Source organism: Heptranchias perlo, chromosome 25, assembly GCF_035084215.1.
Source record: "Heptranchias perlo isolate sHepPer1 chromosome 25, sHepPer1.hap1, whole genome shotgun sequence".
Classification (NCBI taxonomy): domain Eukaryota; kingdom Metazoa; phylum Chordata; class Chondrichthyes; order Hexanchiformes; family Hexanchidae; genus Heptranchias; species Heptranchias perlo.
The window spans coordinates 38,586,567-38,730,745 of NC_090349.1; the positions used below are offsets into that span (position 1 = coordinate 38,586,567).

Here is a 144,179-nt window from a genome sequence, read left to right on the forward strand (position 1 = left end):
TTGCGGTTTAATTTATTATATGGTAATAAGCGCCCAACGGTAGTGGTCAGCACACACATAGAAGGCCTCAGACTGGGTTGGGAGCTACAGAGCAGTCAGTGAAGGACGGAAAGCCAGTGGAAACAGGTTTTGCCCCAGAATCCACCAATAACTTTGCTGGTAATCTGATTTTCTGCCAGTAACTCACCAAAAACAGTGAGTAAATTTGGGGCAAGGTATATAAAACACCCCAATTTTGAGATAAATCCTCTAACATACTTCTTCCATGGTTTCTAAAGGCAGAGTTATAAAGTAGGTATGTAGCAATAATAATAAAATAGGTATAACATTAGGTTACAGAAAGGAAATCTATTAAAAGGTCAGTGTTTGAACTAAACCCAGAATACATGAAAGTAGTTTCCGAAGGAGTGAGGTGTCAGATGTACATCACTGAGGTTTGATAAACACATCTGCAAAGTAGGATTCAGCTATGAGCCAGGATTTTCTCCCAACATTGGATTAAGTCCCAAACAAAAGACAAAAAGATACTTGACTATGTCAAAATTTGTGAGGAGTTTAAATCTAGTTTTAGTATAAATTTAAGGGTTCCTTTATATTTTCCGCGGTCCTTCATATTTTATATTGAAATACTAACTACTAGACATGAAATTTTGTGAGGATTCACTTGCGCACGGAACCTTGCTCAACAAGAACGTAGGTCAGAGGATCGAGCGCCGATGGCAGTGCGCTTGATTTGAGGTGTTCCTGATATTCCAGTCATTAAAATTGATTGCGCACCCCATTGAGCCTTGCCTCGCAAAATTTACCCTAAAATGTAAAAAGTTAAAGAGAAAATTATAGTGGAAATAGTAGCAATCGAAGTATAGAAGTAAATTGGTTTACGTGACATGGTATATTTGAGCTCCATATGTAAGGGGCCTAATGCCTGTTTTAGGTGGTCACCAGGGATGCCTGAAAAATGGCCTGACCCAATATCAGGTCGAATGTCTTTCAGGCATCCTTAGGAAGTTGGTCCCTGTGAAACTGGCACAACTTTCTACCCCCAAGCCTCCTATGGTTAGGAAGTCATTCTTCTTTCGCAGCAAATTAACAACAACAACGAATTAAGACAGGCTTACTTGCAATGATATTAGCTGCTTAGTAGTAATTTGTTTAATACACCGAAATAAAACATTAAATTGTTAACATTGAAGATATTAGACAGATGAGGCTCTTGGATATAAAATTCCGTAAGAGTGCCTCAACTCCAATTCAGTTATTGCATCTCCAGTTCACACAATTGCAACTTCAAAATCTGTACTGACTTTAATAAATCATCTGAAACAGGTATTTTACAGATACAGTCTAACATAATGATAGAAAAAACTTTCCCAGTCTCAGCTGTTCCAATTAGGAGAAGGTGAATTTTGTTTTGAACTCTCTCCTTTTTTTCTGAAGCCACTCTTGGTGGGATGCAGTTCTACGTGCACAAGGAGCTCTCTGGTACCGTTTCCAAGTTCTTCATGGGTGAGGCCAGACAGCGAGTGTCAGCAGGATATTCAACCACAGGGAGCATCCAGTCAAGCCCGATCTTGTTCTTACCTTTGCAACCGCCACACAAGTGCATTTTCCAGCAGGAGTCAAAAGTCAGCAGTCAGGAGCAGGATTCCTAACCCAGGGATGTTGAGGCCGATTATAATAGTGCCCCAAATGTTGCTTCAGCTGAAAGCAGCTACCTCAGCAGAGAAGTGGGGGGTGGGGGGGGGGGAAATCAGAACTTGCACCTTCTGATCTGCATTGTTTAGTATTATGTAAGGATATGCCTTTAGACGCAAGGTTATTGGAACAGCTGCTAGATAAAACTTTTCCTTTAGGGGAAAAAAAGTCAGTATCTATTTCAGTAAATTTAAACACTTACACTACTGAAGTACATTTTTTTTTTCATTTTGAGTTCTGTGTATGAAAGCAAAGTAAAAGGCATGGTTAAGATATACGTAGTTACAGCTCTAGGACTGAAAAAGTAACTAATTCACAGTAGGGCTAATGTTACAATAAAACATGCATTTGGTTTCATGTCCATGCAGGTGAATTGTTAAGATTCCAAAACTCCTGTGGTTATGAAGTAATTCTTTTTTGGCATCTAATTAAGACAGGCTTTACTTGCAATGAGATTAGTTGCTTAGTAGCAATGTGTTCAATTCTCTGAAATAAAAAATAAAATTGTTAACATTATTGAAGATTTTAGACAATGAGGGTCTTGGATAAATAATTCCCTAAGAGTGATAACATTGTGTCTCGACTCCAATTCAGTTATTGCATCTCCAGCTCACACAATTGCATCTTTAAATCTGTACTGACTTTAATAAATCATCTGAAATAGGTATTTTACAGATTCAGTCTAACATAATGACAGAAAAAACATTCCCAGTCTCAACCGTTCCAATTAGGGGAGATGCTCAGCAGTTGCCTGCCATTTACCCACAATGTGAGAAGGAAAATCAATGCGACCGCCACCTGGGAGCAGTCTTGCTCATCGCCTAGAGGCCAATTTTGCTTTTTTAACCCTCCTCTCTTCGATATGGCACTGGTAGGTCAGCTCAGAATGAATTTCAGGACAGCGGAAGCCCTTTAAGTACCTTGATACAGAATTGGCTCAGGGACAGGAAACAGAGAGTAGTGGTGAACGGTTGTTTTTCGGACTGGAGGGAGGTGTACAGTGGGTGTTCCCTAGGGGTCGGTGCTGGGACCACTGCTTTTCTTGATATATATTAATGACTTGGACTTGGGTATACAAGACAAAATTTCAAAATTTGCAGATGACATAAAACTTGGAAGGGCAGTATACAGTGAGGAGGCTAGTGATAGACTTCAAGGGGATATAGGCACGCTGGTGGCATGGGCGGACACGTGGCAGATGAAATTTAACACAGAAAAATGTGAAGTAATACATTTCGGTAGGAAGAACAAGAAGAGGCCACATAAACTAGAGGGCACAACTCTAAAAGGGGTACAGGAACAGAGAGATCTGGGGTATATGTGCACAAATTGTTGAAGGTGGCAGGGCAGGTTGAGAAAGCGGTTAAAAAAGCATACAGGATCCTGGGCTTTATAAATAGAGGTGTAGAGTACAAAAGTATGGAAGTCATGGTGAACCTTTATAAAACACTGGTTCAGCCACAACTGGAGTATTGTATCCAGTTCTGGGCATCGCACTTCAGGAAAGATGTGAAGGCCTTAGAGATGGTGCTGAAGAGATTTACTAGAATGATTCCAGGTATGAGGGACTTTAGTTATGTAGATAGACTGGAGAAGCTGGGGTTGTTCTCCTTGGAACAGAGATGGTTGCGAGGAGATTTGATAGAGGTATTCAAAATCATTAAGGGTCTAGACAGAGTAGATAGAGAGAAATTGTTCCCATTGGTGGAAGGGTCAAGAACCAGAGGTCACAGTTTTAAGGTGATTGGCAAAAGAACCAAAGGTGACATGAGGAAAAACATTTTTACACAGCGAGTGGTTAGGATCTGGAATGCACTGCCCGAGGGGGTGGTGGAGGCAGATTCAATCATGGCCTTCAAAAGGGAACTGGATAAGTACTTGAAAGGAAAACATTTACAGAGCCACGGGGCTAGGGAGCCGGCCCAGACTCGACGGGCCGAATGGCCTCCTTCCGTGCTGTAACCTTTCTATGACTCTATGATTCTAAGTAGTCATTCTTCATTCATGGGCCAGGACAGTAAGTGCCGGGAAGTTGCTTGGTCATACAGGGCATCAGAGTAGAGCCTTATCCTGTTCTTGCCCAATATCCACATATGCACATTTTACAGCAGGATTCACACCTTGGTAATCTTGTGAACCTGGCTGATATTTCCCACCCTCTCTGCCCCAGACAGCACAGTAGTACCCCTACCACCACACTGGCTGAGATTGTATAACCTAGTAGGGATCAGAGATTGAATATAGGACCACGCTGGTCTGTATTACACCATGTAGTACATTTGCTCATTTGTTTAAAAAAAGTCCAAAAGAGTTTGAAGGAAAATAGAATATCAACATTGCATTAGCAATTTATTGATTTTGCATTGTTTTTGTACAATATTCATGGGAATAGGTGGGAGAGAGAAAAAAAACACACCTTTCTTGTTATCTCTCTCCCTTTTATCCCTGTGAAATCTGGCCAATAAAATAATGTTGCTGAGTCAATAAATTGTTAATGAAATTGCGAATGTTGGCAACACTGTGTGGTTCAACAAAATAGACGACAATTATGGGTGGTGCCGATGGGGTTTCATTAACTTTTTTCTCTACAAGTTTTCACTGCAGAATCTTGCCCAAATGGTCATTTTCCAAGCATTTGCCTCGGCAGACTATTCAAACATAGGGGGCATCATAGCTGAGCCTGCTCCTGTCCATACGGCTGCTTTTCCAGCAGGAGTTAACACATAGCAGTTAGGGAATCCCGGACAATTCTCCCCTCCTCAACCAGGGGATCCGAGGCAAATAGCTATGCCCATGTTGCAACCCAGCTGAGATCGGCTAACTCATCTGGACAGACGATCAAACCCGGAAGCTTCCTGACTCAGCTATTCACTGGATAAACTCACTGAGTGATCGGGAAGCTCTTAGGTCCCCTTTGAAGATGGGGGTCACCATCCTTTTCAAAAATCAAACAGTTTACAACATAGTATTAACTTTATTGAAGTTTATTTAGTAGGTCTCTTGATTATCTAGAGCGCATGGCTAGACAGTGGGACTTCCATTATTGACCATAGTGGGTTTTATTTATTGTGGCAGATAATGGAGGATTCACTGTCTAGCCATTTGCTCTAATTGTTATGTACTGTGGCTGCAAAAAAATGAAAACAGTTCTAATGCCAGTTTTCGACTAGAACTGAAATTATACTGATTAAAGACTTGGAGGTTATTGTGACAGCATCATGCAAAATAATAGTCAATTCAGAGTATAACAGGAATTAATTTGCAGCTTAAAAGCAAAATTACATGGGAATTACGACCCTTGGTATAGGTTATAACTGGATCATTATTGTGCCCTACTGCCAATCAGCTTTCTGCTATTCACTCAGTGGTGAATGAATACAGGATTTTGTTCTGTAAATAATTAGAGTCTTTCACCTGAAATCAATCTCACCATCCTTTTCTTTGTCCAGTAATTCTATCAGCCTTTGGTGTTCAACCTCATTTAAAGGGACTCTAGCATTCTGAAACAGACAGGAGTTGTCACTTTATAACCAAGCGAACATTATCCCTGGTTACACATCACTCTTTGCACTAAAGCAATCAGATTTGATTCCACTCCGCAGTTGCTTTGTATTGCACTTAGACCTGTGCCAGTGACACTGGTCTTGCACAGCCGTCTGCAACCTAAAAATAAACCGCTTCAAAACAGTGCTACTCACCCAGCACTTAAACTGTTAATCACACTAACAGTGGGAAATCATGACTTTGCTGGGTGTGAAATTGTAACTTGAACTCGTCACTACTTAAATGTTTAAAAAGTGCTTTTAAAAACAATTTCTACTGCTCCTATACAAAGGCAATTTTACGACAGGCAAGGGGGAGGGGTGCGAGGAAATGGCCACTTCACTTTTTGAGTCCCTCGGGAAAAAAATTCCCTTATACGTCTTGTTCAATCCATAGGTACCAGCCGAAGAGGTGAGCAAATCGCAAATTTGGAAAAAAAAACTGCGTGAATAAAATATAATTTCTGTGGCCACACACATGCTTGTGCAAAGGATTTTCTATTTATTGTTTATTTCTGTTGCGATTTCTGCAGGCAGTTCCCGCACTGTGGCCAAAGCGCATGAGTGGAAAAAGTTGCTGCATGGAGTTGTAAACTGATGACAGCTGGGAGGGAGCAGTCAGGAGGGAGTAGCTGCTATTCTTTGGGGCATGTGGGATTTGCTGCAAGACTTGTCAGTTCAAAATTTGCGAGAGTGTGCCAAAGTTAAGCTTGTAGAATGAACGTCAGAAAAGAATTCAACATAACTATTATCAAATAATGGGGGTATTTAAGGGAATGGAAAATAATGGCAAGAAAGGGCAAGTCCATATCAAGGACAGGTTGCAGTTTTGGATGGAGACCTTTTTTTAGTGTAAGTATAGATGAAGACAATAAAAAAAAAAGAATTGGGGACTGGATGGCCATGTATTTGCAGCATTTTCTGTTTTATTTTAGATTTCTAGCATTTGTAGTTTTTTCTTTTTTATCTTTATCTTTACTTAGGGAATGATCTACTTCAAAAGTGGCTGTGTACATAGTGCACCCACTGGTGGTTCAAATGATGTACAACACTTGGGTTTGGAAATGCACCAGTTTAAAAAAAAATTGGCATAAGATTTCCACGAGTTGTGAAGTTTCTATAACCATTTTACTTGTGAAATATGAGGAGTTTCCATTGTTTTTACTATGAAATGCAATTCTGTTCTATGTTAACTCATAGGGGAAGGCTACATTGTTTGACGCCGTTGCTCAGATCAAAGTACCAGCGGTAGCCACTTACGCTTGTTGGCAATGCTGCTTTGCGCCTGGAGATAGGAAACGAGAGCACCTCACAAGGTGGTGCTCCCTGCCTCCAGAGACATGCTCACCAGCTCATTTACACTGCGTTGCGGCCAGCAAAGGCAGGGCTATGATATAAACAAGATATCAGACAAGGCCGTATTTTCATTATACACACTGACCTTCAGTCCCTCCTGGAACTCGTTTAGGAAGATACATCTGCTCTCAGCTATATCGAAATTGTCTAAGAAATGCTCCAACAGCAGGTGGTTCTCCTTCATGTATTCCTTCAGTTTAGTAAGGGGATCTGCCTGTGACAAATGAAAAAGAACTGTGTTAGTTAGCATCAGTGGAAATATGCTACATTCCTCCTGCACCGAACTGTGTCTGGTTACCTCAGATTTTATTTTTCTCTTTTTTTTTTTGACATTTTTTTTTCCCTGCCAGTTTTCTCTCCTCCCTTCCTCTCCTGACGATGCGGACTCGTTTCTGCAGTGCGGGCCACCGGTCATTCACCGTTATTCACTGGTGAGCTCGGATAATAAGTTTTGACAGAATAGCTGCAGGGGCATTACAGCCAAACCTGACTTTATCCTTAACTGCCATCCACATACTTCTATTTCTAGTAGGGGGTCACTGGATGGCAGCCTAGAGCAGGAACCCTGGCTGATTTTCCCTTCCCTAACCCAGGTTGTGCCCCCAATGGTGTTAGCTAACTGAGCGCTGATTAGAAATCAAAGCGGGGGCCTTCCTTGTCTTATATGAGTAAGCTGTCATACGATAAACTTAGTGAGACGTGTAGGAGCTCTAGAATAGATTTTCAAAAAGGTAGCAGCAGGCATTACTGCAAACTCATAAATATTTCATTAAACGTCACTATTTTCACAAAGCATCAAATGTATCCCAACTGCAATTTAGGGTTTGTGTAGAGTGGCTTATGTTTATGGCTATTTTGATAGATTTTCAAATGTGGCAAAAATCTGCATTAAGAACAGACATTTTATGAGAGTTAATTAAGAAGTGAAATGAAAGCAACAAAATGAGGGTGAAAGTTGCAAATCCTGTACAGGGTTCTGGGTAGAAAGTGGGGCTGTGGGATTAGTTTTTGGAGTGCTCTCACAAGGGCTGGCATGGACACAATGTGGTGAATGGCATTCTTCTGTAGTTCTAGGAAGCTCTTGCACATGGCTGAGCCACAGAGGATGCCCACCAAATAGAGATGAGACACCTCTCCACATTTTTTTTTATTCGTTCAGGGGATGTGGGCGTCGCTGGCATGGCCAGCATTTATTGTTCATCCCTAATTGCCCTTCAGAAGGTGGTGGTAAGCCGCCTTCTTGAACCGCTGCAGTCCGTGTGGTGAAGGTTCTCCCACAGTGCTGTTAGGAAGGGAGTTCCAGGATTTTGACCCAGCGACATTGAAGGAATGGCGGTATATTTCTAAGTTGGGATGGTGTGTGACTTAGAGGGGAACGTGCAGGTGGTGTTGTTCCCATGTGCCTGCTGCCCTAGTCCTTCTAAGTGGTAGAAGTCGCGGGTTTGGGAGGTGCTGTCGAAGAAGCCTTGGCGAGTTGCTGTAGTGCATCCTGTGGATGGTACACACTGCAGCCACAGTGCGCCGGTGGTGGAGGGAATGAATGTTTAGGGTGGTGGAAGGGGTGCCAATCAAGCGGGCTGCTTTGTCCTGGATGGTGTCGAGCTTCTTGAGTGTTGTTGGAGCTGCACTCATCCAGGCAAGTGGAGAGTATTCCATCACACTCCTGACTTGTGCCTTGTAGATGGTGGAAAGGCTTTGGGGAGTCAGGAGGTGAGTCACTCGCCGCAGAATACCCAGCCTCTGACCTGCTCTTGTAGCCACAGTATTTACGTGGCTGGTCCAGTTAAGTTTCTGGTCAATGGTGACCCCCAGGATGTTGATGGTGGGGGATTCGGCGATGGTAATGCCGTTGAATGTCAAGGGGAGGTGGTTAGACTCTCTCTTGTTGGAGATGGTCATTGCCGGACATTTGTTTGACGTGAATGTTACTTGCCACTTATCAGCCCAAGCCTGGATGTTGTCCAGGTCTTGCTGCATGAGGGAACGGACTGCTTCATTATCTGAGGGGTTGCAAATGGAACTGAACGCTGTGCAATCATCAGCGAACATCCCCATTTCTAACCTTATGATGGAGGGAAGGTCATTGATGAAGCAGCTGAAGATGGTTGGGCCTAGGACATTGCCCTGAGGAACTCCTGCAGCAATGTCCTGGGGCTAAGATGATGGGCCTCCAACAACCACTACCATCTTCCTTTGTGGTAGGTATGACTCCAGCCACTGGAGAGTTTTCCCCCTGATTCCCATTGACTTCAATTTTACTCAGGCTCCTTGGTGCCACACTCGGTCAAATGCTACCTTGATGTCAAGGGCAGTTATTCAGCTCTTTTGTCCATGTTTGGACCAAGGCTGTAATGAGGTCTGGAGCAGTGGTCCTGGTGGAACCCAAACTGAGCACCGGTGAGCAGGTTATTGGTGAATAAGTGCCGCTTGATAGCACTGTCGACGACACCTTCCATCACTTTGCTGATGATTGAGAGTAGACTGATGGGGCGGTAATTGGCCGGATTGGATTTGTCCTGCTTTTTGTGGACAAGACATACCTGGGCAATTTTCCACATTGTCGGGTAGATGCCAGTGTTGTAGCTGTACTGGAACAGTTTTGCTAGAGGCGCAGCTAGTTCTGGAGCACAGGTCTTCAGCACAACAGCTGGGATGTTGTCGGGGCCTATAGCCTTTGTTGTGTCCAGTGCACTCAGCCGTTTCTTGATATCACGTGGAGTGAATCGAATTGGCTGAAGACTGGCTTCTGTGATGGTGGGGATATCGGGAGGAGGCCGAGATGGATCATCTACTCGGCACTTCTGGCTGAAGATGGTTGCAAACGCTTCAGCTTTGTCTTTTGCACTCACGTGCTGGACTCTGCCATCATTGAGGATGGGGATGTTTACAAAGCGTCCTCCTCCTGTTAGTTGTTTAATTGTCCACCACCATTCATGACTGGATGTGGCAGGACTGCAGAGCTTTGATCTGATCCATTTGTTGTGGAATCCCTTAGCTCTGACTATAGCATGTTGCTTCCGATGTTTAGCATGCATGTAGTCCTGAGTTGTAGCTTCATCAGGTTGGCACCTCATTTTTAGGTATGCCTGGTGCTGCTCCTGGCATGCTCTTCTACACTCCTCATTGAACCAGGGTTGATCCCCTGGCTTGTTGGTAATGGTAGAGTGAGGAATATGCCAGGTCATGAGGTTACAGATTGTGCTGGAATACAAATCTGCTGCCGCTGATGGCCCACAGCGCCTCATGGATATCCAGTCTGGAGGTGCTAGATCTGTTCTGAATCTATCCCATTTAGCACGGTGGTAGTGCCACACACGTTGGATGGTGTCCTCAGTGCGAAGACGGGACTTCGTCTCCACGAGGACTGTGCGGTGGGCACTCCTACCAATACTATCATGGACAGATGCATCTGCGACAGGTAGATTGGTGAGGACGAAGTCAAGTAGGTTTTCCCCTTGTGTTGGTTTGCTCACCACCTGCCACAGGCCCAGTCTGGCAGCTATGTCCTTCAGGACTCAGCCAGCTCGGTCAGTCGTGGTGCTACCGAGCCACTCTTGGTGATGGACATTGAAGTTCCCCACCCAGAGTACATTCTGTGCCCTTGCTACCCTCAGTGCTTCCTCCAAGTGGTGCTCAACATGAAGGAGGACTGATTCATCAGCTGAGGGAGGGCGGTAGGTGGTAATCAGCAGGAGGTTTCCTTGCCCATGTTTGACCTGATGATGCCATGTAATTTCATGAAAGGAGAATTCGTCCAAGTAGCTCTCCTGCACCTCCTAGAGGCCAGTTATAGAGCAGCATCGCCAGGGGTCAGGGAGCAGATCACCTGCTTGTCCTCAAGAAGTCATGCCTGCTGTACTTTTGTTAGTAACTGGTTTGTCTCGATATCTCCACCCCACTGGATGACTTTGCTTATTTCTGTTGCTACTCCATCCTTTTTGAGGGGAGAAAGAAATAAAAAAATATACTAAGATAGCCCTCAGGGCAAAGACCTTCTCTTTACATGTGTCTCTGTTGGGAATTTTATCACCAATATATAGGGAACTAAGAAAGTGAGTTACTAGAACTAGTGACCCATTCTGAGGGACTGATGCTTGATGGAGGGAGGGGGAAGTAGTCATTTTGTTTTGAATGAAGTTGCATTTTGATGACACCTTGATGAGGAGCACTGGTGCTTTCAGTGGACCCGAACTTCATTATGTCACCGGGGTGAGAAAAGAAGACTGCCCGCACACTGCCTGTTTGAAAGCTGCTTCTCAGCAGTAATTGTAAAGCATTCTATGCAGAGTGGAGGATGACCGAGTAACGTCAGTAGGTTGACAAATACCTTTTACAACATTTAGGATTACATGACAATATAGATAATAGCAGTTCCCCTTTAATTCAAATGACCAGAATAATTTATAATACCGAAAAGAACCCAATAGGGTTAAACCCAGAGGTATTGCAGATTAAGTGATCCACATCAAACAACAGAAAATATTAACTTTCTGTCAGGCAAAAAAAAAAAGTACATTTTTACCTTGGATCTTGGTTTTTTGAAGTCATCTGTATTCTTCTCATGCTTCACTTGAAGATTTGGTACCTGTTCCTTCACATCATTGAACAAGTCCTCAAAATCCTTATTAACTCTGATATCCTGAACAGAATTATAAAGATTCACAGCTATGGTGCCATGTGGTTCACAAAGACAGTTTAAGTAGAACACAGTGATCTTCATGGTGAAAGGGCTCAGGTCTTCATAAACACTAAATAACTTATAAGTCTAGTGTCTACAGTACATTTGTTGCATCATGCCTTTTAAAGCCTGAAATCATGGCCTCAGGGTGGCACACCTCAGGGTTTCATCATAGGGCAAAGGTCATTGATTAGCTGGCCCGATCCAATCTGCCCAGAGTCTTTTCTGCCCAACCCAACTCAATTCCGTTCCCACTTGGTGGTTTTCTCCTGGACTGCTTTTGGACCCTGCAGTGAGTTCTGAAACTGTTTGAGTGATTTGATGGGTTGGTTTCCGACTGAAGCCCAGCCTCCAGAGACAGAACCTCTAGGGAAAGGTCTTGGAGAACACACCTGGGTCTATTAATCATGGCTGGATGGGTTGTGCTGAGGTGGCCTGGCTCTGCTCTGGTGCTACCTGATTAATCTGGCTTCCGTTAAGCCTTCTACTGCCCCTCTTCCTCCAATATATAGATTATGTAAAGTGGGAAGCCCACAGTGCAACTCTCCGATCCTGGCTCAGTAAATCTCTTGAAACTGAATGCGTTCCAAGGGGAATGTAGGGGAAGGCTTGCTGTGAAAAAGTTTTTGCAATTCCACCCCAAGTCTCCACAAGCAATCTCAGTGAGCAATGCTCCCTTTAACAAAGTACTTACATAGAATTTACAGCACAGAAACAGGCCCAACTGGTGCCTATTCGCCACGCAAGCCTCCTCCCACTTCATCTAACCCTATCAGCATATCCTTCTATTCCTTTCTCTCTCATGTACTTATCTCGCTTCCCCTTACTTCTACCTTGCTGAATGGGTCCTGGCAAACTGCAGCTTTTATAACAGTGGCGCACGTCATCAAGGGTGGATGGGAAGGCAGAAGTCCCAGAATTTAGATGGGTGAGGTTTGCACTTTGAGGGCGGGCGCATCTTCAGCCTGCCCTGGCACTAAAATAAATTTCTGCATTAGTGAGATTGGCAATATTCTTACTTTGATTGGGTTATGTGATGTATAGCTTTAGCAAAAATTTCTATAATTATATTACAGCAATGTGAAAACAGCTGTTGGCTTTAAGACTGCTGTGGTACAACAGCAAAAATCAAAACATCCTCTCCCATGTCCTGTGAGAAATGCTATGGAAGATTTGAATAAAAAAGATAAAACTGTAGATGCTGGAAATCTGAAATAAAAACAGAAAATGCCAGAAACATTCAGCCAGTCAGTATTTGTGGAGAAAACAGACAAGTTAACAATTCAGGCACAGATCCTTCATCTGAACTGATGAAGAAGTTTAGGAAATTTGCTAGTTTTATTTTTACACTAGATATTAGTTAACGTGCAGAATAATACTTACAGAGAAATCCAATGATACTATGGCACTTTTGGGATTGTCTTTTATGGATTTCAATATCGCATAACAACCAGCACTTTGCATTGGATTCCGGGCCATCTGTGAACATAGAAAATAGGAGGAGGAGTAGGCCATTCGGCCCTTCGAGCCTGCTCTGCCATTCAATATGATCATGGCTGATCCTCTATCTCAATACCATATTCCCGCTCTCTCCCCATACCCCTTGATGCCTTTTGTGCCTAGAAATCTATCTAGCTCCTTAAATATATTCAGTGACTTGGCCTTCACAGCCTTCTGTGGTAGAGAATGCCACAGGTTCACCACCCTCTGAGTGAAGAAATTTCTCCTCATCTCAGTCCTAAATGTCTTACCCCGTATCCTGAGACTGTGACCTCTCGTTCTGGACCCCCCAGCCAGGGGAAACATCCTCCCTGCCTCCAGTCTGTCTAGTCCTGTCAGAATTTTATATGTTTCAATGAGATCCCCTCTCATTCTTCTCAACTCTAGTCTTCAGGCCGAGTCGACCCAATCTCTCCTCATACAACAGTCCTGCCATCCCAGGAATCAGTCTGGTGAACCTTCGCTGCACTCCCTCTATGGCAAGCATGTCCTTTCTTAGGTAAGGAGACCAAAACTGCACACAATACTCCAGGTGTGGTCTCATCAAGGCCCTGTATAACTGCAGTAAGACATCCTTACTCCTGTACTCAAATCCTCTTGCAATGAAGGCCAACATATTATTTGCCTCCCTAACTGCTTGCTGCACATGCATGTTTGCTTTCAGTGACTGGTGTACAAGGACACCCAGGTCCCTTTGTACATCAACATTTCCCAATCTATCACCATTTAAATAATACTCTGCCTTTCTGTTTTTCCTTCCAAAGTGGATAACTTCACATTTATCCACATTATACTGCATCTGCCATGTATTTGCCCACTCACTCAACTTGTCCAAATTGCCTTGAAGCCTCTTTGCATCCTCCTCACAACTCACAATCCCACCTGGTTTTGTGAACGCAGATCACAAAAGCTTAATAACTTGAAGTGGCTTTTAAAATGATTCAATTGCATGTTATTTTCAACTGTCTCCCATTCTCTCATGAAGGGGCTGACTCTTGCTGGGGTACAGTTCCATAGGTACTGGCAGGCCTCTGTACCTCGCTCAAGTGGCAATTCTTCATGTATAAGCTGAAACAGATGATGAGTGAGTAAATTATTTCTTCCTGGGGGGGCATCACATACAATGTTGACCATATTCTCACTCAAAATACACACACAGCTTCAGCCAAAAGTGCCAAGTGGATGATCCTTCTCGGCCTCCTCCCAAGATCACAGATGTCAGTCTTCAGCCAATTCGATTCACTCCACGCGATATCAAGGAACGGCTGAGTGCACTGGACACAGCAAAAGCTGTGGGTCTGGTTAATATCCCAGCTGTAATGTTAAAGACCAGCTGTGCCTCTAGACAAGCTGTTCCAGCACAGCTACAACACTGGCATCTACCCAACAATGCGGAAAATTGCCCAGGTATGTCCTGTCCACAAAAAGCAGGACAAATCCAACCGGGCCAATTGTCGTCCTATCAGCCTACTCTCATTCGTAAGCAGTGATGGAAGGAGTTGTCGACAGTGCTATGAAGCATTACTTACTCACCAATAACCTGCTCACCGATGCTCAGTTTGGGTTCCACTCAGCTCCAGGCCTCACTACAGCCTTGGTCCGTGCGTGGAAAAAAGAGCTGAATTCCAGAGGTGAAATGAGAGTGACTGCCCTTGACATTATGGCAGCATTCGATTGAATGCGGCACCAAGGAGCCCTAGTAAAACTGAAGTCACTGGGGATCAGTGAACCTCCCCATGACAATCAATGACATTAGCATCGCCGAATCCCCCCCCGCAGCAACATCCTGGGGGTCACCACAGACCAGAACCTCAACTGGACCAGCCACATAAATACCATGGCTACTAGAGGTCAGTGGCTGGGTATTCTGTGGCAGGTCGCTCACCTCCTGACACCCCAAAACCTCTCCACTACCTCCAAGACACAAGTCAGGAGTGTGATGGAATACTCTCCATTTGCCTGGATAGGTGCAGCTGCACCAATATTCAAGAAGCTCGACACAATCCAGGACAAAGCAGACCGCTTTATCAGCAGCCCATCCACCACCTTAAACATCCACTCCCTCCACCATCGGTACACCATGGCTAAGCGTGTACTATACACAGGATGCACTGCAGCAACCTGCCAAGGCTTCTTCGACAGCACCTCCCTAACCCACTACCTCCACCACCTAGAAGGACAAGATGAGCAGGTGCATGGGAATACCATCACCTCCAAGATGCCTTTCAAGTCACACACAATCCTGACTTGGACATATGTCGCCGTTCCTTTATTGTCGCTGGATCAATATCCTGGAACTCCCTATCTAACAGTACTGTGGGAGCACCTTCACCACACAGAACGCAGCGGTTCAAGGCGGCGGCTCACCACCACCTTCTCAAGGGCAACTAGGGGTGGGCAATAAATGCTGGCCTTGCTAGCGATGCCCATATCCTGAGAACGAATTAAAAAAACATCCACTTCCTGGAGTGTAGGTATGGAGGTTATTGGATAGAAATTAGGAAAGGGAACTCTGGCTAATTTTTCTATTCCTAATCTTGAGTGCTATCCAAAAGACAAGCCCTTTGACAGTGCGGCACTTCCTCATTACTGCATTGAAGTATCAGCATAGATTATGTGCTCAACAGTTTGAACCCACAACCTTCTGACTCAGAAGATGAGAATGCTAGGCTAACACGTAGACTAGAAGGTTCCAGTTTCTCTAGTCTCTGTTCAGTTAACTGGTCTCAGCCATGACATCGATAGCTGATGAGCTGAGGCCCCATCTGCCTGCTGAGATGGGCGCAAAGGATCCCAAGGCACCACTTGAAGAACATGGGAGTTTTCCCAGTGTCCTGGCCAACATTTATCCCTCAACCAACACCACTGAAACATATTATCTAGTCATCTATCTCACTGCTGTTTGTGGGACCTTGCTCTGTACAAATTGACTGCCATGTTTGCCTACAAAATAACAGTGACTACACTTCAAAAGTACTTCAACGGCTGTGAAGCGCTTTGGGACATCATGAGGGTGTGAAAGGTACTATATATGTGCAATTTCTTTCTTTCTATATGGTACCAACAATAACTTGATTTTATATAGTGCCTTCAACAAGGAAAAAAGGTGCTTCACAGAGGCGTAATGAGACAAAAATGGACACCGAGCCAAAGAAGGAGATATTAGGAGGAGTGATCAAAAGCTTGGTCAAAGAGATGAGTTTTAAGGAGGGTCTTAAAGGAGGAGAGGGAGGTGGAGAGGCAGAAAGGTTTAGGGAGGGATTTGCAGATTGTGTGGCCTCGATGGCTCAAGGCACGACTGCCAATAGTGGGATGAAGGGAGGGGGTGGGATGCTCAAAAGGCCAGAGTCAGAGGAACAGAAAGCATACAGGCAGCAGAATTTTGGATGAGCCACGCCATTAAGAGAGGCAGTGAAATATAGATAAATGTTTTACCTGAAGACGTGTAAAACGAAAGTGAGTATCAGATAATACATATACAGTAATAAACAATTACTAGGCTAGCAAGGCATGTCAGGCTATTTCATACCAAAAACTGAAATATTTCTGCTGGTGTCATAGCCAGTTATGATATCCTGTTATTTGCTGCTGGAAATGTATTAATAGAAGTTTTTTCTGGAGCCAGGAATTTCTTTTAGTGCTATTAGCAGACTACAGAGCTAGTATTGTTACAGCAACCATCCTTAAATTAAAGTAAAAAATTCCACAATCAAGTAAGATCGTCTTGCCTCCAATGACAACTGTCTCTGCAATTCAGTAAAGCACCAAGACATTTTGAGATGAAAGGCACTGTACAAATCAAGTATTATCTAGAGTATTAAAATCGTGTATCTGTAGGTTTGTAATATTATATAATTGTAGCGAGCCGCTAGCATTGCAGATTGGTCCATGATAACTATTCGATACCAGAACCAAACAGATGATTAAGAAAAATCTCAGCTGCTACAATAGTTCCCCCTTTTCTCTCACCAACCCATTAATTCTCCATTGTTTTACCTACTTTGTTTGGCCTCTGCTCTGCATCCTGATCCATCCTCTATCTCCTTTCTTCCCATTGAAACTGACTTTAATTACTTCAGCTCCACTCCCTCCCAACCAGGGCCTCTAACTTAGCCTCTAAAGTCCGCGTGGTGTCAAGTATCTGAGCTGGTGCTTGTGAGAGTCAATCATTATTGCCAGGACGCTCTCTTCTAAGGGTTGGGGGTGGGGAAAAGAGGGTGTGCAGACATGCTCTTCCTCCTCCGGTAGCTGCCAGTTGCTTCGTGTTGTGTTCCACCTTCTCCTGCAAGAAGTGTGTTAGCCACAGTCTTGTGAGGTGTTTAGAGAATGTGGCTGTCATGGTGGAATAGCTGAGTGTGTGTGAGAGATGCGATTTGTGGCTAAGTGAAGTTTGTAATACTGCTGAGTGTGTGGGGATGAGAAGAATGTTAGTGAAGTGTAGTGCAGTGCAGGGTAGTGAGGGAGGTGAGTACTGTGAGTGTTATAATTAATGAGGCTGTGAGTGGTGCAGCTGTGATGAGAAAGTATTTCAGCAGTGCTCTTACCTTAACAACTCTTGTCAAATCATTGAATTTTTTCCTGCATTGCAGCCATGTTCTTGGGGCAATGCTCCTGGCATGGATGTTCTGAGCAATGTCCTCCCGCTGCCTCATCAGATGCCTGGAGGACTTCCTGTCCCCTGGAGGAAAAAGGATGTCCCTCCTCCTGTCCACTACCTACACCAAGGCTTCCAGAGCAGCATCAGAGAACCTTGGTGCCCGCGCTCTCCCTCCTTCAGCCATTTCCTCCTGAAGTTGTTGCAGTACAGGTTTTGCAACCAGAATGCACCTCCCCTTTAAGAGGTGCTGGCTGCCTTTATGTAGCGTCCTGGTATCAAGATATCGCCACTCCTCCCAAGTGGAGTGCAGCCAATGAATTGTGCTGGCTGCACGCATGAATCATTACAATGTGCAGGCAGCACGGATTTTACGTGCTGCCCGCATTGGTCCTAACTAACATGGGTAGTCCGCGCACCGCACCTTGTTTTTGTGCACTTTTAGGTAAAGATTTGTTGAAACTGTGATTAATTATTTGATGTAATGGTTGGAATAGCTCTTTTACAATGAGCCATTTAATAAGACTATACCTGCTCAGTAATATACTTACATTAAGCACAGTTAGTGTGGTATTTTCTCTCAGCCCCATGGATAAGTACACTGCTCCTTCTGGAGAAATACGATTATTACTACAAGACCAAAACAAACAAAAAAAATCACCTTTTACAATCTCAAATCCATACATTGATCAGGGGTTGGATATCTAAAACAGTACTGTATATTTTATTGGACCAACCTAGAAGTTAAGCTTTTATCAAAGATAATTCTGTATGTGAATTATAGTTTTTTTCTCAATCACAACTTCATTTTCCCTTTTACAGATTATCTCGGTTGGTCGCACTGTTGCCTCTGAGTCACATGGTTATGAGTTCAAACCCCACTCCAAGGTTTGAGCACATAATGCAGGTTGACACTTCAGCGCAGTATTGAGGGAGTGCTGCATTGCCAGAAGTGCCCTTCTTTGAGTGAGATGTGATCTGCCCGTTATGGTGGATGTTAAAAATCCCACTGACATTATTCAAATAGAAGGGAGTTCTCCTGGTGTCCTAGGCAATATTTCTCCCTCAACCAACACCATCAAAAACAGATTAACTGGTCATTCATCTGGTTCCTGTTTGTGGGATTATGCTATGTGTAAATAATAGTGACTGCTTTCCAGAGAAATTCATTTATCTTTGAACGATGCAGTATGATGCTATATAAATGTAAATAAACACATTTTCTCTTACAAGAACACGTTCTTCAGTCTAGTCACAATTACACATGTATGATACTACAGATTACAAAAATAATCCTCGGCATTTCCCAAGTATAACAAACATCTGCTTCAACCAGTGAAACAGTTCCTAGGATCCAGCTTTTTTTCATTTGAATAATGATGAATGAAGTGCTGCTTATTTACCCCTTTGTTCTTTCACAAATTAAATCTTAAAATTCAGTATTTTAGTAGTCACAGGGGAACCAAGTGGGTAAACGTGCCACCTAATGTGGTACTGAGCCATGCAGAGCAAGAAAGTCCCAGGTTCTACCCTGGACTGCGTTGAGTTAAGGAGGGAGGGGGGGGGGGGGGATCCACCAGGGCTTCCACTCCCAATTGCTAACCAGTAACTTCTGCCTGGAAGTGCATGTGTATAGATGTTGAGTGAGATCAGTCTCAACTACGATGTCCCAACGGCTAAATGACCTGCCGACACTCAATGTTTAGGCTCAGACATGAAGAATGGTGTCTTGGGTGAGATAGCAGAAGGCTGCAGATGCCCAGCATGGGTCTTCAGGAGAATGGACAAAAAAAAGGAGGGAGGAACAAATTTTTAAAAAGTCATTACATTTCTAGTTGAGTTCCCTTTAATGTCATGCAAATGGAAGAATTGCCTCCCCACTCACTAATACTACAGCCTATCACTGTGCAGAGCCACTCATTCTCTTTCCAACATCTGGTCCTGTACCAAGACACTCTCTGGCCCAAAGAATAGACTTCCCTCTCAGACCTGCCTTTCTCCTGGGCCCGGAGGCCAGTTGAGCTGCCCAATATTGTGGCGGCTAGGAGCAGGCAGGCTGCCCTGGGTTGCTCGTTTTCCTGCGGCCCTATGTTAATGGATTGGGCCTCCCGCCGGCACTATCGGTGTTCCACCAGCTAGCCACCGTAAAATAAAATCACACGGAGGGAAAAATCTACCCCATTTTCTTTCTTTTGTGAAAAATCAGCATTCAATCCGTGCAAACTACAAATTTTTATTTGCATAAACAATTCCAATCAACATGAATGATAATCTGCAATGAAACCACTTTATATAGTCAGAAAAACGGTACCCAGTCTGTAACACAAGAATGTAGATGTTGCTATACCTGATATTCAGCTGTTCAAGCACATTATTAACTTTAAGAACTTCACCAAGGGCTTTTGCTCCCTCATTCCCAAATCCGTTATAGGACAAATCCAGTACCTGCAGAAAAACATTATCCTGTGGGGAAAAAAAATGGACTACACTCAACTACGTTTTCAATGGAAGGATTTGCAAATTTTGCACACTTCAGTTTCCTGGACCTGACATCAGATTTAAGGAACGTTCACCTCTTCGCCTAAAGCCGAAGACTGTGCATGGTGTGTTTACAATTCAAATGCAGGTTTTTGGAATCAATTCTATTTTTGCTTCTTCAAAACAGCTGTTTGTTAATAACATTGAGAAACACATCATATGGCTGGTGTTGTAAAAGTTTGTCTGCTTCTACGTAAAGCGTTCCATGGGAGGGGAACATTTTAAAATTGAAATAAAGAACAAAAATTACATTTTGCAGCATTTGCAGTCCCTTTTTCATTTTATCTATTTTTTTTTTAAAAACAACTTTGCACAAAAAATTAACCTATCCACCAGGACACAGTGAGTAATTACCACACATTGAGAGGGAAATGTAACTTAAGTCTGTTTTGTTCCCATAAAATGGGCTTTAGGCCTTCGAATTATGTGTCGCGATCTGTCATGCCTGATCTGGATCAGACGTGCGTCAGACATCATATTGGCGTCACTCCGACCTGCAGACCGGCTCCACGAAAGCCGGGCGATTTCCCACCCTCCCCAACCTCTGAGCTGCAACGGGAGCCCAGTTTCTCACCCACAAGTCACCAATGGCATTTAAATGAGGTTCGAAGCCGAATTTGACTTGGCCCTCAGGACGGCACAGAGCAGTCGCTCCACCGACTTTACACCCATTTTGAGCACAATGGGGGTCATTTTGACTTTCTGCGATAGTGTAAAAACGGGTGATAGCAAGTCGGCATTTGAAATCAATGGAAATAAAAATTGAGAGAAATGTAAAACGGGCTGCCTATTCGCTATCACCCATTTTACACTATCACAGAGTCAAAATTACCAAACAATTTCTCCCCCATAATTTCATATCAGGAACCTCCCTCTCCTTTAATGTTTCCAAAGTTCCTTGCAATGTTTTGTTTAAATTATTCTATCTAGTCCTTTCACCTGCTATTTACCTCAGGGCTTTAAATTTCCTCAGATTGTCTGCTGCTACAGTGCTGAAAATTGCTGGAAGCGCGGTGGAAACCCTGTTTACACATATCTAGCAAACTTACGTTGGTACAGTGGCAGAAAGTCTGAGGCGAACTTCTCAGGCCTTTGTCAATGCGGCTGTTTAGTTAGTGGCTAAGAGGGGTGTTTGTGCCTCTGATTTTCCCTCTTTCTTTGTACGGAAGCTGTGCTTCCTTTCTTTCTACTGCAGCGTGCTTAAGAACAAGAACTCATGGGAAATTACAGGTGCAAACTCACATCTAACCACTGTGTGGCACAGCATGTTGGTGCTCCACGATGCTGCAATATCATCCTACAAAACTTAAAAAGGGCTACTTGACAGTGCACACTCATTCTTAGCATTGGGGGTTATTGAAAGGAATTGGGCATGTCTTGACTGCATTAGGCAAAAGCAGTGCTATATCGTTGCTTATTCAAGGGCATAGCAATTCACAGAAAATCTAATTCAATTTAACAGTGCATTAAACATGGGATAATAGATATTCAAGACTGTGTTACAAGGTGACAGTATAAATCACTAGAATGAAGCTTGAACAGTTCGCCAATATCATCTGATCCATGAAATGTGTTACTATCTTGAAATATGCTCCATCATATTCTTTCTCCTTTAATTCATTCAAGTTCAAAATTCCAAAGCAAGACATTTGTAAGTATAAAAGGTAATGGTGCTAAATGATGATAAAACAGAATTACGAGTGTACTTGTGATCCAAATGGATATATTATAAACACACAGTTTAAACTGAAGTGATGTTAGGGCAGATTTTCCTCTGCCCTGCTCTCAAATAGCACTCGAAAAATGGGTACAATGCAGAAATAAAAAGAGCGGTAATCCTTTGCACCTCACTGTGCCTGAAGATGGTACAGCAACACACATTACATGCAAATGGGTGTCAGATGGCTTTACACAACGATTTCCTTTAATAGCGTTCAATGCAGATCAGGGTCAGACTGCCCCCATAAAAACCTGGTGCTACCATTTCCTCAGCTGCGTTCAAGTGCTGTCTGTTTTAAAGACACAGGCTGGGTATTATCAGGAAATGACTTAATTTTTGTTTTTTTAACATTCAAAAAGATGTCGCAGCTTCAGAACTTTTTCTAAATGCTGTTAGTCTTTTCCACTTAGTTATGGAGGCCATGTTCAGTAGTGTGCCACCACTCCCTCTCCCCCACCTTTGTAATATGGCTTATTTGGAAGTTGATGAGGAGAAAAAACTGTAAACCCCTTGGTAACTGCTGAAGAAATTTGTCTAAGCCATTAACACCTGTTTCCCCGTCACAAATCAAGAATCCTCCCTCCCGCTGATCATACAATTACTCTATCAGACCTTGGAAAAAAAAGGGAAGCTTCATAGTCAAAACCAGTACCCACCTCCGATTTCTGCACCATCATTCTTTATACCCTCATTTGTTTTCCCTGCTCCTTCACCCAGAGCCAGATTAAGAATTCTTGGAGCCTTGGGCACCAAGAACATTTGGAGCCTCTCTGCATTCCCCACAGAACCTCACCCCTCCTCCATTAAAACACGAATGGGAACTGCAACGGCAAGTGTCGGTATTTATATTGTAACAAATCTGCCTCACCCTCTTCGGAAAGTACTTTTACTGCTAAAATATTTTGATCCAGCAGTTGTATGCAGTTTTTCTGCATTATGGTGAGTTTTACCAGGAGCCCCATATATGCACCCGTGGCATTAGCCCCATGCATTCATCCACCTTTGCCTTCACCTACTGCTTAGCACAACCCTGCTGGCCTTTTACCAGCTCCCTCCAAGGCAGACTGCAGAGGCGGCCTCACTCCTGCTTGGGGTACAGTGACCACCCCAGCCTGCAACAGAAGCAAAGCACATAGACAGGGGAAGGTGTATTAAAATAAACAAGAGAAACATCGACATGCAAACATTAGCTTTTGACTGACAAAAATGGAGTTTGACACTTTTAAATTTTAAGGTTCAGCTGACATGTTAACAATCCTGCTTCCCTGAAACACTGAACTGCACAGAAATCCGTATCTCACCGGGCTTCTACTGTACAGTGTGCAAGCCTGATTACGTCAGAATCTGAGTGCTTCCAAAGTACAACACCTATGAATCTCTCACTTGAGGCTTTGAATGAAAAATTTCCAGAGAGATTGTAACTTATCAATGAATCTATTGTTTAAATACTTCACTTCCCTAATTTTGAAAGACAGGACAACATGTTTTTTTTCAATTTAGGAGAACAATAGAAATGCTGGGAGAAAAAAGGCAAGAGTTGTATGTTTTTAATCCTTTGACAAAAGATTATATAGCTGTTCCCATGAAACTGCTGAAATTATTCTGAATTAAATTGAGAAGTAGCTAGAACTAACGACACACTATTATGCTGCCTTGAAGATTCCAGGAGCACCTGGACTTACTCTTCCCTACGGCCTGTGCCGAGTTGTACGTTTCCACGTACACCCTTGTGCGTACCAGCGATATTTAAATTAGGCATGACTGGAAGTTTGAGCTCTGAGGTTATACTCCAGCACACTGCCAGTGCACTGCAAACAAACTGTTTGCAGAACAGCTCCAGGAAAGGAAAATTGGCCATTTCATTTGATACCCCTAAATACCATGTCTTGCATGTATTATCATGATGCATAACTATAATTTGTTTCTTTATTCCACTGCAAACAGCCACAGCAATCCCTACAGCCTTGCAGTACTCACCCCGAGGCCTTCTGCTATTGCTATACATCCCTTGCCACGTAGATAGTTCCAGCTTAAGTTCAGCTCCTTCATCCCAGTGCTTTCTGCTATGGCATTTCCAAGCTCTTCGCCTTTAGAAAGTAACAAATAAGATAGTGAAGCCTAATTAAACATCTTAGTAAAACTTAATAAACTGTCTGAAACTTGCTAAGTACCAGAGGGCAGTCAGCACCCAAGGAAGTGAGAAAATTGGAGAAGAGGGGCAAATTATGCAAACAAAAAGTCAAGACATTTACCAATGGGGTATTTGTGCGTCAACCTTTATTCACAATCCATTGATTTGTGAACACCGGATGATTTATTTGTATGCAAACAAAAATTGTGACGCAGACACGATACAACCATACCTGAAGCATCACCGATCTTGTTGTGGCTCACGTTTAAGATCTGCAAATTGTTTGTGTTGCTTATAGCCTTGGCCAGGTACTTAGCAGTGTGATCATCAAAATTATTTCCAGAAAGGACAATCTTTAGCAGTGTTGAGTTTTCCGTGAGCATAGCGAAGATCGCTTCGGCCCCTTCAACTCCCAGTTGGTTGTCTGACAAGTCAACATCTATAAGTAAAAAAAAAGACAATATTAAAGAAAGAGTCTCACAATTGGACCCCTTTTTCTAAAAGAAAAAGGCACAAGAATTATTAACACTCATTAGCTTCCCATCTAAATTAAAAATATAAACAGTTAAGTTTTCAAAGTAATTAATTTATTATTTTAAAAAAACCATTTCCAATTCCTAATTTTAGAGGCTGAGGCCTGATACTGGCTTCATCAGATGTCCACACAAGTGCATTTTTCAGCAAAAGTCACTAGATAGCAATCAGGAGCCGACACCCAGGCTAACATCTCCATTCCCTCGCCTAGGGATGCTGAAGCCAATTATAGCACCCCTAATTGCCACTTCAGCTGAAATCACAGACCAAACTTGGGACCTTCTGCTCTGCAAAGCTTAGTGCCATGCATGTGCAGTAAGCCATGAGGGAGGGAAACTTCTCAAGTCAGGATGAATATTATTTCACAGTTAAAATAAACACTGGAAAGTAATTAGAAGTCAAGGCAGAACTCTAATCAGGTGGATCATAAACCCTGTTGCAAAGATTATGTGGATTATAATGCTTATCTGAACCCAGAGTTAGATTACTGCATTGATGTATTATTCCCTGATGTCTGTAAATACCTTTATTATTATTAGAAATGTTATGCTCAACTCCTCTCTGGCCTTCCAACTGGGACACAGACTAAACAAGACACTCAGTCATGTCATCGTCTAATGATCTGATTGATCTTTCAGGAATCACGCAAGCCATGTTTCCATTATTCAAGCAATTTGACTGGTTTGTGGTAGCCACTTAACTGTTAGTATTATTGGTCATATGATTACCGTGGGCCAATCTTCACTCTCCCACTTCAAAGCCAGCCTCCTGGCTCCGAGGGCCTCTGGTATCTTTTCCAGCCCAAACCCCAAGTCACCTCCTACCCATGCCTGCGCCTTGTTCCTTGGCTTCAATCTGCAGCGTTCATCCACTGTTACCTGCCCCACAGCTGGCCCCAGACAAGGACTGGTCTTTGTCCGCTCTCTTGCTCAATACAGGGCCCTAAATCCTCGCCACTGCTCACTCAAACAAATAAACAGCAAGTGGCTGGCCAGGCCCGTAGTACTGACTAGGATGGAGTGGGAATCCCACACAACTTCATATTGTCTGGTAATGGTGTACCAGAGAAGGTGAGAGGCCACATATTCACATAGACTACCTGTGTGGCCTATGCTAAGCCCCGAGCACAACTCGTTGAAGATTTGTTTTAAAAACAAACAATTTGGAGAAACAGAAAGGAACATAAGAAAAGTCAAGGAAAAGAAAGGCCATTGGGCCCTTAAAGCTAGTCAATGCTATACATGTCCAAGCTCCCTGCCAATGTCAATCAGATAGCAGTGATGCTGGGCAGCACAACCGTATACGGTGTAACCAGTACATAAGGGCAGTTGGCAGGAACTAGCATATATTATAAATAAACTATATATATATAAAAAAATTAGTATGGGGGTGAAATTGGTCAATGCCAGCAGCACGAACGAGCTCAGTGAATCAGCAGCCCGTTATACACATGCCCAATTTTCTTTTCCGCTGAAGTGAATGGTGAGATTACCAATACAGTTTTTTAAATTTTCCAATATTCTCCCTTTTTCTCTTCTTCCCTCCTGAAAAATCCAACTCTTACTGGGACACAATGTCACAGGTGACCAAAAGAGGACCTGTGTGGTGAAAAGCAGCATCACACTGCTCTGCAGACTAAAGTCAATATATAAAGATGTTATATAGATGCTTAAACCTGCAATGTAACAGTTCTCCTTCAGCATGTCCGCAATAGCTTTGGCACCTTCTGCCTCCAGCCAGTTATCCTTCAGATTCAACTTTGTGATTGATGTGTTGGTTATCAGAGACACAGAAATTGCCTTGGCACCCTGAAAATAAAAAATAAAAAATATTACTGGAATTTCCCTGCTTTAGAGATTTAAAAAATGCTTATACAGGAGTCTAAAATTATCAGGATGAGACCAGTGTAAACTACACGATACTCCCTGCAATGAATAGAGGCGAGGTTATTTTTGTCCAGTGGGACACAGAAAGAAGTTTTGTTCTCAAGATAAACTGCCAATGCAAAAGATTTGACAAGTCTGAGGGTGCAGTTATATTGCCACTTTCCCAATGATGTGCAGCTTGATGCAAAAGCACCTGGAGGCATAACTCCAGAGTCAGATCCCGATCTGACACTGAGACGCAGTAGTGTGAGACTCCCTCCTGGAGGTCATTTCATTCTGCTTGGGCTTGACACTATTGACCCAACTTCAGAGCGGTCAGTATAGAACCAAATTGGGTTTTAAAAAGTGCTGGGGAGGGGGTGGGGGTTTCTGTTGGAATAAACTTATTGCAGAGTCACGTTTAGTGTTTTAAGAAGGCAGACGGTCAGGCCCCTCTTTCAGAACATTGAAAATTTACTGGCTGGAAGCAAAGCCCTGCATAAGTGTGTAAACACATATGCATAGAACTCTCTTCTGATGGGTAGAGAGCGACCCTTGCTGGTGGTGCTGTGCACCCTGCAGCTACTGGTCTTAGATAGTGTCAGCTGTGGCTCAGTTGGTAGCACTCTTGCCTCTGAGTCAGCAGGTTGTGGGCTCAAGTCCCACCCCAGAGACTGGAGCACAAAATCTAGGCTGACGCTTCAGTGCAGTATTGAGGGAGTCCTGCACTGTCGGAGGTGCCGTCTTTCGGATGAGACATTAAACCGAGGCCCCATCTGTCCCTCTCAGGTGGATGTAAAAGATCCCATGGCACTACTTCAAAGAAGAGCAGGGAAGTTCTCCCTGGTGTCCTGGCCAATATTTATCCTTCAACCAACATCACCAAAACAGATTATCTGGTCATGATCACATTACTGTTTGTAAGACCTTGCTGTACGCAAATTGGCTCCTGCATTTCCTACATTACAACAGTGACTACACTTCAAAAATTATTCATTGGCTGTAAAGCGCTTTGGGACATCCTGAGGTTGTGAAAGGTGCTATATAAATCCAAGTCTTTCTTTCCTAGACTGATAGTGCAATATAACTGTAGCCTGAGAGTCCTAGTAAGAAAAATGCAATTTAATAAAGAACATTTCTTCATCACTTTTCTTCTGTACGTAATAGACCACTAGTAAATGGAGTAGGGCTTTAGTAATTTTAAAGAAATACTGGTTGCACGTATATTTCCCAGGATTTGCTGCACCCAGGCGCAGACCTCCTCATATTTATACTCAATACAGTATGGCCTATAAACACAAAGTCATAAGATAAATGAGGTTCAGACACAGGAGGAAGAGAGAAAAACAGACAAGTTCAGTCATGGGGAGGAGGGAGAAGAAAGAGAGAGCGAGGGAGAGGTGCGTCCACCCCATTTATTACAAAATACTTTCAGTTATATACCGCTGAAGGGTGGCTCTTTGCTCCTACAAGCAAATTGCAATGTAATTGATATTATTTGTTGTAATGAATTTCCAGGGCATTAAGCAATGGAAAATAACTTCTTGGTAACACCAGGAAACCACAACAGAAATAATAACAAATGGTCATCAACTGCTCAGTTCGGGGGGAACCTGTTGTAAAGTGTTACACAATGACGGGAGCTCGGCCCCTGGAATGATGAGAATATAAGTAGGTTCGTGATAACAGTCCCTGGGTACACTCTCCTAGGAGAAAACTAATTAAAAATGAAAACCAATTAGAAATACAATTTTTTAAGCGTGGAAATGGATTGTAAATACAATGATTTTTCATGGGAGAAGAGAAGTTTTCAGCAATTAGGTTTTCAGACACTTTTGCTAAGTTGATCAGCCTAATGGCGGCATCTCAGTACAACTGAAAATGCACAAAAAATGTTAAACGACAAAATTTCCAGAAATAGGAGGGTATGCCCCCAGACCCCCAACTCCCGGGAATAAATTTAGCATCAGAATTTACCTCTTCAAAAAATTCTAAATTTACCACTTCAAAAATTACGATTTTGTGTACTTTAGTACTTTCTTTACCCTGTATAATATAACTAATGGAATATTTGATATAACTACAGCTATATGTCATGCCCACTGCGTTCCCATTGTAGCGAATTCTTTTCATATGTCATAAATGAGACTACTGGATTTCAGTTTCCACAGAGAAACAAACTAAATTGCAGAATGTGAACCCAAAACACAAATAAAATTCCAGAAATATAACGTAATAAATAGGAACTTAAAGCATTCAGGCACTTTGAAGTAATGACCTTGCTCATAGGCCTATATTCAAGGCTCTGTATGTTGTTATTCGAGTTGTCAGCTTTTTTGGGGTTGCGTCAGCTTTTTTGAAGTTGTTATCAGCTTTTCCGAGTTTTGTAGGTTAGCATATATGCCTACTGGAAATGTATATTGTAGATGTTGGGTGAGAACAAGATTGGCTTGACTATTTACCTTCTTCCTATAGTTGGAGAGTTTGCCAACTGGAGGGTATCTTACCATATTACAGCAAGGCCTTCAGGAGAGATGGGGAGATTGTTGAAGGTAAAAAAAAACAAAATGCTTAAAATCTGAAATAAAACCAGAAGCATAGAAAGATAAAAAATAGGAGCAGGAGTAGGCCATTCGAGCCTACTCCACCATTCAATATGAACATGGCTGATTAAGTGACAAATGCTAGAAATACCTAGCAGGTCATTAGCATCAATGAAGAAAAAAAAGCTAAACTTTTTTGGTTGCAACCCCCTTCTTTTCACATACTGATGAAACTGCTATGTCTTTCCAGTATTTTTGTTTTCATTGTCATTTCAGAAATCTAGTTGGAAGATCAAGATCCACGATGCAGGATAAATGTAAAGAATCTTACAACACCAGGTTATAGTCCAACTGTTTTATTTGAAAATCACAAGCTTTCGGAGATTATCTCCTTTGTCAGGTGAGTGAGTGGGATTCCTTGAACGTTTCGCATTTATAGTCAGAGAACAATACCTGGTGATTACAGATAATCTTTCCAACTGCCCGTTGTCAAGGCAATCAAAGTGTTCAGACAGAGAGATGTTACCTACAGGACCACCGAATATACAAACGGCCAGAACAAAAGACAGAGAGAGGGAGAAACATCCGAAAGGAAGAGAAAGACAGAGAATGACCCGTTGTATTAAAAACAGATAACTTTTATTCGCTGGTGGGGTTACGTGTAGCGTGACATGAACCCAAGATCCTGGTTGAGGCCGTCCTCATGGGTGCGGAACTTGGCTATCAATTTCTGCTCGACGATTTTGCGTTGTCGTGTGTCTCGAAGGCCGCCTTGGAGAATCGATGCAGGATAAGGCTAAGTTGAAGAGATTTTTTTTTATTATTCGTTCATGGGATGTGGGGAGGCCGGCATTTATTGCCCATCCCTAATTGCCCTTGAGAAAGTGGTGGTGAGCCGCCTTCTTGAACCGCTGCAGTCCGTGTGGTGACGGTTCTCCTACTGTGCTGTTAGGAAGGGAGTTCCAGGATTTTGACCCAGCGACGATGAAGGAACGGCGATATATTTTCAAGTCAGGATGGTGTGTGACTTGGAGGGGAACGTGCAGGTGGTGTTGTTCCCATGTGCCTGCTGCTCTTGTCCTTCTAGGTGGTAGAGGTCGTGGGTTTGGGAGGTGCTGTCGAAGAAGCCTTGGCGAGTTGCTGCAGTGCATCCTGTGGATGGTACACACTGCAGCCGCTGTGCGCCAATGGTGAAGGGAGTGAATGTTTAGGGTGGTGGATGGGGTGCCAATCAAGCGGGCTGCTTTATCTTGGATGGTGTCGAGCTTCTTGAGTGTTGTTGGAGCTGCACTCATCCAAGCAAGTGGAGAGTATTCCATCACACTCCTGACTTGTGCCTTGTAGATGGTGGAAAGGCTTTAGGGAGTCAGGAGGTGAGTCACTCGCCGCAGAATACCCAGCCTCTGACCTGCTCTCATAGCCACAGCATTTATATGGCTTGTCCAGTTAAGTTTCTGGTCAATGGTGACGCCCAGGATGTTGATGGTGGGGGATTTGGCGATGGTAATGTCGTTGAATGTCAAGGGGAGGTGGTTAGACTCTCTCTTGTTGGAGATAGAATCATAGAATCATAGAATCATAGAAGTTACAACATGGAAACAGGCCCTTCGGCCCAACATGTCCATGTCGCCCAGTTTATACCACTAAGCGAGTCCCAATTGCCTGCACTTGGCCCATATCCCTCTATACCCATCTTACCCATGTAACTGTCCAAATGCTTTTTAAAAGACAAAATTGTACCCGCCTCTACTACTGCCTCTGGCAGCTCGTTCCAGACACTCACCACCCTTTGAGTGAAAAAATTGCCCCTCTGGATCCTTTTGTATCTCTCCCCTCTCACCTTAAATCTGTGCCCCCTCGTTATAGACTCCCCTACCTTTGGGAAAAGATTTTGACTATCGACCTTATCTATGCCCCTCATTATTTTATAGACTTCTATAAGATCACCCCTTAACCTCCTGCTCTCCAGGGAAAAAAGTCCCAGTCTGTCTAACCTCTCCCTGTAAGTCAAACCATCAAGTCCCGGTAGCATCCTAGTAAATCTTTTCTGCACTCTTTCTAATTTAATAATATCCTTTCTATAATAGGGTGACCAGAACTTTACACAGTATTCCAAGTGTGGCCTCACCAATGCCCTGTACAACTTCAACAAGACATCCCAACTCCTGCATTCAATGTTCTGACCAATGAAACCAAGCATGCTGAATGCCTTCTTCACTACCCTATCCACCTGTGACTCCACTTTCAAGGAGCTATGAATCTGTACTCCCAGATCTCTTTGTTCTATAACTCTCCCCAACGCCCTACCATTAACGGAGTAGGTCCTGGCCCGATTCGATCTACCAAAATGCATCACCTCACATTTATCTAAATTAAATTCCATCTGCCATTCATCGGCCCACTGGCCCAATTTATCAAGATCCCGTTGCAATCCTAGATAACCTTCTTCACTGTCCACAATGCCACCAATCTTGGTGTCATCTGCAAACTTACTAACCATGCCTCCTAAATTCTCATCCAAATCATTAATATAAATAACAAATAACAGCGGACCCAGCACCGATCCCTGAGGCACACCGCTGGACACAGGCATCCAGTTTGAAAAACAACCCTCTACAACCACCCTCTGTCTTCTGTCGTCAAGCCAATTTTGTATCCAATTGGCTACCTCACCTTGGATCCCATGAGATTTAACCTTATGTAACAACCTACCATGCGGTACCTTGTCAAATGCTTTGCTGAAGTCCATGTAGACCACGTCTACTGCACAGCCCTCATCTATCTTCTTGGTTACCCCTTCAAAAAACTCAATCAAATGCGTGAGACATGATTTTCCTCTCACAAAACCATGCTGACTGTTCCTAATTAGTCCCTGCCTCTCCAAATGCCTGTAGATCCTGTCCCTCAGAATACCCTCTAACAACTTACCCACTACAGATGTCAGGCTCACTGGTCTGTAGTTCCCAGGCTTTTCCCTGCCGCCCTTCTTAAACAAAGGCACAACATTTGCTACCCTCCAATCTTCAGGCACCTCACCTGTCGCGGTGGATGATTCAAATATCTCTGCTAGGGGACCCGCAATTTCCTCCCTAACCTCCCATAACGTCCTGGGATACATTTCATCAGGTCCCGGAGATTTATCTACCTTGATGCGCGTTAAGACTTCAAGCACCTCCCTCTCTGTAATATGTACACTCCTCAAGACATCACTATTTATTTCCCCAAGTTCCCTAACATCCATGCCTTTCTCAACCGTAAATACCGATGTGAAATATTCATTCAGGATCTCACCCATCTCTTGTGGTTCCGCACATAGATGACCTTGTTGATCCTTAAGAGGCCCTACTCTCTCCCTAGTTACCCTTTTGCCCTTTATGTATTTGTAGAAGCTCTTTGGATTCACCTTTGCCTGATCTGCCAAAGCAATCTCATATCCCCTTTTTGCCCTCCTGATTTCTCTCTTAACTCTACTCCGGCAATGTCTATACTCTTCAAGAGATCCACTTGATCCCAGCTGCCTATGCATGTCATATGCCTCCTTCTTCTTTTTGACTAGTGCCTCAATCTCCCGAGTCATCCAAGGTTCCCTACTTCTACCAGCCTTGCCCTTCACTTTATAAGGAATGTGCTTACCCTGAACCCTGGTTAACACACTTTTGAAAGCCTCCCACTTACCAGACGTCCCTTTGCCTGCCAACAGACTCTCCCAATCAACTTCTGAAAGTTCCTGTCTAATACCATCAAAATTGGCCTTTCCCCAATTTAGAATTTTAACTTTTGGGCCAGACCTATCCTTCTCCATAGCTATCTTAAAACTAATGGAATTACGATCACTTGTCCCAAAGTGATCCCTCACTAACACTTCTGTCACCTGCCCTTCCTTATTTCCCAAGAGGAGGTCAAGTTTTGCCCCCTCTCTAGTCGGGCCATCCACATACTGAATGAGAAATTCCTCCTGAATACACTCAACAAATTTCTCTCCATCCAAGCCCCTAATGCTATGGCTGTCCCAGTCAATGTTGGGAAAGTTAAAGTCCCCTACTATTACCACCCTATTGTCATTGATGGTCATTGCCTGGCACTTATCTGGCGCGAATGTTACTTGCCACTTATGAGCCCAAGCCTGGATGTTGTCCAGGTCTTGCTGCATGCGGGCTCGGACTGCTTCATTATTTGAGGGGTTGCGAATGGAACTGAACACTGTGCAATCATCAGCGAACATCCCCATTTCTGACCTTATGATGGAGGGAAGGTCATTGATGAAGCAGCTGAAGATGGTTGGGCCTAGGACACTGCCCTGAGGAACTCCTGCAGCAATGCCCTGGGGCTGAGATGATTGGCTTCCAACAACCACTACCATCTTCCTTTGTGCTAGGTATGACTCCAGCCACTGGAGAGTTTTCCCCCTGACTCCCATTGACTTCAATTTTACCAGGGCTCCTTGGTGCCACACTCGGTCAAATGCTGCCTTGATGTCAAGGGCAGTCACTCTCACCTCACCTCTGGAATTCAGCTCTTTTGTCCATGTTTGGACCAAGGCTGTAATGAGGTCTGGAGTCGAGTGGTCCTGGCGGAACCCAAACTGAGCATTGGTGAGCAGGTTATTGGTGAGTAAGTGCCACTTGATAGCACTGTCGACGACACCTTCCATCACTTTGCTGATGATTGAGAGTAGATTGATAGGGCGGTAATTGGCCGGATTGGATTTGTCCTGCTTTTTGTGGACAGTACATACCTGGGCAATTTTCCACATTGTCAGGTAGATGCCAGTGTTGTAGCTGTACTGGAACAGCTTGGCTGGAGGGGCAGCTAGTTCTGGAGCACAAGTCTTCAGCACTACAGCCGGGATGTTGTCAGGGCCCATAGCCTTTGCTGTATCCAGTGCACTCAGCCGTTTCTTGATATCACGTGGAGTGAATCGAATTGGCTGAAGACTGGCTTCTGTGTTGGTGGGGATTTCGGGAGGAGGCCGAGACGGATCATCCATTGGGCACTTCTGGCTGAAGATGGTTCCAAACGTTTCAGCCTTGTCTTTTGCACTCACGTGCTGGACTCCGCCATCATTGAGGATGGGGATGTTTGCAGAGCCTCCTCCTCCCGTTAATTGTTTAATTGTCCACCACCATTCACGACTGGATGTGGCAGGACTGCAGAGCTTTGATCTGATCCGTTGGTTGTGGAATCGCTTAGCTCTGTCTATAGCATGTTGCTTCAGCTGTTTAGCATGCATGCAGTCCTGAGTTGTAGCTTCACCAGGTTGGCACCTCATTTTTAGGTACGCCTGTTGCTGCTCCTGGCATGCTCTTCTACACTCCTCATTGAACCAGGGTTGATCCCCTAGCTTGTTGGTAATGGTAGAGTGAGGAATATGCCAGGCCATGAGGTTACAGATTGTGCTGGAATACAATTCTGCTGCTGCTGATGGCCCACAGCGCCTCATGGATGCCCAGTTTTGAGCTGCTAGATCTGTTCTGAATCTATCCCATTTAGCATGGTGGTAGTGCTACACAACACGTTGGATGGTGTCCTCAGTGCGAAGACGGGACTTCGTCTCCACGAGGACTGTGCGGTGGTCACTCCTACCAATACTGTCATGGACAGATGCATTTGCGACAGGTAGATTGGTGAGGGCGAGGTCAAGTAAGTTTTTCCCTCGTGTTGGTTCGCTCACCACCTGTCGCAGGCCCAGTCTGGCAGCTATGTCCTTCAGGACTCGGCCAGCTCGGTCAGTAGTGGTGCTACTGAGCCACTCTTGGTGATGGACATTGAAGTCCCCCACCCAGAGTACATTTTGTGCCCTTGCTACTCTCAGTGCTTCCTCAAAGTGGTGCTCAACATGGAGGAGGACTGATTCATCAGCTGAGGGAGGGCGGTAGGTGGTAATCAGCAGGAGGTTTCCTTGACCATGTTTGACCTGATGCCATGAGATTTCATGGGGTCCAGAGTCAATGTTGAGGACTCCCAGGGCCACTCCCTCCTGACTGTATAATCACTGTACCGCCACCTCTGGTGGGTCTGTTCTGCCGGTGGGACAGGACATACCCAGGGATGGTGATGGAAGAGTCTGGGATGTTGGCTGAAAGGTATGATTCTGTGAGTATGGCTATGTCAGGCTGTTGCTTGACTAGTCTGTGGGACAGCTCTCCCAATTTTGGCACAAGTCCCCAGATGTTAGTGAGGAGGACTTTGCAGGGTCGACTGGGCTTGGTTTGCCGTCGTCGTGTCCGGTGCCTAGTGGTCCGATGCCAGGTGGTCCGTCCAGTTTTATTCTTTTTATCATGACTTTTCGTAGCAAGATTTTTACAACTGAATGGCTTGCTAGGCCATTTCAGAGGGCAATTAAGAATCAACCACATTGCTGTGGGTCTGGAGTCACATATAGGCCAGACCGGGTAAGGACGGCAGATTTCCTTCCCTGAAGGACATTAGTGAACCAGATGGGTTTTTACGACAATCCGATAGTTTCATGGCTACCATTACTGATACTAGTATTTTAATTCCAGATTTTTATTTAATTAATTGAATTTAAATTCGCCAGCTGCCGTGGCGGGATTTGAACTCATGACTCTGGATTTTTAGTCCAGGCCTCTGGATTACTAGTCCAGTAACATAACCACTATGCTACCGTACCGTTGAGAGACATGATGAGGTAAATCAAGAAGTAGCGGTTAGGTGGTGCGAAGTTTAGATTTTAAAAGCCTGAAGACTATACAAGGAGCAAAGACTGAGGGAAGTAGGGTGTTCCATAGTTTTGAATGTCCTGGGAAAGAACGAGTTAGAGCAGGACAAGCTGGACGAGTCTCGATTGCAACATATTGAGAATGCTGGGAGGAGGGACAGCATGCAAGAATGTCTATTTCCATTGTAAGACGAATAAGTTATTTCAAATAGATTTCGTGGCAAACGTAAGTGCTTCTCAGTAGTGTTAAAATGCAAACAGGAAATGCCATTTAATAGAGTCCCAAGGAGCTAATTTAGGTATAATGTTATTGAGTGATAAAAGACTGCCAATAAAAAGTTACCTTACCTGAGGTCCAAGCCCATAATGCATCATGGATAGTTCTGTACCGTTCATGTTGCGCAGGAAATAGGAGATTGGCACCACACCATATATTTCACATGCCTGTTTATATTTGACCTTCCCTGTGGGATCGTAGACCTTTGTACTTTCTGAAATAAAACATGCGCATAAAACCGTACCAGGTTAGCAAGTTTTATATTACAATATTGATATGTGTTCTGGCCTTATTTAAACTAATATTGTACACCTGATATAATATGCCACAACATACAGTGCCCTTTCCTTGTGAAAACTCTTCACCCTTCAAATAGAGCATAAACTACCCTTGCTGCTGTATGGTACTTTTGATGTGGTACTTTGGCACTGATTACCTTCTGGCATCTCGCCAAGTGATTATTCTTTATGTATCTGACTAGTTATTTGACCAAGGGGGCACCACAGCTGAGCCCAAACCTGCATTCGTCCAACCCTGACAAATGCACACTTTCCCACAGGGGTCCATGGACAGTGATGAGGAATCGGAACCCTGGCTGATCTTCCCCATCCTTTTCAGGGGCTCAATGCCATTTGTAGCACTTCAGCTACTACCCTGCCTCAGATTAATTAATGTAAGGAATCTTACAACACCAGGTTATAGTCCAACTGTTTTATTTGAAAATCACAAGCTTTCAGAGGCTTTCTCCTTCGTCAGGTGAGCGAGTGTGGGATTCCATGGAAGGTTACCGCATTTATATTCAGAGAACAATACCTGGTGATTACAGATAATCTTTCCAACTGCCCGTTGTCAAGGCAATCAAAGTGTTCAGACAGAGTGATGTTACCTACAGGACCACCGAATACACAAACGGCCAGAACACAAAACAGAGAGAGAGAGGGAGAGAAACATCCGAAAGGAAGAGAAAGACAGAGAATGACCCGTTGTGTTAAAAACAGATAACTTTTTTTCACTGGTGGGGTTACGTGTAGCGTGACATGAACCCAAGATCCCGGTTGAGGCCGTCCTCATGGGTGCGGAACTTGGCTATCAATTTCTGTTCAACGATTTTGCATTGTCGTGTGTCTCGAAGGCCGCCTTGGAGAACGCTTACTCGAAGATCAGTGGCTGAATGTCCTTGACTGCTGAAGTGTTCCCCGACTGGGAGGGAACCCTCCTGTCTGGCGATTGTTGCGCAGTGTCTGTTCATCCGTTGTCGCAGTGTCTGCATGGTCTCGCCAATGTACCATGCTCCGGGGCATCCTTTCCTGCAATGTATGAGGTAGACAACGTTGGCCGAGTCACAGGAGTATGAATCATGTACCTGGTGGGTGGTATTCTCTGGTGTGATGGTGGTGTCTGTGTCGATGATCTGGCATGTCTTGCAGATGACGACGAACACCTCGCTAAGGCCATCCCCACACCTCCACTACTCGCCTTCAAACAGCCACCCAACATCAAACAGACCATCATTCGCAGCAAATTACCCAGCTTTCAGGAGAACAGCGTCCACGACACCACACAACCCTGCCACGGCAAACTCTGCAAGACATGCCAGATCATCGACACAGACACCACCATCAAACGAGAGGACACCACCCACCAGGTACATGGTTCATACTCCTGTGACTCGGCCAACGTTGTCTACCTCATACGTTGCAGGAAAGGATGCCCCGGAGCATGGTACATTGGCGAGACCATTCAGACACTGAGACAACGGATGAACGGACACCGCGCAACAATCGCCAGACAGGAGGGTTCCCTCCCAGTCGGGGAACACTTCAGCAGTCAAGGACATTCAGCATCCGATCTTCGGGTAAGCGTTCGCCAAGGCGGCCTTCGAGACACACGACAACGCAAAATCGTCGAGCAGAAATTGATAGCCAAGTTCCGCACCCATGAGAACGGCCTCAACCGGGATCTTGGGTTCATGTCACGCTACATGTAACCCCACCAGTGAGAAAAAGTTATCTGTTTTTAACACAACGGGTCATTCTCTGTCTTTCTCTTCCTTTCGGATGTTTCTCTCCCTCTCTCTCTGTTTTGTGTTCTGGCCGTTTGTGTATTCGGTGGTCCTGTAGGTAACATCACTCTGTCTGAACACTTTGATTGCCTTGACAACGGGCAGTTGGAAAGGTTATCTGTAATCACCAGGTATTGTTCTCTGAATATAAATGCGGTAACCTTCCATGGAATCCCACACTCGCTCACCTGACGAAGGAGAAAGCCTCCGAAAGCTTGTGATTTTCAAATAAAACAGTTGGACTATAACCTGGTGTTGTAAGATTCCTTACATTTGTCAACCCCAGTCCATCACCGGCATCTCCACATCAGATTAATTAATTCAGACCAGGAATCGAATCTTACCATTTCTGGTCTGTGTGGTTCAGCGACAGGGTGATTATACTAATTGAGCTATCGGAGAATTAGAGATTGCAATTTTAAAAGATATTTTTCTCCTCTTTCCTTGGTTTCTTGTTGCTGGTGACCCTCAGTCCTCCTTCAATAGTGATGTATACATGCAATTGCTGAAGTAAGATGCTCAAGATACACAAAAGATTAAGAGATTAAAGAGTACCTGAACAGGTTAAAGTTTATGTAACCATGGCAGCAATTGTATGGACTATTCCTCTGGTTAATTGCTCTAATCAGGGCAGGATAATTGAGGTCCAGTTCATACAAGAGTGCAATCAGATATTTCTTTTATCTTTTGCTTCAAGGGATTGACTTGATGGGGTGCAGACTAACTTGATTGAATTTTTTGAGCAGGTAACAAGGAGGATCAATGAGGGTAACGTGCTTGATGTAGAGTACATGGATTTTAGCAAGGCTTTTGACAAGGTCCCACATGACAGACTGGTCAAAAAAGTAAAAGCCCATGGGATCCAAGGGAAATTGGCTAGTTGGATCCAAAATTGGCTCATTGGCAGGAAGCAAAGGGTAATGGTTGACGGGTGTTTTTGCAACTGGAAGGCTGTTTCCATTGGGATCCCACAAAGCTCAGAATTAGGTCCATTGCTTTTTGTGGTATTTATTAATGATTTGGACTTGAATGTGGGGGGCTTGATCAAGAAGTTTGCAGATGATACAAAAATTGGCTGAGTGGTTGATAGTGAGGATGAAAGCTATAGACTGCAGGAAGATATCAATGGACTAGTCAGGTGGGCAGAAAATGGCAAATGGAATTCAATCGGGAGAAGTGTGAAGTAATACATTTGGGGAGGGCAAACAAGGCAAGGGAGTACACAATAAATGGGAGGATTCTGAGAGGTGTAGAGGAACAAAGGGACCTTGGAGTGCATGTCCACAGTTGCCTGAAGGTAGCAGGACAGGTAGATAAGGTGGTTAAAAAGGCATACGGGATACGTTCCTTTATTAGCCGAGGCATAGAATATAAGAGCAGGGAGGTTATGCTAGAACTGTATAAAACATTAGTTAGGCCACAGCTTGAGTACTACGTACAGTTCTGGTCACCACTTTACAGGAAGGATGTAATTGCACTAGAGAGGGTACAGAGGAGATTTACGAGGATGTTGCCAGGGCTGGAGAATTTTAGCTATGAGAAAAGATTGGATAAGCTGGGGTTGTTTTCTTTGGAACAAAGGAGGTTGAGGAGAGATTTAATTGAGGTATATAAAATTATGACAGGACTAGAAAGTGGGGATAGGAAGGACCTATTTCCATTAGCAGAGGGGTCAGTGACCAGGGGGCATAGATTTAAAGTAATTGGTAGAAGGATTAGTCGGGAGCTGAGGAGAAATTTTTTCACCCAGAGGGTGGTGTGGGTCTGGAACTCCACTGCCTGAAAGGGTGGTAGAAGCAGAAACCCTCAACTCATTTAAAAAGTACTTAGATGTGCACTTGAAATGCTGTAACCTACAGGGCTATAGGCCAAGTGCTGGAAAATGGGATTAAGCTGGATAGCTCTTTTTCAGCCTCCTTCTGTGCCATAACTTTCTATGATTCTATGAAAGATGCTGCAACATTCCAGTACCTCACCCATAATTTAAGGGTGAGCCTAGACAATGAGTGTTGGCAGGCTATTTGATCATTTGGACCTTCAGAACACAGTCCAGTAGTGTTCTCACCCGACATGCAATTTCCAGCAGGAGTCACTGGATCGTGATTTTGTTGCAGGTCAGCTGGGTGTCTGACATTTATGAAAACCTTTCCCCCCTTGTTTAAAAGTCTCTGAACCAAGCTACTGAGAAATCCATACCCGTAGACTTTCTGTTTACCCAATAGGAGCGCACATAGTTTCCCCTTACCCAAGTCCGGAGATCTTAGATGCAGATTGGCAGAGCCAAGGTTTAGGGCCCTCAAAGTTTGTGCAGGGGCACCGCTGGAGTTTAACAAGCTAATGCTGCACAGTTTACCAGTGCAGTGCATTGGCAAGCTTCCCAATGCAAGTCCAGCTTGTATCGTCCTAGCCACTGGGACATTGACTTGCAGGGTTATCCAGAGTCGAGTGCAAGAATTCCAACCCATCCGACTCAGGTCTACTCCAGGTTCCATTACTGAACACGGTTAACTGGTTAATCATCAACAGTAACCAGGAGTACTGGTTTAAATATCTGATTACCAAATCTGCTACAGGCAGTTGAGTTGCTTCCAAACATCCATCACCAGGCATGTCATTTTGGAGTCACTCCAATCCCAAAGAGACCCTGCTTATCACCCTCTCCTCCCTCCCAGGTGGTTGGTCATTAGATGACTGGATAGTGATCAAGAGTGGGATCTCTGAATGATTATTTTCCTTCCCTCGCCTGGGAGAACTGAGGCCAACCACTGCTATCCCAGCTGAGAGCAGCCCACTTAGACATAGACCAACAATGAAAACTCGACTCTTCTGGTCTGTATGGTGTGGGTCGCACTAAAGTGCATTTACCCTACTTTGAAAGTGATGAACTGGATCTCCTTTTAACTATGATGCTATGATCTTTCACCTTATATAATTAATATTAGGGTTTTAAGTTTTTCTGGCAGCAGGATATTCAACTGTGAGAGGGTGGGCCACATCTGCAACACTTACCAGTATGAGTCCCTACATAGCAATCAGGATTGAAAACTTAAATTAATTATCCCACTTTCTAGCCCACAGACATTGAGGCCAATTGTGCTCCTATTCCTACCCCAGATATCATCTCATGCAGCACAGACCAGGGATCTAACCTGGTACTTCACTGGTCTGTATGGCTCACCAGGCTATGAAATCAAGCACAGAGCCATAGAGACGAGCTCTTGAGGAGTCCTTTAAGCTTTCGTATTGTATCAAGCTTGAATGAAGTTTCAATCTTTTCTTTTGTACCTCCCATTGTAAAAAAAATGAAGCACATCTTGGGCATATATGAATCAAGTGGCATTGTCAGTATCTCTTACCTTCATGATCTGTATCCACTCCTCCGTCACTTAGCATCTCGTCATCAGAGATATCTTCAGATGATTTCTCAGACGGTTCGGAGGGAGGTATCGTAACTTTGCAGATTTCTTCTTGATCCTTCTTTACACGATGAATGGTTCGCATTTGAGTAATTCTCTGGAAAGTTTAAAGTACGAATGAGATCAATTAGCCTACACTAGCGCCAATTATTGGAAAATATACCAGCAAATCACAAGCCTATTACATGCCAAGTCTCATCTTAATTTATGAAAAGGACAGCAATTCTCAATAATGATATAGTATTTTCACTTTATGGAAAATTGACAAAAAGCAACTATATAGCAAGGTCTTAGCTTGACCATTGGAGAAGACACTGAGAGGAATCATGGCAGTTACCCACTGAGGGGAAGGTTAATTTTTTCTTGCCAAGTTTCTCCCTGCTTGTTCATATAAAGACAAAATCCATCTTTAAATCATAGCCCTCAACAGTGACAGCTGTGGCTCAGTGACTACGGACTCTGAGCCAGCAGATGGTTGGTTCAAGTCCCACTCTAGAGACCCGAGTCCAGTACTGAGGGAGTGCTGCACAGTTGAAGGGGGTGTTAAACTGAATCTACCTCTCAGGTGGATGCAAAGGATCCCATGGTACTAATTGAAGAAGAGCAGGGGGGTGGGGGTGGTGTCCTGGCTAACATTTATCCCCCCAAACAACATTACTGAAAACAAAACAGATTAACCGGTCATGTACCTCATCCGTTTGTGTGACCTTCCTGTGACTAAATTGGCTGCTGTGTTTCCCTACCATCAACACTGCAAAAAAGTACTTTATCGGCTGTGAAGCGCTGCGCTTTGGGGAAACCCCGAGGACGTGAAAGGCGCTATAGAAATGCAATGTCCTTTATTCATATCTGTTATATGTTAACGGTGTACTTACTTTGGCGTCGACGCTGCCCCTGCTGTAGCAGTTGCGGGGTCTGGCGGGGGGCCTGCTGCTGATGCCCCCGAGCTGGAGGGTGGCATTTTGTGAACCCACTTGTTCCAGTTCATCATCTTTCAGCCCTTGGACCGGAGGCTGCTCCAAATTACTCTCTTCAGGCATGCCTTCGACCGACAGCAGAAAACATTTCCTTCACTCCATTTTTGTTTTTCCAAAATATATCTGAACTGAATTTATTATTTTTTTTTGGGGGGGGGGGAAAAAATTCGCTGCAAATTTTTTTTTAATCCATGTCCGCCAATACCTCAACCTACCTTGATTATAAATCGGCGGTCAAGATCCAATGATTGGCGTCGCAAACAACCAATAGCGGTGCCAAGACGATCGATTCCAGCCAATCAGAATGTTGGAGGCCGGACTTCGCCGCACTAACAGGTTAGGTTGACTCGCTTGTTGCCATGGCGACCGAAAACATTTTTATTAAAAAAAAACCCGGTTGTTTTAGTTTTTCTTTCCCCAATAACGTCTAATGTAACCTGTCACTGTTTACCAGGTGCTAAATCTCCAAGAAAGGAAGAGGTGAAAGATTTTACGGAGTGAAAAACCAAACCACTTCTTTTTTTAAAAAAAATCAACAGTCAAAAAGCGAGTGAGAACGCCCGCCCCAGAAGGCCGTGCAATTTTTTTTTTTAAAAATCCAATTTTATTAAAAGTAACGTGGGTTTAAAACGTTCAAAATCAAGATTAACGGGTGACTTTTCTCCTCGTGTAATAATAGAATTATAAATCATTTTTGTCGGGGCAGCAGTTGGAGGGAGGTCAAGGGTGAAAAGTTGGCGCGGTTGCTGCGAGCTCCCCAGAGGCGCGAGTTGGACTTCTCGTGGGAGGCAAACGGCCAGACGAAAGGGGAGGGGGTTTAAGATTTAAAATAATTTTGTGATAGGAATTCATTGTTTAAAAAAAAAAGATTGATAGTGGTTAGATATTGCGAAAAAGGTAGGAGGTTAAAAGTTTTTTTTTTGTCTTGGGGAGGCACATTTCATCCTCGTTCCCTTGCAGCGGCTGAGCACAGTCTGCAGGAAGAAACGATTGGGATTTGAGTGGCCTTTCTGTATAATTTAGGTTTTTTTTTAATGGAACTGCCTTAAATCTTCGTCAGATTTATAGTTTGTTCATATTTGCCGATTAATTTGTCACCGGGATTGCTGGCATTTGAGTCTAGCGCTCTCAAATAAATAAATAAATAAATGATTATCGTTTACAGATAGGGAGGAAACCTCAGCCATCAAGCTGCAATGGGATGAGTTTTATCACTAGTCGTTATTGCTGCAGGGGTGAAAATAAACCATGACAATTACTGAAAATCTCCTATAGTTCATAGAAGCATCGAAGTCTGTGCCAAACTTTTAATTATAAATCTAAAGTGGGGGTAAAAACTTTTTTTTCTTTTATAAAATTTACCACTTAAGTGGAAGATTTTTTTTTAAAATTCCCACTTTTTCCTCAAACTCTAAAATCAATTTGATCGAGTATAAGAAACCAACAATGTCGAAAGAGAGTGTTACTAGTACATCCCAGTCCCAGTCCCAATCTCAATCCCAGTCTCAGAACGCCTCGTCCTCCAGTGCGACGGGCTCAAGTAGCCTCTCCTCAGCAGGCAGTGGCACTGTCATCCTGGATTCCATCCCTTCCCAGGATCTTGCTACCATCCCCGAAGCGGAGGAACCTAAGCCTTGGGGCCGCCTCTGGGCGCTGGAAAAAGGATTTTGGAACTTCGGTAAACTATTTTTTAATATATTGTAGAACGGTACATCATTCTGTAATAAAGCATAGCTGTTTTACCTTCGGAAAGGAGTTGAATAGGAAGTCTGGGAAATGCGTATAATGCTGTAGATACTGTTTGAGAGTGGTGCAAGCCTGCAACGCTTAAACTGGTTTTATACCTCCCTTTTCAAATCTGCTGTCATCTCCCCCTCAAAAAAACCATCCTTGACCCCTCTGTCCTTGCAAACTACCACCCCATCTCCAACCTCCCTTTCCTCAAGTCTTTGAATGTGTTGTCGCCTCCCAAATCTGTGGCCATCTTTCAATGTTTGAACCCCTCCACTCAGTTTCCGCCCCTGCCAAGGCACTGACACCGTCCTTATCAAAGTCTCGAATGACATCCTATGTGACTGTAATAAACTAATCCTCCTCAACCTTCTGGACCTGTGTGCAGCCTTTGACATGGTTGACCAGGGACTGCTCATGCCTGGTTCTCTTCCTGCTCCCACGCTGTTACCTCTGGAGCCCTCCAAGAATTTATCCTCGGCCCCCTCCTAATTCTCATCTACGTGCTGCCCCTCGGCGACATCATCTGAAAACACGACATCAGATTAGACGTGTACGCTGACGCTCAGCTCTACCTCACCACCTCTCTTGACCCCTCTGCTGCCTCTGATTTGCCATAGTGCTTATCCGACATCCAGTATTGGATGAGCAGATTAAATATTGGAAAGACCGAAGCCATTGTCTTCGGTCCACCCCACAAACTCCGTTCCCTGGCCATCGACTCCGTACCTCTCCCTCCCAATGTCTGAGGCTGAACCAGACTGTTGCAGCCACGGTGTCCTATTTGACCCTGAGCTGAGCTGCCGACCTCATATCCTCTCATCACCAAGATCGCTTACTTTCACCAAGATCGCTTACTTCCACCTCTGTAACATCACCCGTTTCCCCTCCCCGCCTCAGCCCATTTGCTGCTGAAACCCTCATCCGTGTCATTGTTAGCTCCAGACTCTTATTCCAATGCTCCTCTGGCTGGTCTCCCACCTACCACCCTCCATAAACTTGTTCATCCAATATTCTGCTACCCGCATTGTAAGTCGCACAAAGTCCTGCTCACCCATCACCCCTGTGCTTACTGACCTACATTGGCTCCTGGTCTGGCAATGCCTCGATTTTAAAATTCTCATCCTTGTGTTCAAAGCCCTCCATGGCCTCACCCCTCCCTATTCCTCCATTCCTACAACCCTCTGAAATCTCTACGCTTCTCCAATTCTGGCCTCTTGCACATCTCTGATTTCCTTTGCTCCACCATTGGCTGCCGTGCCTTCAGCTGCCTCGGCCATAAGTTCTGTAATTCCCTCCCTAAACCTCTCTGCCTCTCTGTCCTTTAAGTTGCTGCTTAACGCCTACCTCTTTGACCAAGCTTTTGATCACCTGTCCTAATATCTCTATGTGGCTCAGTGTCAAATTTTGTCTGATAACGCACCTGTGAAGCGCCTTTGGATGTTTTGCTAAGTTAAAAAGATGCTATGTAAATGTAAGTTGTTATACTGTATATTTTGAGCATTCAAACTCTTGAGTAGACATGGAGGACTTCTCTCACCTCTAGGCTTTAGTGCACTGGATGGGCTTTTAAGTCATTTCTGACAGTTATGCTTGTTGCTCACTCAACGATTTTGCATTGACACAAAGGTGGCAATCCTGTTGGCGAAACCTGTGTTCTGTATGTACGTTTACAAACTGCATCCACAAAGTTCTGGAAGTTTTTATAAACTAAATAAAATATAAATTTAATTTGACTTCGCAGTGGTTGCTGTCATACTGCAACCGCTCTGAAGCTGATTCTTGTACTGACCTATTTTTGCATTTGTTTTCTCTTTTCACATTTGCCATTTTGGTGTAAAATAGGCTGTTGCAAAAAAAAAGCTAATCTTTCATGCATTTAAAGAAACAACCACAAACCATAAATGTGATGAAAATGAATGCAAAATTGCGAATAATGAATAGTTTCACTTGGACATAAATACAGTATCAAATCATGGTAAATGGCACTGCTCTAATGCAAACTGCTACATATGCTATACTTGCAGAATACAATATAGAGTAAACTTCACTTCCATGTTTTTAAAGCAAGATATCCTTCCTGCCTACCATTTCAGATCTATTTACAACAAGATCTTCATATTTTATGTGGTAAGCACTGACCATCTAGATTTCAATTGCTCATTGATTGTGACAGCTTGGAGTTGCAAATCTCTGGTATAACCAGTTGGAGTAAAGATGGTAATGATATAAACAGGTAGCAGATTCTGTGAGTAGCAAAGGCATCAAAAATTGCTAGGGCTGTCTGATCAGGGTTTTCTTGTTCTTAACAAATCATAGAAGTGCTAGTTTTTGTTCTGACTGTCAAAAGTTTCAGCAACGTAATTTTTTTCATATTGCATATTGCACAGTGGAAAGAGATAGTGGTTCTCGTGTGCAGAAGTAAAGCATTGTCATTTGGATCCTGACTTGATCTCTCAATAACCCAATATATTTTGCTTTTGTAGTTGTAACTATTCCTTAAGTTCTACTGCATCTTTGTGTGTCACATAACATTAGTTTGATCATATTTCCTTACCCATTGTTTGCTTGTTTTGTCACTCGCTTGCCGTTATCCACAAGTTGAGATACTTTTGTTCTGAGAATTTGCCCGCCATTACAGTGTCTACTCTTTCAGACGTAAGAAAAACCACAGACTGCAAATTTGAAATAAAAACAACAAATGCAGAAAATGGACAGGACATCAGTCAGCATATACAAAGTAAAACAAGGCTAATATTTCGGTTATAGCTCTTCAGGGCCAGCGGCCTAAAAATTCTGGCGCGTCCATTTTTGGGCACAGGGGCCTGAATGGTGAGACCTGAGATGCTCCTGAAATTGGGTCTCATGCCTTGTTTCCATCAAGCAGGCGAACTTCTGAGAGCAGCAGACAGTTCGCCGGCAGAACATAAGAACATAAGAAATAGGAGCAGGAGTAGGCCATATGGCCCCACGAGCCTGCTCCGCCATTCAATCAGGGCTGATCTTCGACCTCAACTCCACTCCCCGATCCCCATATCCCTTGATTCCCCTACAGTCCAAAAATCTATCCATCTCAGCCTTGAATGTATTCAATGACTCAGCATACACGGCCCTCTGGGATAGAGAATTCCAAAGATTCACAACCCTCTACGTGAATGAAATTTGGGCCCTGCTGGCATTGCAGCAGTCCTCAGGTAAGTGAGGAATGGGGGCAACTGGGTCAGGAGGGATTGATGATTGGGGGTGGGAGGTGGAGGGGAAGCGGCCGGCAACAGACTACGTTCTTCGAATGTGGAGTTGGGAAGAGCAATCCTGCTCCTCCTGGCTCTGCATTCAGGTAGGTATATTTTTAAAACTTACTTTATTGGTCGCACCCTGCCTGTTATGCCGCTGACTGCCTCAGGGCAAACCATTCTTGCAGTGGGGGCCTCAAACAGGCGCTAGGCCCCTTTATTGGCATATTCAATGTGCCTGACGGCTGCTTCAGGCATAGTCTCGGCACGCTGATTTTTGGCCTTTACCAATATGGCGGATGGCGCACTTCCAGCTCGTAATGAGCGTGTCCTTACTGGCCGCCATATTGATAATTTAGGAGGCCGTTCAGTGCATGAAAAATGCATGCTGCGTGGCTGAACTTCTAGGCCACATGCTTTAATTTGAGGCTACATGTTGCACTATACCTCAGTGTAACAAACTGAAACTGGTTGTGGGGCAAATGACGTAAAGGTTGTGGGAAATTGGGTAGCGGCAGTGGATGAGAGAATAGATTGTTATATGAAAAATGTGGTTCAGAACTGACTTACTGTTTTGGGAAGTTCTGCATTTTGCTGTTGTACAAAAAGCATGAGATTGTCTGGGTCTTGAAATCCAGGTTAGGAGTTTGGCTGTGGAACATAGTGAGTGTGAATTGAACTCTTATCATGGCTATAAAATAACTTGAGCTGTGGGTGTTGTTACTGTTGGCACGGCATGAATGGTGGATTAGAATGATAACTAGTCTCATTTCCGAGTTAAGAGAAACAAGGCGGGAAGTCTGAAATCAAAAACATTAAATGCTGTTAAGTGTGAAGCATGTCGGTTAGCATCTGAAAGAGAAAGTAAGCTTAATGTTTCAAGTATAACCCTTCATCAGGACCATGTGCTTTCTTCTGAACTCCCTGAAGGCAAATAACGTAAGAAAGTGCTGTAGTGACTAGGTGTCACTGTAAAGCAATTGCAAGCTCTAATGTCTGCAATAATATAAATATTTTAGCAACATTTCTACGGTAACCCTTGAAAGGAGTTGGATAAACATCCAAGTGCAAGTTAAGTTGTCCAAAATGGCACTGTTGCTTTTTGTAATTTGTGGTTTTATTTATTTTTGAAGGTGGTGGGGGGGGGGGGTGCAAAGAAATGTATTATTTAGATCATATTTGAAGGAGGAAGAGGAAAAATATACTGGTAACTGGTATGTTAAAGTTTCAGATTAGGAAGCCTGGAAAGTAATGAACAGTTTTGGAAATGTTCTTGACATTGTGTTCTGTTGGTAATAAATTACCATGTTTTATACAGGCTAATTTTCAGAGCCACAATCCATTGACACTTTCAAACTCCATTTAATGTGTGTAGAGCTCTTGTTTTCTTGTAGGAATTCTACAGGCAAATAAGGCATTGTAAATTTTTACGAAGTTTTTAATTGCATGATGTTCCTGTTTAATGGGACTTGTAGGTCAGATTGATCAAAAATGTTAGAGGAGGGAAGAAAAAATGAATTAATGTATTAATCACCAAGCAAATGCCTGCTCAGATGGGATCAAGTGTTTGTTAGAAACTGGAGTAGCAGCTTATCTCTGAATAAATAGTGAGAGGTACCTAAAGTTAACTTTCCTTTTAAGAGCAGTGATTGTTGTATGAAAATAGAAGTTGTTTAGTGGATTGATTATCTAGAAAATATTTTTTTTTAAAAGCCACGTTTAATTGAGGAGGCTGAAAGTCCATAATTCTTTTAAGCCAGACATCCTGATGCTTGGTTTCCTGTTTGTGCTTTTGAGCACTTACTGATGTTTGACAGCCATCTGCTGTTCATTGGCAGCTTGGGGAAAAAAATGTCATACAGTTCCTTCCTTCTGTTTTTAATTCCTTGTGGGGGTGGGTTCAGATCAGGACAGCTTGAGCCAATGCCCAGTTAAGAGTAGATGCACAGAAATGTTATCCCATATCCTACTAGTTTAGTCAACCTAGCGATAGTCCACGTGAGGAATTGTTCCAAACTCGGGTGATTTGTTGGGTCCGTGCTTACGTATGGTTCCAGGAGCACCATTCGCCCTGCAGCTCCTCGCTCAAGTGGCCTTTATTAATCTGTGGGGCTTGATGACGAAAGTTGGCAAGCCACAGGAGAGTTTGATCCCATTCTCTACCAATGTCCACGCATGTGCGCTTCCAGCAGGAATAGTTGAATATTGATCGGGAGTACAGCCCATGGCTGACTTTACCCGTACCTTTTCTAAGTTGCTTAAGCCAAATGTAAGGCCTCTATCGCCATCCCAGATCAACTAATTCAGCATAGATCGGGGATTGAAACTGGTATCTTCCTGGGGTTTGAATTAGACCTTCCTGGATGCTTCAGCCATTCACTAGTTCAACTAGCTGAGCCATTGGAAGCTTATCTTCCATTTTAGGTCTATTTTCGTTCACAAGTGGCTGACCTGTTGAATACTGACAGCCGGTATCCTTATTATTGATATGTGAAGGCATCCATTTTTGAAAAATTAAAGGATTACAAAATAATCAAGTCTATGAAGTGAAGAGCAACAATAAGGTGTTGGAAAGTATGTCACTTTATATTACATTGAATTTGAATATTTTATTCTTTGGACTTTCCTTTTTATGTCAAGGCCTTGGTGGTGGAACCATGTGTTTCCTCTTGACTGCTAGCCTTGCATGTGTACTATATTGTTTTTATAAGATAAAATGGAATTCACTAAGACTTTGGCCAGCGCATGGAGCTGTGATTGATTACATTTAAGACGGGAACTGGCCAGCAGGAGCAGGGCAGTGACTATGGATAGGAGGCTTAGTTGCCAGCATAGGCCGCTTGGGATACATTTACACTTTGCTCAGGCACTATTCCTCGCCCTTTCAAAATTGCTGTCCTTCCCTTTTTCAAAATGTCCATCCTTGATACGTTCTTCAACTACTTTCCCATCCTCTAACCTCCACGTCCTTGAATGTGTTGTCTTCTCTGAACTGTGTGCCTACCTCTCCCTCAACTTTCATGTTCAAATCTCTTTTGTCTGACTTCCACCTTGTTCACACACCAAGATTCCCCTGGTGAAACTCTGAAATCAAATTCTCTGACCGTGGCTGTGGTGCACTATCCCTCCTGCTATTCTTGACTTCTCCAGTGTTTGACACAGTTGACCATGGCATCCTTCGCGACCACCTCTCCAGTGCCTAGCTTCATGTGATTGCCTTGTTTCCTGTACTTGGGCCCACTCTTGCCTGTCCGATGTAGCCAGCACATCTCCAGCAATGGCTTCTCTTCCTGCTCTTGCACAGTCTTTTCAGGGTTCCCTAAGTATCTATCCTGGGTCCTTTCCGCTTCTTCATCTACATGCTGTCTTTCATTACATGATCTGCAGCCTTGGGGTCAACTTCCTTGTGTGTGCTAACAACATTCAGCCGTATTTCCCTTGATGCATCGACCATCTCTGCAGTCAGACTGACATGGTCATGAATGAGCTATATTTGCCTCCAATTGCATTGTTTTTGGCCCAGCCATAAATTTAATTGCCACTGAATTCACCCTGCTCCTTGGCCCCTGGTTTAGGCTGAATGAAGCAGGACAAAATCTTGATGATCTGTTTGACCTAGCTGTGAGCTTCAAAACCCACATCCTATCTAATACAAAAACTGCTTGCTTCCACCCACACAGTGTTGCCTGCCTCTGACTCCACTTAACTCCTACAGTCACTGAATCCCTTGTTTACACCTTTATCACCTCTAGACTTTTTCCAATGCCTTCCTTGCTGACCTGCCGTCCTCCAACCTCTATAAATGCTACTACCAATATCCTGTGCACTCATCCATCATCCCCATTCTTACTGACCAACAATGTTTTACTGTACTCCAACATATTGAATTTAAAATCCTTGCTCTCTTCAAATCTCACCATTGCAACCTCAACCAGCATGGTGTTCACTCCTGTGTTCTTTAATTCTGACTCTGATCTTCTGGGCATCCTTCCCGCTGTCCACCCCACCATTGGGAGCAGGGTCTTCTGCTGCCTTCTGACAGTCTTAGCTCATTGGTAGCACTCACACCTTTGAGTCAGAAGGTTGTGGGTTCAAACACCACTCCAATGACTTGAGCACGTAATCTAGGCAGACAGTTCAGTGCAGTGCTGAGGGGGTGCTGTATTGTTGGAGGTGCTGTCTTTTGGATGGGATATTAAACCGAGGCCCAATCTGACTTCTCAAGTAGACGTAAGGGATCCCATGGCACTATTCGAAGAAGAGCAGGGAGTTCTCCTGGTGTTATGGCCAATATTTATCCCTCAACCAATATCATTGAAACAGATTATCTGGTCACTTACCTTACTGCTGTTTGTAGGACCTTGCTGTGTGCAAATTGGCTGCTGCGTTTGCCTATATTACAACAGTGACCACACTTCAGAAGTACTTCATTGGCTGTAAAGCGCTTTGGGCCATCCTGAGGTCGTGAAAGGCGCTATATAAATGGAAGTCTTTTTTCCTTTCCTTGCTTTGCCTATACTTCTTGGCATTCCCTTTTCTACTTCATTCTCCACTTTTAAAAGTCTTCTTAAAACCCTTCTCATCACCTCTCCTAACTCTCTCTCAAGGCTCAGCATCTATTCCTTTGTTTTCCCTCTGTAAAATTCCTTGGGATGTTTATTCTACGTTTAAAGCATGACATAAATGAAAATGCTGTTTCTCATTTTTTGTTCAAATCATTCTGAAATGCTCCATTCCAACTGCACCATAGTGATGGGCTGCAGGCCTGCATCTCCCCGTCCTCACATGGTGAGTTTCTGATTTTCTTTTTACAAATATGCCACCCTTGGCAAATGTCAGACAGTCTTTCCCACAGGAAGGGGCTTGGGAGGGAGGGGGGGGGAAATCCCTACATGATCAATTAAAACATGATTTTAATAAGCCCCTTCACTCATTCTGTGGTTGCTGGGATACACTTGTATCCTAATAGTGTTCCTTTGCTTTTTCTCACTGGAAAGCAAAGCCCAATGAACACTATGGAATGCCAGCTCCATGAATGGAGGCCAAGAGATACATGGAAGGAAGGTAGGCTATCAGTGGTCATATTAACTATCATTATGTTAAAGCCAGTCAAGTGACACAGAAGCTTCAAGTGAAGAGGATATTGCGCTTATCTGAAAAATAACACTTGTATCCCATTTAAATAAGACCTACTAAAACATACTTAGATGTATTTTTGATGGGATTTTGAGAACATTTGAGATGGATTCATCCAACCACATGTCTTTTCTGTCACAGATTGCTTAAATAATGAATACTGGTTCGGGAGGGATAAGTCGTGCCACTATTGTTTCGATCACCCAGTATTGAAGAGGAAAGAGCACTTCAGATCATACAGCAAGAAGCATTGCAGAATAATTAGAGTAAGTAATGATAACACTTTAACTAGGTTGTAATCTTCCAGAATTCACTAGATTCTGGAAAGGTCCCAGCGGATTGGAAAACAGCAAACGTAATACCCCTATTCAAGAAGGGAGTGAGACAGAAAGCAGGTAACTATAGACCAGTTAGCCTAACATCTGTCATTGGGAAAATGCTAGAATCCATTATTAAGGAGATAGTAACAGGACATTTGGAGAGTCATAATACAATCAAGGAGAGTCAACATGGTTTTATGAAGGGGAAATTGTGTCTGGCAAATTTATTAGAGTTCTTTTGAGGAAGCAACGAGCAGGGTGGATAAAGGGGAACCAATGATGCAGTATATTTGGATTTTCAAAAGGCATTCGTTAAGGTGCCACATAAAAGATTACTGCACAAGATAAGAGCTCATGGTGTTGGGGGTAATATACTGGCATGGATAGAGGATTGGCTAACTAACGGAAAATAGAGTTGGGATAAAAGGGTCATTTTCAAAATGGCAATCTGTATCTAGTGGGGTACCGCAGGGCTCAGTGCTGGAGCTTCAACTATTTACGATATATATCAATGACTTGGATGAAGGAACAGAGTGTCTTGTGGCCAAATTTGCTGATGATACAAAAATAGGTGGAAAAGCAAGTTGCGATGAGGACACAAAGTGTCTGCAAAGGGATATTGACAGGTTAAGCTAATGGGCAAAAATTTGGCAGATGGAATATAATGTGGGAAAATGTGAAGTCATCCACTTTGGGAGAAAAATAAAAAAGCAAAATATTATTTGAATGGAGAAATACTACAAAATGCTGCGGTACAGAGGAATCTGGGTGTCTTCATTCATGAAACATAAAAAGTCAACATACAGGTGCAGCAGGTAATCCAGAAGGCAAATGGAATATTGGCCTTTATTTCTAGGGGGATGGAGTATAAAACTGTACAGGGTGCTGGTGAGACCACACCTGGAGTACTGTGTACAGTTCTGGTGCCCTGATTTAAGGAAGGACATACTTGCATTGGAGGCAGTTCAGAGAAGGTTCACTAGGTTGAACTCATTGGAGTTTAGAAGAATGAGAGGAGATCTTATTGAAACATACAAGATTCTGAGGGAACTCGATAGGGTAGATGCTGAGAGGATGTTACCCCTCGGGGGGAATCTAGAGGGCATAGTCTCAGAATAAGAGGTCGCCCGTTTAAGATGGAATTGAGGAGGAATTTCTTCTCCCAGAGGGTCATGAATCTTTGGAGCTCTTTACCCCAAAAAGCTGTGGAGGCTGAGTCATTGATTACATTCAAGGCTGAGTTAGACATATTTTTGATCAGCAAGGGAGTCAAAGGATATGGGGAAAAGGCAGGAAAGTGGAGTTGAGGTAAAAATGAGATCAGCCATGATCTCATTGAATGGCGGAGCAGGCTCGAGGGGCCGAATGGCCGCCTCCTGCTCCTATCTCTTATGGTCTTATAGGACAATAATGGAAAACCTTTTTTACGCAGCGAGTGGCTATGATCTGGAATGCACCGCCTGAGGGGGTGATGGAGGCAGATTCAGTCGTGGCTTTCAAAGGGGAATTGAATAAGTACTTGAAGGGAAAGTATTTGCAGGGCTATAGGGAAAGGGTGGGGGAGTGGGACTAGCTGGATTGCTCTTGCAGAAGAGCTGGTATGAGCTCGACCGGCCAAATGGCTGCCTTCTATGCTGTAACCATTCTGTGATTCCATGATCCTGTATGCCTTCTTAACCACCTTATTTACCTGTCCTGCTACCTTCAGGAATCTGTGGACATGCACTCCAAGGTTCCTCTGTTCCTCTACATTTTAATATCCTACCATTTATTGTGCATTACCTCACACTTCTCAGGATTGAATTCCATTTGCCACTTTTCTGCCCATCTGGCCAGTCCATTGATATCTTCCTGCGGTCTACGACTTTCTTCCTCACTATCAACCACATGGCCAATTTTGATATCATCACATCGACGCTTTCCTTTTGTGTTTTTGGCTTGGCAGGGTCTGGATGCCAGTTCAGATTACCATTGGCCCATTCTGTTATGCCATGCCTTATAATGACCATGGAAACTCTGAAACGCAGTAATTGATTTATTAGAACAAAACTGATTTTACTGCCTTTTTAAAATGTGTGTGTGCATGTATGTGCACCAGGTAAAGACCTGATTGTGTTCTGCTGTGATGCCCTACACAGTTGTATAACCTGCCAGCGCTTGCTGTCTAGATACACAGATGAAAATTGGCTATCGGGTACTAGAGGGCTGCCAGTGCTGATGAAACTGCCGCAGAAAGAGCTAACTTTTTGTCAATATTCTCCCCTCACCCCAAGATGCATTTTTCTTTTTTAAAAAAACGTGGGATAGTTGAAATAATTGTCCATTAGATTTATTGGAAATCCTTTTATTGCAATCAGAGTAAATTTATAAGACTTCTGTTGATAACTTTTTTATAATTCTCTTCCCCTGTTTCCTGACATCTTGGGGAGCATCTTGTCAATAAGACTTCAAAAAGTAGGAAGTAACAGGCCAAGACTTGTTGAAGCATGGCTTCCTCATTCCTCAATGTGGTTTACTTGGTGCAGCCTTATGGGCCAAGTTTAAAATCTCACTGAGTTATGTAATTTTAAGGGGAAGGTGCCCCTGGGTGAATGCTTCCTTTGTACCTCATCCCCCTCCCAAGCAACTTCCCGAAAAGAGTGATTCATATTGGATACAGTTCTTTGGGTGTTGGCAGGCTTCTTCAATGTTGTCCAAGCAGCTACTTTTTGTGTATGAGTTTCGCCAGTGAACGTTGGTGGGCCATTTGAGTTGGAATCTGCCTCAGTTCAACTGTTAATGAAGTTTTTTTGAAAAAACAGTTTTTTTTTTAAAATTAGTATTTAAACCATGGTGACATAATTGAGGGAAACTGGAGGAATTCCTGAGGCTGACTGACTCAACTTCTCTCAATCAACACTGTTGAAAAGATGCACTAATTGCTGATTGTAAACAATTTTACAACACCAAGTTATAGTCCAGCAATTTTATTTTAAATTCACAAGCTTTCGGAGGCTTCCTCCTTCGTCAGGTAAATGTTCAGGAGCTCCTTGAAGCCTACGCATTTATACATATAGAACAATACATGGTGTTTACAGACTGCCCCTGCAACTGCCCGTTGCCAAGGCAATCACCGTGTTCAGACAGAGAGGTGTCACCTGCAGAACCCCCGAATACACATTCAACAAAAAAACAAACAGGAAAAAAAAACAGAGAGAGGCAGAAACATCCGGAAGGCAGAGAAAGCCAGCAAATGACCCATTATATTAAAAACAGATAACATTTGTTCGCTGGTGGGGTAACGTGTAGCGTGACATGAACCCAAGATCCCGGTTGAGGCCGTCCTCATGGGTGCGGAACTTGGTTATCAATTTCTGCTCGACGATTTTGCGTTGTCGTGTGTCTCGAAGGCCGCCTTGGAGTACGCTTACCCGAAGGTCGGTGGATGAATGTCCATGACTGCTGAAGTGTTCCCCGATTGGGAGGGAACCCTCCTGTTTGGCGATTGTTGCGCGGTGTCCGTTCATCCGTTGTCGCAGCGTCTGCATGGTCTCGCCAATGTACCATGCTCTGGGGCATCCTTTCCTGCAACGTATGAGGTAGACAACGTTGGCCGAGTCACAGGAGTATGAACCATGCACCTGGTGGGTGGTGTCCTCTCGTGTGATGGTGGTATCTGTGTCGATGATCTGGCATGTCTTGCAGAGGTTACCGTGGCAGGGTTGTGTGGTGTCGTGGACGCTGTTCAGACCTCTCTGTCTGAACACGGTGATTGCCTTGGCAACGGGCAGTTGCAGGGGCAGTCTGTAAACACCATGTATTGTTCTATATGTATAAATGCGTAGGCTTCAAGGAGCTCCTGAACATTTACCTGACGAAGGAGGAAGCCTCCGAAAGCTTGTGAATTTAAAATAAAATTGCTGGACTATAACTTGGTGTTGTAAAATTGTTTACAATTGTCAACCCCAGTCCATCACCGGCATCTCCACATCATGACTAATTGCTGAAATACATCCATGTTCATGACCACCTGGTTAGGTTAATTCTGTTCTTTTACCAATTCAGAGATGCAGTTACCTCCGTCAGTTCCTTAGCTGAGGTCATTAATGCTCACTTTTTTTTCTCTTTTTAAAAATAAATGATGTGTTAACATAATTAGATGGTACTGGCAAATTTTTGTCAATTTAATTTGAGGCTTAGAGCTGGAAAAGTTTATTTTAAATGAAAGGTTGAACTTTCCCATGATTTCAACTGAAGCTGTTGATGTAATTTATATGTGATTGTTGTTACCTCTTTGAGGTATGGTTATAGTTTTTGTAGTAGAAAGTTTAATATCGTAGTGCATGGCAGTTTCTTTTAATATTCAAGCGGTAGAATTTGCATTTCTGGCAAGCCTGGTCTTTGTTCTGAATTCTTGTGTATGATGATTTGAAAATTTATCTATTTCCCCCAACGTTAACCTGGCTTGCAGTATAATTAATGAGTGCTACAAGGCAAAATCTTTTTGGTCACTAATATAAAAAAGCACTGTACCGAGTTTTCTGATATATAAAAATGGTCTGCTGTGCGTTCTTCCCTTGCCTGCTCCATCAGTTGCACAGCTTTCAGCCATCATGCCCCACATCCTCTAATTTTCTTCCTAAATTTCTCTGCTATGCTACATATCCCCACATCTTCAAGAGCCTCCTCTAAACTTGCCTCTTTGACCGTATCTTTCATCAACTCCTATAATTCTTCTGCCAGCTCCAACTTGGGTCCAATTTCCCCCTCTTCCTTTTGAACCCCCTCCCCCGAAGTGCTTCAGGACATTTCTTTTATTAATTCATGGGTGTCGCTGGCAAGGCTAACATTTATTGCCCATCCCTAATTGCCCTTGAGAAGGTGTGAGCCGCCTTCTTGAACTGCTGCATTCCATGTGGTGAAGGTTCTCCCACAGTGCTGTTAGGTAGTGAGTTCCAGGATTTTGACCCAGTGACAATGAAGGAAAGACGATATATTTCCAAGTCAGGATGTTGTGTAACTTGGAGAGAAATGTGCAAGTGGTGGTATTCCCATGCGGTTACTGCCCTTGTCCTTCTAGGTGGTAGAGATTGCGGGTTTGGGAGGTGCTGTCGAAGAAGCTTTGGCGAGTTGTTGCAGTGCATCTTGTAGATGGTGTACACTGCAGCCACGTGTGCCGGTGGTGGAGGGAGTGAATATTTAAGGTGATGGATGGGGTGCCAATCAAGCGGGCTGCTTTGTCCTGGATGGTGTCGAGCTTCTTGAGTGTTGTTGAAGCTGCACTCATCCAGGCAAGTGGTGAGTATTCCATCACACTCCTGACTTGTGCCTTGTAGATGGTGGAAAGGCTTAGGGGAGTTAGGAGGTGAGTCACTTGCCGCAGAATACCCAGCCTCTGACCTGCTCTTGTAACCATAGTATTTGTTGTGTCTGGTCCAGTTAAGTTTCTGGTCAGTGGTGACCCCAGGATGTTGATGGTGGGGATAGTAATGCCATTGAATATCAAGGGGAGGTGGTCATTGCCTTGCACTAGTCTGACGCGAATGTTACTTACCACTTATCAGCCCAAGCCTGGATGTTGTCCAGGTCTTGCTGCATGTGGGCACGGACTGCTTCATTATCTGAGGAATGGAATGGAACTGAACACTGCAATCATCAGCGAACATCCCCATTTCTGACCTTATGATGGAGGGAAGGTCATTAATGAAGCAGCTGAAGATGGTTGGGCCTAGGACACTGCCCTGAAAATGGCTGTGAAAGTGCTTATCGAACACTATAATTTTGCTTGAGAACACTGTACTTGTTCCTATGGCTGAAGGAGGTGTGTAATTTGGGAGTACTGTGAATATAATGTGCATCGTATGTCTATATATTGTGTCAAAATTGTTTAAAGAGAAATTAAATGATGATGATTAAAGGGCCAGATTCAACTGTTAGCAGTAAAATAGTTATTATTAAGCACATTTGTCCCCTCATCAGGCCACTATCTGGGAACTGAGATACTATGAGGATCAACGGTAGAGCATTCCTGCTTCTGTTTCCCTGGTCGTACATTGTATCAGAATAGATGTTCTAGGTTCACTACTAGTTCAAACGTTGTACTTGCTCTTGGTGGAGGTCCGTGGGATTGGCTGTTTGAGGGGATGTTTTTCTTGAACTTCTTCTGACTTTACCCGAGTGTAAATGGAAATGCCAGCAATCAATGTTTGTTTTTAAATTCCAAACTAAATTTTAAGATCAATTAATACAGCACTTTTCCCCCTATTTAATAGTTCAGTTGTTGCCTATGCATTCGGTTCTGCTTCCTTCCACCCCAGCTGTGGGTCAGCTGGAATGACTAATGTAAATGTTATCAGGTTTTGTGGCCAGAAACATGCAGCTACCTTCAGCTTAGCCCACCCACGTACAAAATGGCAGGTGTGAAATAGGGCAAGGAGTGCTACATTGCTCATCAATTTCATCAAACCTTTATTTGGGATTAGTACAATTCTAGGCAATTCTACCGCCTGCACTGCCAAATTAAGACATCCAGATCCTTTTTAATGTTATTTTTTGTGGTCTCAATTAGGAAAAGGGTCCTGGAAACACATTTGTAGTATTTATTGAAGATCACAGTTCCAACGGTACCTTCCTAAATGGGCAGATAATTGGAAAAGATCGGAGATTACCGTTGTACAACAATGCGGAAATAGCAATTAATCATGAGTTGCACAAAGGTAAGAATGTGTTCTTAAAATTCATTCTGCTGTGTTGTGGACCAGAACGAACATCTAACTTGGCAACTTGTTCCGCATATATCTCTAGTACTGGCTAGTTTGTAGCTTGGACTGGTGCATAATTTTACTTTTTCCCTATTATGGCTGTATCTCTTTAGAGATATTATGGGGTGGGGGAACCTCTCCCTTTGCTTTGTGGGGCTCTGATTTCGGTTTGCTCATCTGGATCAGATAGGTCAAGTATTATAGAATCACACATCACCGAAGGAGGCCACTCGGACCATTGTGGCTATGCCGAGCTATCCAATTAGTCCCACTCTCCCGCTCTTTCCCCATAGACCTGCCAATTTTTCCTTTTCAAGTATATGTCCAATTCCCTTTTAAAAGTTACTAATGAATGTGATTCCACCACCCTTTCTGGCAGTGCATTCCAGATCATAACACGCTGCGTAAAAAGAAATTCTCCTAATCTCCCCTCTGGCTCTTTTGCCAATTATCTTAAATCTGTGTCCTCTGATTACTGACCCTCCTGACAGTAGAAACTGTTTCTTTTTACTTAATCTTATCAAAAGCCCTCATAATTTTGAACACCTCCATTTAATCTCCCCTTAACCTTCTCTGCTCCAAGAACAATCCCAGCTTCTCTAGTCTCTCCACGTAACTGAAGTCTCTCATCATTCTGGTAAATCTCCTCTGCACCCTCTCCAAGGCCATGACATTCTTCCTAAAGTGTGGTGTCCAGAATTGAACACAATACTCCAGCTGAGGCCTAACTAGTGTTTTATAAAGGTTTAGCATAACTTCCTTGCTTTTGTACTTTATGCCTCTATTTATAAAGCTGAGGACCCCACATGCTTTTTTAACCGCTTTCTCAACTTGTCATGCCACCTTCAAAGATTTGTATACATACACCCCCAGATCTCTCTGTCCCAGCACCCCCTTTAAATTGTACAATATTGCCTCCCCTCATTCTTCCTCCCAAAATGCACCACTTCACACTTCTCCATTAAATCTCATCTGCCGCGTGTGTGTATTTCACCAGTCTGCCTATATCCTCCTGAAATCTGCTACTATCCTCCTCACTGTTTACTACATTACAAGGACGTAGTTCACCATCCTTTGCTACAATTCTAGTCAGGTCCTAATTTAATATGAGGTGTGTGTGTGTGTGTGTGTGTGTGTGTGTAACCCCCAGAAAGGGGAAGTGGAACAAATAAAATTGCTCAAAATATCTCTTTGAAAATCCTTTCAGCTATTGTTTTGTAGCCTGGAGGCCTTGTACGAATAGGCTTTCTAACAATAAATTGCAAAAATGAAGTAGTTCACAACAAAATTATTAAACTTGCCCATACATTTGCTGACACTTCACTGAAGTGCTGCACTGTCAGGTGGCATCTTTCAGATGAGATGTTAAACTGAGGCCCATCCTGTCCTTTCGGGGATGTAAAAAATCCCATCTACATGAAGAGCGTGGGAGTTTTTCTGGTGTCACGGCCAATATTTCTCCCGCAACCAACATCACTAAAACGTTATTTGGTAATTTATCTCACTGTTTTTGGACTTTGCTGTGCACAAATTGGCTGGCACGTTTATCTACATTATAACAGTGACTACACTTCAAAAAGTACTTCATTGGCTGTGAAACGTTTGGGATGTCTGGAAGGGAGTTCTTCCTTTTCTGTGCTTGAAATCTCTTCTGCAGCATTTCCCTTCAGAGGCTTGTGCCTCTTTTAGATGTCTGAGACTTACATTAAGGGAAGCCCCATGAACTTAACATTACCCCATGCTTTCAATGTTTTTGTTGAAATGGTGTGTTTTGTAGTTTGATGTATCTGGATATTTTTAAGTGGAAACTTGTCTGGAGGAGAGTGATATCAATGGGTCATTTAGATACGTGGTGCACCTCGAGTTCAAAATGGCCTTCAAAGGGCATTGCACTGTTATGGGAACCACAGATAATGTACCACTTTCTGCAGTTTTTAAAAATAGTATTGTGGCCTCCTCAACCCAAATGTAGTCTTTGCTATTGTTACACTGTGCAACTGGGAAAAAATACTACCGTGGTTTTAACAACAGCAATGCAGATGATTTAATATCCTCCTATGTTGCTATTTTCTAGTTTTTGTCTTTTCTGATCTCACGACGGATGACCAGTTGAACCTACCAAAAGGGTTCAGAGATAAATACATCATCTCAAAAACTCTTGGCTCGTAAGTATAGGTTGCCTTTTTCTTTTAAGAAACTTCAAAGTCCTTGGTTTATATTGTAATGTTCTTAATAACAACTGTGCAGTTGTTTAGAAAAACATTGTACAGTAACTAACCAGCTGGAAGAGAAAAGTTAACACATATCTTTTTTTCAGAATCTGCTATATATTCCAGCATTTTCTGTATTTATTTCAGATTTCCACCATCTGCATTTCTTTCTTTCGCTGTGTTATGGTTTCCTGGGTGCTGGGAGCCCTCTAGTACTTTGCCCAAGTGGTCATTCAGCTTGTGTGAGCCAAGATGGCGTGGATAGGCTATTTGATTTTTGGGAAGGGATATTTCAACTAAACCCAATGCCACACCCAACTGATTACACTTATAGCAAGGGTAACTAAATAGTAACCGGGGACAAAAATCTGTTGTTTTCTTCCTATTCTCTCCTTCCATCCCCCCAAAAAAAAACCTAGCCTGGGGACATAGAAAATAGAAACATTGAAAATAGGAGCAGGAGTAGGCCATTTGGCCCTTCGAGCCTGCTCCGCCATTCAATATGATCATGGCTGATCCTGTATCTCAATACCATATTCCCGCTCCCTCCCCATACCTCTTGATGCCTTCTGTGTCTAGAAAATTAGAAAATTGCACTGGCTGAAATCAGTTAACTTTACATAGGCCAGAATGATTTTTTTATATATTTGTGACTTGCCCAAGGTATAATTAAAAGGGCTATATTAATTACTGCCAGTAATTGTAAGAGGCCTAAGTACTTGAATGATATCCTTGAGTAAAGGATCCAAACAAAATACTTTTGCCATCTAATGTTTCAGCAAAAATAACTTTCTCTGAAAGTATTGTAGTATGCAAAGATTTTGGCTGTTGCAAACCAACGGTTCCTAATATAATTAGATGGTATTGTCAAAGTTACAACCTGCAAAATGCAATCAATATTTTTGTTCTTAAACTGCTCAATGAAAATGAAGAAAAGCAGTTTATTTTTCTTCAATCTCTTGTTACTGATCAGTCTGGTTACCATTCATGAATGCTGTAACTCCTTGGCTCAGTGCAATACTTCATATATCAATGTAGAGCACCTCCCAATTACATAAGCCTCCAGTCTTTAATGCAGTCAAGGAGCTTGAGTACTGTACTAGTAAGTGATCATCTTAATGCAACTGGAATGATCTTTACAGCATGTTTAAACCAAGTCCCTCGTGCAGCTTGTCTTTATGTGCAGGTTGTTTTATTGTTTAATATGTAATTTGGATGAAATCCTAATTTTTAATTTTTTTTATGCTGCAGGGGTGTTTGTGGAGAAGTGAAACTGGCATTTGAGAAGGCAAACTGTAAGAAGGTAGCAGTGAAGATTGTACATAAACCAAAATTTGCACAACTTGTATCTGAGCGAGGAGTAAGTATGATCAACTGAATTGCACACTATCTGTAGTCAAGGTTGTTTTTTTCTAAACTGAATGAGCTTAATAGCAGCAAAGCTCTCCGAGGCTTGAAAGGAAGTGATTGAGGGGACCGTGTAGTGGTATATAAGATATTAAATTGTATAGAAACCTGGAGCAGCAATTCATAGTGTGCCGTGAAAGTAGTAAAGGGGAACTGGCTCCAAGCTGGTGATGGGCAACTTTAGGACTGAAATCAGGAAGTTGTTTTCACGCCAAGAATTGCTAACTCTTGGTAGGGTAGTGAAGGCAGAACCTTGCAGTTATTTAAGAACCGGTTGGATGCTGTGATTGAGAGGGCGGGGAGGGAAGAGCTGAGTTTTTCTAGATGGCTAAACTAAGATTGGCCAAATGTCCTACCTCATCAGTATTTATCTTATGACATTTAAGGTAACTACCATTTCCTTACCTAGAACTTCTGAACTGCAAACTCGGAGAGCCAAATCTACAAAATATCTCATTTTAGTTACCTTTGTATTCATGGGGAGCCCGGTGGCACGGCATTTAGTGTTGAAGTACTGTCCTACAGAATGGTAGGACTTCTGTTCACTGGTGCCTTACCCAATGTGGTGAGTGCCCAATCTCTGCCTGAAATAGATACAGGTAAAGAGATGGACTTGTCTTAAAGAAATCCCTAAAGTGAAGGAAAATCTGAGGGCAAGTCAGCCCAGACTTTCACAACTCCAAGTGGTAGTTCCAGAGCAGCAGAGGCTTGGGAATGAGTTGTATTTTACAGGATGCCTAATGCATAGAGGGAAGAAAAAAATATTGATAATGAAGCAGGTAATATTTTTATAATTTGACATTTATACTTATCTTTCACTGGGCAGTGTGATAATCCTGATGTAATTTGCCACAGATGAGGTTCTTCCAATGGCTCAGAATCTAAATGCACCACCTGATGTGCAACTGAGCCATACAGACCAAGATACCAGATTCGATTCTCTCTCTGTGTGCTGAGTTTGCAGATAAAGGTTGGACAATAGTTGGGTGGTACAATTATCTTCCGTGCTCCTGGGCTAGTGAGGGGGAAGAAGAAATCAGCTGGGATGCACTTTGGGTGAGGGCATTTTAGAGATTGTCTTTGATAAAGCCATCAGACATTTGCTGTCTAGGCTCACACATGAAGAATGACCACATGGGCAAGTTTGGTTTTGCTAGTATATACCGAAGAACAGCCAGTGCCTTTGGAACAGTACTCCGGCATAAGTCAGTGCCTTCAAGAGAGAAAACATTTCCAAGGTACCAGGCTTCCATGGTTTTCAATTGAAAAAAACTGCAGACGTCTACTACCTTGCAGATTCATAGTAGACAAAAATGCTGCATTTAAAATCATTGTTTTAAAAAGCTGTAAAATGCTTTGTCTTGATGGCAAAAGAAAAATCCTTTTACTTGATCAATGAGTATTTTACAATCTACAGGAAATGAATCAGTGCCTGAGTAAATATTCCCTTTTAAACAAATTCTCCATTTTAACAGGTGTGTGCATATGTGTGCCAACAAATAAAGCTTCTTGTTGAATTAAATATCAACAATATATATTAACAATCTATTTAAGATCATGAGCCTGGGAAGGAAATGATCCAAGAGCCTTTCACTAGGTCTGCAACCTGCCTTGGGTCTCAAGCTGCCATACAGTATATTTACAGCTGTAGTTGATCTGTTTGGAACCTTTTTGTGTAAATTAACAATAAGCCAAACATTCTGATTTATTCATCATGAGGCATTGAAGGAGATGCCCTCTTAAAACATGCCATCCATTCTTTTTCAAAGGCACCAGTTTCCTCCTGAAACTGCATACTGTTGTATGTGCACACGCAGTCGGTCTTTTGAGTGTTGAGGGGAACAAGTAATTTGTGTATACCTCACCTCATTTGGCTGCACCTCTAGTGCCCACTTTACTGCAAATATGCAGTGGCCCTAAGGTAATTGGACTTGCTGCGGCACTGTGCCAGTTCTGATATACTGAAGGCACAACTGCAATGTCATACTAGTTGCATGAGGTGGAGCGGCTGACTGTTCAGCTGTCTTGTGCTCGAAATCTTGCGTCAAGTTCACAGCATTACTGCCACAAAAAAATATAGTAACTGTTTAAAATCCATTTTCGTACAACTTGATTTCTGTCTAAATCTTGCTTGTAAACCAAATTTGTTAACGATGCACTGTCTTTATTACAAATTCCTAACCTAACCCTGTTTTTTTGTAGGATGCTGCTTCAAAATTTTCAAATGTTGCAACAGAAATTGAGATTCTAAAGAAATTGGACCATGTAAGTAATAGAAATTGCATACTTTTTTCTGATGAAATATTAAATATCTGTCTAATAAATGTCTCTTTCCGATTTTTTAAAGCCTTGCATAATCAAGATTGAGGAAGTGTTTGATTTTGAAGACTCTTTCTACATTGTTCTGGATTTGTAAGTGTTTTACCACTTTGGCAGCCTTTTAATTCCTTGGAAAATACATTGTTCATAACAGCTGGAGAAATCTAGCCTTTTCTGTTTCTTTGTGGAATTGTACAGGTTGAGGTAAAATGGTTTAATGGGATCAACCTTCCTTTGGTCCAAAAGTGGAAAGAATTGAAACAAAACCTGATAGGTCATTAAGTAGACAGGCTAACCTTTATCATTGGTGGGGTTGGAGGTGGAGAGGGGAATTTGAAATTTAAGTTGTGGTCAAGATTAAGATGTAATCCATTACGAGAAAGATTGATTTAAAAAAAAATACATTAAAACTGAAGTGGGGGCAAAGGGGAGTAAACCAGTTGATGCGCTTACTGAGCATTTCACTCCCTTTTTCAATCTGAGTGTTTTTTCCCCTTGAGGCTGTTGATCAAAGTTACTTCACAGAAATCTGTTTTCCTCCCAAGTGGATTTTTTCTCAACAGGGGCAACTAGCTTAAGAATTAGAGAGGAAACTTGGCTGTTAATGAAAGAAGAGGCATTCAAATAATAGTTTGTGTATTGTATTAGCAAACACTCCTCCTAGGACAGCGGTCCCGGCCCTGCCCAGGTGTATTGTATTAGCACCTGGGCAGGGCCGGGACCGCTGTCCTAGGAGGAGTGTTTGCTAGTGCTGTTGGGGAGGGTTTAAACTAAAGTGGCAGGGGGTTGGGAACCTGAGCAGGGAGAGAGAGGAAAGCGTAACAGGAAGGGACAGAAGGTATGGAGTAATAGGTAAAGTGTTAAAAAAGGAAAAAGCAGGAACTAAGCGTCACAAAACAGATTTGAAAGTTCTTTATCTGAATGCACGTAGCATTCGTAATAAAATGGACGAGTTAACGGCACAAATAATTACGTATGGGTATGATCTTGTGGCCATTACAGAAACATGGCTGCAGGGTGACAACGACTGGGAATTAAATATGCCAGGGTATTTAACAATCAGGAAGGACAGGCAGGAAGGAAGGGGAGGTGGGGTGGCTATGTTAATAAAGGAAGGAATCACTGTAATACAGAGAAATGATATTGGGACAAAGCATCAAGATAATGAAACAGTTTGGGTGGAGATAAGGAATAATAAGGGAAAAAAAACATTAGTGGGCGTAGTATATAGGCCTCCTAATAGTTGCAACTCTGCTGGAAGAAGTATTAATCAGGAGATAGTCGGGGCATGTAATAAGGGAACAGCCATAATTATGGGGGATTTTAATTATCATATTAACTGGACAAATCAAATTGGGCAGAGCAGCCTTGAGGACGAGTTCATTGAGTGCATCAGGGATGGATTTCTTGAGCAGTATGTAACTGATCCTACAAGGGGGCAGGCAACCTTGGACCTGGTCCTGTGTAATGAGTCAGGATTAATTAATAATGTCCTAGTTAAGGATCCCCTTGGAACGAGCGACCACAACATGGTTGAATTCCATATCCAATTAGAGGGTGAGAAGGTTGATTCTCAAACAAGCGTACTGAGCTTGAATAAAGGAGACTATGATGGTATGAGAGCGGAATTGATTAAAGTGGACTGGGAAAATAGATTAAAGGGTAAGACGGTACATGAGCAGTGGTGTTCATTTAGGGAGTTATTTTACAACTTTCAAAATAAATATATTCCACTGAGGAAAAAAGGGTGTAAAAGAAATGACAGCCATCCGTGGCTAAGTAAAGAAATCAAGGATAGTATCCGACTAAAAACAAGGACATATAAGGTAGCCAAACTTAGTGGGAGGATAGAAGATTGGGAATTCTTCAAAAGACAGCAAAAAGTAACTAAAGGATTGATTAAGAAAGGGAAGTTAGATTATGAAAAGAAATTAGCAAAAAATATAAAAACAGATAGCAAGAGTTTCTATAGTTATATAAAAAGAAAAAGGGTGGCTAAGGCAAACATAGGTCCCTTAGAGGATGAGACCGGGAAATTAATGGTGGGAAACATGGAGATGGCAAAAATGCTGAACAAATATTTTGTTTCAGTCTTTACAGTAGAGGACACTAAGAATATCCCAACACTGGACAAACAGGGGACTCTCGGGGGGGAGGAGCTAAATACGATTAAAATCACTCAGGAGATGGTACTCAGTAAAATAATGGGACTCAAGGTGGATAAATCCCCTGGACCTGATGGCTTCCATCCTAGGGTCTTGAGGGAAGTGGCAGTAGGGATTGTGGATGCTTTGGTGATAGTTTTCCAAAATTCCCTGGACTCAGGAGAGGTCCCGGCAGATTGGAAAACTGCTAATGTAACACCGTTATTTAAAAAGGGTAGTAGGCAGAAGGCTGGAAATTATAGGCCAGTTAGCTTAACATCTGTGGTGGGTAAAATTTTGGAGTCTATTATTAAGGAGACAGTAACGGAACATTTAGATAAGCATAATTTAATAGGACAAAGTCAGCATGGCTTTATGAAGGGGAAGTCATGTCTGACAAATTTGCTTGAGTTCTTCGAGGATATAACGTATAGGGTGGATAAAGGGGAACCAGTGGACATTCGACAAGGTGCCACATAAAAGATTATTACTTAAGATAAAAAATCACGGGATTGGGGGTAATATTCTGGCATGGGTGGAGGATTGGTTATCGAACAGGAAGCAGAGAGTTGGGATAAATGGTTCATTTTCGGACTGGCAACCAGTAACCAGTGGTGTTCCACAGGGGTCGGTGCTGGGTCCCCAACTCTTTACAATCTATATTAACGATTTGGAGGAGGGGACCGAGTGCAACATATCAAAATTTGCAGATGATACAAAGATGGGAGGGAAAGTAGAGAGTGAGGAGGACATAAAAAACCTGCAAGGGGATATAGACAGGCTGGGTGAGTGGGCGGAGATTTGGCAGATGCAATATAATATTGGAAAATGTGAGGTTATGCACTTTGGCAGGAAAAATCAGAGAGCAAGTTATTTTCTTAATGGCGAGAGACTGGAAAGTACTGCAGTACAAAGGGATCTGGGGGTCCTAGTGCAAGAAAATCAAAAAGTTGGTATGCAGGTGCAGCAGGTGATCAAGAAAGCCAACGGAATGTTGGCTTTTATTGCTAGGGGGATAGAATATAAAAACAAGGAGGTATTGCTGCAGTTATATAAGGTATTGGTGAGACCGCACCTGGAATACTGCATACAGTTTTGGTCTCCATACTTAAGAAAAGACATACTTGCTCTCGAGGCAGTACAAAGAAGGTTCACTCGGTTAATCCCGGGGATGAGGGGGCGGACATATGAGGAGAGGTTGAGTAGATTGGGACTCTACTCATTGGAGTTCAGAAGAATGAGAGGCGATCTTATTGAAACATATAAGATTGTGAAGGGTCTTGATCGGGTGGATGCAGTAAGGATGTTCCCAAAGATGGGTGAAACTAGAACTAGGGGGCATAATCTTAGAATAAGGGGCTGCTCTTTCAAAACTGAGATGAGGAGAAACTTCTTCACTCAGAGGGTGGTAGGTCTGTGGAATTTGCTGCCCCAGGAAGCTGTGGAAGCTACATCATTAGATAAATTTAAAACAGAAATAGACAGTTTCCTAGAAGTAAGGGGAATTAGGGGTTATGGGGAGCGGGCAGGAAATTGGACATGAAGCTGAGTTCGGATCGGTCAATGCCCTGTGGGTGGCGGAGAGGGCCCAGGGGCTATGTGGCCGGGTCCTGCTCCGACTTCTTGTGTTCTTTAGATTTGTGGTTAGGATCAGATCAGCCATGATCTTATTGAATGGCGGAGCAGGCTCGAGGGGCCGATTGGCCTACTCCTGCTCCAATTTCTTATGTTCTTATGTATTAAGGGACCTGGTATACCTCAAGACAGGTCAGCTTTTATTAACAGAAAAAAATACTGATGTGTACTGCATTACAAACTACAGAATGGAGAATACTGCGTTAGCATTAAAAAAAAATTGGAAACGTGGTCAGTGTATTTGTACGGCTACTACTTTATAAGTTCTTTTGCCTAACTTCATTTTACATTTAAAGGGGACTGGATTATACACTGTTCTCTGGAAAAATTTGGGTATTTCCATTACAGCTCAGTTGAATTGGTCAACGGATCCCAGTGGGATTGTACATAACACAATGGTAGTTAAGTCACATAACCACAATTTCATTTAAGTTGGGACCTGATTTAAACATGGTTGCATGCTATTGAATTGTTTCTCTCATGGACTGTTGCTGTGCTTTTGCAGTCCCATGTTGTATGTTGCAATTATTTCCGATTGCAGGATCAGTTAAAGAAAATTATCTTGTACAAAAACTCCATTTGAGTAAGATGTTATCCTTTTTAAGGGTGGAAGGTGGAGAACTTTTTGATCGAGTGATGCGCTCAAAAGGACTGAAAGAAGAAACTGCCAAACTGCTGTTCTATCAGATGCTTCTTGCAGTCCAAGTATGTAACTGATTTACATTACATTTTTAAGCAGATGAACAACTGAGCTTGATTGCAGATCCTCCTGATTTGAAGTTGCCCAAAATGCTAACCACTATTCCTTTCCCCTCCCACCCAGCCTTTTCCCTATTCTCCAGAAGCTGTTGATTCGTGCTGGGGTATAGTTTCAACAATTCCAGCCACCCAAGTGCCTGTTGTTCATCTGTCAGTCAGTAAGTGCCGGCACGCTGTTTGACAGTAAGAGGAGATGGGAACTGAATGATCCTTTCCTCACTTAACTCCTATCACAATCATTCCTCAGCAGGAGTCACTAGATAATGATCAGAAGTGGGAACTCTTGCTATTTCTTTCCCCCTCCCCAAATGCATAGAACAGACATGTCCTGCTTTTATCTTAAGCTGCCGATACAAACAAATCTTGGTGTTCCGCTGATGCTAATAAAGTGCATAAAATTTTCATTATTTAATGCCATTGGAATCTTTTGATGCATTACTGTCTTGCAACACATCTGATGTATTTAGTAACTTTTAGCGACTACTGGTTCAACTTTATTCCTAAATTTAGCCTTGAACATCAAAACCTTTCTAACTAGTTATACGTGTATTCCAAATTCTTTTGCCTCTTATAGAAATTTACCCGGACATGCTGATTTGTGCCAGTAAGATAAATTGCAAAAACAAAATTTTTGATAGAGCTCTGAAGCATGAATTTTAAAATTACTTTCACAAGTTAATGGCCCAGAATTTGCTAAAAAAATTATGGCGTGTTATTAATGTGCAAATCAGCCAGCAACTTGTGGCAAGGAAGAGATACCCTGTGAATTGCGAATCGCCACAATTTGCTAGCCGATTTGTGCCGCTCTGCCTGTTAACTTCGCGAAACAGCATCTCGCTGTCGCCCTCCCGGTGATTTTCATGAAGTTGCTGCATTAATTGCCAATAAAACTCGCCACAAAGTTAAGTCTCATAATTAATAGTGTAAGTACCTTTTAACGACATAATAATTGTTAATGACTTTCTTGCCCAGAAAGTGAATAATTTAAAGTGTGGCGTCTCATTCCTTCAGCTTGTAAACTGTTACAGATTTTTAAAAGGTCATTTTAAATTTTTTCATTTCTTTCTTTTCCTTTGTCTTTTTTTCTCTCTCTCTTAATCCAACCTGTTTATTTCTCAATCCTTTAATCTCATTGGTTAAGGAGATACACTGTTGGTCCTGTCGTTCACCAAGGTCCCAGATGCCTGTTTCCCTCGCCGTGCCGTTATCAGCTCGCATTTCCAGCAACTTTGTGGGCAAAACATTTTAAAACCTAAACATGCACAAACAAGTCTTAACAGGGCACACCACGCGATGCCCCTCTCCAGCAAAGTCTGGGCCAATAATTCTGTTGTCCGAGAGAAAGGCATCTTCAAGCAGCAATGCAATTTTGTGATTTTTTTTTTTGTTTCTTCATCTTTCACTTGTTCTGAATTGCATCCTCTGTATGTAACAGGTTTCCACAAATCTTTGTGTTTTTTATCATTTTAATAGGGATCTATAAGTATTCTGAAATACTGTAACATAAAGACACAGCCTGTAGATGTTGCTCTCTGTTGATGCGAGCTGCGCCTGCTCTCTGATGCTAGCCACTTATGCTTCTTACTCCTGTGGTTCCTCTTGTCTTAATTTGGAGAGCTGGGTTGCTTGCAAGGGGCTTCTCTCCACTTGTACCCTCATTGGTGAGGATGCAGTGCCCCGAATAGAATTTTGCAAACCTTCAATTCCGGGAGGTAGGGGTAGTGTAAGAAATATAAGCACAAGTAGAAACTAAATCATAGGCTGCAGATCCAACATCACAAGAATAGAGCTACTGTGACTAATGGTACTGGTTCCCTTGCTGAGCTCAGCTTACTCTGCACTGACTAGAATTGGAACCTGGGTCTCCCCACCCACCCACCCCGCATCTACACGGTTCAGTGCATTTACCAACTGGAAACCTTTTCCATTACTCTTACTCCCATAACCAAAAATGCAGCCTAGTTTCTCTCCCATTAGCCACGATTTGACGTTGAGGTTTTACTGGCACCTATTCTAAACCTGAAAATAGACTTAATTACATCTGACTTTTAATGTGTTTGTGTTGTGGTTGTTGAGGCTTAACTTATTCACATCCCATCAGCCTCCTAACGAATGGTCACACTGGTGAACTTCATGTGGGAGCACGACTTTGCATTGTCAAAACGCTACCAAAAGTTCCGAGGGGCCTAGGAAAAAAAGCTCGAGTCTCGAAAGGTGATAAAACTCTAGTTAAATATCTGGTACTTTAGAACTGTGCATTTTGTTTGTGTACTGATTTTAAAAATTGTCAGTTGTTGTTTCTATTATCTGATTGTGTGTTTGATAGTTTCATTAATTTATGTTTGTATCGAGGACGAGAAAAGACCATCAGACCCATATGCACCTGTCGCTATCCTTGACTGATTTAATCCTCATACCAACCAATCCTCCCTCCCTCCCTTCCTCCTTCCTTCGCCTTACCCCCCTTGCATCCTAGGAGAGCGGTCAAAATAGATCTGACACCAATTCTAGAGTCCCCTTTCAAAAGCTGCATGAGGTCCCAAACCCATTTATTATTATCTACAATAATTTTCTCTTTCTTTCTATATGCTGTGAGCACTTCTCTTTGCAAAAGTCCATTTATTGCCACCTTGAGGAACTGTAAAGATTTGGTCTTTTCTACCTTCTATAAAATTCTCTTTCACAGGTTATTTACCCTGTGGAAAACTTGAAACTTCCAGACATCCAACCTCACTCCTGCTCTCCTCAGTTTATATGGGTGGCCCTAGTTTTATCTGACACCATTATCTCAAGTACACTACTTATATATCTATCCATTTTAATAATTACTGGTCAGATCCCTTCTAAGTCTCTGTCTCTCCAGGAAATACAAACTTAAAGTATGACATCTTTCTGGCTGGAGATCGTCCTTGTTACACTTCTTTGCACCATCTCCAGAGTTGCAATGGGCCTGATTTTAGCAGGCCTGCGGGTTTCCGGCGGGTTGGGTTTCGGGTGCGTGGCCTCCGCGCCCGGTGAAATTCGTGGGTTGCCCGCGCGATCGTAGCAGGCAATCCACTAATTGGAATCACTTACCTGCTCCTCCGGGGTCCGCGCTGCTGGTCTGCGCGTCGGGCGGGCTGCGCATGCGCAGTACGATCTGTTAGCTGGAGGCTCTCTAGTTAAAGGGGCAGTCCTCCACTGACAGATGCTGCAACCAATGGAACAAATTACAGCATGGAGCAGCCCAGGGGGAAGGCTGCTCCCAGTTTAATAATGCCTCACCCCAGGTATCATCAGATGGGGTGAGGAGGAGGGGGAGGACAGAGATCTTCCACCCCGCGGGCGGGAGGAAGCGGCCTGCCTCTGCCACCAAGAAGGCCTGGCTCGAGGTGGCAGAGGGGGTCACCTGCACCACCAACATATCGCCCACCTGCATACAGTGCAGGAGGCGCTCCAATGACCTCAGTAGGTCAGCCACACGTAGTCTTTCCCCTACACTCCGTCTGCCACAACACTGCCCCCACCCCACATCTCCTTCGGCACCGCCAACACTACTCTGTCACATCACCCCTCATACCCATTCAAACCCCATCCTCATCTTACCTGCACCTACTCACCTCGCCAGTACTCACCCGCCACTAACACGCAACCCAATCCTCATACAATCTCATGGCTCTATCCCATACTCACCCTCTCGTGCATCTCTCTCACGGCCAGCCTCACTCAACCTGCCACCACCTGTGCTGCAGCCACAGGGCATGCATCGCATATGTGCAGTAGGCAGCGTACGGCAAACGTGTCGTGAGCATGAAGGGGATGCACAAGGGTGCCTGAGGGTTTGCCATGGGTGTTACCTATATTGAATTTCAGAGCAACAAACATCACACATTATATTGGCACCACCACTGCCATGTCTCCGCGAATCCTGTCTGTTGTGTCCAATAATGCCCGCTCCTGGGTATCACTATGAGGACCCACCACTGATGCCACCCATTGTGTTACTGCAGAGTAGGTGCAGGTGTATTTGCAGGGCTCTTCCGCGCAGACGACTGAGACACATCGGCGGTGTACCCGGCTAAACCCTGGAAGGATGCGGAGGAGAAGTTGTGGAGGGCAGTGGTGACTTTGGCAGCGACAGGTAAGCAGATGGTGCTGGGGCCAGCCAGGAGCAGCTCGGCATGAAAGAGGCTGCAGATCTCCACGACTACATGTCGAGTGAATCTGCGTCTCCGTGTGCACTGCTGCTCGGAGAGGTCCGGGGAGCTGCGCCTCGGTCTGTGGACCCTGTGGCGAGGGTAGTGCCCTCTGCGACGCGTCTCTCTCTGCGGTAGCCCTCCCTCCTGCTGTACAGGTGGATGTGTCACAGCACTCTGTTGTGGAGCTTCACGTGTCAGAGGTGGATGGCGAGGCTGGTGATGCTGTTCGCCCTCCGAGGGGGTCATGACTGCAGCTACGGCGGCCCCCATCCGCAATATGTACATCTGAGGGGGTCCGCAAGGTAGGCACATGTCTCCGGACCCCGGGGTGAGTGTGCAGGTTGGTGTTGGTGACTTTGACCGTCCGGAGGGGGGTGGTGGAGGCCACACTTTGTCCCAAGTGACAGAGCGGCCTCCTGCAATGGGTGAGGGTTCCCCCCCACCACCCCCCAACCTGTCAAATGGACCTTTGCAGCTGCCACAGGCTGACGGCTGCAACACGTCCAGTTCAACTAGGACTGTTTCCCCCAGTGTGTGAAACAGTCCCATGTTTCCCCAAAATCACACACAGTCCCTTAATCAGGTCAGTTAATGACCTGAACAAGCGAAATAAATAACCTCAAGTGGCATCCCGCTGGCTTTAATTGCCTGCGGGATTCCCACCAGCGGGGGCCACACACGCACCCCCGCACGTCATCAGGGAACCCGGAAGTGGGCGGGATCGTGGCGGGATCCAGTCACGTGACTGGATATCGGGATTTTCGGGGCCCGCCCGCTGGAAACCCACAGGAAACCCGACGGTAAAATCGAGCCCAATGTCTTTCCTGAGGCGAGGAGAGGGAAACAAAACTGGGCACAATACTCCTAATGAGGTCTTAGCAAAGTCTTGTATAACCCTATTGTGGTCCCTATTATCATGGTCCTAGTTTTGTAGTGAATGATTTAGACAATACAGCCCAGGACACTATTTGCTCTGGGTCTTGTTCTCTTGAAGCTGTGTTGAAATTTTTGAGGGAGTAATTTTCAGTAATTATTCCCCAGTCTTTCCTGCTCTCTTACCTTTAACTCGTATCCAGTCATGTATTATTCCATGAATGTATTATTCCATGCATGTCTTAAATATGCCTAAGTGCATAACTGCGCACTTGTGTGCATTGAAGGCCACAAACAATAGGAAGTATTTGGTACACTACAAAGCCAGTACATGCCCTTAAAGGCAAAAGCTCCACTTTTGTGGTTAAACAACTATGTTCAACAAATGAGATGAGACAGCATCAAGATAAAAGGCGTACACAAATGCAAGGAAAAGTAGAAGTTCAGCAGATTGGGAGACCAATAAAAAGCAAAAAGGGATACAAAGAAAGTAATGAGGGGCACAAAGGGATTATTTTTTAAAAAACTTGCAATGGATATCAAAGTTAAAAGTAAAAGTTTTTATCAATATATTGAGAAAGCGAGTGATGTAAAGGGAAATGTGGGCCTATTAAAGACAGATGCAGGTGGACAATAAGGAAATAGTAGACTTGTTAAATGAGTACTTTGTATCTGTTTTCACAGTGGAGGAAGAGGACAAAATACTAGTGGTACAAGGGAACCAAAAATAAGAAAAGGGATCGAGCTTAGATCGGTTTGATACAAGTAAAATAACGGTCATGAGAAAATAATAGGCCGTAAGATAAATCTCCAGGACCTGCTGGTTTCCACCCCAGGGTATTAAAAGAAATAGGTGTGGAAATTATAGATGCGTTAGACACATGCCTTAGTTAAGTTCATCCACTTTGGATCTGCAAATGATACATTGGAATATTTTCTTAATGGTGGGTAACTAGGAACTGTGGAGGAGCAAAGGGATATGGGTGTCCATGTACACCAATCACTTTAAAAACTAGTGCACAGGTACAAAAAGTAATTAAAAAGGCTCAGGGGGCTGAAATGCAAAAGGGAGGAAGTTGTGCTTAAGTTGTACAGAGACTTGATCAGATTCCACTTGGAGTACTGTGTTCAGTTTTGGACACTGCACCTCAGGAAGGATATATTGGTTTGGAGGGGTACAGCGCACCAGAATGATACCAGCGCTTAGAGTTAAATTATGAGGACAGATTATAAAGAATGTACAGCACAAAAACAGACCATTCGGTCCAACTGTTCCATGCTGGTGTTTATGCTTCACACGAGCCTCCTCCCACCCCATTTCATCTAACCCTATCGGCATAACCTTTTATTCCTTTCTCCCTTGTGTTTATCTAGCTTCCCCTTAAATGCATCTATGCTATTTGCCTTATCTATTCCTTGTGGCAGCAAATTCCACATTCTAACCATTCTCTGCATAAAGAAGTTTCTCCTGAATTCCCTATTGGATTTATTAGTGAATATCTTGTATTTATGGCCCCTAGTTTTGGACTCCCTCAAGTGGAAACATCTTCTCTACATCTACCCAATCAAACCTTTCATAATCTTAAAGACCTTCATCAGGCCACCCCATAGCCTTTTCTAGAGAAAAGAGCCCCAGCCTGTTCAATCTTTCCTGATAGGAATAACCTCTCAGTTCTGGTGTCATGCTTGTAAATCTTTTTTGCACCTTCTCCAGTGCTTCTGTATCCTTCTTGTAATATGGAGACCAGAACTGAGCACAGTACTCCATGTGGGGAACCATAACTTCTCTGCTTTTCAATTCTAACCCTCTAGAAATGAACCCCAGTACTCTGTTTGCTTTTTTTATGGCCTTATTACCTGTATTGCAACTTTTAGTGATTCATGTATCTGTACCCCTCGATCCCTTTGCTCCTTTACTCCATTTAGACTGTTGTTTTCCAAGGAGTATGTGACCTCCTTATTCTTCCTACCAAAATGCACCACCTCACACTTACCTATATTGAAATTCATTTGCCAATTATAAGCCCATTCTACAAGTTTATTAATGTCGTCTTGTATTTGTCGCAGTCTTCCTTAGTATTGACTGTACCCCCCAATTTGGTGGTGTCTGCAAATTTTGAGATTGTACTTCTGATTCCCGAGTCCAAATCGTTTAGCACTGATCCCTATAGAACACCACTTCCCACATTCCTTTTGCCAGTCTGAGTAGCATAAACTTGGTTTGTATTTCCTTGAGTTTAGAAGGTTGTGGGGTAATCTAATTGAGGTATTTAAAATGGTAAAGGGATTTGATGGGGTAGACACAGGGAAACTATTTCCTCTGGTGGGGGAATCCAGAACAAAGTGGCATAAACTTAATATTAGATCTAGGCCTTTTAGGTATGAAATCAGGAAACATTTTCTCACAGGGTAGTGGAAATCCAGAATTCTCCCTGAAAAGGCTCTGGATGCTGGATCAATTGAAAGTTTCAAGACTGAGATTGATAGATTTTTGTTAGGTAAGGGTAAATGGACAGGGTTGAGTTTGGCTGTAAAAGTCCATGATTGAATCACCTATGAGGGTTCATACATCAGTAATAGCTACTTGGATGAGCTAATAGAGCCCATGGAACAGTATCGTAGCAGTGAGTAAGCATCTTCAGGAGTGAGGGGACAATTGGCATGGAGGAAACAACACATTTAAATATCCCATGTTAATGTATCGTTAATGCATTAGCACACATGTTTTTAATTGTAAGATCTTGCCTCCATTTTTGTGTTAAATGTACAGAATAGCTTGTTTTAGTTGTTATGTAAATGGTACTTTTTCATATGGCAGACTTGCATTTATAAATCATCTTACCACATCTCTCAAATGCTTCACATACAATAAATTATTTTGAAGTGCAGTGACTGTTAGGTTGGTGAAGGTGGCTCACAGCAAGATCCCACATACAGCAATAAGATGAATGACCAGTTAATCTGTTTTTGGGGTGGGTCAGGGTGGAAAGTTGGCCAGGAGAATTCCCTCCTTCTCTTCAAATAGTGCTGTTAGATCTTTAATGTCACCTGAATAGGTAGATGGAGTCTTGGTGACTTCATTATATTGCTCTCTGGATTGGAGGAGTGTGGGTGTAATTGACCTACAGAAGTTCTCAACTGGAACGTATGTACTTCCTCACAGATGATCGTGTAGTGATTATGCTCCTGGACTAGCAACCCAGAGGTCATGGCAATCCCACCATGAGAAGTTTAAAATTGAATTCAGTAGATTTGGTCATTTGTGGGCCGGTACTGGAGAAGAATGACCACAAAAGTCCGAATTGTTACGAAAACTCATCAGGTTCACTAATGTCCTTCAGGGAAGGAAATGTGCCACCCCTACCCAGTCTGGCCTGCAAGTGACTCCAATTGGTGGTTGACACTTAATGTCATCTGAAGTGGCCCAGCAAGCCACTCAGTTCTTTTTTGAAAAAAACAATTTCTGTTCTAGAGAAGGCCCACTGCCACCTTCTCAGGGCAGCTAGGAACGGGGAATGTATTGCCAGTATTTAAATTGGAGGGCACTATCACAGGTTGCAGTTCAGCCACCAAGAAGGATTTTCTTGCCTTTTCTTTGGTTCTTTGCTCTGTGCCTGCAGAGTTTGGAAAACAATACATAGAGTTGGAAAGGAGGGAATGAGTGAATATAAAATAGAAATTTGATTTAAAAACAGAACAATTGGAGGATATTAAATTTTCTCTCTGCTTGCAGTATCTTCATGATAATAACATTACTCACCGAGATCTCAAACCAGAGAACGTGCTGCTTGCAAACAATGAGGAGAACTGCCTCATTAAGGTAAGGATTGTCATACCATTTGATGCCATCTGCTGGTAAACCAAGGTTGTGAATATTAAGAGTGCATCTTATTTTTAGAAATTGCAATGAAGTTTTGCAGAGGTAAAATGCTGCATGGAGCACCTACCAACGTCTTAACGCATGTGAAATATGTCACATGGTGAAAATTTCCGAGTGACGGTTTTACCGTGTCTTAGTCTTAATCCTGTATGGTGAATAACATTCTGTACTTAATCTGTTTTTGAAAATTACTGTGTATATACTCCCATTTAAAATGACTTCCACCCCCGATTAAAATGCATAACCTTAAGATGAAGGTCAATATTCCAAAGATTCTATCCTCCAAAATCCCTGCCTTCATGTTGGCTGGTGTGCACAAATACATTTTCTTTGTGTTCTCCCCTTGTGACCAGCTGGTAGAAATCAACTGTTGCCCAAATTGCAACTTTCCCTCCCAAGTTCCATTCTAGGTCTTGCTGCTGATTTTTAAATCTCCTCCTGTACATATTCTGCCGGGCTATCTGATTTTAAATGGTGGAGCACCAGAGGAGCAGAACAACAGCTAATGGAGATGCATTGATCCTAACTCACATCAAGTCCGGTTCACCCATCACCCCTGTGCTCGCTGGCCTACATTGGTTCCTGGTCTGGCAACACCTAGAATTTAAAATTTTCATCCTTGTGTTCAAAACCCTCCATAGCCTCGTCCCTCCCTTTCTATGTAACCTCCTACAACTCTCCGAGATCTCTGCGCTGTTCCAATTCTGGCCTCTCATCCCCGATTTCCATCACCCCACCATTGGCGGCCGTGTCTTCGGCTGCCTCGGCCCTAAGTTCTGGAATTCCCTGTATAAACCTCTCCGTCTCCCTACCTCTTTCTCTTCCTTTAAGGTGTTCCTTAAAACCTACCTCTTTTGGTCACCAAACATAGCTCCTTATGTGGCTTGGTGTCAAATTTTGTTTGAGAACGCTCCTGTGAAGCACCTTTAGACATTTTACTATGTTAAAGGCTATATAAATGCAAGTTGTTGCTACTCCTGGGCCCGCTGTCTCCAGAGAAATTGCTCTGCTAATAAGTAAACGTGAGGGAGAATGAGCTCAAATCAATCATTTCTAGTTTTATACACAGGAATATATGGTGCTCCCAAGTTCTAAATATCTGACTACACTGGAAAAAAACTTAAAATTGGCACATAATTTTCAGATATCCAAACATAAAATGGATATTGTCATTGTTCGTCTGTATCATTTGTGGTCTGTATTTGAACAGTTGTGAGAAAATAAATGCTCCCACGGATGAACTCTATAGGTCTTTCATATAATGGATGTTGAAACCAGGTCAATGCTATGTATTTGTGTAAGCCAAAATCTCGAAGGCTGTATGCAAACTCTGTATTTATTGAATACTCACTTCTGCAGCAGTCACCAGAGCGCACTGCTCAACTGGAATCCTTTGTTATCCAACAAAGATTTGAGAGACATTCTGTCTATTACAAAATTGTGTTTTAATTTTTAGAACAGCGTTTTCATTTTAAGATTACAGATTTTGGTCTGTCAAAGATCGTAGGAGAAACTTCACTGATGAAAACATTATGTGGAACGCTCACTTATCTAGCTCCAGAGGTGCTGTTGGGTGCCGGAGCAGGCTGGTACTCCAAAGCAGTGGATTGCTGGAGCCTAGGGGTTATACTTTTCATATGGTAAGTCACTTATCTTGCATAAAGTTTTACTTGCAGAATAATGGCTTTCAGGAGGTAATTGCTATTTGAACTGTGATCTTGTAAACTGAAGTGCAATTACTTGCTGTTTCCACTTTAACCCGAGATTGAACTGTTAGCTTGTAAATCCTCGTGCCTGTTTTTGTAAAGGATGCAGTACATTCAATTAGGGTATTTGCAATGACTTGATGACATGCAGGGCATTCGTGGTTCCTGCTGTTGAAAGGAGGATGCCCATGATTGCAAGCCAGCGCTGTTATATACCCAGTATGGATCAAATGACTATATTTGTTTGTAGGTTGATTGCAAGTTACTCGTTGCTTTTTAGGAACATAAGAATGTATAGCACCAGAAAAGAGCATTGCTGTCCATTTGGTGGGCCTCAAAGAATCTGAGAAATGTTAGCTGCAATTAGCTCAATTAATTTTCGCTGCTGTTAAGAATAATGTGGTTTTCTTTTGCTTGTTATTAAGCATTAAAAGACTGGTAACGTGTCAGTTTTTGAATTGTGCACAAATCTGCAGCTGGCATTGAGAGTTTCTATGTATTGTGATGCACTAAGCATAATAACTGTAGGGGACAGACTGGGTGGACCAGTCTGTGCTTTTTGGGCTGTGAGGTTAATTTTTGTCCAGCAAGAGGAGCTTTGTGTTAGCGGGTTGTACAGTGAGATAATGTCTTGCGCAAAGCTTTGTCTTGTAAAAATTCTGACAGACAATTGGGAAAGTGGATAATGAGGTTCCACTACAGTTACTAAAATAGATACTGTTTAACTGTACCATTCTGTTTTTCAGCTTGGCTGGTTACCCACCATTTAGTGATGAAATCACAGACATGACATTGAGGGATCAAATCATAAAAGGTCATTACAGGTTCTTCCCAGACTACTGGGCACATATCTCCGAAACAGGTATGCATGAGATTCAAATAGTGTTTGGGCTAAAGGCTAAGGATTATGACAGGTGAAGCATGATCAGTATTCAATGCATTAAAACTGTCATCCATTTTGTCTGTGTTCCCATAGCATCTTCTTAAGACTATTTAAGGTCCAATTAATTTTCAAGTTTGTTTCACTTCTGTAAGCACTGCATTACTTTTCCCCCTGCTGTTTATAAAAGTTAGAATTTAGTTGTCTAGTAGTGATGAGTGTTCAATTTGGTACAAACTCTTATAGGGAATAAACTGATCATTAACACAACTTATGGGATTCAGCCAAATGGTTAGATGGAGGGCTCATGTGTTTAAAAGCAAAAAGTAGGAAAGCAGAATTAAGTGAAAGGCAGCAGTTATTAATGCTCATTCCCACCTAAATAAAGCTATTTTATAAATCCCTTTCCTATATTGGGTTCTGCCTTTTTAATATAAAGAAAGAAGGCCTTGCATTTATATAGTGCTTCTCATGACCTCAGGTTGTCGAAAATATCTTCACAGCCAATGAAGTACTTCTTGAAGTGTAGTCACCGTAATAATGCAGGAAACTCGGCAATCCATTTGCGCTCAGCAAGCTCCCACAAACAGCAATGTGATAACCAGATAATTTGTTTGCTTTTAATTGATGTTGGTTGAGGGATAAATATGGTTTTAACATCTCATCCAACTGACGGCACCTCCGACAATGCAGCGCTCCCTCAGTCCTGCACTGAAGTGTCGGCCTAGATTTTGTGCTCAAGTCTTGAGTGGGATTTGAGCCCACAACCTTCTGACTCAGAGGCGAGAGTGCTACGAACTGAGCCACGGCTGACACCTGATATAGAGGACCAGACTGTTGGTTGGAATCTGAGCGTTTTTAAAAAATAAAACTTTAAGCCTTCCAATGTCCGCTAAGATTTATTTATGATGTTACCATGCTTCCTTGAAAGGCAGGTATATTTCTGCCTCTTTTCCCCATGCCCATACATAACTTTTTCCCTCCTTTTTCTGTTTAGCAAAGGACTTAGTGAAGCGGCTGCTTAATGTGGACCCAGAGAAAAGACTCTCGACAAAGGATGCCCTTAATCACCCATGGATGCAGGTGGAGTTTGCTTTTTAAAACTTTATTTAAGTGTTAGAGGTCCAGTAGCCTAACAGGCTGGCGTCTTGGCTTGCTGCTCCAATCCAGTAGCTACAGTGAGAATGTTATCAATTTCATCAGCTTTCCTGACGTCCCAGATTCTAGAGGAGGGTAGGTTTCTCTTCCCGCTGGAATTGTTACTCTGGATTAATCATCTATTCTTGGAAATTTTACATCTTGTACGATCTACAACTGAGTAGAATTGAAAAGTGAATCTCCAGCATTCATAAACGCACACGTCGGAGTAAATTCGGTTGCAAAGCCAATCTGAGGTGTTTAACTGGGCAACAAAAAAACGAACGGCAATGGACTAATGATACACGTTACGAAAATGAGGACTGGAGTTATTTGGAAAGAAGTTGGTTTTCTTTTCCTCACAATTTCTGAAAAGCCTGTTTTTAAAAAAAATTTGTTCATGGGATGTGGGAGTCGCTGGCAAGGCCAGCATTTATTGCCCATCCCTAATTGCTCTTGAGAAGGTGATGGTGAGCCGCCTTCTTGAACTGCTGCAGTCTGTGTGGTGAAGGTTCTCCCACAGTGCCGTTAGGAAGGGAGTTGCAGGATTTTGACCCAGCGACAATGAAGGAACGGCGATATATTTCCAAGTCGGGCTGGTGTGTGACTTGGAGGGGAACATGCAGGTGGTGTTGTTCCCATGTGCCTGCTGCTCTTGTCCTTCGAAGTGGTAGAGGTCACGGGTTTGGGAGGTGCTGTCAAAGAAGCCTTGGCGAGTTGCTGCAGTGCATCCTGTGGATGGTACACACTGCAGCCACAGTGCGCCGATGGTGAAGGGAGTGAATGTTTAGGGTGGTGGATGGGGTGCCAATCAAGCGGGCTGCTTTGTCCTGGATGGTGTTGAGCTTCTTGAGTGTTGTTGGAGCTGCACTCATCCAGGCAAGTGGAGAGTATTCCATCACACTCCTGACTTGTGCCTTGTAGATGGTGGAAAGGCTTTGGGGAGTCAGGAGGTGAGTCACTCGCCGCAGAATACCCAGCCTCTGACCTGCTCTTGTAGCCAAGTATTTATATGGCTGGTCCAGTTAAGTTTCTGGTCAATGGTGACCCCCAGGATGTTGATGGTGGGGGATTTGGTGATGGTAATGCGGTTGAATGTCGAGGGGAGGTGGTCAGACTCTCTCTTGTTGGAGATGGCCATTGCCTGGCACTTGTCTGGCGTGAATGTTACTTGCCACTCATGAGCCCAAGCATGGATGTTGTCCAGGTCTTGCTGCATGCGGGCTCAGACTGCTTCATTATCTGAGGGGTTGCGAATGGAACTGAACATTGTGCAATCATCAGCGAACATCCCCATTTCTGACCTTATGATGGAGGGAAGGTCATTGATGAAGCAGCTGAAGATGGTTGGGCCTAGGACACTGCCCTGAGGAACTCCTGCAGCAATGCCCTGGGGCTGAGATGATTGGCCTCCAACAACCACTACCATCTTCCTTTGTGCTAGGTATGACTCCAGCCACTGGAGAGCTTTCCCCCTGATTCCCATTGACTTCAATTTTACTAGGGCTCCTTGGTGCCACACGCTCAAATGCTGCCTTGATGTCAAGGGCAGTCACTCTCACCTCTGGAATTCAGCTCTTTTGCCCATGTTTGGACCAAGGCTGTAATGAGGTCTGGAGCCGAGTGGTCCTGGCGGAACCCAAACTGAGCATCGGTGAGCAGGTTATTGGTGAGTAAGTGCCGCTTGATAGCACGGTCGACGACACCTTCCATCAATTTGCTGATGATTGAGAGTAGACTGATGGGGCGGTAATTGGCTGGATTGGATTTGTCCTGCTTTTTGTGGACAGGACATACCTGGGCAATTTTCCACATTGTCGGGTAGATGCCAGTGTTGTAGCTGTACTGGAACAGCTTGGCTAGAGGCGCAGCTAGTTCTGGAGCACAAGCCTTCAGCACTACAGCCGGGATGTTGTCGGGGCCCATAGCCTTTGCTGTATCCAGTGCACTTAGCCGTTTCTTGATATCACGTGGAGTGAATCGAATTGGCTGAAGACTGGCTTCTGTGATGGTGTGGATCTCGGGAGGAGGCCGAGATGGATCATCCACTTGGCACTTCTGGCTGAAGATGGTTGCAAACGCTTCAGCCTTGTCTTTTGCACTCACGTGCTGGACTCTGCCGTCATTGAGGATGGCGATGTTTGCAGAGCCTCCTCCTCCCGTTAGTTGTTTAATTGTCCACCACCATTCACGACTGGATGTGGCAGACTGCAGAGCTTTGGTTGTGGAATTGCTTAGCTCTGTCTATAGCATGTTGCTTCTGCTGTTTAACATGCATGTAGTCCTGAGTTGTAGTTTCACCAGGTTGGCACCTCATTTTTAGGTACGCCTGATGCTGCTCCTGGCATGCTCTTCGACACTCCTCATTGAACCAGGGTTGATCCCCTGGCTTGTTGGTAATGGTAGAGTGAGGAATATGCCGGGCCATGAGGTTACGGATTGTGGTGGAATACAATTCTGCTGCTGATGGCCCACAGCGCCTCATGGATGCCCAGTTTTGAGCTGCTAGATCTGTTCTGAATCTATCCCATTTAGCACAGTGGTAGTGCCTCACAAACGTTGGATGGTGTCCTCAGTGCGAAGACAGGACTTCGTTTCCATGAGGACTGTGCGGTGGTCACTCCTACCAATACTGTTGTCTGTAGTTATTTTTTTTAGTATCATGGAATTTTGCAACTCACAAGAAGGCTATTTGGTTCATCATGCATGTGCCAGCTCTCGAAGATCTGTCCATGTGGACCCTCTGCCTGCCCTTTATAATTTTTTTTTTCTCAAATTTATCCATTTGTCTTTTAAAAGCTATTATGGATTCCACTTCCATGGCCATTTCTGGTAGAGCATGTCCTAACAACCCTCTGCGTAACATTTCTAATCCCACCCTCTGGTAGTAAATTCTAGCTACTGGCTCATCAACCAGTGGAAATAGTTTTTCCCTATTTCACCTATATTTAATATCCTTTTTATAATTTTCAGGCCTCCTTTGAACCTTTTCTCTTCTAGTGAAAAGAGCCCTAGTTCCTCTTGTGTTCAATCATAACTAAAGCCTCTTTTCCTTGGTATCAACCTAGTAATTCTCTTCTTTGCCCTCTCCATGGCTTTGAAGTAAGGCATCCCAATCTGAACACTTCATTCTAACCATGAATTCATATAGTTTAGCATTATCTCTGCTTTCTTTTCTGTGTTCCCATTGACTAGAACCTAGGGTCACATGCATTTTTTAAAACAACTTTATCAACTTGTCCTTCCATTTTTAAAGATTTATGCATCTGAACTCCTAAGTGTCTCTGCTAAGTATATTTTCTCTTGCTCCTCCTTCCAAAATGTATCGTATCACATTTCTCCACATTGACATCTATCTGCCTAATCTGTTAATCTGTCTGACTACCAAAGTGGAAGTCCTTTTGAAAATCCATATACACAACATCCACTGCATTTCATTTATCAATACATGTATTATTTCCTCAAAGAACTTTATTAATCAGACATGTCTTGCCTTTTACTGATCATTCTGGCTGTTCTTAATGAACCATATCTCTTGAGTAATTTTATCCAGTGTTATGCCCTCAAAGATTACCCACTACCAGTGAAAGGCTGACTGGTCTGTACTTACCCAATTTATTTCTTTTATTTACACTGTTAATCCTCCAGTCCTTTGGTACAGCTTCCGTATTCAAGGATGTTTTGAAAGACTGGTCAGAGCCTCAACTATTTCCCCTCTGCTTGTGACTTCCCTCAGCATTCTAGGATGCATGTCACCAGCTTATTCCCTGAGGTCGCGAAAGGCGCTATATAAATGTTCGTTCGTTCTTTTTATTCCACCAACTGCATCCTTACCTATATCCTATCTAATTGTGCTACCACCTCCTCCTTTATCCCTATCATCAATCACACTCCTGTGCAAATAAAGGAAAATTATTCAGTTTAGTATTTCTTCCAATCCTTCATTCTCAAAGATTTATTTTCCACCTCCAATTGGCCCTACCTTTCTTTTAATTATTCTTTACTTTTGATGTTATGAAAATGTTACAATTTCCTTTTTGTTACCTGCCCGTCTGTCTTTATCTCCCTCTTAGCTTGTCCAATCTTTTTTGCTCCCGCTTTATATCATCTATGCACCACTGATTTCCCCTTGTACTATTAGCCCTAGATTTATCATGTGCCCTTTTATTAAGTCTCATTTTAATTTTAATTTCTCTTCATCTTGTCTTGAGTAATTCCTCAGTTTCATAATAGAATTGTACCTAATTTCTATCAAATGTCAGTAGTTTTTAATTAGTTTTAATCTTTGTTTTGGTGAATTATGTGGTGAGAGCTTTCAAAGTGTTATTTCAAACCAGGATGAAGATATGAAGAAAAAGGTTAAGCAGCTGATGTATCCACAGACTGAATTGATGTTGCCACCAAGCACAAGTGATCAGGTGAGAGTTAGCTTCACTTGCCCCAGCAATTCCCTTCACAACTGTGCTTGCCTTTGCTGTTTGTGTACAATTTGTTCATTCCAAATATAGTGGATGTTTGAAGTACAAATGGCTGCGATGGACTTTAGCCTTCATAAATAAAGATGATCTTCCATAAAATTAAGGCGTTCTAATGCACTGGTCAGAACACACTTGAAGTGTTGTGTTCCGTTTTGGTCACCTTTGTTACGGGAAAGACTGTACGTGCATTGAAGAAGAGCAGTAGAGAGGTGCACACCAACTGAGGTGCCTTTACTCAGTAAGCCATCAGGGAATTGGGGCAGACTAGGAATCGCAGAGGGAGACTCGCTTTAAAATAGGACAACTTCTGTTGGGTTTGTAGGTCTTGCTTTGTGGATTGCTTTAGTGGTTAGTGAGGTTGTTGATCCAGTGAAGCTTTGCATCTGTGGGTTGACAGTTGGTTAATTAGATATTGTAACATTTTGTTATATTTTATTATAATAAGGTACAGAGTGTACTGAGTGTAACAATTTTTTGATAGATTCAATACAAGGCACCTGGAGTATGAGGAAAGTCCTCTATTTAAGACCAGGACACGTCTCTTCTAATCTCTGCCTTGCTTGTATAGCCCGAATTCTTTGTGTCCATTCGCGTTACACATTTTGGCTGCTGCTCTGGATTCAAATCCATTATTTCTTGCTCCCTTTTTGTTTTTCTCTTGGGGCCCTTCTCTCCTGTCTCCTCCCCTTCCTGTCGACCATGCTACATTTCTTTTCTCCCCTCGAGTACTTTGCCTCCTCCAATCCCAACACAACAATCACTGCTCCGCCGTCTTCTTATGTACTGCTGCCATTCATGGAATCTTAGAATCCTACAGCATGGAAAGAGGCCATTTGGCCCAACATGCCTGTGCTGGCTCTTTGAAAGAGCTATCCAATTAATCCCACTCCTCTGTTCTTTTTCCATAGCCCTGAAAATTTTTTCTTTTCAAGTATATATCCAATTCTCTTGAATCTGCTTCCACCACCCTTTCAGGCAATGCATTCCAGATCATAACACTCACTGCATAAAAAAATTCTCCTCATCCCCTCTTGTTCTTTTACCAGGCCTGAATCCCTCTTGGATAAGCCCACAGCTACCCTCATTCTCCAGAAGGCCCATTGAGGTACCTGTCACTGCCTCCTTACAAGCAGCAACCCATACAGTCCCAGCCTGCAGTGCAACTTCTGGATCTTGGCTATTTGGAATTTTCAGCAGAAATAGTGAGGAATCAGAAAAATTGGTGTGATACTTGAGTATCTGCTCAGAATATGGGTTCTGCGACATTTCAATTTGTTCTGCAGGTTTTAGTGTTTTGCGCCAGTTTTGCAGGCTGCCAAAAATAGTTCCTCAGACCTCAGATTAAAATATGCCACACTCGTGCCTCAATTGTTGGCTAAAAGCTTAATAATTTTGCCTATGTTTTACAGTGGGACATTAACAATTCTAAATTTAGTTTAAAAAGATCATACTAGTTGCTTTTTGTAGAGTTTTTTTTAGTGTCTTGCTCTTTTTTTGATTAGTTCCTAGTGTTTTACATTGTTGCAAATTACTTTTTTTTGATTAATTGATACATCTGGGGTATATTGTGCTCAATTTATGAAGTTAAAGAACAATTCTTTACTCAACTGACCTTGTGGATCACCCCACAAAAAACAAAATATAATGTTTTAGGTTCATTATGCAGCTGGGTTTGTTGGGCATGTCACTGCCGCTTGAATTCATACTACCTCAAAATTAAAAGACGACAATACACACCCCTAATTCATCTGAACTATCACTTCTATATTTGTGCCTTATGTCACTAATCCAAATGGCTTTTGTGAGTGGCAGAAAGAATTGAGATTGTATTATATTTTAGAAACATAGGATCAGGAGTAGGCCATTCAGTCCCTTGAGCCTGCTCTGTCATTAAATTAGATCTTGGCTGATCTGTAGCTCGACTCTACCTGCCGTAGCTCCATATCCCTTGATATCTGTACTAACAGCTTTGGCTGCCTGTTTGTGAGTATGGCCACAAAGGTTTCACTAGTGGCTACAACAGAACCAATTCAGAGTTTTAACTTTTTTTTTGTTTGGGTTAGTTTTGTTTTAAACATTGATTCAACAGCTTTACTTCCCCATCCCCTCGCTCCTTTTTATTCCTTTGCCCCCTACTTCATTTGGGGAGGGCATGGAGGGGGGCACGAGTAGAAAGATTGATTAACTATAGTTTTTTTTTGTCATTTACAGCCGTCAACTAGTAGAAAAAGGCCACATGAAGAGGACTGTACTTCATCTGCTAAACGGCCCACGCTCTCTTCAAACAAAACAGTCGCTCAAGAGCAGGGAAACTAGAGCAGATGCAATGGAACTGTAACCTACTGTGTGTGGAGTCCCCCAAGAAACTGCTTCCGCTTGATTTACTCTGGGCACCTAGGGTCCATTTTACATAAAGATTGTCTTTTGTGCTTTGCTTTTTTTATATACAAATATAGTTCATTCTATCAATGTATCTAGAATTCTTCCTATAACTCATGTTTCAGGTTAAGATGTTTCCAATTGGTTTCATTTCATGCTCTTTAGAGACCATGATGGGAGATGTCATTTGCAATCCTTTGTAGATGCAATTCTATCATTACAGATTTTTTTTTAAAATGTACCCGACACCTTGTACATAAACAGTACTGTGGTTAAAAAAGTTCATATGGGAAAAATTCTGGTGCAAATAATAGGACAACTTTAAGAGCTTAGTGTTGTCTTTACACAGACTAAACTTTAGCCAGTGAAAAATGTTGGACATTTGGTTCAAAAATAATGAATGTGAAGTGGCACCCAAACATGCTGCTACATGTTGCACTACCTCACAAATTTCCCCAAATAGTTGAGGTGGGGGGAAAAAAAAACTAGATTTTGTGAGAAAACTGGGATAAATTCCCACTTTAATTACTGCTGCTGGTAATAGTTGTATTAATACAAGCTATCAACTGACCATGTGGGCTGGATCCCTATGTTTCATTTCTGATAGCAGCCTTTGGCCCTAGATGGCAAAGGCAAAGACACTTTATTACCTTGTGGGAACTGGAGACTTTTCCTTTCCCAAGTTTTTTTTGTCCTTTTTAGGAAGTCTGGAACTAAAGCTGCTTAACCACCATTTTAAGTGTATACCTTTTGTATGTACTGCATTTAAAAGAGAAATTGCCCTTACATATCCTTGTTTCTGTAGAAATGGATGTGTAGGTTACCCCAGTGGTTTAGTGGGTATATCCACCATCCGTTGTACTGAGCCATACAGATCAGATGGATCCCAAGTTCGATTCCTTGGTCTGTGCTGAATTAAGCGATAGCTGCCAGGCGGCAGTAGGAGCACTACAATTTACCTTGCTGCCTCTGTGCTGGGAAGATGGGGACAAAAATCAGCCAAGGTTCCTGTCCCTGATGGTTGACTGTTGCTGCAAAGTGTGTGTGTGGATCTTGGGTAACGATAGCTCAGGCAAAGCTGTAAGTATTGCCGTCTAATAGCCTGGCATTTGCTGTCTAGACTCTCACGTGAAGTTATGGCTTTTGGCTGAGATAGTGGGCCTGTGCCTGTGCCTGTGCCCATGGAACCATATGACAGCAAGAGTCAGCAACTTCAGGAGAGCGAGGGAGATAGAAATGGGCTTGGAGAAGAGTGGGGAAACTTTGATTGAAAAAAATCCAGCAAGGGTATTTTAGGCAATATACACTCTCAAATGAAACCAGCATGATTCAGTGGAATCTCATTTCTACTGCCAAATGGCTTGAATGTGTTGTAGGCATTTATTTTTCTTACTCCATTATGTTAGAGGCATGTTCCTAGGTGTGTATTTAGCTGAGCTTGCTCACCTTAAATGATCATGCAAACTTATCAGTATTTCAGTGCTGTTTTGCAAAGCTGTAAGACTGTTCCATGGTGGAATTTGCATGCAGCCATTTGCTGCCCTCTATCCTTTTATAATCCTTTTTCAATTCCTAAATATTTTAACCTGTCTTAATGCCAACTGCACCTTGTGTTGCAATACTCTTATTCTTTGTTCACCTGACAAACTCGACTTGTATGCTTACTTAGCTGACCGGGTGACTGTCGAGCTGTACAGTCCCTATATGATCTTCCATAAACCTAATTGTTGCTGTTACTGCAGCAGCTTTCCTCCTGCTGTTTTGGATTCTCATCATTCCTTTTTGCATCCTTGCTATGTAGTTTCATTTGTGTGGATTGATTCCTGTATTTCCCCTTCTCCTGTTAAAAGTACTGGTGTAGTGATGATTCTGCTATGCTAGATGCAAAGGCCTTCTAGTGTAGCTTCTCAAATTAAATTGGCAATGACTGTTGAACATAACCTTTTTTTCCCTTCAAGATTTGGACTTCTGCTTATAATGTGTTTGAGGGAGGGGAGGAGCACTGCTGTCTAATGATTCTGCTTGTGTAAATGTACATTGAAAAGGTGGCAAAGAGCCAGGATCAGGGAGTATATTAAAATGCTTTGCATTGTATATGTTGCAAGCAGCATGTGAAAATAATATACTGTATGAATGACACTTCATCTCCGGACATCTTTGTTTTAAGAATGTTTATTGAAAGTGTCCAAAACATCATGTGACATTGAGATTCCATCTGCTGTGGTTATATAAGTATTTTCAATGATTTTGTTTGTGCTGTGTATCTTAACATCTCCTGAACATTCAGCTACTGTTAAAGGCTTTGTTGAGGGAGTCTTTTTTTTTCTTGAAATTTTAAGTTGGCTTCCATCAAGTAAATGAAAAGGTTAGAATTGGACTTAAAATCAGGACTTCAACCTTTTTGGTTTTAAAAGCAACTGCACTTGTGTAGCTCAAAATATTATATTAAATGCTTTCTTGAGCCTTTAAATTTGTTTTCCACTTGGTGTATTGTGGATAAATGTGGCCATTTGAGCCATAAAGCTGAACTTGCCTACAAATGTTCTATCTCAGGCAAACTATATTGTAAGATGGAAACGTTTAAAGATTGTCTTGCTGTATTTCCATAGTGATAAACTGAACTTTGGTTGGGGGGTGGGGGGGGGGGCAGAAGAACAGGAAACAAAATTCGAGAACATTAGAAATTTAGTTAAGGACTGCCTTGACTTTGAGTTTGAGATATAAGTTCCCCTGTGCTATTTTTAGTACATTAGTTAATGTGTATATTTTCCTGTCCATGCCAGTTTAATGAATTTAACATTTAAAATGGCTGCGTTAAACTAGTGTAGACACAAATTTAAAGGGAACGAGTTAAACAGTGTGCTGAAAATAGCACGGGGGAAATGAAATCCCTCTGCTCTTTGTCTTCTGCTTTGTAAATATTTATTTAGAGATCTTGCATCCAGTGTGTGTCCATCAAGCCTCGTTACAGCTGCAAAACAGTTTTTCAAAAAACAATTACAATGTTGATCATTGACCTTCAGACTCAAATTTACAAGCAGATATAACTCCCTCTGACTGATCGGAGGAGCCTGGAAGCATCTATAATTATCCTCACTGAGTATAGTGGCATTAGAAGAGAAAATGAGCTAGGTTAGGAGCTAAGCATCGCAATCCTGCCCGAGATAACCTGTGAGAAGTGTGTTAGGGAAGATCTGCGAATCTACTTTTATTACATGTAGAAGTGAGCGGTAGTGATACAACATGCCATGGTCAATGCAGTGAAGCAGAGTGGAAGTTTACGCCTATGCCTTTGCACGAGCTGACATCGCAATAGCAGTGCTGTAGTGCAGAGGTTGAGTAAATGTCAAGGCTTTCCAGAGAGTCCTATGTGGATACACACCTCTTGGTAGCTGACTTTTGAGGGTGATTGTTGGATCCAAGAGTTGCTCAAAATGGAATGCCTGCTCTAGCCTGCTGACCTTAGTTTACATTGTATGCTAAGCTTGGCCACAGAATTAGAGGTGCACTAAGCATTTACGATTAAAGAAATCTCTTGTTTCTGTTTCTGTAACTTCCCCCTTCCCCCCCACCCAGGATTCTTTTGCTTCTGACAAATCTTATAATTGAGGAATTAATGAACTTTCAAAATATTTCAGTTGCTGTTTTATCTGCATGTATTGTTTTTTTTTTAAAAAGACGCGTTTCACTTGGTGTGTAGTTAGGGAAGGTGGTTTACATGAAAACTTGTTTTATAAACCAAGGCTGATGATATTTTGTACCAAAATCAATAAATGATTTATAAGAGAATCATACAGTTTTATTCATTCTTTGAGCAAAACAAATTATTTATTGGTATTAAAGTTATTATTGGTGCTCACTAATAGAGCACTTTGGTTAGATTATTTTTGAGGAAACTAACTAATGCCACTTGAACAGCATTTCCAAATCTTACTGCAGCCAATTGACTCCATGCAGGATGCACTTTAAAGGTTGTTTTATAATATGCAAAGTATGGACTAGGATATTAAAGATGCTCCTGAAGGTGAAATGCAGGCCATTTCATTATTTGGCATTGCTGTTACTCATCACCTTGGAGTGGGAGTCAGTCTCACCTTTTTGCTAAAGCCCTGATTTGAGTAATTGGTAAGCCTGCTAAGTGATGGTGAGCTTAGGCATCTGCAACATCGTGGTGGCTGGCATGTTACAAGCTGTTCTGCTTAAGGTCCTTCTACCACACTGTAAGATGATGTCCATTATACAGCTGATGAAGAAACTTTCAGCCAGCTACTGGAAAGTATTACTTGGAGGTTGCCTTTGAGAACATGTCACATTCAGCATTCAGTTCCTATCTTAGTTAGATTGCAGAGAGGCAAAGTGTTGCAGCTGTAGCTCTGCATCTCCAACTGCTGTTGATTGAGGTATGATGTGTTTCCATGCTGTGATAAGTTGCAATGCTCACCATAACTCAAAACGAGTACCTGCTATCAGCTGAGCAGAGCTCAAACTCCCATTTTTCAGTTGTCTATTGTCCACCTGGTGACTATCCTGGCAGAGGGAGGAGTGTGAGAAGGTAGGAGATATTTTTGGTGTTGAGTTGCTTCTAAGGCTTGGTGCTGGGAAATTAGAAATGAGTCAACCCTTCATGAAATGCTAGGTAATCAGATACCAGAGCCAAACAGATCTCCAGGTCACTGCTGACTGACCAGCCAGTGTGGTTCATTGATGGGATCTAAAGTTGGAAAAGCAGTCACTTGGCTCCAGATACTGTTTCGGCTTGCAGGGTTGTCCCAGCTGGACAAAGAATGCGTACCAGTTTTTAAACCGTAAGCTATGCAGTTTAGAGCTTCTTAAACTCCAGCAGTGCCCAGTTGGAGTTCTCTATGGCTAGGTGGGGTGTGACCATAGCAATGGCACTGTACTCTTCACATCAATAAATTACCATTGTGGAGTTCAGTTGATTAGAGACTTGAGCATGACGATGGGTTTATGTTTGGGTCAGATGCCTGTCTGAATTTTAAAAAAAAATCTCTGCTCTTATCATACCTGCTATAGGTAAAAGAGACTTGGAAATCAACCCTCTTATACACCATGTACTGAGCAAGCAATGATATGTTCTCCAGCCTCATCTCCCCATTATTTAATAAAAACACAGATTTAGCAGAGACAGAATTAAGAGGGTGAATGGGCACCTTTCAGACTGATCACACAAGACACAAGTGAATAATCTGCAAGAAAATTCCAGTCTGGAATGGAGAATGTATGAGGCTACATTTTAAACAATGAAATCTTATTTATTGAGGACTCCTGCAACAATGATTACATCTGTGCGGTTACCATAATTGTCTCCAGCACCACAGAGTTAGTTTACATTTGTAGTTTCACCTTGGTAACATTTGACCTCTACTACATGGTTTGCTGAAATTAAGTACTTGTAGGGCTATTAATAGTTATTGAACTATTAAAGTACATTAATCAACTGGTAACAGTTAAAAGCATATGGTTTTGAAAGACTAAATTCAGTCTCTAAGTTGACAATATGGTAATGACTCCCAAAAGAATTTACTGAAATTCAAGGTGATTTGGCTTTTAAAGTCTGGCTTTATTTCTCAGTTGATAAAGGAAAGAATGTACTTCATCAAATGTTTTCCCTAATGCTGATTGAACTCTGCTCCTCCAGGCGATTAATTTCGGACGATCTTTCAGTATGTCACGATCTGCTCCAAGTGGCTGAATTGTATATAAAAAAAAATGCAAATCATTCCAAATGTTACATTCAGTCATTTTAGTATTTTTAACCTTTCAGTGCAATTTAGCAGCAGGACATGATGCCTTTTCACAGCGATGCAGCTGGGATCAGAAATCAAGGAAAAGTTGTGGAGAAGTCATTAATTAGGTTATATTTACAACTGAAGAACGAGATCCTACTTAGGCCAGATTAATATCTTCTGCAGCATCATAACCAAACCTTGATTTTCATAAGTTGGTGTCATTAAAAAAAAAACATTGTTTCAAGAATTACTCATTGATAGTGTGATAACCACCACGACGCTGCTAAATGCCAGTGGTGGAACCCAGCTTTGATTTTATGCCGGCCAGTGAGTGGATGATCTCACCTTGATGACTGGTTAGGGGGAAATCAACGGGTGGAGTTGCAGCTTTCTGCCCTTTATTCTGCAGGCACTTGAGCAGAGCATCAAGATAAGCTGGGAGCAGGTCATGCTCAAATCTCAGTGCAGTTGGTACACTGCTTGAGGGACTTAATGTTGTCAAAAAAGAACAACAGATCTAATCCTTGTTTTCAAATCCCTCCCTATTTCTGTAACCTCCAATTCCTGCCTCTTGTGCATCCCTGATTTTTATCACTCCTCTATTGACTGTTGTGCCTTCAGCTGCCTAGGCTCTGAGCTTTGGAATTCCAGCCCTATGCCTCTCTACCTTTTCCCCTATAAGATGATTCTTAAAATGTACCTCTTTGATTAAGGTTTTGGTCACTTGTCCTAATATCTCCTTGTGTGGCTTGGTGTCAAATTTTATTTGATAACGCTCCAGTGAAGCACCTTGGGACATTTTACTGCGTTAAAGGTGCTATATAAATGCAAGTTGTTGTAAAATTTCTTTTATGATGCTCTCTTGCACATGTACCTAAAGTTTTCAAGGTGTAGTCCAGTAGTTCTCATGCTGACCAGCTAGGGGCACAATGGATGGATCTAGGGTCAGTTTTAAGAGAAGTCTGTCTAGTAAAGTGCTAAAAGGAGACTAACTTAATAAAATTTATACATATAGTGCAACTGAGAGCCTTTAAGACATTTGTTTTTCTTCTCACTTTAATAAACCTTAATTCTTAGAACTGCCCCAACTCTTCTTTTACCATCCCATACTCTGTCCTGCCTCTGCAGCACCATCAGCCCATATAGTAGCATAGTATGTTACAGCACAGAAGGAAGCCATTCAGCCCATCGTGTTTGTGCTGGCTCTTTTGAAAGAGCTATCCAATTAGTCCCACTCCTGCTCTCTCCCTGTAGCCCTGTAAATATGCAGCCACCTGGTCCATGTCTCTCAGCGTGCAGGAAAACACCTTGCTTTCTATTCCCGCTTCCTTCACTAGGATAGCCGCAACCTAAGTAGTGCTGCCAAAGCTGACCCTACTCTTGCTAAGCACGACTCACAATTTTTTAAGGAAAATATGTGAGGAATGAAATGGGTTTAAATTTTGTGAATTCTACTCTTGGCAAGTGTAAGCAGTAGTTCTCTTCCCAACTACTCACACGTGCCAAGTGGCACTTGTTGGGTTGGTAACTTTCTGGCTCCTCTTACTATTCCCCATTTAGACAGGTCTTGAGCTCCAGTGTGAGAACCATAGAGTGGAGAAAACCTAGGACAGGTAGTTTTGAAGAGCCTACAGTATGAGCAATTCCACTGCCGACAAGTGATTACATAAATGAACAATTAACAGCAGTTGAAATGATTGAGGATCTGTGTCAGACAGAGCCATATCCAAATGCTGAAAGAGCAACCCAACATTTGGGTCAGATGCCATGTAAAGGTGGCCTGTCAATATTGGATTGGTACTACATGGGAGCACTAGCACATCTAAAATACTGTCTCTTGTGCCAAAGCCACCTCACAGCAGATCGTTGTTACTGCACCAACCTTTAATCCATTGCAGGATCGGGCATAAGAGCCTGGATGGATTTCTTGTTTCAGAACTCAAGGCCTAACAGTAGAGTTGTGGATTTTAAACTCTCATGTCTAAATAACCGGCTCCTAGCTCAATTAATGGGGGATACTGACTTTAAAAATGTTGGTGCAGTAGATAGCTCTCTTCTGTTACTGGGATGATGGCTCAACTTGGAAGTTAGATATAGTATATGGATGTTTCTCTCACACTTGGGCTGTGAATAATGCACACTAACACTATATGGCAATGGTATAAATTTTCCCCTCATCTTTCACCTTTGAGATTAATTATTTTACCCCTTCCACTCCAAAATGCACATTTCAATGTGTTCAATCAAGTCATCCGATGTCTGTTTGAGCAAGGCATTTGAACACCATACCTGCATTAATTCACAGATGGCCAACAGATCAGCCAGTGTAATCTCATCACCACATAGAAAGGGCTGGTTCTTCAGAAACATAGATTCCAACATGTCCAAGGTTCCATTTAATTCAGACAGAGCTTTGGTCAGCTTATTCTCATCAACTGGCTGGCTTGTCATATGAGGAATCAAAACCTGCACGAATATATTGCAGAAATAAATTAGCGATACTCCAAAACGCTGTACCAGGCTGTGATGGAATGCAATTTAGTTCCCCCAATGATGCACATACCATTACAGGTGATGCCAAGTGGTGGGGAGGGAAAATTAAGAATGTGATATCAGCCTAGGCCACTGCCGCACTCCTTTAATAGGCTGACTCAGAAGTGGCATTGGTGATGGACTGGGTACAGATGGCCTTAGCAAGGGGAGCATATGAGGTGTGGGGAGACCTACAAAGGAAGGGGAAAGAAGAAAAAAAATTATAGTCAAATAACAGTAGCTCTCAGTGAGCCACATGACAACACATGCTCATTTGGTTCATTATGTTCATGTATTGTATTACTTCCTTATCTCATTGAATTTATCTGGTCTTACACTTCAGGCAAATGATGTGTTAATGGTTCAGACTGGTATTCAATGCCTCTGGGTCTATTAATGCAAAATGGCAGGATCATACTGCTCATGGTGCGCTCAGAAATTCATGGGATGTGTTGTGCACTATTACTCTGTAATAATCACTTGCCCTACTTGGCTCAGGTGATTATTACTGAAGTTAAGTTGCTTTTCCTTAGTGTATTTTAATTTCTTGTTCCTCCATTAAATTGTCTTAGTCTCCCGTGTAGTTTTAGGTCTTGAGTATTTGTTCCTTTGGATCTGTAGGATCTCTGCTTAAGAGTGTCAAGAAACAGGACCTCATGGATTGAATTTTGTCCAGTACTACTGTTATTTTTGATAAAGGGCCACAAAAAAAATCACCAGCCAATATATATACCCCTTACCAGTGCTATAAACTGTCTCACTAGTTACTTCCACGTACAATTTACAGTCTGTTAACTGAGTTGCAGCAGCACAGACATAAAATGCTTCTGTTAAAATGCAGTTGTGTGAATTTTTTTTCCGCTCTAGTTTTCTCCCCATCTCTCCTGAAAGCAGTGGCTCATGCAAGGCCTCTCCTGTACCTCACCCGAGTGGTCTTTCTTTTATTTATGGGTCTAGGTCATAAGGTGTAGATTCCCCCCGCCTCCCCGCAGGTAATTCGAGCGGACTGAGGTAGAAACTTCTTCAGGAGCCACTGAGCAAGCTCCCCGCTTGCCTCTGCACTTCCGGAAGTTTTGACTGTAACATATGATATATCTGCTCAAATATCAGCCAATGCATTTTTCTTAATTTGTGCCATGGTAACACTTGAGGTAAGGAACGCCTGCTAATCCCCAGTGTTGCTATGGGCAGCAGAGGGAGGGGGAGTGATTCAACTGTGAAAACTTTGGCAAAAGATTCTTCCCCCTCTTCAGCTGCCTCCAAGTCTGCCAACCACACTACAAGGCCAGCCACAGCCATTCTATGCGGCTTCCCACCCGCTCCCCAGGTGGACTCCTAGTAGGGAGCCTACCTCAATTAAACAATAGAACCTAACCCAAGAAAAATCGGCTGGGTCAGGGGTGCTTCTTTGTAAGGGGGGTGTTTTAAGTCCAGCCCCACCAACATCGGGATTCCTCAAAAGTGGAAAATCCTGGCATAAGTGTTAAATCACGGAGAAGGTTTCACAGCTGAGTCCAATCCTGTCCTCACCCAACATTCACACATTGCACTTTCCAGCAGACGTTACTAGACGACAATCTGTCGGCTGATCTTTTTGCCTCTCTAGCGCCTACTGCTAACTTAGCTGAGGTTGGCTAATTCGGCACAGACCACAGCTCAAACTCAGAATTTCCCTGCTCTAAATGACTCCGTTCCACATTGGGCAGAACTTTTATCAACTAAATCATTAGGGGAGTCTTTTGGGGAAGTCTGTTTTTGAAGTTAGGGTGGATGAAGCAGCTTGCTTACTTGCTTACCACTTGGATGAGTCTGCAGTTGTTAGTAGCTTATGAAGAGGACTTTTAAAACCCAAACTTAAGGAAGCAGACATACAATGTTGAATTAAAGGGATAACCAGGACTGCGCTTTAAAATTTAATTGAAATAACTAATAACTAATCTGAAAAAATGGAGGTGAGTTTAATTTTGGGCAATATCGAATTGGCCGCCCATTATATACTTCACCTTGTTTTCATCTACATTGAAGTCAGACGGAAGGGAAAATTGGGCTGTGTATATAATGGATGGTCAATTCGTCATTGCCAATTTTACACCGTTACTCATAGTTAAAATTACCCCCAATGTGTAATTAAAATCCATGTTAATGACTTTGAACTCATGAGGTCAATGCAATACATTAGCATGCTATCTGTCAGACATTTGATTTTGATAATTCAGACAAAGCAGAACAGATATATGTATCAGTGCTATGACTGTTGGTGCTCCTCTGATTTTTGTTCTTCCTAAGCTGCAAATACATGTTGATAAATGTAGCGTAATGTTTGTGGGTTGGGCTAACGCCAAGCATAACATGCTGGGCTTGGAATTAAAGGCTGTTGGAAGCGAAAGAGACCTGGGTCATAAGTTTCTAAAGGTCCACAACCAATGCCGAAAGCAAATAGGGTGCTAGGAGGATCCAATATAAAAGAAAGAGCACCACAGTGTCCTTGTTTAGGCCCCATCTAGAATACTGTGTCCAGTTCTGGTCCTCTCACATGGTGGGAAACATAAAGGCCCTAGAAAAGTTTCGGAAGAGGGCCACTAGATTAAAACCTGGTGTAAAAACTCTTAGCTGTCGCAATAGGCTCAGGGAGTTGGGTCATTTTATTCAAGAAAAGCATAGACTGCGGGGAGCCTTGATTGAAGTATTTAATGATGAATGGACTAGAATGTGTATAAGTGGACAGATTACTTGAATTAGATAAGTTAGGGAAAACGAGGCAAAATGCGTACAAGCTACGTAAGCATGGAATTAAGTTCGATGGGGAAAGGAAAACCACCTGACACGGGATTATTGGAGTAAGTTGTTGGCTCGTGCAGTGGATACGAGTTCGTTGCAAATGTTCAAAAGGGAGTTGGACAGGTTCCTGGAGGAGGCTGATATCGCTGCTTACAAACGGTAGCTGGGATGTTGGGTAAAGTTCCTCATATTCATTGTTATCTCCTGGAACTTGTTTTCGATTGCCTTTGGGAGGTGGAGAAGAATTGTCCAGAATTATATTTTCCCTGAATTGACCTAGGGTTTTTTAAAAATCTGTTTTTTTTGCCTCTCCCAGGAGATTACATGGCTGTTGGTGGGTGAGGTGTATTGGGGATCATGTTGCCTAGTTGCAGCATGGCTGCATGTTGTGTATGTTTCTCACACTCTTCCTCCTCACTGTGACACGTCACACTGTTTACTACTTCATTCTCAGGATGCCAAAGCTGTGGAACTCTCAAACTTTGGTTATTTCTATGATTTGCAGGCTTTTAAACCCATTCTTAGTGACACCGCCACCACGTCGCGATTACACACATCATCTCTCCTACTGCTTCCACTCTTGTTGCTCTCCTGGGCTACAGGCGTTAGCCCTTGACCTAAATCTTTCAATTAAAAAATCTGGCATGGCGTAATGTACATATAGTGTATGGTATGGAGCCATTTTTAAATGAAATTCAGAATGAAACATATTGACCTCACAGTTTAGAGTATTCCTTATCAGAGGCAAATCACAGTTCAGGAAAGTACGTTGTCCGGAAAGTTCTTTAATACCCACCTCTAAGATGAAGACTTTTGCTGCGTGAAACCTCACATTGGTGTGCTGCCATGCCATGTACTCATCCACTTTTGCCCTTTGCAATATCTCTTGAGGGTACCAGAACTGAGGGACATCGTACTTTGTTGCCAGGTACTTCAGAATGGCAACGCTGCAAACAAAATTCTTAATTCCAGTGAAACAAAATATTTGACTGCTTTCTACATTTGAATGTATTTGGATCAGTGTCACTATGGTCACCTGCATACTCAGGCAGTCTTGCAATCCATTATGCAGTTGTGCTTTTGCTATTATGTCCCCATTAAGTGAACCAATCATTGGTGCCCTCCTCCTCAAATCTTGTTTATATATTTTAAAAAAACACGTGTCACCATCAGTGTCCCATTAGGGGTAATGCCTGCAATTCATTTCCAGCATTTTCTGTTTTTATTACAGATTTCCAGCGTACGTGATTTGTCATTTCATCTCTACTAGAGCGAAACTATTGTGTTTTATCATGGGACCTCCTTGAACTACTCCAACTTATTTCACTCTATGTAACAGATGTAGAAAAAACTGGAGACCAAAGGCAAGAAAGGAATTCCACACATAACAAGATTTTTTTGTGTGTCTTATCGAAGACTGTGGGAGAGGAACTAGAAGGTCCTTCCCAGATAATATGCTGTTCTACCATCTCTTGCTTTCGCCTGGATCTTCAAGTTGAGGTCATGTCTCACTGTGCTGCCTCCTACTCTTTGAGAATTTGAAACTTCTGACTTCCCTCAGTTTTTCCACCTGCAAACATCAAACTTTAAAAACCAAGTTTGATACCACCTACTTTACAATCCATTAGTATGCATACGTTGGGGTCTGCTGTAATTCCAGCACTGAGTATAGGGTTCTGCCAAGACTCGTGGTTTCACCTGAGTGAGGCAACCACAGTCATTGCCACTGCTCTGACAAGTGCCCGCCTCATGGCTTAGTGTGTGATCTAGCACTAGCCATATACTAGGAACGTGTACCTGTTGTGTAAGAGCTTGGTTGGACAAGGCTGTGGTCTTGAGCAAGGTACTGGCTGATATGGATGTTTACCCCAAGAAGAGTCAAACTATTAAAGAAAGGAAGGAGGAAAAAAAAACAAATAAAAATCAGCACTCACCTTTCAGTCAGAACAAATCCATTGTCGACGATCACTGGCACTTTCCGCATTGGGTTCAGTTTAGTAAACTCTGGGCTGTTCTGTTCACCTGTTCAAATAAGACAGATGAAGATTAACTAGGGATCAATGTAGTTATAAAAAAAAAATCAGATGGATCAAACCCAAAATAAGCAGTGCCTCTTTATTGTGACTTGCTAGTGTCTCTGCAGTAAACTTTGCCCCCAGCTCCAAAGCCGTAGCTCTTCACTCCTCAAGCCCTGTTACATTTTCTGAATTTCAGGAAAACTTAGGGTCATTTTATATCCCTAGAGGATATTTTGGCATTCCAGATGTTTGCAACGTTTAAAAATGTATTTTACTTGTCCACAGGTTAGAGAGAAAGGCAGTTAACGGGATCTTGACAAGGCATGTAAAATATCAAATGGATTAGATAAGGTTGAGCCAGAACATTATTCCAAAAGTAAATCAAGTTGGTAGTGCCTGTGGACATGGAATGCACTGCCTGAAAGGGTGGTGGAATCAGATTCAATAGTAACTTTCAAAAGGGAATTGGAAGTATTCTTGAAAGGGAACATTTACAGGGCTATGGAGAAAGAGCAGGGGAGTAGGACGAATTGGATAAATTCAAAGAGCCAGCACAGGCACGATGGGCCGAATGGCATAAATTTAAATTAATGAAAAGTAAATTTAGAACAGAAACAACTTCTTTACTTAAAGGGTAATAATGTAGGGAATAATCCATGAGGCAGCAAGATTCCCATGTTATACATGCCCATGACACTAGAATCATGAGGGCCATCTGTGCCTGCTCTCTGATAGAGCTACCACTTAGTCCCACTCCCCTGATCTTTCCCCATAGCCCGGCAACTTTTTTTCTTTTTAAGTATTTATCCAATTCCCCCTTGAAAGTTACTATTGAATCTGCTTCCACCACCATTTCAGGCAGTGCATTCCAGATCATAACAACTCGCTGAGATCTACAAACCCCCAAGATCTCTGCCCTCCTCCAATTCTGACCTCTTGCGCGTCCCCGATTTTCATCGCTCCACCACTGACGGCCATGTCTTCAACTGCCTAGGCCCTAAGCTCTGGAATTCCCTCCCTAAACCTCGCCACCTCTCTCTCCTCCTTTAAGCTGCTCTTTAAAACCTACCTCTTTGACCAAGCTTTTGGTCACCTGTCCTAATATCGCTCTATGTGGCTCAATGTCAAATTTTGTTTGATAATCGCTCCTGTGAAGCACCTTGGGATGATTTACTACGTTAAAGACGCTATAGAAATGCAAGGTGTTGAGTTAAAAAAAATTCTCATCTCCTCCCTGGCTTTTTTGACAATTGCTTTAAATCAATGTCCTTTTGTGGGGTAGGGCCAGGCAGCGGCTCTCCCAGTACCCACATTACCCACTCCAGTCCTCTGATGGACAGCCAGGACACACTCAAAGTGATGCGTGCACCTGCCAAACATATATAAAAGCACTGGCCCCACCGTGGCAGCAGGTACACAAGTGGGGGTCAGTAGCAGAGGTTATTGCCCTCTCTCCCACGTTTTCACTGACAGAGCAGGGCCAAGGATTTTCAGAGCCCACATTTCAAAGTGTCAAAAGTCTATAAATAAAGAGAAGGGATGGCATGCAGTGGGTTTTTTTTGTGACTTGTGGCCAGAGATTTACAAGCACTTGACAATTTGCGAAAAGCAATTAAACTGACCTCAGGGCCTATTTAGACAACTACCTCAGCAGTGGTCTTAAGGGACAGGCCACCTGACCGCAGAGCAGAGAGAAAAAAAATCACAATCTTGCTCCAGAACACCTGTGTTCAACTAATGTAGCAACAGTTCCTCTAACTCTATACTGGTCTTCAAATTGCAACACACCCAATATGTCGAACCTGAAAATAAATGCAATTTGCAAGGTGTGGAGCAATGCTAATCTGCAATACTCTTGCAGTGCATGTACTTGATCTACCTGCATCTACATGCTGAGGTCGTGAAAGGCGCTATATAAATGCATTGAGTCAGAAGGTGGCGGGTTCAAGTCCCACTCCAGAGACTCGAGTACAAAATCTAGACTGGCACTTCTGTGCAGTACCGAGGGAGTGCTGCACTGTCGGGAGGTGTCGCCTTTCGGATGAGACATTAAAACAAAGCCCCGTCTGCCCCCTTAGGTGGTTGTAAAAGGACCCCATAGCACTATTTCGAAGAAGAGCAGCCGCGTTCTCCTCGGTGTCCTGGTCAATATTTATCCCTCAACCAACATCACTAAAACAGATTATCTGGTCATTATCACACTGCTGTCTGTGGGATCTTGCTGTGCACAAATTGGCTACTGCGTTTCCTACATTACAACAATGACTTCACTTCAAAAGTACTTCATTGGTTGTAAAGTGCTTTGGGACATGCTGAGGTCCTGAAAGGCACTGTATAAATGCAAGTCTTTATTTCTTTTATTACACTTTTTTTTCCCACAGAAAGGTTTTGGTTTCTAAAAACATAACTTTGGAAGCATTTACAGTACCACCACAACACTGGTGTGAAAGGGTTTCACTTGGCAACGATGCTGCAGTTATAGTGTAAATGCAGTCTGAATCTGGAGCCAAGGCCCAACTCAACACCGGAGCCAAGCGGAGTGAGACCCCCATGGATTAAGGAAGCTCACTTTGCCTGGCTTCAGTGACAGAGGAACAGGAGTAGGCCATTCAGCCCTTTGAGCCTCTTCTGCCATTCAATTAGATCGTGGTTGATCTGTATCTTAACTCCATTTACCCGTCTTGGTTCAGTAACCCTTGCCTAACAAAAATCCTAGAGTTTTGAAGTTTTCAATTGACCCCACCCAAGCCTCAACAGCTTTTTGGGCGAGAGAGTTTTTAAACAGATTTCCACTACCTTTTTGGGTGAAACATGTCAGTCTTTACACCTGACGTGCACTAGGCCAGTTTAGCGAAACCAAAACCACTTGAATTCTGAACTTTCAGTGTCAACAACCGCAGTTGTGCATGTTTACATGGCCTTATCTACACTTTTAAAAAAAAATAGTAGTGCTCATTCCTAAAGTTCTCCCCAAGAGGAGGAGGGGACAAGGGGAAGTGTTGGGGCTAAATGGCTACAACTCCCTCCCTCCCTCCCTCCCTCCCAGAGCATTCGGGCAGGTGTGCAAGAGCCTGGTTTCATTTCTCACCCTTCCGAAGGGCCACGGGTCTCTCGATGTGCGGGATTCCGGTGCGTTTGAGAAAGATCAGCACGGCCCTGGAGGGCTGCGAGAGCAGGTCGAAATAAACTTTCAAAGCCATTTAGTTGGGGGTGGGTTCGATTTGCAACAACCTCTAATGCGGAAACAGCAGCAGCAGCTCCGCTCCCTGATCTTGCAACATGGAGTTAGTTACAATGTAACTGGCGGGGCGGGGAGTTCAAAGCTTGAGGAAGGAGCTGCAATCGACAACTGCGGGTCGGATACCAGTCTCCGCAGTGGAGTACAGACACGATTAAACTGCTGAGAAATACACGCCTCCAAGTGACTGTCAACTTGTGCTGGATGTCTATTTTGTTATGCTCCCCAGCAACACAGCAGCTAATCCACCGGCCCCATGGGCTTTCAGAGAGCCAAACCAAACTGCAGAGATGTAAGGAATCTTAACAACACCAGGTTATAGTCCAACAATTTTATTTTAAAATCACAAGCTTTGGGAGGCTTTCTCCTTCGTCAGGTGAGTGAGTGAAAGGTCGCATATGCGATTTGAGAACCTTTCACTCACTCACCTGACGAAGGAGATAATCTCTGAAAGCTTGTGATTTTAAAATAAAATTGTTGGACTATAACCTGGTGTTGTAAGATTCCTTACATTTGTCCACCCCAGTCCACCACCGGCATCTCCACATCAAACTGCAGAGAGACAGAGAGAATTGTCATCCACTCCCCCGGAACAGTTCTTAAAAGCAACCTAGAGTTGGCACATAATAGTACGATTTTAGATATACAACTTTCTTTTTTGTTTGGTTTTGGACTTTATGTTTAAATTGCTGTATTAGTTGTGCCTTCCTCACACTTGAAAAATTGTTTTTTTTCCCCAGTCTGATCTGTATTGGTGAGTATGTAAAGGATAGAGCCATCTACAAGGCACAAGTCAGGAGTGTGATGGAATACTCTCCACTTGCCTGGATGAGTGCAGCTCCAACAACACTCAAGAAGCTCAACACCATCCAGGACAAAGCAGCCCGCTTGATTGGCACCCCATCCACCACCCTAAACATTCACTCCCTTCACCATCGGCGCACCGTGGCTGCAGTGTGTACCATCCACAGGATGCACTGCAGCAACTCGCCAAGGCTTCTTTGACAGCACCTCCCAAACCCGTGACCTCTACCACCTAGAAGGATAAGAGCAGCAGGTACATGGGAACACCACCACTTGCACGTTCCCCTCCAAGTCACACACCATCCCGACTTGGAAATATATCGCCGTTCCTTCATCGTCGCTGGGTCAAAATCCTGGAACTCCCTTCCTAACAGCACTGCGGGAGAACCTTCACCACACGGACTGCAGCGGTTCAAGAAGGCGGCTCACCACCACCTTCTGAAGGGCAATTAGAGATGGGCAATAAACGCTGGCCTTGCCAGCGACGCCCACATCCCATGAACGAATAAAAAATAAGGTTTGCTCACACCCACCCTGCACATAGAATCATAGAAAGGTTACAGTGCAGAAGGAGGCCATTCGGCCCATCGAGTCTGTGCCAGCTCTATGCAAGAGCAATCCAGGTAGTCCCGCTCCCCTGCCCTAGCCCCGTGGCCCTGCAAATTTTTTTTCCTATCAAGTACTTATCCAATTCCCTTTTGAAGGCCATGATGAAATCTGCCTCCACCACCCCCTCGGGCAGTGCATTCCAGATCCTAACCACTCGCTGTGTAAAAATGTTTTTCCTCATGTCACCTTTGGTTCTTTTGCCAATCACCTTAAATCTATGTCCTCTGGTTCTTGACCATTCCGTCAATGGGAACAGTTTCTCTCCATCTACCCTGTCTAGACCTTTCATGATTTTGAATACCTCTATCAAATCTCCTCTCAACCTTCTCTCTTCCAAGGAGAACAACCCCAACTTCTCCAGTCTATCCACATAACTAAAGTCCCTCATACCTGGAACCATTCTAGTAAATCTCTTCAGCACCATCTCTAAGGCCTTCACATCTTTCCTAAAGTGCAGTGCCCAGAATTGGACACAATACTCCAGTTGTGGCAGAACCAGTGTTTTATAAAGGTTCACCATGACTTCCTTGCTTTTGTACTCAATGCCTCTATTTATAAAGCCCAGGATCCCGTATGCTTTTTTAACCGCTTTCTCAACCTGCCTTGCCACCTTCAATGATTTGTGTACATATACCCCAGATCTCTCTGTTCCTGTATTCCTTTTAGAATTGTGCCCTTTATTTTATATTGCCTCTGCTCATTCTTCCTACTGAAATGTATCTCTTCGCATTTTTCTGCCACGTGTTTGCCCATGCCACCAGCCTGCGTTAAATTTCATCTGCCTGTCTATACCCTCTTGAAGTCTATCACTATCCTTCTCACTGTTCACTACACTACATCTGCAAATTTTGAAATTGTGCCCTGTACACCCAAGTGCAAGTCATTAATATATATCAAGAAAAGCAGTGGTCCTGGTATCAACCCCTGGGGAACACCACTGTACACCTCCCTCCAGTCCGAAAAACAACCGTTCACCTCTACTTTTTGCTTCCTGTTACTTAGCCAATTCTGTATCCATGCTGTTATTGCCCCTTTTATTCCATGGGCTTCAATCTTGATGACAAGCGTATTATGCGACACTTTATCAAACACCTTTCGAAAGTCCCAATTGTGCATTGCTCTCATCGACCCTCTCTGTTACCTCTTCAAAAAACTCAATCAAGTTAGTTAAACACGATTTGCCTTTAAGAAATCCGTGCTGGCTTTCCCTAATCAAACCATACTAGTCCAAGTGACTGCTAATTCTGTCCCGGATTATCGTTTCTAAAAGTTTCCCCACCATCGAGGTGAAATTGACCCTGTAGTTGCTGGGTTTATCCTTACACACTTTTTTGAACACGAGTGTAACATTCGCAATTCTCCAGTCCTCTGGCACCACCCCCGTATCTAAAGATGTTTGGAAGATTATGGCCAGTACCTCCGCAATTCCCACCCTTACTTCCCTCAGCGACCTAGGATGCATCCCATCTGGACCGGGTGATTTATCTACTTTAAGTACAGCTAGTCTTTCTCGTACCTCCTCTTTATCAATTTTTAGCCCATCCACTATCTCAACTACATCGTCCTTTACTGAGACTCTGGCAGTATCTTCGTCCTTGGTAGAGATAGATGTAAAGTGCTCATTTAATACCTCGGCTATGCCCACTGCCTCCATGAGTAGATCTTTTTGGTCCCTAATCGGTCCCACCCCTCCTCTTACTACCTGTTTACTGTTTACATGCCTATAGAAGACTTTTGGATTCCCTTTTATGTTGGCTGCCAGTCTATTCTCATAGCTTCTCTTTGCCCCTCTTATTTCCTTTTTCACTTCCCCTCTGAACTTTCTATATTCAGCCTAGTTCTCACTTGTGTTATCAACCTGTTATCTGTCATATACTCCTTTTTTCAGCTTCATCTTACTCACTATCTCTTTTGTCATCCAGGGAGCTCTGGTTTTAGTTGCCCTACCTTTCTCCCTCGTGCACAATCTACAAATGTACTAACCCAGGAGCCAAGCAAGTGCTGAGAGACTGAGAGCTTTGCAAAAGTTTACAACAACTAAAACAACGTGCATTTATTATTATATGCATTTATACTTATATTATTTAGCGCCTTTAACATAGTAAAACGTCCCAAAGTGCTTCACAGGAGCGTGATTAACAAAATTTGACACCGAGCCACATAAGGAGATATTAGAGCAGGCGACCAAAAGCTTGGTCAAAAGGTAGATTTTAAGGAGCGTCTTAAAGGAGGGGAGAGAGGTAGAGAGGTTTAGGGAGGGAATTCCAATGGACAAAGAGCCCTGAATATAGGCCTATGGTGTGGTTATGTTGAAAGTGCGAGGCGCAAGTCAAGCTGCAGGTGTACCGAACGCACTATCACTTGTATAGCAGAAGATCGTGAGGATTTTCCCATTTTCTGTATGTCTTGGCCAACATTTATGGGGTTTTTTTCGGGCTGCTATTATCAGCCCGTTTTGTGCTACTGGCTTTGACCAATTTCACCTGCTGTCTCTTCACCAGTGTGGTGCCTACCCATAATGCAGAAAGCTTGCACTAAACACATGTACGGTATTTCCCCAGCAGTTTGATAGAGGGCTTTCTCCATTGAACCATGGTATTTCATCATCCATTATTATTTGTTCCCTTGAACAAATTCAATTGATCTCTGTCCCAGTGGCTAATATTTATCTGCAGACATGGATAAGCGGATGCTGATCTTAAGACAATGAATGTCCACAACGGTTGTAATATATGAATCTTTGACTCTGCCCTGTATTGCTACAATTTGTGCAATTGTGGCCTTTCTTTGTTGATATTCAGGTCCAGATTTTATTTATTTAGCCCTAGGTAGAGCCTGAAATGGAGACCCCAAAATTCCACCATACTCATTGTCAAGTTAGCTTTCTAGGCCAGCCTGAGGTTAATTCTGTTCCCACAACCTCACTGAAAATAATCCAAATCTCTCATTATTTTCTCCGTCAATTTTCTCTCCTCCCTCGATTTGAAGGAGTTGACACATGTTGGGGTACAGTCTCATAGGCGGCCAGCAACCTGGTTTGAAATTGGACAGTCTTATGTTTAGTTGGAAACGGCTGCTTGATAATTATTTAAAACCATCCCTTAAAATGCCAGTAGCTGCAAGCAGGGAGGGTGGTGCAAAGGAAAGTGTATGCAGAGCCAAAGTCTGCCAGGCATGTGCACAGAAATGCTAAAAAAAAACGAAGTCAAACCTGGCCAGCAGCTTAGCAAGGATCCCCAATACAGTCCCTGAACTGCTGAGGCCCCTGAGTCAGATTTTATATGCATGAGTGGGCCGTTGTGTTAACCTTTTATGAACTACACAGTGCTGACTTGGATTGGGTAAGTGTTGGTCACTGTATTGTAGAACCTCACTCGAATAGTCATTTTACTTGTGTGTATGTGTGTGAGCCCAAAAAGTGAATGTTGACTGAATGGGCATGGTGGGATCACCTGATCCTCACCATGTCCACGTTTACATGCTTTACGTTGGCAGTCACTGGAGAGCAACCTGGAGTGGCAAAGCTGGCTGATTTTTTTTCCCTCTTTGGCCATGGTAACTTGTGATTGTGGCAGGGTGGGACTTCTGTCCACCGACTGCTCAGGCCTTTGATCTCATCCCAAATTCTGGGGTTGGGTCACTTTAATAATTACATAGAATTTACAGCACAGAAACAGGCCATGTCAGTGTTTATGCTTCACACGAGACTCCCCTTACCCCTCTTCATCTAACCCTAACAACATATCCTTCTATTCCTTTCTCCCTCATGTATTTATCTAGCTTCCCCTTAAATGGATCTATGCTATTCACCTCAACCACTCCTTGTGGTAGTGAGTTCCACATTCTCACCACTCTCTGGGTGAAGAAGTTTTTCCTGAATTCCTTATTGGATTTATTGGTGACTATCATATTTATGACCCTTAGTTTTCTACATCTACCCTATCAAACCCCTTCATAATCTTAAAAACCTCTATCAGGTCACCCCTCAGTCTTTTTTCGAGGATGAAATGTATCCCGCATGAAATGTATCCCAGGCTGTTAAGAGAAGCAAGGGAGGAAATAGCGGAGGCTCTGACCATCATTTTCCAATCCTCTCTGGCTACAGGTATGTGCCGGAGGACTGCTAACATTGTACCGTTGTTTAAAAAGGGAGAAAGGGATAGACCGAGTATTTACAGGCCAGTCAGTGTTGGGCAAATTATTGGAAACAATTCTGAGGGATGGTATTAATCGTCATTTAGAAAGGCACAGATTAATCAAGGACAATAAGCCTGGATTTGTTAAGGGAAGGTCGTGTCTGATTAACTTGATTGAATTTTTTGAGGAGGTAACAAGAAGGGTCGATGAGGGTAGCACGTTTGATGAATGGATTTTTAGCAAGACTTTTGACAAGGTCCTACGTGGCATACTGTCAGAAAAGTAAAAGCCCATGGGATCCAAGGGAAAGTGGCAAGTTGGATCCAAAATTGGCCCAGTGGCAGGAAGCAAAGGGTAATGGTCGACGGGTGTTTTTGTGACTGGAAGGCTGTTTCCAGTGGGGTTCCGCAGGGCTCAGAACTAGGTCCCTTGCTTTTTGTGGTATACATCAATGATTTAGACTTAAATGTAGGGGGCACGATTAAGAAGTTTGTAAATGATACAAAAATTGCCCGTGTGGTTGATGGTGAGGATGAAAGCTGTAGATTGCAGGAAGATATCAATGGATTGGTCAGGTGGGCAGAAAAGTGACAAATGGAATTCAATCTGGAGAAGTGTGAGGTAATGCATTTGGGGAGGGCAAACAAGGCAAGGGAATACACAATAAATGAGAGAAAACTGAGAGGTGTAGAGGAACAAAGGGACCTTGGAGTGCATGTCCACAGATCCCTGAAGGTAACAGGACAGGTAGTTAAGGTGGTTAAGAAGGCATATGGGATACTTTCCTTTATTAGCCAAGGCATAGAATATAAGAGCAGGGAGGTTATGCTAGAACTGTATAAAACACTAGTTTGGCCACATCTTGAGTACTGCGTACAGTTCTGGTCACCACATTACAGGAAAGATGCGATTGCGCTAGAGAGGGTATAGAAGAGATTTATGAGGATGTTGCCAGGACTGGAGAATTTTAGCTATGAGGAAAGATTAGATAGACTGGGGTTGTTTTCTTTGGAGGGGAGATTTAATTGAGGTGTATAAAATTATGAGGGGCCTAGATAGAGTGGATAGGAAGGACCTATATCCCTTAGCAGAGGGGTCAGTAACCAGGGGGCATAGATTTAAAGTAATTGGTAGATGGGTTAGAGGGGAGCTGAGGAAAAATGTTTTCACCCAGAGGGTGGTGGGGGTCTGGAACTCACTGCCTGAAAGGGTGGTAGAGACAGAAACCCTCATCGCAAAGCTGCTTGGATGTGCACTTGAAGTGCCACAACCTACAAGGCTACGGACCAAGAGCTGGAAAGTGGGATTAGGCTGGGTGGCTCTTTTTCGGCCGGTACAGACACGAATGGCCTCCTTCTGTGCTGTAAATTTCTATGATTCTACGATATTATGAAAAGAGCCCCAGCCTGTTCTGTTTTTCCTGATGGGATGGATGGTCTGTTTCTGTGGAAGCTGATAACAACAGCAACAACTTGCATTTATATAGAGCCTTTAAAGTAGTAAAACGTCCCAAGGCGCTTACTCAAACAGGGTAGCACTGTAGTGCTATAATTAACCTCCCCGGCCCCCGAGTTAGGGAAGGGAAAATGGGCTGGGCTTTCTGCTTCTGATTACAGTCCAGCGACCCCTGCCAGACCCCTACACACGTGTGGACATTGGGTAAGGACAAGACCAGGTTCAGCCACAAAGCCCCCCTGCCTCCCGTCCCTTGCCCCGGGAATAGCCTGTCAACAAAGATTCACAGAAAGGTTACAGCGTGGAAGGAGGCCATTCGGCCCATCGAGTCTGCGCCGGCTCTTTGCAAGAGCAATCCAGCTAGTCCCCCTCCCCCATCCACTGTGAAGCTTCACGCATGAGTCACAGCCACTTGCGGTAGATGTTGGAGAGTGTCTACGGGCACCTATCTTAGCGAGGAGTCAGTGCCTTCAAGAAAGGTTGCAGAAGGCAAGGGGGGAGAAATTTGCAATTATAAAAGTAACGTCTAGTGCAAAGAATAAAATATCGAATTATAATACAGCTGTACCTCAAAGATATAGTTGAAGTACAAATTGAATGCAAGCCATTGTGGAACCAACATTATTCAAATCAACCACAGGGGTTCACTTTAAGAAAGCAAAGATCAATTTGACAAAACAGGCTGATTGGATTCCCAATGAATTCAGTAATGGGTCTGACAAGTCAACGCACCCTTACAAAACATGGAGAATTTTGTGAATAATTTAAATATTGTACAGTGAGCTGTGCAAATGTGAATAATTGCGTGGAATAATTAAGTGCTTTGAACACAGCTGCGAGGATCTGCTTGAGTCTTTTATTTCTTTCATTTCAAAAATGAAATTAGTTCAAGTGCAAAATATTAATTTTACTTTTCAATGCTTCTGTGGTTCTGCAGTATTTGTCTCAGCTATGGTTCCTTTATACAGAAAATAATGGTTGTGAAACAAAATTCATGAAATTCAAGGCACTCTCTCACATTCTTGGACAGGATACAAGAAAAGGCTTGACATCCGATGAATGACCTCTCTCTCACTGCTAGCCTCCTATGTCTGTCTCTGTCAGAACCTTTCTTCTTTGCTCTCTGTTTTATCAATGTTACAATGATTATTGCTCCTTGGAATCTTTCTTTCTTATTCCTCCTAAGCTCCTAGTATATTGACCTACAAACAGTCCCTCCCTCAGTTCTCACTGAGCACACCCCGTGCACCATCACCTACTCTAACTCATTCTCTCACTGGATCTCCAAGCCTTGCAAGTCTTCACCTCCCTCACTCCCAGGGTCCACCTGTAAACAATGGCAAACTCCCAGGGACCTCCTGTTAATAGTGTCACACTCTCGGGGACCCCCTGTAAATACTGTCACACTCTCAAGGACCTCCTGTAAATAGTGTCACACTCACAAGGACCTCCTGTAAATAGTGTCACACTCCAAAGGACCTCCTGTAAATACTGACATGCTCCCAGGGACCTCCTGTAAATAGTGTCACACTCCCAGGGACCTCCTCTAAATACTGACATGCTCCCAGGAACCTCCTGTAAATACTGACATGCTCCCAGGGACCTCCTGTAAATACTGACACACTCCAAGGAACCTCCTGTAAATACTGACACACTCCCAGGGACCTCCTGTAAATAGTGTCACACTCCCAGGGACCTCCTCTAAATACTGACATGCTCCCAGGGACCTCCTGTAAATACTGACACACTCCCAGGGACCTCCTGTAAATACTGACACACTCCAAGGAACCTCCTGTAAATACTGACACACTCCAAGGAACCTCCTGTAAATACTGACACACTCCCAGGGACCTCCTGTAAATAGTGTCACACTCCCAGGGACCTCCTCTAAATACTGACATGCTCCCAGGGACCTCCTGTAAATACTGACACACTCCCAAGGACCTCCTGTAAATACTGACACACTCCCAGGGACCTCCTGTAAATAGTGTCACACTCCCAGGGACCTCCTCTAAATACTGACATGCTCCCAGGAACCTCCTCTAAATACTGACATGCTCCCAGGGACCTCCTGTAAATACTGACACACTCCAAGGAACCTCCTGTAAATACTGACACACTCCAAGGAACCTCCTGTAAATACTGACACACTCCCAGGGACCTCCTGTAAATAGTGTCACACTCCCAGGGACCTCCTCTAAATACTGACATGCTCCCAGGGACCTCCTGTAAATACTGACACGCTCCCAGGGACCTCCTGTAAATACTGACACACTCCCAGGGACATCCTGTAAATACTGACACACTCCCAGGGACCTCCTCTAAATACTGACACACTCCCAGGGACCTCCTCTAAATACTGACACACTCCCAGGGACCTCCTGTAAATACTGTCACACTCTCAAGGACCACCTGTAAATACTGTCACACTCTCAAGGACCACCTGTAAATACTGTCGCACTCTCGGGGACCCCCTGTAAATACTGACACACTCTCGGGGGCCCCCTGTAAATACTGTCGCACTCTTGGGGGCCCCCTGTAAATACTGTCGCACTCTTGGGGACCCTCTGTAAATACTGACGCACTCTTGGGGGCCCCCTGTAAATACTGACACACTCTCGGGGACCCCCTGTAAATACTGACACACTCCCAGGACCCCCTGTAAATACTGTCAGACTCTCGGGGACCCCCTGTAAATACTGTCGCACTCTCGGGGACCCCCTGCAAATACTGTCACACTCCCAGGACCCCCTGTAAATACTATCACACTCCCAGGACCCCCTGTAAATACTGTCACACTCTTGAGGACCTCCTGTAAATACTGTCACACTCCCAGGACCCCCTGTAAATAATGTCACACTTTCGGGGACCCCCTGTAAATACTGTCACACTCTTGGGGACCCCCTGTAAATACTGTCACACTCCCAGGACCCCCTGTAAATAATGTCACACTTTCGGGGACCCCCTGTAAATACTGTCACACTCTTGAGGACCTCCTGTAAATACTGTCACACTCCCAGGACCCCCTTTAAATACTGTCACACTCTCGGGGACCCCCTGTAAATACTGTCACACTCTTGAGGACCTCCTGTAAATACTGTTACACTCTCGGGGACCCCCTCTAAATACTGTCACACTCTTGAGGACCTCCTGTAAATACTGTCACACTCCCAGGACCCCCTGTAAATACTGTCACACTCTCGGGGACCCCCTGTAAATACTGTCACACTCTTGAGGACCTCCTGTAAATACTGTTACACTCTCGGGGACCCCCTGTAAATACTGTCACACTCTCGGGGACCCCCTGTAAATACTGTCACACTCTCAGGGACCCCCTGAAAATACTGTCACACTCACGGGGACCCCCTGTAAATAATGTCACACTCTCGGGGACCCCCTGTAAATACTGTCACACTCTCAGGGACCCCCTGTAAATACTGTCACACTCTCAGGGACCCCCTGTAAATACTGTCACACTCTCGGGGACCCCCTGTAAATACTGTCACACTCCCAGGACCTGCCTCAAACTTCCCTTCTGCTCACAATCCACAGGCTTTTAAAACCCAACATTGGCACCAGCGAATCACTACTTCTTGATTGACTTTATCTTCTCTCCTCTTTTCAACCTTGGTGACTCCTGCACTGTAGACTTTGTCCAGATGTTCTACAGATGCATTTGACTTGGCTCCTGATATATGAGCTCAGACATAGCTTGTACACAAGCCAGGGAGTTTAGAATTCAGAAGACAGGAGACTGAAGTGACTCTGACAGCTGATTCAAACTGTAGCGCAGTTCCATGGTTCCCATGGGACCATAGGTAGTTTACCCAAGTGATTATTTTTCATAGGCCATGAGTATTAGCAGGCTATTTTGTTATGGAGGACATCAATATACCCTGATCCTGTGTTTACCTAATAAACACACACACACACACACACACACACTGCAACAAGGTTACTAGAAAACAGCTAAGAGCAGGAATCCTGGTTGATTTTTCTCCATCTTAGCCTAGAGACTGAGGCCAATTGCAATAACTCTATTTCTGCCCCAGCTCAGCTTGCTCGGAGATGGTCTGTACAGCTCACCTCCATACTGGGCAGTGTATTAACTAGTCGAAGCATTAGGTGAGCCAGAGCGACACTGATTTAACATTGGCTGACCGTCAATGTGATTGCGGGACTGTGATTTGCTATCACACCATATACTCCCTTGGAATGGTTATTTCAATTATTATTGCTTTCTCTGCCCATTGATGGTGTGAATAAAAGAAAGACTTTTATTTATAAAGCATCTTTCATGACCTCAGGATGTCCAAAAGCACTTTACAACCAACGAAGTACTTTTTTGAAGTGTATTCGCTGTTGTAATATAGGAAATGCGGCAGCCAATTTGCGCACAACACGATCCCACAAAACAGCAATGTGATAATGACCAGATAATCTGCTCTAGTGACATTGGTTGAGGGATAAATATTGGCCTCCTCTGCTCTTCTTCAAAATAGTGGCTGTGGGATCTTTTACGTCCACCTGAGAGGGTAGAAGGAGCCTCGGTTTAATATTTCATTTGAAGGACATGCTTCTGACAGTGCAGCACTCCCTCAGTACTCCCCTGGGAGTGTTAGCCTAGATTATGTGCTCAAGTCTCTGGAGTGGGGCTTGAACACACAACCTTCTGACTCAGTAGGAAAGCATGCTACCCACTGAGCCACGACTGATAACGAGAGTGCTGCATAAGGCGGAGAGAAGGTGCCAAGTGGGAGGCAAGAACGATTAAAGGTGGGAGGGAGGGAGGGGGGGCAGAACTGAGTGCGCTCAGATGGGTCAAAGGAGGGAGAGTGGTCCTGGGACAGTCCTGGGAGGGGTGAGGGTGTAGTCAGTAAGGAACAGCCTCTGATGGTGGAGCAGAGGAAACAGAGTCCTCTTTCTATGTGTGTCTCACTACGTAGAATTACCCCAGGGCTAGTATTTCAATGGAATTTGGAGTCTATGTCACTACCATAGCTAACGACTCATTCCGACTTTCCAACACAGAACTCGACCCCAATCACATCCAGCCTGGCCAACACACTCAGAGTGCACTGTAAAGCATCAGTGTTTATAGTGGAACGTGAATACAAGGCAAACTGTCTGAAGCTGATACATAAGCCAGAGTTCAAGTTTAACAAAATAATAAGCAGCTCAACCCAGTTCCTAGTGGGCCTGTTCCCACAGCTGCAAACTGTTCCTAATCTGACACCATATTGCCAATGTCACACTGGCGCAAGAAACGGAAACATGCTGCATTGGTGCAGTAGAGGGCGTTCTTCTGAGGTTGGGGGCTGAGGGACATTGTTGGACAGAGCAAAGGCAGCTTTATTTTGCAACTAATGGTGCATTACCTGCGAGCGATTGATGCTGACACCGCGCGTTCTAATACCTGGCAATAACACCCCTCATCTCGAGCAGCACAACACTTACAAAAAAAAAATGAGCAAGGAAAACTATGGGAGGAATTTAGCTTTAGTTTCTTGGATATTAGATACATTACCACAGACTACAGACAAAAGCGACAAGGGCTTGAAAATCTTCAGTCGTGGGCTAGCCGCACTGGCCATGAACGTTAGTTCCTGATCAATTTTTTTTTTAACGCGGCATGTCACATGAAGACGATTAATTTGGTGACAGTCTATACATTGTGCAAGATGTTGCAGTGTTTAGTTTTAAAAAGAAGTAATGATTCCATGCTGCGTTGATTTGTTTGTGACCTCGAAGAATAGGCAGACAATTTCTTTGGATGTTTAGTTACAATGGTACAGTAATCAATTCATTTTACTTTCCTTTCACCAAAGGGCCGAGGGAGATGTAATAGTGAGGCACTCTTCCAGACCAGTAGTCTTTTCAAATTATTTTTCCAGTGGGAATTTTATTCTTTCAATGAGGTTAAAAGGTGGCACTTTGTTCAGCAGTAAGATACTTTGGATTGAAATGACTTGCACTGCATTTTGAGATCACTGAAAATCATAAAACGACATTTAATTTTTTTTACGTGTCTCTTCCTGCTTTAAGAATTCCACCCCACTTTCAACCCCTGCTTTTAAGTTTCTGCATTCTGACCAGTCTTTGTCTAAGATGGTGGATAGGCAGTGTTCTTAACACTGGTAGAACATATGAACATTCAAAAATGTCGGACTCGAAAAGACCAGCTGGTCCATCGAGCCCACCCCATACGGCCGCGGAGCATTGACCATCACAATCCCCCAAATCCCCCACCCAGCAGCAACCATGGGAGAGGTCAAAAAAAAAACCCTAGGTCAATTCAGGGAAAAATAAATCTGGGAAATTCCTCTCTGACCCGATGTAAAGTTGTGATATTATTGTCCCTTCACCGAGGCCTACTCTTCCCAGCCTCGTAATGCTTTAATAAAGCACCATCGGGAAAATAGGAACAAGGCAGCTTAAAAATTACAGAATGTGATGGACAAAACATGTGAGTGGGCAGGACAATGGCAGGTGATATTTATTGCAGGCAGTGTAAAGTACTGCACCTTGGAAGGACAAACAGGCAACACACATACCTCTTGGATGGTGTTAAAATAGCCAAGGATAAGGTTGGCAACCCTCCCGCATTGTTCAGGAGTCTCCTGGAATGGGGCATGAATCTCCCGGGCATTGCTGCTAAAAGGATCTGGGGGAAAACGGGGTTGCAGGAGAGAGCACCAGCACTGGCACAGGCACCGAGGGGCCGAATGGCCTCCTCCTGCACTGTAATTTCTATCATTCTGTAAAAACTCTCCGTCATTGAGTCCAAGCCCCGGGAGTGGTTCAGAAATGTTGGTGCTGAGCTGAGTTTCGGGTGATGTGCCCTGTCCCCAAACACTGAGCCCACTGTCCTTTGTGTGATCTCTCGGTTTGGTTCAGGTCGGTCTGTGTCGGCTGGTTTTGACGTGTGAAGTTTAAGTACGGATAGGTTCTGACTAAGGCTCCCAGTTCAGAGTTGTCACCTTCGCACAGAACCTGAGTCCAAACCAGAGTCTAAGGAGATAGAGAGAGAGGTCGGGCCTGTTAAAAGTGACATTGACAGGGGAGCCTGACCGCACCTCTTGCAGTGCAGAGAGATCCTGGCGGTAGTTATAGGATTACTACTAATTACACATAGCATATCAGTGCATTATACCTATTACTATCGGTTACATAGAGACTATCAGTGAGTTATTATATTACTGTTGATTATGAGGAGAATCTCAGTGTTACCAATATTACTATTACTATACTATATGCAATTTCAGCAAGTTATTATCAGTTACTGGTGAAATCGAAGTTCCTTTCACTTCGGTTTCCCCTCTTCCCCCCCCCCCTCAGTTTTCTTTCTTCGCCAGCTTGCATGTGGCCTCCTGGTTCTTAGAACTTATCGCACAACAACTGTTAGCACGAAATCACGAGCAAAGATAAACTACAGGCGAACCAACCTTTATAAGGAAAATGCAATAGCAGTTGCAGACGTCATGTGATCAGATGTCATGTGATTAGACATCCCTTAGCCAAGCGTTATGTGAACAAACCTCCAGGAATAGCTCCAACCAGAGTTGGCAACCCTAGCCAAGGATGAAGTTGAAAGAGATGTAGAGTCATAGTAAACTCAATATATTGTAGGTCCAATCACTGTGGAGCAGCAATCAACAAAGCAACTATAATGTGATAGCCTCCGACTTGTACTCTACGGTTTTGACTATCATGATCAAACTGCTCAGTGCTCTGGTCAGACCACACCTTGGTTACTGTGTCCAGTTCTTGTCACCGAGATACAAGAGAGACATCAATTGCTGGAGTGAGTGCAGAGAGGAGCCATGAGGCTGATTCCAAGTGTTGTGAGGTCTGAGCAATGAGAAAAGGCTGGAGAAACTTGGGCTTTTCACTTTTGAAAGGAAGCACTTGAGAGGTGACCTTGTAGAAGGTAATAAACAGTATGGAAAAGGTAAATCCAAAAAATTACTTTAAACTAAATTGTGAGAGAAGGACAAAGAGACACGGGTTCAAACTAGGAAAAGGCAAATTTTAAATGATATCATGAGGTTTTTCTTCACATAAAGAGCGATCTATACATGGAATAGACTAGATAGGGTGGTGTAGGTGAAAACTCTGGCATTATATAAGTAACAACTGGATGCCCTATGGTGAGAGGAGGGCAGATTCTTATTAAGATAGGCCTTCCTTACCTGTGATTACCTTGCCATTTTGTGACTTGTACGTTGGGTTTTAGAGTATTTAACACCAACAAGAAACAATGTTGGAACGAACTTTACTCACCATTAGATGGTGCTGTGTTATTGTGGAAGTTAGAAGGATGAACTAAAAACAGAAAGTGCTGGAAATATGCAGCAGTTCTGTCGGCATCTGAGGACAGAAGAGATAAATGAACATTCTGGGTATGGTCCTTCATCAGACTTTTCTTCATTTTACAGATGCTGATGAACCTGTTGTGTATTTCCAACATTTTCTATTTCAGATTTCCAGCATTATTAATTGCATTTCACCTCTACATTGGCTGGGTTCTTTTGTACTCTCCTGCAGTTCCTCTTTTCCTACTCCTACGAACAACCCCATTTACAACTACAAAATCTTAAAAGATGCCGTGGCTTTTTAGAAGTCAGTTTGTCTAGTCTAAAGTCTTTCAGACGTTCCCGAGTTTGTACAGCACGAACGCTTAGTCTTCCAATATTCCTTGTTATTGGATAGCTCTCAGTCTCTCATCAGAGGAGGCCTTCTGACTAGCAATTGCAGAGCCTGGGCCTACTGGTATACAAAATGGGAGAAGAACAAAGGACTTAATGTAAATCTGACAGCATCAAACACCTATTGTTAGGAAATTTTTCTTCCCTTCAATTTTATCTCCTGAAGTGATGAATCGTACTGGGGTAAAACTCCATTCAAGGCCAATCATGAACCTGTACTCACCCAATGCTCACGCACACACTCATTCTAGCAGAAGTTACTGGATAGCAATCTGCAGCAGGATTCTTGACTGATTTTCCTTCTTTCCTCTAGATGAGGGACAGTGATGATGGGGCCAATTATACACTTGCCACCAATTCCACCCCACTTCTTGGCCATTGTCTAGGGCGGAAACAGACTGTTCTCAACTACGATGTCTTATTCAACCCTGAACTGAGCTTCCGATCCCATAGCTTCTCCATCGCAAAGACGGCCTACTTCTACCTCCACCGCTGCCTCAGCCCATCTCCTGCTAAAACCCTCATCCATGCCTCTGTCACCTCAGACTTGATTATTCCAATGCTGACCTGGCTGGCCTCCCATCCTCCACCCTCCATAAACTTCAGCTCATTCAAAACTCTGTCGCCCGTATCCCATCTCGCATCAAGTCCCGTTCAACCATCACCCCTGTGATCGCTGACCTACATTAGCTCCCAATCCAGGAACGCCTTGATTTTAAACTCTAAAATTCCCTCCCTAAACGTCACTGCTACTCTACCTCTCTCTCCTCCTTTAAGACTCTCATTAAAACCAACCTCTTTGATTGAGCTGTCCTAACATCTCCTTATGTGGCTCGGTGTCAAATTTTGTTTGCTAACGCTCCTGTGAAGCACCTTGGGATGTTTTACTACATTAAAGGCGCTATATAAATGCAAGTTGTTGTTGTTGGAAGCACTGATGTCAGCTGGGAAACAGATATACAACGCCAGTAGCCTTCTGGTACTTTACCCAAGTGACCATTATTCATCTGTGAGTTATAGACAATGAGTTCCAGGCTATGTGAAGGCAGTTCAGAATATTGTTCTCCCCAGCTCAGAAGCACTGTTGCCACTTTCGGCACCCGACTGCTGCCTGACTGAAATCACCTAATTCAGTACAAACCTTCTTTGTCTGTACAGCTCATTACTACTATCACTACTACCACTATTATTGCTACTACTACAACTACAGCTACATCTACTCTACAGAACCTTCAACACAGAAAACATTTCAAGGCGATTCACAGAGGCGCAATCAAAAAAATGGACGCTGAGCCAAAGAAGGAGATATTAGGAGTTTTGACCAAAAACATGGCTAAAGAGGTAGATTTTAAGGGGGGGGGTCTTACAAGGAAGAGAGGGAGATGGAGAGGCAGAGGGGTTTAGGAATGAAATTCCAGAGCATGTGGCCTAGATGGCTGAAGGTATGACTACCATTGGTGGGCTGATGGGGGGCAGGGGTGGAGCGGGGGATGCAAAAGAGGCTAGAATCACAGAAATGAAGAGCTTGGGGAGGATTGTAGGGCTGGAGGAGGTTACAGATTATGAGAGGTGAGGCAATGAAGTACTTCACCAGGCAGTGAATATGCCCACTTAACCATTGCTGGGCCCCCAATGATTGTTAACTTTTTTTACTATCAGTAATGATATTTAATTGTTCACTTTAATGTCTTTCAAAATACTTTTGTTTTGTTGTGAACTTCAGAGAAGACTTGTCCTGCCTGCCTGCCTCCCAGTAATTTTGTAAGCAGTCAAGACCTCACACTGTTTGAAAATGCCATGGTTTTAAAAAAAAAGAGCAGTATAACGCAAAAACTTTCATGTCCTTCAGCAGTGCTCCAGTTCAGTTCTCAATTACATTCTAACTCTAAAGATAAAACATTGTGATCATGGCAACTAAGCCGCTTGTGGCCTTTTAGTTCCACTTCACAGCGTAGCTTCACACTATCTGCCACATGTCTCGGCATCTATCTCTGACAGGAACTATGCTGAGAAATGTACTTGTCTCTGCAAGAACACTTTAATTGGGACCTTACTCTGGTAAAAAAAAATCATCCTTACCCTCTTTCCTCCCAGTGAATTGTCATCTACTTATTTTAACTACTGTACAAATATATAAGTTCAGCGTCAGGACTGGGAATAATTGCCTTCTGTGCATTAAAGCATTGAATTCAAGCAATCGTGGCAACATCTCCCTTGATAGTGCCCTCTCTGTGACAGCTCATCAGTGTCAGTGCCCTTTTCTCTGGGATAAATAAGTCTCCACTGGCGAGAAGGGAAATTAAATTTAGGAGAAGAAGTAGTTTGTTTTCACTTTCCCAAAAAGATAAAAATCCTGTAACTCAAGTAACCCTACTTAATGTTGTCGAAAGGAGCTGCAGGGGTCAATATGATGTCAGAAACAAGGCAAGTGAAACGTTCGGCACTGGATCCAATGAGCTGCTGGATGTCCTGATAGTTTAGGTATTGTGGGGTAGACCTTCCGTGATTGGCACAAAACGGGCTTTGTGTCTGCACAAACAGCACACAGCCAATCCAGTCAGATCTTCTAGGGTCATCTCTAATTTGATAGGCCTGGCGAGTTCCTGGCTTGTATTTGGGAGTCCCATTGGGAGCTCACTCAATGTGGGGAGGATGGGGGGGGAAATTGAGGGATATGGCAATAAGGGGTTTTGATCAACCAACAAGGGGCTAAGTTTTTGAGCGAAAAGACCTTTTCTGGTTCCTAAAATTTTCAAGGCTGTCATTACGGATTTAATGACAGTGACAGCAAAATTAACATCAGTGGATGCAATCATTACCTTGAGATGCTTGAGCAAGTGCGTCACTTCAATTGTATGTCAATCCATCTCCCTCATCTTTGCCAGACACATTACTTCTGGCTGCCAGTAATCAACCGTCAACTTGGTGAAGGAGGCCCTTTGGTCTCCCCAAAACCTGCTGGTCTTCCAGCTGAAGGAGCTGTCCACGACCGAGTGTTGCCGACTGGCACACTTCAAGGTCCAGGGGTGCATGCTGCGGGATGCACTGAATCAAGGTGCGACCTACGCGATGGCTCTATGGGGAAAGGCCACCGTGTAAGGTCGCCCTGCCTTCTACTGTACAGCATGTATTATAAGATATAATGCACTGTGTTTAAATTATAATATTGGAATTGTTTTGTACATGATCCGTGTTGTAATACTTTGAATTGTTTCGCCTTGGATTTGTGATATCTTTAAATTTTATGAAATAAAGTGTATTTTGAAATATTAAAAAAAAGTACTCAATGATGTCATCAGTACCCACTGGTGAAATAAAATGGACAGGTACGGAAAAAAGAATGTCAAAATGGGATGTCTTTTTGACTCAATTACAAACATATTGATAGCAGCTTCTGGTACTGGGCACAGGGTGGCACTGTGTTAAGAGTATTGCTCTTTCACTAGGTATGAACCCAGCTCAGAATGATGGCAGGCAAAGTTCTCTCTTTGTCAGCTATAAGCAGTTGCAACCCTGTCCCTCCAGGTATGAAGCCATAGTCCAAAGGGCACGGATAGATGCGAAACTGGCATTGTCACGCAAAGAGGATACAGAAATGGTTAGTATGGAAATGTAATTATCATATTCATGCCCTTGGTGGGGGGGGGAGGGAGCTCTACAAAGGTGAGGGTTACTCTTGTTTATACTTTAGTGTATAAATGCCACCACAGTATTCAAAGAGTCATCCTTTGATCGCCTCACTGGGATTTATTTAAACTCTATTGAAATTTATGCGGGGCATGAAACAGCAACAGAGATGCTGATCTGAATACATTAGCTGTGGCTTGATGGGTCGCACTCTTTGCCTCTGGGGCAGGAGGTTGTGGGTTCAAGTCCTGCTCCAGGGACTTGAGCGCCAAATCTAGGTTGGCACTCCAGAGCAATATTGAGGGTGCACTGCATTGTTGGATGAGATGTTAAACGGAGGCCCCGTCTGCCCTTTCAGGTCGACGTAAAAGATCTTATGGCACTACTTTGAAGAAGAACAGGGGAGTTCTCACTGGTATCCTGACCATTATTTATCCCACAACCAACACCTAAAAACAGATGAACTGGTCATTATCACATTACTGTTTGTGGGACCTTGCTGTGTGCAAATTGGCTGCCATGTTTCCTACATCACAACAGTGACTACACTTCAAAAGTACTTCATTGGCTGTATAACGTTTTGGGCCGCCCTGAGGTCATGAAAGGCGCTATATCAATGCAAGTTCTTTCTTTAGGGCAGTGGTTTTCATTCTTTTTCAGTGGGGGAGAGCCCCAGCAAACATTACACTCGCATGGACTCCTGTCTTAAAACTTCAGAAAGGACGTAATGCAACATGATTGGTGACCTGTGACCTGACACTGTAGTAATGTGATTCTTATTTTTATGATGTGGAGAAGTGTTATAACAATTGATATTCATAAGTTCAGTGCCTCCACTTTGTGTTTCTGTGAAATGTTAGCATTGTAACTGAATCAGGATTAGCCCGTGATGATGAAGAAAGCTGAAGTGGGGCGCCTGCTCCTACACACCTGCGGCGATTATGGACTTTGTAGACTCCACTTTGGAAACCACTAGCGTAAGGGTATAATAGATAAAGAAGAGGTACTTAAAAGATTGGCAGTACTCAAAGTAGAAAAGCCACCCAGTCCAGATGGGTTAATGAGAGAAGTAAAGTTGGCCACAATCTTCCAATCCTCCTTAGATATGGGGACGGTGCTGGAGGACTGAAGGATTGCAAATGTTGCTTTCTGTTCAAAAAAGGGGAGGGGGTTAAACTTGGAAATTACAGGCCAGTAAGCCTAACGTCAATGGTGAGGAAACCTTTAGAGACAGTAATCCGGGACAAAATTAATTGGCACTTGGAAAATTATGGGCTAATAAATGAAAGTCAACATGGATTTGTTAAGAGCAAATTGTGTTTGACTAACTTAATTGAGTTCTTTGACGAAGTAATGGAGAGGGTTGATGAGGATAGTGTGGTTGATGTGTATATGGACTTACAAAAGGTGATTGACAAAGTGCCACATAATAGACTTGTTAGCAAAATTAAAGCCCATGGGATTAAAGGGACAGTGGCAGCGAGGATATGAAATTGGCTAAGAGACAGAAAGCAGAGAGTAGTGGTGAACGGTTGTTTTTCAAACTGGAGGGAAGTATAGAGTGGTATTCCCCAGGGGTTGGTTTTGATATATATTAATGACTTGGACTTGGGTATACAGGGCATAATTTCAAAGTTTGCAGATGCCACGAAACTCGGGAATGTAGTAAACAATGAGGAGAATAGTAACAGACTTCAGGAGGACATAGACAGACTGGTGAAATGGGCAGACACATGGCAGATGACCTTTAATGCAGAGAAGTGCGAAGTGATACATTTTGGTAGGAAGAATGAGGAGAGGCAATATAAACTAAATGATACAATTCTAACGGGGTTGCAGGAACAGAGAGACCCGGGGGTGTATGTACACAAATCTTTGAAGGGGGCAGGACAAGTTGAGAAGGCTGTTAAAAAAGCATACGGAATCCTTCACTTTATTAATAGAAGCATAGAGTACAAAAGCAAGGAAATTATGCGAAACCTTTATAAAACACTGGTTAAGCCCCAATTCTGTTCAATTCTGGGCACCACATTTTAGGAAGGATGTCAAGGCATTAGAGCGGGTACAGAATTGATTTACTAGAATGGTGCCAGGGATGAGGGAGTACACTTACGTGGATAGACTGGAGAAGCTGGGGTTGTTCATCTTAGAGCAGAGAAGGTTGAGAGGAGATTTGAAAGAGGTGTTCAAAATCATGAACGGTTTCGATAGAATAAATAAGGAGAAACTGTTTCCAGTGGCAGAAGGGTCGGTAACCAGAGGACGCAGATTTAAGGTGATCGGCAAAAGAACCAGAGGTGACATGAGGAACTTTTTTACGCAGCGAGTTGTTATGATCTGGAATGCGCTGCCTGAAAGGGTGATGGAAGCAGATTCAATAGTAACCTTCAAAAGAGAATTGGATAAATACTTGAAGGGAAAAAAATTACAGGGCTATGGGAAAAGAGCAAGGATGTGGGACTAATTGGATAGCTCTTTCAAAGAGCTGGCACAGACACGGTGGGCCGAATGGCCTCCTTCTGTGCTGTATGATTCTATGATTCTAACTCAGTCACAACTGATAATGTCCTGTGTCAATTGTGCTGGGAAGGAAGGCTGCAGCAAGTGGACACTAGTGCTGTAATATAAATTTAGCATGCCTCGCTACTTTCTGTCCTGCCAGCAGAGGTTCACTGGTGTCATCCATTTATTGCAGGAAGAAAAAGTAGGTTAACAGTATTCTGTCCAAGTGCTTTCAGCACTAATAAAACATGATAATGGAAGACTTGCAAATGAAACAGTAATACAAGGTGATGAAAGAGTACTAAAACCAGCAACTGTGCATCAGTATTTAGGCCAGTAAATGTAAGAGATAATTAGAAAATTACTTTGGCCTAGGCATCCCCTAGAAAAATGTACTAATTAAACTGAATGGCCTGTTAATAAGTGCAAGCTCATTAAGCTTAGGTCCTCCTTTTCATACTTCATGTACTGATGTCGTACACTTGCATTAACCGACAGCATTATATGTCAGCCATTAGCAGTGTAGCCTTGAAGATTATCACTGCCTGGTCCAGTGGCATTTAAAATCAGAGCATTTGCTGCTTGCTCATCTTCACCAATGGTCCTTGCCAGATTCATGTGCCTCAAGGGGTGTTGACCGAACTGCAATTTCTGCTGTAAAGGAACAGAAGACTGTTATCGGGAAGCAGGAATATTTCAGCTTCCATGCTGACTATTCTCCTGAGTGGAAATAAGTATGGTCGCTTTGGGGCCAAATGGGAGATTGGAATCAAGTTAATCCTCTGGCAGATTTGGTAATCGGATACCGGAGCCGGGCATGTCTGTTGTACTCCAGGGCTGTTGCCTGCCTGATTAATACTAACTGGAAGGGTAGACCTGTCAGTGTGGTTTGTAATTCTTTTCAGTTGGGTCAAGGTAACCCTGGAACTCAATACCTAATACTTGAAGGGAAGAAAATTACAGGCCTATTGGGAAAGAGCAGGGGAGTGAGATTAATTGGGACTTTCAAAGAGCTGGCACAGGCACAATGGGCTGAATGGCCTCCACCTGTGCTGTGCCTGCTATGGTACTATGATACTACGATGGGTACGAAGGTCCAAGCTGGACACGCAGCAGAAAACTTTCCAGTGCCCTGTAATGCCGTGGTGCGCAGTTTTAATTAGTTAAGCTCCAGCATTTCTTCAATAACATTCAAGGGGTCACTAAAATTGCCAACATGTGTCTGTCCATGCTGATCTACATTGGCTCCCATTCCCCCAATGCCTCAAATTTAAAATTCTCATCCTCATGTTCAAATTTCTTCATGCCCTCAACCCTCTAGATCTCTGTTACCTCCTCCGCCCCTACAACTTCCCTCCTGAACTCTCCATTCCTCTGACTCTGGCCTCTTGCAAATTGCCTCTCCCTTCGCTCTAAACATTGGTGGCTGTGCCTTCAGCCGCCTGGGCCCCACGATCCCGAGTTCCCTCCCTGAGCTGCTCTGCCTCACCACCTCCCTCTCCTCCTTTAAGAACCTACTTAAAACCCATCTCTGACCAAGCTTTTGGTCAGTCCTCCTGATATCCCCTTCTTGGGTTCGGCATCTGTTTTTCTGATTATGTTTCTGTGAAGCGCCATGGGATGTTGTTCTTTGTTAAAGGCGCTATATAAATTCAAGTTATTATTGTCAGATCTCCGGGCTTAGATAAGTGGAGTATTTCCCTATGTGGAGAGAGGGTAAACTTCATATCAAGCAAATGTGAGCTCTAATTGTTCGGATTTCTCAGTAATCGGTCTTGGAGCCTCTATGCATGGCGATAGATTTCGATGTGTATTAGATACTTGAGTGACCAATAAAAAGACCAGCGCTTGAAAGTATAATTTTGGCGAGAGTCTGTCAGAATGGCTAGAAAATAGACTGCGACACTCAAAGAGCCCATGGCAATAACCCCACCCCCCCCTAATCTCCACCCTCCTCATCCTCCATCCTACCCCCTGCCCCTAGGGCAGAGCAAGGCTGGAGTTTCCAGCAGCATGGGATAGGTGCTTGTGCCCATGCGAATGAGATGCACTCCCACTGACCCCGATACTTAAAGGGGCAATGTACCTCATTACGATAATTGAGGCACTTAATGTTTTGTGTATTACAAATATAAAATGAATTTTACCTTACCTGTTCGGGTTTCCCATCGCTTCTGATTCATGTCAGGTGAAAGCAGGTGAGGCGGGCTGGATCCATGAGGTGAGTGCCTTTAACACACAGCTTGTAGGCCTGGAGGAGCAGGAGTGCTTCATCCAGGCCCAACAAGCTCACCTGGCCGACAGGACCCCCGTGATTGGCTGATGCCCCCCCCCCCCACCCCGATGGTGGATCCCCACCCCCCACTGATGCTGGACCCCTCCGATCTTCTCCAAAGCCCTTCCGATGTCGTCCACATCCGCCCATCTCCTCCAACCCCTCCGATTTCTTCCAGTATCTCATCCTTTGCTGTTCTTCTCTTTGCTCCTCTGCTGCTTCTCCTCCTTACTGCTACTTTCTTTAATTTCACACAATGACCTGCCTCACACTTCTTTTCTGAGTCTCCTTTTACTTATTTTGCTTGTCTTCTCTCTATTTCTGAGGTTTTTCTACCTCTCTCTTCATTCTCTCCCACTGTGTCTCTCTTACAATAAAACGTTCCTCCAATCCTAGCATCCTTTCATTACCTGTACTTTCTGCTTTCCTTCTCCAAAATGATTCCACAATTTATAACTTATCCCTGAATTATCTTTAATCCTGGCCACCAGTTTTTAACATTTGTAGTATTTCCAATAAAGATCGATTCACTGGAGTAGCCACAAAAGATATTGGACTGTTTGATGCCAAAAGCTCTGGGGCTTCAGCCTCCTGAGCTAGCCATTTTTTCCAGATTTCAGCTCACATATAGCGACAGTGAAACAAGCTTTAATATTAGTGCTAAAGCTGCTCAGATATTAATAATAACATTATTATTGTAATATAACTATAAACAACTAAAATACTTACATTTAAAAAAAAATTACACATTGACTTCCCCAGTCTTTTTTCTCATGTTTTTTCTTTAATTTTGCTGTTTAAACTTTAGTCTTAATATTTCAAAATGATATACTCTATTTTAACTTTTCTGTTTTTTTTAAAATCATTTATAATTGAGTTACAGCCCATGATCTCCCTCTCCCTCCCGCCCCTCTCTCCGATCCGCAGCTCGTTTTCCTTCTAGCCTGTCAATCTGGCTGCCTGGCACGTGGGAAACCCAGAAGCACAAATATTTACCTTCAATTGAGTTGCGATTGCAGATTGCGATGCCCTCACTCGGCTACCGGGTTCCCCACGCAAGTATCTACAGACGGGCTGGGTTCCTGGCTCCGAGCTAAAATCATACCCCTCATATCCCAAAGAATTGACTTCACGATCCTTGTCCGTCCCTTTCAAATCCATCCGTGGCCTTGCTTCTCCATGTCTTCAAGATCTCCTCCAATCTTCTCCCTCTTCACCATCAGCAGCCACTCCACCATCAGCAGCCACTCTTCCAGACATTAGCTCCCACCATTTGGAACTTCCTTCCTCAGTACATCTGCCACACCATCTCCCTCCCTACTTTGAAAAACATCTTGAAGACTCTCCTCTTTGACTTTCTCCCCCACCACCTCCCCAATTCACCCTCTCTACTGTTCAATGTCCACTTGTTATCCATCACCTCCTATAGGACTCTCCGGGAGTCCTATAGAAATGTAAGTTTTTGTTTGCTCTTCATTTAGGTTTCTCAATTTAAAAAAAAACTCCTTTCCCTATGTCATTCTGGGCCCCATTGACAGTGGACAAATTTCCATTTGTTTCACATTAACTAAATTTACACCTTTTCAATTTATTTACAGTATTCTCATGCTGACTTTGCAATTACAGTACTAGCTGAGTTTGCTAAAATATATAATATGAAATTGATAAGTTTTAAGGGTGTAAGGATAAACCCAGCAACTATAGGCCAGTCAGTTTAATCTCAGTGGTGGGTAAACTTTTAGAAACGATAATCCGGGACAGAATTAACAGTCACTTGGACCAGTGTGGATTGATTAGGGAAAGCCAGCACGGATTTGTTAAAGGCAAATTGTGTTTAACTAACCTGATAGAGTTTTTTGATGAGGTAACAGAGAGGGTTGACGACGGCAATGCAGTTGATATGGTTTATATGGACTTTCAAAAGGCATTTGATAAAGTGCCGCATGATTGGCTTATCATCAAGATTGCGGCCCATGGAATAAAGGGGGTAGTAGCAACATGGATACAGAATTGGCTAAGTGACAGGAAACAGAGAGTAGTGGTGAACGGTTGTTTTTCGGACTGGAGGGAGGTGTACAGTGGTGTTCCCCAGGGGTCGGTGCTGGGACCACTGCTTTTCTTGATATATATTAATGACTTGGACTTGGGTGTACAGGGCACAATTTCAAAATTTGCAGAAGACACAAAACTTGGAAGTGTAGTGAACCGTGAGGAGGATAGTGATAGACTTCAAGAGGATATAGACAGGCAGATGAAATTTAACGCAGAAAAATGCGAAGTGATACATTTCAGTAGGAAAAATGAGGAGTGGCAATATAAACTAGAGGCACAACTCTAAAAGGGGTACAGGAACAGAGAGGTCTGGGGGTATATGTACACAAATCGTTGAAGGTGGCAGGGCAGGTTGAGAAAGCGGATAAAAAAGCATACAGGATCCTGGGCTTTATAAATAGAGGCATAGAGTAGAAAAGCAAGGAAGTTATGTTGAACTTTTATAAAACACTGGTTCGGCCACAACTGGAGTATTGTGTCCGATTCTGGGGATCACACTTCAGGTAAAATGTAAAAGCCTTAGAGAGGGTGCAGAAGAGATTTACTAGAATGATTCCAGGGATGAGAGACTTTAGTTACGTGAAAAGACTGGAGAAGCTGGGGTTGTTCTCCTTAGAGCAGAGACAGTTGAGAGGAGATTTTATAGCAGTGTTCAAAATCATGAAGGGTTTAGATAAAGTAAATAAGGAGAAACTGTTTCCATTGGCGGAAGTGTCATGAACCAGAGGAAACAGATTTAAAGTGAATGGCAAAAGAACCAAAGGCGACACGAGGAAAATCTTTTTTACGGAGCGAGTAGTTATGATCTGGAATGCACTGACTGAAAGGGTGGTGGAAGCAGATTCACTCGAGGCTTTCAAAAAGGACTTGGATAAATACATGAAGGAAAACAATTTGCAGGGCTACGGGGTAAGAGCGGGGGAATGGGACTAACTGGATTGGTCTTACAAAGAGTCCGCACGCACTCGATGGACCAACTGTCCTCCTGTGCTGTATCCATTCTATGATTCTATGATTCTATGAAATGGGAAAACTTCATACCTCAGTGACGCTGCACTGTGAAGCCCAAAATTGCTTCATAACAATGCAAAATGTGTGTACAAGTTACAATAATTTGTTACAAATAGCCTCCAACTGTTAATATGGCCAACTGAGTTTCCTCAGTTTTGCAGAGGGCTTGCAAGATGATTTAGGTCTGGGTTAGGGGTAGGCAGAAGAACTGTGTTTTCATCAGACCAAATCTCATTTTCCTCACTTCATTTAAATTAATAAAGAGTCCCACAGCTGCCTACAGTTTGATCGGTATAATCACTGGTGTGATTGACAATAACAATCATTCTCCTCCACAAGCTATCATTTATCCAAAGTGAATACAGTTATCAAAAGCATCACAATAAAAAAAATTACATCTTTACAAATATTTATGTAGTCAAAGCATTGAGGGGCTTTTAAAGCATATTGTTCCAGCCTTTCATTCTTCTTTGAACGATTTGAAAAGTGCAACATAGACTCAGAGAAAGTTATAGTTTGTATTCTTTTGTATGAAGGAGTGAAGATTTAGAAGATAAGTACCTTTCATTTATGTTTATAGACTCAGTTGTGGCGTTCACTGTGGAAGTACAATTTATTGAAAAACATCAATTATGGGACTACTCCAAACAATTAATCACCAAGTTTGAAGTAACAAGCTATCGATCAGGATTGTGTGTCCCTGTATGTATGTGCATGCATAAAAAAAAAATCTATTCAGTTCAACTGGTAGTTATGTAAAATGTGACGAGGGACAGAAATGTCAGTAGTGACAATGGAGTGGCCACAACTTGAGAAGGAGAGGCTTAGAACTAACATAGTCAAAGTCAAGACCACAATTTGCAAAGATTTTAATGTTTGAACATCAGAAATGGGTGATGGCCTATACCTGTAAAGTTTGTTCTGTATTTCTGAATTACTGTAAAGCCCATTGCTATATGGAAAATGTGAGCTTATGTATGTTGAATAATAAGCCGAAAAGTTCCATCTGTCTATCTTGCTGTTTGTCTGTCTATCTCTCTCGGTCTATTAATCAATATAGTCTGTCTAAGTGTCTATCTTTTTATCTATTGTACCTTTGTTTCCATTGGCTAAAAACAATTATAAAAGCCACATTTGCAACCAATAAAAAGCCTAGGTAGGAAAGATTGACATGGGGACATGATGCAATCAGGTCAATCCATGATACAAAAACTAGGAGGTCCGTACCCATCGGTCGCCTGTAAGTCTAAAGAGCAAACCCACCGGTGGTATTCCGAGATTTAAGATCATTTTAGTTCTCAGTTGGCATCTTTTCTCATTCTTATTAAAGGTAAAGTGAACTTGTCCAGAATGTTGGGAGTTATTTTCCACGTTGTCACTACTGGCGTAAGACTCACCCACCTGCCGCGCAAATTGGGAAATTGCAGGTGCGCTGCCCACGAGGTTCCTTTAGTTAATGGATGTAAAATCGAGAGCAATGTGTCTGCAATTTTCCACTATGTACTTCTGGTGAATGAGGCTCTCCGCTGGCAGCACAAGCCTGGAAAATCAGCCCTGTTATCTAACCGTAAACGTTACCAAGGAAGACGTGTATACTCATACAGATGTCTTGAGTTAGCAGACATCTGTGTAGAAGGTGTCAGCTGGGGCAGATGGCTGCACTCTCACCTCTGAGTCAGAAGGTTGTGGATTCAAGTCCCACTCCAGGGACTTGAGCACATAATCCAGGTTGACACTTCAGTGCAGTACTGAGGGAGTGCTGCACTGTTGGAGGTGCCTTCTTTCAGATGAGATGTTAAACCGAGGCCCCGTCTGCCCTCTCAGGTGGATGTAAAAGATGGCGCTATTCATAGAAGAGCAGGGGAGTTCTCCCCAGTCTCCTGGTCAATATCAACCAATACCTAAAAAACAGATGATCTGATCATTTATCTCTTTGCTGTGTGTGGGACCTTGCTGTGTGCGGATTGGCTGCCACGTTTCCTACATTAGACTGCACTTCAAAAAGTACTTCATTGGCTGTAAAGCGCTTTGGGATGTCCTGAGGTTGTCAAAAGCACTATATAAATGCAAGTCTTTCTTTTTTTCTTTTAGAACCACTTTTCCATTTGAATTAGCTGCTCACAGTCCTCTGTTCCCATCAATGATATTGGCCCAGAATTTGCTGTAGTCGGTGAACGAACAGCTCCGCCTTTAGTTAGACTTGCCCTTGCCCGTTTAATCTCCATGATATTTTGCGCTGAAAGTTGCTGGAAGTGGGAGATGGGCATCTTGGATCTGTGTCTCTCCATGACCAATCAGATTGAATACAGGAGTTGGGATGTCTTGTTGAAGTTGTACAAGACATTAGTTAGGCCACACTTGGAATACTGTGTACAGTTCTGGTCACTCTATTATAGAAAGGATATTATTAAACTAGAAAGAGTGCAGAAAAGATTTACTAGGATGCTGCCGGGACTTGAGGGTTTGACTTATAGGAAGAGGTTAGACAGACTGGGACTTTTTTCCCTGGAGAGTAGGAAGTTGAGGGGTGATCTTATACAAGTCTATAAAATAATGAGGGGCATAGATAAGGTAGATAGTCAAAATCTTTTCCCAAAGGTAGGGGAGTCTATAATGAGGGGACATAGATTTAAGGTGAGAGGGGAGAGATACAAAAGGGTCCAGAGGGGCAATTTTTTCACTCAAAGGGTGGTGAGTATCTGGAATGAGCTGCCAGAGGCAGTAGTAGAGGCGGGTACAATTTTGTCTTTTAAAAAGCATTTGGACAGTTACATGGGTAAGATGGGTATAGAGGGATATGGGCCAAGTGCAGGCAATTGGGACTAGCTTAGTGGTATAAACTGGGCGACATGGACATGTTGGGCCGAAGGGCCTGTTTCCATGTTGTAAACTTCTATGATTGAAGGATTGTGAAATGAACAGTGCAGAGACTGAACCAGGAAATGTAAGTTCGCATAACGAATTCAATGTCAAACCAGGAACAGATAGAGAAATAAAGAGAGGGGAAAGAAAGATTGGATTAAGAGAGAGAGAAAAAAAAAGAGACAGAAAGAATAAGTAAAACAATTTTAAAAATTCCAACAACAATTACAAGCTGAAGGAATGAGACTCCACACTTGTAATAATTAATTTTCAATGCCAGAAAGGTTGACCGGCTGTAATTAACACTTATCATGCTGTTAGAAAGGGTACTTAGACTGAAATGGATAGGTCCTAACTTTTTTGTTTGTATCTACTGTTCAAGTACAGGAACTTCACGCCGTTCAATGCATTTGAATGGTGAGTCAGACAGTGAGATGCCGTTTTCACAAAGCTAATGGTGGAGCGGTGCATCTCGGACAGCAGCTTCTGTATTTTCGTGCTTACCCGTGCATCTGCCCCTCGCCTGAAGTTACTGTGCAATTCATGCGAAAATAACGGTGAGCGCCATTAACCTCACCGTTATTTTGACAGCAAAATCTGGGCCATTAATGGAGAGTAACTTCATGACGTACGTGAAAAGGGATATCTGATGAACATCATTGCTATGGCACATCGTTCAGATTCCTCATAGAGTAACGTTCATTGAGACCTTTGACGGAGATATATTTGTGATTCAAAGGAATCAAGTAGTGTGAGAGCTTTTCCATGCCCTGTCCAAGGTCCTGAAAGATTCCTCATCAGGTTTGTCTTTATAATCCAGCTCTTTTAATTAATGCTTTAGTTTTGTTTTATTTTAATCTTAGTCATAACCATTTTCAAGGCACAGTGCTGTGCAAAATATTTCTTGTTTCTCAGGGTGAATTTTTATGCTCATCAAGATTATGCTTGCACCGAGTCCTGTTCACTCATCACCCCTGTGCTCACTGACCTACATTGGCTACGTTGGCTCCCGGTCCGTCGACACCTCAATTTTAAAATTCTCATCCTTGTGTTCAAATCCCTCCATGGCCTTACCCCTCCCTGTCTCTGTAACCTCCTCCAGCCCTACCACCCTCTGAGATCTCTGTGGTCTTCCAATGCTGGCCTCTTGCACAACCCCGATTTTCATCACTCCACCATTGGCGGACGTGCCTTCAGCTGCCTAGGCCCTCAGCTCTGGAATTCCCTCCCTAAACCTCTCCACCTCTCTACCTCTCCTCCTTTAAGACTCTCCTTAAAACCTATCTCATTGACCAAGCTTTTGGTCACCTGTCCTAATATCGCCTTATGTGGCTCAGTATCAAATTTTGTTTGGTAATCGCTCCTGTAAAGTGCCTTGCGGCGTCTTACTACGTTAAAGGTGTTATATAAATGCAAGGTGTTGTTGTTGTTTTATTACCCAATGTCAAAAATCATGTATTCCTAAGCCATTTATAGCATAGCCAGCTGCAGAGCAAAGTTTTCTTTGTTCTGTCCCAACAATGCATCTCATTCCAACTTTGGAGGGCATCCCCACCTGTACCAGCAAGCATCTTTCCACTTCCTGCATCCACAATCCTCATGACCTCTGAGTGCCAATTCATGTTGGATTAAGGGTAATTTTAAGTTGTGGGCCTATGCCCACATGAAACTGGGTTGAGACTTCCAAATTCAATTCCCATAGAGCCATCGCAGAGCACCAGATAGAATAGGTTTTCATCTGATCAGCCTGCGTAGGATTTGAACACAAATCCCAAAAAGGAAACTCTAGTGACTAGTGTCAGCACCCAAACCCCAGGCAAGGGATTTTTAAAAAATTGTTGGGTATTTGGTTACAGTGGTTTCTCATGTCTGTGCTTTGTTCTTTCCATTGAACTGAATAAGCGCAAAAGCAAAATTTCTCCCTGTTGATCCCAAAAATCAAGACAGTCTCCAGAATACCTATCTAATTTTCCATTCTACATTATACGTTCTTTGGCAATTTTCCCTCTTTGGCATGACCTTTCCGTGGTCCAGCAGTTCATTGAATATTGTATGGAATATAATCAACTCTAGCTCTAACCCTCAATCATGCTCCAAAGAAAACAAACATCCAGCTCGCTCTTAAAGGTAAATGGACACCTGCCCTTTAAGTGTAAGGCAGTTTACTCAGGCTGCATTCGTTGGAACTTTGAATCCATGATAATAAATTATTTCCATTTTGAAAAAGATTTGCACCTGTAAAATGCATTCGAAGGGTCATTAAATATGTTTTGATCATTTGTGTTCATGTGAGGAATTCAGTGCTGTAGTCTATATAGAACCTAGAAAATAAACATTAAAAAAAAAATCAATGATAGAAAAATGTGCTTGTCAGGTAAGTCAGACAGCTTGAAGAAGTAAGTGTGAGATGCAGAGTAATGAGAAGGTCCTTGGATACAGGGACAGGGCAGTTGCTACAGTATATTTTTGTTATCGTAAATTAAGGGCTGAAACCTAAGGTATAGGATAGCAGTAAATTGAAAAGAGTAGAAGAGAAGATGACAGAAATCAAGGAGCAGTCATTAGACAATGCCAAGCTTGAGTTTTAAAAGCCTGAAGATTGTAGGAGGGAGTAACAACCGAGCAAGGTAAAGGATTCCACAGTTTTGAGTAGCTGGAAAAGAATGAGTTAGAGTAGGAGAAGATCTAAGATCTTTCCTGGTCCCCTCTTCTTCCTTATCTACATGTTGCCCTTTGGCAATATCATCCGAAGTCACAGGGTTAGCTTCCACATGTACACTGATGACAACCAGCTCTCCACCATCTACCTCGACCCCTTCGCTGCCTCTGTGTTGTCACACTGGATCAGGTGTAATTCAAACATCGGGAAGATTGAAGCCATCATCTTTGGCCCCTGCTGCAAACTCCATACCCTGGCTGCCAATTCCACTCCCCCTCCTTGGCCACTGTCTCCAGTTGAACCAGACTGTTGGCAACTTCGGCATCCAATTCGACCACATATCCTTTCCGTTACAAAGGTTAACTACTTCCGCCTCTATAACATCACCCGCCTCTATAACAACACCCACCTTTATAACATCACCAGTCATGTCTGACAAATTTGCTTGAGTTCTTCGAGGATATAACGTATAGGGTGGATAAAGGGGAACCAGTGGACATAGTGTATTTAGACTTCCAGAAGGCATTCGACAAGGTGCCACATAAAAGATTATTACTTAAGATAAAAAATCACGGGATTGGGGGTAATATTCTGGCATGGGTGGAGGATTGGTTATCGAACAGGAAGCAGAGAGTTGGGATAAATGGTTCATTTTCGGACTGGCAACCAGTAACCAGTGGTGTTCCACAGGGGTCGGTGCTGGGTCCCCAACTCTTTACAATCTATATTAACGATTTGGAGGAGGGGACCGAGTGCAACATATCAAAATTTGCAGATGATACAAAGATGGGAGGGAAAGTAGAGAGTGAGGAGGACATAAAAAACCTGCAAGGGGATATAGACAGGCTGGGTGAGTGGGCGGAGATTTGGCAGATGCAATATAATATTGGAAAATGTGAGGTTATGCACTTTGGCAGGAAAAATCAGAGAGCAAGTTATTTTCTTAATGGCGAGAGACTGGAAAGTACTGCAGTACAAAGGGATCTGGGGGTCCTAGTGCAAGAAAATCAAAAAGTTGGTATGCAGGTGCAGCAGGTGATCAAGAAAGCCAACGGAATGTTGGCTTTTATTGCTAGGGGGATAGAATATAAAAACAAGGAGGTATTGCTGCAGTTATATAAGGTATTGGTGAGACCGCACCTGGAATACTGCATACAGTTTTGGTCTCCATACTTAAGAAAAGACATACTTGCTCTCGAGGCAGTACAAAGAAGGTTCACTCGGTTAATCCCGGGGATGAGGGGGCGGACATATGAGGAGAGGTTGAGTAGATTGGGACTCTACTCATTGGAGTTCAGAAGAATGAGAGGCGATCTTATTGAAACATATAAGATTGTGAAGGGTCTTGATCGGGTGGATGCAGTAAGGATGTTCCCAAAGATGGGTGAAACTAGAACTAGGGGGCATAATCTTAGAATAAGGGGCTGCTCTTTCAAAACTGAGATGAGGAGAAACTTCTTCACTCAGAGGGTGGTCGGTCTGTGGAATTTGCTACCCCAGGAAGCTGTGGAAGCTACATCATTAGATAAATTTAAAACAGAAATAGACAGTTTCCTAGAAGTAAAGGGAATTAGGGGTTATGGGGAGCGGGCAGGAAATTGGACATGAAGCTGAGTTTGGATCGGTCAATGCCCTGTGGGTGGCGGAGAGGGCCCAGGGGCTATGTGGCCGGGTCCTGCTCTGACTTCTTGTGTTCTTTAGATTTGTGGTTGGGATCAGATCAGCCATGATCTTATTGAATGGCGGAGCAGGCTCGAGGGGCCGATTGGCCTACTCCTGCTCCAATTTCTTATGTTCTTATGTTCTTATGTTCTTATAACAACACCCACCTTTATAACATCACCCACCTCTATAACATCACCCGCCTCTGCCACTGCCTCTGCCCATCTGTTGCTGAAACTCTCATCTGTGCCTTTGTCCCCTCAAGACATGATTTTTCCAATGCTCTCCTGGCTGGCATCTCACCCTCCATGCTCTGTAATTTCCAGCTCATCCAAAATGTAGCTACATTAGCTCCAGGTTTCACAATGCCTCCAAATTACAATCTTGATCCTGTGTTTAAGTCCCTTCATGGCCTCGCCCCTTCCTATCTCGGGCACCTCCTGCAGCCCTACAACTAACATCGAACACTTCATTCCTCCAACTCTGGCCTCTTGTGCATCCTCTTCCCTTTGCCCCACCATTGGAAGCTTGGGATGTTTTTCTATGTTAAGGGCTCTATATAAATACAAGTTGTTGTTGTGGTGTGATGAGTCTTAATTTCAACACAGGGAGGAAGAAGAACATGTAGGACAGCGGATTTGGACGGTAGGAGAAACAAGAGAGGAAAGCTCAGAGGAACATTGACAACAGTTGTATGAATAAAATTGAGTGAGAGCGAGAAGAATATAATTGAGTGAGAGCTAATGTTCTAATAATGATAATAATATCTTTACAATGCAAAGACTCAAATAATATACTTCATTCACACTATTAGTGTCAGCACATGGCTGCAAATCACCTCATTAAATGAAACCTGTTCGTTAATAAGAGCTTTTTATATAAGAACCCAGTGAATCATATGAAGCCTTACATGTTTTGATGTTGTTCACAGAGCAGGTCTGTACAGGATACATACTTTAGCACATCAATCAATGCATTTAAATCTTTTTTGAAAAGAAATTTGCATTTGAAAGGCAGTATCAGACTTAGCCAGACTCATACCAACAAAGATGCTTGTTAAATGTATGATGGGCTGCCGTTTTTCTTCAGTATTGTTAGTCTATCTGCTTGTTAGTGCTTTTCAAATTAATGCTATTTATAACGGAGTGATATGGGAGCTTAATACCACAGCAAGAGAAGATAAAAATGGGCCAAGTGGACACCAATTTTTTGGACTTGGCCACTAATGGTTTCAGACCCTTTTCTTTTTCTCCCCCTTTTTACCTCCTTTGTTTCCTCATTTCTTTCTCCTATCCTGCAAACATGAGTTTCTTATCTCCTTCAGCAGCCTATTTATACTCTTGGATTTTCAGGTAAGTCGATTTATTTCCCATGGCTGTTTTTTTTTCCTGTTCTTGGCTGGTGTTTGGCCTTAGCCTTGGCTGGACCTTACCTCCTTGCTTCTTGTGGTTCTGAGGACCTTCCTAGGCTCACCTCAGATACTCCCTACTAGACCAGGCAGTGCCTGTACCTCCAAATGTGATGCTCTTGGTCAAAGGTCAATTTGGCTCAGTCTGTTTTGGTGACCTGTGGTTCTGAGTTTTATTTTACTCAACAAGAATGACTGCATTATGGAAAACAATCCTGTGGCAAGTGGCAAGCGAAGGTAATGTTAATGATGGAGGTTGGTTTGAATGCGACCCAAATACAGTATTTCATGGCTGAAGAGGAACAAGATGAAAGAAGGTGTGCCGGAGAGATCAGCAGGCATCTAAGCCACATAGGCTGCTCCCGCAATCATGCCACCAGCCAAATCTGCAGGTCCTGGCACACCTCTTGGCTAATTCCCAGACCCACGACCTCCACCACCTAGAAGGACAAAGGCAGCAAGTGAATGGGAACACCATCACCTCCAAGTTCTCCTCCAAGTCGCACACTATCCCGACACGAACATATATCGCTGTTCCTTCATCGCTCGGTCAAAATCTTGAAACTCCCTACCTAATAGCATTGTGGGACTACCTTCACCACAAGGACTGCAGCGGTTCAAGAAGAAGGCCCGCCACCACCTTCTCATGGACAACTAAGGATGGGCAATAAATGCTGGCTTTGTTAGCGACCATATCCTGAGAACGAATAATAAAGCAAAAAATGACTGACTACAATTGTCTCTACAGGCCTGAGGTTAGCAGGGAACCAATTGCAGAGATTAGCCAACTGCTGCAAAACTACCTGCAGCCAATCTGCAACACAGACATGGCATTGCAAACAACATTACCATTGCCCTAAACTTCCAACTCTTTCCAAGCTAACACTGCTGTATTAGTCTATATGCATAATAATAGTGCATAAGCAAATAACGTCAAAGCAGGAAAAAAATGATAAAAAGTCAAAATTAAATGCTCTTTATCTGAATGCACGGAGCATTCGTAACAAGATAGATGAATTGGTTGCACAAATAGAGATAAATGAGTTTGATCTAATAGCCATTACAGAGACATAGTTGCAAAGTGACCAAGTGAACTAAATATATGACGTTTAGAAAAGACAGGCAGAATGGAAAAGGATGGGGTGTAGCCCTAATAATAAAGGATGACATAAGGACAGTGGTGAGAAGGGATCTTGGCTCGGAGGATCAGTATGGGTGGAAATAAGAAATAACAAGGGCAGAAAACACTGGTGGGAGTAATTTATAGGCCCCCTAATAGTAGCAATACCATTGGACAGAATATTAATCATGAAATAATAGGAGCTTGTAACAAAGGTAATGGAGTCATCATGGGGGACTTTAATCTTCATATAGACTGGGCAAATCAAATTGGAAAAGGTAGTTTGGAAGACGAGTTCATGGAATGCATTTGAGATGGTTTCCTAGAACAATACGTCATGGAACCAACCAGGGAACAGGTTATTTTAGATCTTTTATTATGTAATGAGACAGGGTTAATTAGTAATCTCACAGTGAAGGGATCCTTTGGGGAAGAATGATCATAATATGATAGTATTTCACATTGAGTTTGAGAGTGACGTACTTAAGTCAGAAATTAGAGTCTTAAACTTAAATAAAACCAATTACTTAGGAATGAGGGGCAAGTTGGCTAAGGTAGATTGGGAAATCAAATTAAAGGGTATGATGGTTGAAAAGCAATGGCAAACATTTAAAGAAATATTTCAATATTCTCAACAAATATACATTCCATTGAGAAATAAAAACTCCACAGGAAAAGTGATCCACCTGTGGCTAACTAAAGAAGTTAAGGATAGTATTAGATTAAAAGAAGAGGCCTATAATGTTGCCAAGAAGAGTAGTAAGCCTGAGGATTGAGAGAGTTTTAGAAACCAGCAAAGCACTTCCAAAAAATTGATAAAAAGTGAGAAAATAGAATATGAAAGTAAACTAGCGAGAAATATAAAAACAGATTGTAAGAGCTTCTACAAGTATGTAAAAAGGAAGAAAGTAGCAAAAGTAAATGTTGGTTTCCTAGAGGCTGAGACAGGAGAAATTATAATGGTGAATCAGGAAATGGCAGATGCATTAATCAAATATTTTATATCTATCTTCACAGAAGAAGACACAAAAAAATATCAGAAATAGTGGGGAACCAAGGGGCTAAAGAGAGTGAGGAACTTAAAGTAATTAATATCAGTAGAGAAAAAGTAATTGAGAAACTAATGGGACTAAAAGCCAATTAATCCCCTGGACCTGATGGCCTACATCCTAGGGTTCTAAAACAGGTGGCTGCAGAGATAGTGGATGCATTGATTATGATCTTCCAAAATTCCCTAGATTCTAGAATGGCCCCAGCAGATTGGAAGGTAGCAAATGTGACCCCGCTATTCAAGAAAGGAGGGAGAGAGAAAACAGGGAATTACTCGCTGGTTAGCCTGAAATCCGTCGTCGGGAAAATGCTGGAATCCATTATTAAGGAAGTGGTAGCAGGGCACTTAGAAAATCATAATATGACTAGGCAGAGTCAACATGGATTTATGAAAGGGAAATCATGTTTGACAAATTTATTAGAGTTTTTTGAGGATGTAACTAGCAGGGTAGATAAAAGGGGACCAGTGGATGTTGTACATTTGGATTTTCAGAAGGCATTCGATAAGGTGCCACATAAAAGGTTGTTACACAAGATAAGGGCTCATGGGGTTGGGGGTAACATATTAGCATGGATAGAGGATTGGGTTAACGGACAGACAACAGAGAGAAGGGATAAATGGGTCATTTTCAGGTTGGCAGGCTGTAACTAGTGCCACAAGGGGTGCCAC

The 144,179-nt window shown here is 43.1% G+C and overlaps 3 protein-coding genes across 3 annotated transcripts; 1 reads left to right on the forward strand and 2 right to left on the reverse strand.

Moving 5' to 3' along the window:
• Positions 1-1,137: 1,137 nt before the first annotated feature.
• Positions 1,138-42,285, reverse strand: lrrc74b (leucine rich repeat containing 74B). The gene is made up of 13 exons (XM_068006083.1): positions 42,006-42,285; positions 41,071-41,227; positions 35,724-35,866; positions 25,964-26,096; positions 23,987-24,193; positions 23,601-23,710; positions 19,713-19,828; positions 17,917-17,995; positions 12,655-12,750; positions 11,116-11,232; positions 6,679-6,807; positions 5,110-5,195; positions 1,138-2,181 (listed from the first exon to the last, which is right to left on the reverse strand). The coding sequence occupies exons 1-13, from the start codon at positions 42,168-42,170 to the stop codon at positions 2,151-2,153; spliced, it is 1,569 nt and encodes a 522-aa protein (XP_067862184.1). The 5' UTR covers positions 42,171-42,285; the 3' UTR covers positions 1,138-2,150.
• Positions 42,286-42,902: 617 nt separating this feature from the next.
• On the forward strand, positions 42,903-93,041 carry chek2 (checkpoint kinase 2). Its single transcript, XM_068006084.1, has 14 exons — positions 42,903-43,785; positions 52,349-52,473; positions 59,075-59,222; positions 61,342-61,432; positions 62,729-62,837; positions 65,087-65,149; positions 65,232-65,296; positions 69,588-69,687; positions 78,526-78,612; positions 80,149-80,312; positions 81,125-81,240; positions 82,256-82,341; positions 86,733-86,813; positions 89,085-93,041. The coding sequence occupies exons 1-14, from the start codon at positions 43,554-43,556 to the stop codon at positions 89,187-89,189; spliced, it is 1,572 nt and encodes a 523-aa protein (XP_067862185.1). The 5' UTR covers positions 42,903-43,553; the 3' UTR covers positions 89,190-93,041.
• Positions 93,042-94,504: 1,463 nt separating this feature from the next.
• On the reverse strand, positions 94,505-105,665 carry gstt2 (glutathione S-transferase theta 2). Its single transcript, XM_068006085.1, has 5 exons — positions 105,419-105,665; positions 102,247-102,334; positions 101,109-101,259; positions 97,292-97,468; positions 94,505-94,961 (listed from the first exon to the last, which is right to left on the reverse strand). Exons 1-5 carry the CDS (start codon positions 105,528-105,530, stop codon positions 94,821-94,823), a joined length of 669 nt encoding a protein of 222 aa, XP_067862186.1. The 5' UTR covers positions 105,531-105,665; the 3' UTR covers positions 94,505-94,820.
• Positions 105,666-144,179: the final 38,514 nt, after the last annotated feature.

Excerpts from the sequence above, each read along its gene's own strand:
- gstt2 (XM_068006085.1), bottom strand. The coding sequence starts at position 105,530 with ATGGCTTTGAAAGTTTATTTCGACCTGCTCTCGCAGCCCTCCAGGGCC. Across the intron at positions 101,260-102,246 it reads GGATTTGTTCTGACTGAAAG|CGTTGCCATTCTGAAGTACC; the intron begins GTGAGTGCTGAT and ends TTTTGTTTGCAG. Across the intron at positions 97,469-101,108 it reads CAAAAGTCTTCATCTTAGAG|GTTTTGATTCCTCATATGAC; the intron begins GTGGGTATTAAA and ends ATATTCGTGCAG.
- chek2 (XM_068006084.1), top strand. The coding sequence starts at position 43,554 with ATGTCGAAAGAGAGTGTTACTAGTACATCCCAGTCCCAGTCCCAATCT. Across the intron at positions 62,838-65,086 it reads AACTTGTATCTGAGCGAGGA|GATGCTGCTTCAAAATTTTC; the intron begins GTAAGTATGATC and ends GTTTTTTTGTAG. Across the intron at positions 81,241-82,255 it reads GGCACATATCTCCGAAACAG|CAAAGGACTTAGTGAAGCGG; the intron begins GTATGCATGAGA and ends TTTTCTGTTTAG.
- lrrc74b (XM_068006083.1), bottom strand. The coding sequence starts at position 42,170 with ATGCCTGAAGAGAGTAATTTGGAGCAGCCTCCGGTCCAAGGGCTGAAA. Across the intron at positions 26,097-35,723 it reads ATTATGGGCTTGGACCTCAG|GGTGCCAAGGCAATTTCTGT; the intron begins GTAAGGTAACTT and ends TTTTATTTTCAG. Across the intron at positions 5,196-6,678 it reads AGTTCCAGGAGGGACTGAAG|AATGCTAGAGTCCCTTTAAA; the intron begins GTCAGTGTGTAT and ends TGTCTGTTTCAG.